The 144,179-nt window shown below is 43.6% G+C and overlaps 1 protein-coding gene across 1 annotated transcript; it reads right to left on the reverse strand.

Annotated features, from left to right (window-relative positions):
* Positions 1-8,545: 8,545 nt before the first annotated feature.
* RAP1A (RAP1A, member of RAS oncogene family) lies at positions 8,546-93,620 on the reverse strand. Its single transcript, XM_073615741.1, has 9 exons — positions 93,412-93,620; positions 52,778-52,845; positions 43,562-43,649; positions 41,754-41,822; positions 26,825-26,881; positions 20,101-20,241; positions 13,959-14,102; positions 12,502-12,620; positions 8,546-9,754 (listed from the first exon to the last, which is right to left on the reverse strand). Exons 3-8 carry the CDS (start codon positions 43,616-43,618, stop codon positions 12,531-12,533), a joined length of 558 nt encoding a protein of 185 aa, XP_073471842.1. The 5' UTR covers positions 43,619-43,649; positions 52,778-52,845; positions 93,412-93,620; the 3' UTR covers positions 8,546-9,754; positions 12,502-12,530.
* Positions 93,621-144,179: the final 50,559 nt, after the last annotated feature.

The following is a 144,179-nucleotide window of genomic DNA, read 5'->3' on the forward strand; positions in this document are numbered from 1 at the left end:
TTGTTGGCCAACAATTGTGTGCTGTTTGGATGCAAGACAAGTTTGGGCCAACGCCCTTCGGACAAAAGTCCACGGTTTTGTTGGCCAACAATACGATTGTGTGTACGAGGCTTTACATTGAAGGAAAAGAGGGATCCATGATTCAGCGTAGCTGAATCACAAGATCTCTCTTTCCCTTCCTGACAGATCTGCCGTTTGCCTTGTTTACACAGGCAGACGGCTGATCCGTCTCTCCTGTGAACGATCAGCGCGTTGCTGATTGTCTCCTCACTGCGGGAGTGGCATGCGTGCCCCCCCTAAACCGCATGCACGAAATCACGTACAGGTACAAGATTTTGCACATCCGGGCCGCCCTGCCACAGCAAATGTACGTGGGGGAGTCCAGAAGTGGTTAATTTGCTTAAATTTAAACTGCTTCCTCCACTGTTGTATGTTCTGTGCCACTCCCCGATATGGATGCCCAAATTGTTTTTCAAACAATTCAATTCCCGTTACTAGCTTTCTATGGGGTTCATGCCCCTCTAGATTACACAATCTATACTACAAAGGCCCTGGACTCAGGGAGGTCTTGCCTGCCTTGATTTCTTCATGTACTTTTTAGCTGCAATGCTTTAGTGTGCCCACAACTGGCTTAGATTAGACAATCCTCACTCCGCAGTTGTTCTGGAGGCTTCTTTACAGTCTGTCATTAATCTGCAGTAATGTTCATGTCTGTCCGTTTACCTCTCTGTTGTGTTCAGCTTAGAGACGGATCGCTGTTCACCTGTGTGCTTAAATAACCTTCCCTCAAGCATGGCTCCAACCCAGCCTCTAACAGGAAACACTATATTAACATGTGCACTGCAAGCCAAGCCTTGTTGATCAATATTGTATGTTTGGCTTCCTGTGTGCTTCACGTCTGATTCTGTTTACTGACCTTGGCTTGTTCTTTGACTATCCCTGTCTGCCTGATACCCTGACCTTTGGCATGTTTCCCTGTGTTATTAGAAAAAAAACTGCGCTAAATAAAACAAAACTCAGTGTATGCACACATATTGTTTAAGTCCGTCCAAAACAAATACACAGGTATCAGATTATCAATCTGTATAGAGTCCACAAAAGGTATGTATCCAAATCTTCAATCAAGGTGACAACACACTTAGAACCACCGCAGAAATAAGTGTAGAAGATAGGACAGTCCTCCACCTATGAACCAACTGCCTCTTACCAGCTCCCTCGATCTCTGGTAAGGAGATAAAATGCGCTTTTTAGCTTATGACCCAGCTACAGGATACAATGAGTGGAACACCAGGTAAATTCTCCGTGTTTTCTTTAAATATGTCTCATCAGCATATCCATAGGCCAATCATGTGTAAAAAAGAAAGGCTTCCATAGTGTAAAACGTATAAAACATTTATTATTAAAAAAGTAGTGCACTTACATCAATCCGGATATATAAGGCATCAATAAGTAAACAAGCCGGCCGGCTCTCTTAAAACAAACGCCCGTAACTTCCGGGACTGCGTGTTGGTATGTTGGTGGCGTCAGCACGCCGCTCTCCCTACGCCGTTTCGTCAAACCTGACGTCGTCCAGGGGCACCCTGTTTCCCTGTGTGCTTGTTGCCCTGACCTTTGGCTTAGCTCCTGACTATCCCTTGTTGTACTGAACTGCTACTTCTGCTACCCGGGGGCCACGATCTGGAGTCAGCTGCAGCCAAACCCATCCTCACCACTAGAGGCTCTGATAAACACCTGCTGGCTCTTAGACTCAGCGCCCTGGGGAATGTCATGCTCTAGCTCCTAGTGTGATCTGTGCTGGTGCTCCAGTGGACCTGCTTCTTGAACCACCCAGAGCTCCATCCGCAGCAGTCAGCCGTAGGATCCACTACCTTAGCGGTGCACTCCTGACCCCAACAGTGTGCATAGGTTAAAAAAAAATCCATCTAGTTCAACCATAATTTTTTTTTTTTTTTTAATATCATACAATCCCATACCCACAGTCGATCCAGAGGAAGGCGAAAAACCCCAGCAAAGCATGATCCAATTTGCTACAGCAGGGGGAAAAAATTCCTTCCTGATCCCAGAGACACGATCAGATATTCCCTGGATCAACTTTATCTATAAATGTTAGTACCCAGTTATATTATGTAGATTTAGGAAAGAATCTATGCCTTTCTGAAAGCAAACTACTGAGCTGGATAGAACCACCTTTGGAGGGAGTCTATTCCACAGCTCTTACTGTGAAGAAACCTTTCCGTATTTGGAGATGAAATCGCTTTTCCTGTAGGCGTAAGGAGTGCCCCCTTGTCCTGTTTTTTTCACTATATGGACCACTTATGTATGTGTACATGTTGATCAGATCCCCACCCCCCTAATCTTCTCTTCTCAAGAGGGAATAGATTCAGTTCCTCTAATCTTTGTTAATAGTTGTGCTCCTCCATGCCTCTTATCAGTTTGGTTGCCCTTCTCTGCACTTTCTCCAATTCCCCCGATATCCTTTTTGTGAACTGGTGCCCAAAACTGAAGTGCATATTCCAGATGATTATGTACAGAGCAAAATGATATCTCTCTCTCTGGAGTCCAAAAGTGGATGTAAACCCACTCTCATCGTTTCTAAATCACTTCCATAGTGCTGATCTACAAGGATATACCATGCCTCCTGCATGTATCCTTACCTGTCAAATATCTCCCCTTTAGCTGTTTGGAGCCCTGCAATCCTCCGGATTCTGTGGGCAAGTTTGTTGTTCAGGGCTGGATGGGTGGAGTTGTGATATCAGTAGACTCCCCACCCATCTCTACACTCCCCTTGGGCAGCCATCAATATTTCTGAACTTCTGGTCTCATGGATTATGCCCCATGATCACTAACATCCAGTCAAAAGCCAGGAAAGTCAAAACTTGACTTCAGCATGCCGAGGTGTGGAGCACCCAATGCTGGGAGAGTTGAAGGAGGGGGGATGTGAAGTACACAGAATGCCTCTCTCACACTAGTGCATGAGATAAGAAAATCACCTGTCACTCACAGCAAGGGGGAAGAAACAGACACCTATATCTCTTTGTGTCTGTTTTTATCTTACTGAAGAAAGATAAGAAGATGCTGGATTAACTCTTCATGGCAAGACAGGTCACAGATGAAATGACATCCTCTGCCTTAACAGATATGAGTCTTAATTAAAAAAGTTTTTTTGGTTTACATACACTTTAAGCTTATGATCTACCAGAATCTTCTCCACCATGGATCCCCCCCAGTTGTACTCTCCCTAGTATGTATGATGCATGCATATTCTTAGCCCCCAAGTGCATAACTTTACATTTATCTACATTAGACCTAATTTGCTACATATTCACCCAATTAAACAGTGCATTGAGGTCTGCTTGTAAATTGGAGACATCCTGTTAGGACGTTATTCCACTGCATAGCTTGGTGTCATCTGCAAACACTGAAATGGTACTTTTAAACCCAGACCCTATATCGTTTATAAAGATATTGAAAAGTAAGGGTCCCAACACTGAACCTTGGGTTACACCACTAATAACCTTAGACCATTCAGAGTATGAATCATTAACCACTACTCACTGAATTCGGTCTTTTAGCCAGTTTTCTATCCATTTACAAACTGATCTTTCCAAACCTGTAGACTTTACCTTACACATTAGTCGTGTGGGGAATGTTGTCAAACGCTTTTGCAAAATCCAAGTATACCACGTCCACAGCCACCCCTCTGTCCAAGGTTTTACTTACATCCTCATAAAATGAAATCAGGTTTGTCTGACAACTTCCATCTTTCATTAACCCATGCTGTCTTTTGCTTAAATTTTTTTTCCAGCAAGAACTCATCTATGTGGTCTTTTATTAAACTCTCCAGTATCTTCCCAACTATAGAAGTTAAACCAATAGGTCTACAGTTACTTGGTAAAGACTTTGATCCATTTTTAAATATGGGCACCACATTGGCCCTACCCCAATCCAGTCATTAACGAGTCCCTAAAAACTAGATACAATGGCTTTGAAATGACAGAGCTCAATTCTTTTAGGATCAGTGGGTGGATGCCATCTGGTCCTGGTGCTTTATCCACCTTTATTTTGTCTAAATATTTCTGGACCATATCCCTTTTGAGCCATTGTGGATCAATTTGGGCTGCATCACTACCACCCCCAATATGGACATTAGCTCCCTTGTATACACAGAGCTGAAGTATTTAATACATTTGTCTTCTCTTTGTCCCCAGTCGCCCACTCTAGATTATTTTGTAAAGGGCCTACATGCTCAGACCTGACCTTTTTACTATTATATATTTGAAGAATTTTTGGGGGTTGGACCTACTATCTTTTGCAATCTGTCATTCACTGTGAATTTTTTTTGTCCTTGATTTCCTTTTTACATATTCCGTTATATTCTTGGTAACATTTAAACGATGATTGCATGCCTTCATTTTTAAAAGCTCTTTTATTATTATTTATAGCTTTTTTAACTTTGGCCGTGAGCCACATAGGTTTTATTTTTACCTTTTAAACTTATTGCCCATGGGAATATACTTTTGTTAAAGCCAATATTCCTTCCCAGTCTAAGTCTTGGAGAGCATCCCTCATCCTTGGAAAATTTACTCTTAAAGTTAAGTGTTTTTATCTTTCTCGTATGTGTTTGAATGAAATCATGTTGTGGTCACTGCTACCCAGATGTTCCTTTATATGAGCATTAGTAATAAAGCTCTGCATGGTTTGATATTACCAGATCCAACAGAGCATCATTTCTAGTCGGTGCCTCAATAAACTGGACCATAAAATTGTCCTGTAACAGGTTTATAAATTATTGCCCTTCAACTGTTCCAGCAGTGCCATTACTCCAGTCATTTTCCGGGTAGTTAAAATCCCTCATTATCACCACCGTCCCAGCCCTTTCCATCTGTGCAAGGAGCTGAGTCTCCACCTCCTCATTAACATTGGGTGGCCTATAACAAACACCAATGATTAACTTTGAACTATGCACATCTATATGCAGTTCCACCCATAATGCTTCAGCCATATCACATTCTCCATCAACTAGGTCCTCTTGCGCACTCTCTTTGAGATCACTTCTCACACAGAGACTGACGCCGTTCCTTTTTAACCCTGTCTCTCCAAAAGAGTGCATCGCTAGGATTTTTAATAGCCCAGTCATGTGATGAATAAAGCCAAGATTCAGCAATATCAATTACATCATAGCCCTCCTTGTGCACCAAAGCTTCCAACTCACCTATTTTGCCTGGCAGACTTCTGGCATTGGTAAACAAACACTTTAATGCATTATTACATTTTGCTCTGGTGTTTTGTATATCTTTTTTTAGTAGTAAAAATAGCAATATATTGCAACATGGGAACCTTCTTGTCACTTGCCATAACCCTCCCCCCATTCCACCCTCCATTAGTGTTTGATCCCTAAATGACCTGTCTGCCCGATTGAATTCTGGTTCACCCTACTCAATCAATCCTTGTTTAAATACTCCCCCAAACTTCTCATAAACCTCTCCCCCAGCACAGCAGACCCCCTTCCATTCAGGTGCAAACCATCTTTAGCATATAGGTTGTACCCCAATAAAAAGTCAGCCCAGTGCTCTAGAAACCCAAACCCTTCCTTCTTATACCAGATCTTTAGCCATGCATTCAGTTTTCTAATCTCCCCGTCTCTCCTGTGTTGCACATGGCAATGGCAATATTTCAGAGAACATCACCTTGGAGGTTCTTCCCTTCAACCTGCAGCCTAGTTCTTTAAATTAAAACTTAAGGAACCTCCACCTTCCGTGTATTCTGTCATTGGTTCCAACATGGACCAAGACAGCTGGGTCGTGCCCAGACCCTCCCAGTAATTTATCAAACCAGTCCACCACATGCCGAACCCTAGCACCAGGGAGACAGCAAACCAATCGGTTGAGGCAATCCTGGTAACAAATTATTCTTTTAGTCCTTCTGATTATAGAATCCCCCATTACCAACTGTCTAGGCCTACCTGCACTACCCCTACTAGATGGGCTGTTCTCCCAGCTGTTAGGGGTAGCAGTGACATCCAGGGCTGCCATCTCCACATCTTCACTCAACTTGGCAAATTTGCTTTGGTGCACAAACAGGACTGGCCTTCCTTTTCTGTGAGCCCCTACCACTCCCTATAACTACATGAACCCATCTTCCTACCTGATAATCCTGACTTGGCCCTCCACCTCAACCCCACTGAACACCTTTTAAGGTTGTCCTTTCTGCTCAGTGTTGCAACTTGCTCTTCCAGATCTCTAATGCAAGCTTCTAGAAGGGCAACCAGCTCACATCTGTCACAGCAGTATCCATCCTGGAGCTGTTGCACCAATTTTGCATACATGTGGCATATTGTGCACCGAGCAAAATCTTCAACCCTGCTAGCACTTATTTCCCAGTTACAATATAATTACTTATAGGAAGTTTAAAATGTTACTTACAGGTTAGAAGACTCCTGTCTTCAACTCCTGGTTATTAACTCTCCACTTTAGTTCAAAATTCTACTTATGTTCACGAATTCCAGATGTAAGCCACCATCAGCAGTGAGCCAGTTCCAAGTGAGCTGTATAGAAACATATACACCTGTGAACAATTAACCACTCCCCTTAATTAGCAGACGGAGGAAAAAAATAAAAAAAGTGCCATTTAAAAAGTGTCAGAAAGAGAGGAAAAAAGTATTTTAAAAACTGATAGCAAACCATCAGCAGTAAGCCCCTTTAGTGGGCTCCTACGAAGTCCTGCAGAATGCAGAAAGCCCCCCACCCTCTAACAATTTTCATGAAGATGGTAATTAGCGTATGGGTTTTGGTTACTCTCCAATTTAGAAATGGTTAAAGACACTATTCTCCTAATGCTCACTTATGGCTGAACCCCTCTTTAGTGGAATTTCTCTCAATCCTAGACCCTCTCTGTGGGCCAATTGTGGTGTCCGTTACTTGTCCCATGTCTGTGGGGGTGGCACACTGCAGATGTTTGACCAGCCTAAGCACAATTTTGTAACGCCATTTACTGTACAGTTTGGAACATCTCCATTGACCATACACCTGACATGGAGTCGTTCCTTCAGGAGGAATCCCTTACAAAACCATTATCATTGATCTACAAGGCACTACAACCGACTGTGCACCATGGTTTAGATAACCTGCGCACTTTTTGGATGGCGAAGCTGGACACCAAGGACTGGGAGGCACCTCCTATACTTTGAAATAAAAAGAATTTGCAAAAAAGTATACTCATTTACTGTATAAAGCTTCCTCTACCACAGAGTGCAAAGAAAAGGTCTTGAGCGCCTTAGGAGCCTTCTTGGAGCCTATACTGGCAACTTTTGGCTGGAGGCTTCAGTTTTAAACAGCAGTGCATCTTACCCACTAGTACAGATATAGTATCAGAAGAAAACGCTCCCATTATTCAAATAATGAAAACTCCTCTTCCTCTCTGTCCTGCGGCAGTGCAGAAGCCAAAACAGAGTCAGAGAGAATGTGGAGGAGAAAATAAAGGGAGCTTCTTGCAGCCCTGGAGGCTAGGGGTTTCCAACATAGCGGTGGGTTTTCCCATAAAACCTGCCGTAGGCAAAAAATGTCTGCCTGCTGAAACAAGAGGAATGTGAATGTGAATGTTAGGAATGCCTAACAGGAAAAATAAGCAATCTTCATGGCCCCGCTTGTAGAAAGTTTGCCTGTACGCCCCTGACATAAAGCATCCACGTTCATGATAATAAGCCCCTTAGGGTACTCACAGTAGTGAGCCAAGGGGTGGATTACAACTGCCATGCATGAGGCTGCTGTGCCCGTGTGTTTTTTCATCCAGTTTCCAAGGTCCCCCATATCCGAAGAGGGCAGCAAGGCCTGAAATGCATCTGGATTACTATATATTTCTGAAACTAGCAAGCATGTTTTTTTTTTTCATCTAAACTGACAAACACAGATCAGCACAGAGTGGATTTCTGTAACAGATCATCTCTCTCTCATTCAATTCACCATGCTTACTGTGAGCACATGAACTGATTGAGCAGCTTCTTCCTCTCACACACCAATCCATACAGAAGGCTAATCTAAGATCAAATTCAGGTACTTACACTTTCTTGCAATTAAAACATACATTTAGTGATGCCTTAATGAGTGCATGGCTACACAGGTTCACTTTTAGATCTGTCTAGAGTTCAGCTTTTGTCTGTGAAGGCACTGAAAGGTGTTGTTCCCTGGTTAATATCATTTAATGTAGCTCTGCACTTTGAGTTTTACAAACATCATTGTACATCTTGTGTATAAAAAAAAACCTCTACTTGTGGAAATCAACAGGCATAAAGAAAAAGTTACCTGAGCAAATAGAACTGATCAGGTAAAACAACTCTGATCAAATGGATAGTTGGGAATGTATTTGTAAAATAGATTATATTTATTAGTTATGCTATGAAAAGTACAATTCAGTAACTGACATTGTATCTTGGAAAATAATAAGGCACACATAAATAAGCCGAGATAAAATAAGAAATAACAGTTCAAATATAATTGCGTGGCAAAAAAAAAAAAAAAAAAAAAAAGAGAAAAAATACACATCACAAAAATGAAAATGTACTAAAATTTAATCTTCATAAAAGTTGTAATTTAATCTGTGACAGTAAAACAAGAAGCAATATTAGAGTTTAGTATATTATATATTTCAGTTTTGAAATTCATACAAATCAGTTTCCCAGTTTTCCCTATAAAAGAACCCACCATCCCTCCCCAAAACGATTGTACACTAAATGTTTCCTTAAAGCTGAACTCCAGGTCATGCCCACTTTTCACCCTTCGTGCCCTTTCTCTGTGGACAAAAACGCTTTTCAGTTTAACAAATAATGCCTTTTTTTTTTTTTTTATTAATGAAGGCTTATTTCATGTGACATCTTTGGCTACTTCTGCATAGTTTACAGTGCCCAAGCACCAGGGAATCAAAGCAGACTTTGCATGTCACATCTGCTGGGGTTCCCAGGAGGAATTATGAGAGACACTTTCCATAATTTCATGAGAATCCACATACTTTGCTGGGCATTCATACAGGTGTTGCTAAGGGCTGTTCACTGGCTGTGAGCAGGTTGGTGGGAAAAATTTAGAAGTAACAGGGGGCATAGGACCCCTTCAGGGGAACAGAAAAAAAGGCCAAAACAGACTGAAAGAAATAGAAAGCATTTTGTACCAAGGTAAGGACGTACCCAACTATTCTACCTGGCTGGAGTTCAGCTTTAATTATAATGGCAAGATGATAGAAATGATAAACTCATATATTTTAAATATAAAATGAAGTCATCGTGACTCAAAGGTATTAGCCCCATTGAGATCATTAAAGAGAAAAAAAACAATATATATATATATATATGCATATATATATGCATACATACACACACACTTTTTAGGGCTTGACACAGGCATGACTACAAACAGGATTTGGAAGTCAATATGAAAACCATGTAATTAAACTACTAACATGTAACATTTTAAATGCATTCATGCTCTCATAGAATCATTCAAAATAGAGTCAAGTAACTTTATTTTCACATCTGCTGTGAACACTATTGCAAAAGTTGACACGGTGGTGGTCTTGTTTTCAGAGAGAAATACAGCCGATTCATTTCCAGAGAACCTTGTGCAAACAGTATTGGAGATCTAAATTGTTTACATAATATATAAAATAAAAAAGGAGCCTTTTCAGATTTGTTAAATTATGGTAGGATTTATTTTTACATATCGGAATGCTGGCACTTTCCAACTAGGCAACAGTTCTTCATTCCTGTACTCTACAAAAAAAAAATAAATAAATCAGTATAAACACATCTATTTTTATAATTTAAATGTAATTTCTACATATATACAGTGGCGCGAAAAATTATTTGATCCCCTGCAGATTTTGTAAATTTGCCCACTTAAAGAAATGAAGGGCCTATATTTTTTATCATAGATGTATTTTAAAATGATAGAGAGAATATCAATATATGGATCAAAAATCCAGAAAAAAACACGATACAAACGTTATAAATTGAGTTGCAGTTCAGTGAATAAAAAAGTATATGATCCCCAAGCAAAACAGGACTTTTTACCTGGTGGAGAAACCCTTGTTGGCAAGCACAGAGGTAAGACGTTTCTTGTAGTTGGTTACCAGATTTACACACATCTCAGAAGGGATTTTGGTCCACTCTTTACAGATCTTCTCTAAAGCCATAAGGTTGCTTGGCACCTTGAAGTATCAGCTCCCGCAATTTTCTATAGGCTTAAGGTCTTGAGACTGGCTAGTTCACTCCATGACCTCAACGTGCTTCTTCTTGAGCCACTCCTTTGTTACCTTGGAGGTGTTTTGGGTCATGGTCATGCTGGAAGACCTATCTACGACCTATCTTCAGTGTTCTGGCTGAGGGAAGAAGGGTCTCATGCAAGATTTTACAGTACATGGCCCTATCCATTGGCCCCCTCAATGCGGCAAAGTCGGCCTGTACTTTTAGCACAGAAACAGTCCCAAAGCATGATGTTTCCACCTTCGTACTCGACTGCAGAGATCGTGTTATTAGGGTCATAGTCAGCATTTTTCTTCTTCCAAACACGGCGAGTCAAGTTAATGCCAAAGAGCTCAATTTTGCTCTCATCTGACCACAGCACTTTCTCCCAATCCTTCTCTAAATCATTTAGATGTTCATTGGCAAACTTCAGATGGGCCTGTACGTGTGCCTTCTTGAGGAGGGAGACCTTGTGGGCACTGCAGGATTTTAATCTATGGCAGCGTGTTGTGTACCAATAGTTTGTTGACTGTAGTCCCAACTGCCTTGAGATCATTCACAAGCTCCTCCTGTGTAATTCTGGGCTGATCCCTCACTTTTCTCATGATTATCCTTAACCCGTGAGGCCAAATCTTGCATGGAGCTCCAGACTGAGGGCAAATGATGGTTATTTTGTATTTCCTCCATTTGCGAATATTCGCACCAGCAGTTGTCTCCTTCTCACCAAGCTTCTTGCTGATGGTCTTGTAGCCCATTCCAGCCTTGTGCAAGTCTACAATCTTGTCCCTGACATCCTTTGACAGTTCTTTGCTCTTGCCCATGATGGTAAGGTTTGAATTAAAGAAAGATTCTGAGGACAGGTGTCTTTTATACACATAATGAGTTGTCGTTAGGAGCACCTTCTTAAATGGACAGGACTAATCTGTGTACCGAATGAGCAAATACTGTAGGCAGTCTGTGTGAGCCAGAATTATTGTTGGTTGGTAGGGGATAAAATACTTAGTTTACTCACTGAACTGCACATCAATAGCATTTGTATCATGGTTTTTCTGGAGTTTTGGTTGATATTCGGTCTCTATCATTTAGAAAAAAAAATCTATGATAACAATTATATACCCTTAATTTCTTTGTAAAGGGGTAGATCTACAAAATCTGTAGGGGATCAAATAATAATTTTCCCCACTGTACTACCATATCTAGATAAATTTTTCTCGTATAGAAGCTTCCATGTTAAAATACTAAGGCATGCTTTCAGAACAGTCTGATAATTCTGGTTGAAACACACTTCTCAGGTTGCCCTGGATGTGTGTCAAGATACATTTCTGTGCACTTGCTGACACTAAGCTCTGGTTCCTGTTACTTTGCCCAAAGTAAAGGCTCTGTTAGTTTATGTACAGTATATCATTTTATTTAAAAAACCTGCTTACTAAGCAGCAGTAGAAAATGCGCTTCACTAGCTCACCAATTAGCAGCATTATTGGATTGTTTAAAAACCGATCTTGGTTCCTAGACCAATATTTAGTTGAGTTTTAATTCAAGCAGACACACTATAGTAAAAGTTACTACTTGTTGACCATAATAAAAATCATGCATCTTTAACTACACAAGATCAATTCTTTTCTTTTTAGTTTTAGATAAAGACCTCGCTCACACGAGCATGCTTACCCCATGCATGGGTGTATTTTGCTGGCATGGGCACTCACAAACGTCCCCGTGCCAGCAGTCCCATTGTTCCCTACTGAGTCACAGTGGTATTCAGGGACCCACACGGATATCATATTTGGACAGTGGCTGTGTCCAACACCTATGCATCCCAGTGCTGGCAAAACACAGCCCTGTACAGGGCATGCATCTACTCATCTCATGTTAAAAAATAAAATTGGTTTGGCTTTTATTTCTAGGGAAATTTTACCTTGCTTCTCTTATCTGTGTCATCCTTATTAGAAAACAGGTTGTCACGAGGACAGGAAGGCACAGACAGACACTAAAAATTAGATTTTGTCTGTGACCCTGTAAAAAAAAAAAAAAAAACACCACATTTCCATAAACTTCCTGTCCTGAGAGGAAACCTCCCCAATTGGTGCACATATAACAAAAACATGCCAATGGATTCCCTAATTTAAAATTAAAAATTGTTTCAGATGGAGTTAAGCTTTATAGTGTGCGCTGCCTCCTAGGCCAGATTTATAGGCTCTAGAACTTTTCATCCCCAACTATAATACAAGTGTTAATCCACACAAACATCTACTGTATGTCAGGAAGAAGTTAACATTCACCTGGCTCAGACCTGCTGCTTCAAGAGGGTCTAAAGCAGCAAACACGAAGATTTCTTTTTAGGTTTTTTCTTTTCCACTGGTGTTTTCCTATTTATCTGTCTGACCAAGTCATAAAAGATCTAAAAAAAAAAAAAAAAAAAAAAACCCAGTACAGAACATCACAATATACAGATTATTAAGACATTGATAAGAATCAACCTTATAGCCACAGGAGTACAGTTATGTTTTTCTATTCAAGTATGGATTCTTAACTAAAAAGAACGTTCTATCCCTCCTCTAAGCTTCCTCCTCCAAATATCTAGTGAAATAGCAAGAGTGCAAGCTTGTCAATGTGTTTAGGTAGGTCAAAAAAGAGGATTATTAATATTTCTTAGCCCTACTATGGATACAAAGAACAAAAGATGCACACATATGTGGTATCGCTGAGATTGTCAGGAGTAGGAGAATTTATTTTGCAGGGTTTTATGGTGGAAGGTCATGGCAATAGCATAAAAATGTAAGGCTAAAATTGAAAGAAATATATTTTACATTATGTTGGGTTTCCCTTTCATAATTCATTTATCAACAAATTAAAGCCAAATCTGTACCGAAAAAGGTGTCAAAGTTGCAAAATTGGGTCTGGGCGTTAGGGTTTGTTTTAACCATCATGAGGGGGTTAATGCATGACCTCTTTCAGTAGTCTAAAAACTGACACTGACTGAAACTGAAGAAACAACATATTAAATTATCCCTGGGTCTCTCAGTCTAGTACTGGTAAAGGCGAACGCTGAACAGTAATTGGATCTGTCAGCAAAAAAAGGCAGGGCAATTAACAGAGAGATCACCATGCTGGAAGAGATGTTTTCATCACATTAGCAGTGTTTCTCAACTCCAGTCCTCAAGGCGCACCAACAAGCCATGTTTTCAGGATTTCCCTCAGATGAAACGGCTGTGGCAATTACTAAGGCAGTGAAACTGATCAAATCACCTGTGCAAAATAATGGAGAGCCTGAAAACATAACATTTTGTGTCAAATCATTGGCACGTCCGAAACAATGCAATGCCAACTTCGCAGCGCCACAACGATTCCCAAAAGTACTAACTGCACTACTTTTGGCGACTTCGGGGGCAATTTGAATAGACATCTGTGCATGAACCTGCACAGATGTCTGACTGAAATGCCCAGCCCTCAGTGTGAACGTGGGTTTAATGTTCTTTTTGCCTAGTGTACATTTCTCCTGTAGGTGGCAATATGAAAAGAGGGATTCAACATGCCAGCTTCCTAGAGAGTTGACACTGGAAAATAGAACACCAGAAAGGGGAGGAAAGTTTGCTCGTAGCACAAGTGGGGGTACATATCTACATTTGACAGTATTATAGACAACAAAACTAAAACAAAACAATAAAATTTAAAATTACATGAAACAGTAAGGATACAGAAATAATGAATACAAATATCAGATCAAAACACTACTAACCTCATTTACATTGATCTTAGACTTAGCAGAAGATTCTAAAAAGGCACAATTATTCCACTGTCTGGCTAGGTTTTGTCCCTGTTCTTTGCCAACTACCCGCTCATCTTCCAAATCACACTTATTTCCCACTAAAATCATGGGAACCTTTATCCAGAGAAAAAAAAAACAAAAAACAAGATTTAATATTTAAGATATAGAAAAAAAGCATTCATATATTTTACTAATGAAGAAAAAAACTTCTCAGTTGATTGCACAGATATAGATATGCAGACAGACATTGTATCAATATTATCTCCATGATGCCCTCATTGCAGCTCTGAAGGGTGTCTAAAATTTGACTATGCAGTCCAGTAAGCACCAGTGTTTGATCTAGTACTCTCAGTAATCAGCTCTTCGTAACAGTAACTGGTCAGTAGGGATGAGCCCGAAGCTAAAGTTGAACGTAAAATCAACTCGAACATCGGGTTTTCGCCGAATAGCGAACAATTTGGGGTGTTCGCGGCAAATTCGAAAGCCGCGGCACACCCTTTAAAAATCTATGGGAGAAAATCAAAAGTGCTAATTTTAAAGGCTTATATGCATGGTATTGTCATAACAAGTGTTTGGGGACTCGGGTCCTGCCCCAGGGGACATTATCAATGCAAACATTTTTTTTAAAAAACTGCCATTTTTCGGGAGCAGCAATTTTAATAATGCTTAAAGCGAAACAATAAAAGTGAAATATGCATTTAAATTTCATACCTGGGGGGTGTCTATGGTATGCCTGTAAAGTGGTGCATTTTTCCCGTGTTTAGAACAGTCCCTGCACAAAATTACATTTCTAAAGGAAAAAAAGTCATTTAAAACTACTTGCGGTTATAATGAATTGTCGGGTCTCAGCAATACAGATAAAAGTCATTGAAAAAAACGGCATGGGACACGGCTGAAAGGAGTCCCGGTAATAAGCACAGCATCTAGTGCCAGTTCTAGTGGAACTTTGGTCCTGATTACAGAGGTAACTTGTTGCTGAACTTGGAGACCAGGCTGACCATGTACGGAGTTCCTCATTTCTGGCATATTAGCTTGAAGAGGTCAAGGATAAGGGCCCATTCCCCTAGATACAGTGAGGGAAAGTATTTGGATCCCCTGCTGATTTTATACGTTGCCCACTGACAAAGAAATGATCATGGTTATCAATAATTTTAATGGTAGGTTTTTTTTAACAGTGAGAGACAGAATAACAACAAAAATATCAAGAAAAAATTTCAAAAGTGTTATAAATTGATTTGCATTTTAATGAGTGAAATAAGTATTTGATCCCCTACCAATCAGCTCCCAGGTGTCCTCTATGCAGGTAACAAGCTGAGATTAGGAGCACTCTCTTAAATGGAGTGCTCCTAATCTCAGCTTGTTACCTGTAGAAAAAACACCTGTCCACAAAAGCAACCAGATTCCAATCTCTCCACCATGGCCAAGACCAGAGAGCTTGCCAAGGATGTCAGGGACAAGATTGTAGATCTACACAAGCCTGGAATGGGCTAAAAGACCATCGCCAAGCAGCTTGGTGAGAGGGTGACGACAGTTGGTGTGATTATTCGCAAATGGAATCAACACAAAATAGCTGTCACTCTCTCTCGGTCTGGGGCGCCGTGCAAAATCTCCCCTCGCGGAGTTTCAATGATCATGAGAATGATGACGAATCAGCCCTGAACTCCACGGGAGAATCTTGTCAATAACCTCAAGGCAGCTGGGACCATGGTCACAAGAAGAAGAAAACAATTGTTAAACTACGCCGTGAAGGACGGAAATCCTGCAGTGCTCGCAAGGTTGCCCTGCTTAAGAAAGCACATGTACAGGTCCATCTGAAGTTTGTTAATGAACATCTGAATGATTCATAGGAGAACTGGGTGAAAGTGTTGTGGTCAGATGAGACCAAAACCAAACTCTTTGGCATCAACTCAATTTGCAGTGTTTGGAGGAGGAGGAATGCTGCCTATGACCCCAAGAACACCATCCCCAAACATGGAGGTGGAAACATTATGCTTTGGGGGTGTTTTTCTGCTAAGGGGACAGGGCAACTTCACTGCATCAAAAGGACGATGGACAGGGCCATGCATCGTCAAATCTTGGGTGAGCAATGACCCAAAACACACAGCCAAGGCAACAAAGGCTCAAGAAGCAGCACATTAAGGTCCTGGAGTGGCCCAGCCAGTCAGCCTAGCTCAGACCTTAATCCCATAGAAAATATGTGGAGGGAGATGAAGGTTCAAGTTACCAAACAGCCTCGAAACCTAATGACTTGGAGAGGATCTACAAAGAGGAGTGAGACAAAATACATCCTGAGATGTGTGCAAACCTGGTGACCAACTACAAGAAACGTTTGACCTCTGCAATTGCCAACATAGTTTTTGCCACCAAGTCATGTTTTGCGAAGGAGTCAAATAATTATTTTACTCATTAAAATGCAAATCAATTTATAACTTTTTTGAAATGCGTTTTTCTGGATATTTTTGTTATTATTCTGTCTTTCACTGTTAAAATAAACCTACCATTAAAATTATAGACTGATCATTTCTTTGTCAGTGTGCAATCAGCAGGGGATCAAATACTTTTTTCCCCTCATTGTACAGGCAGCGATGACTGAGCTAACTTGCCATCCAATTATCTACTCCTGGGATTTGGACAGCATAGATCACTAGCGTAGGCCATTCGTGTGGCTTTTTGTGAATGCACCCAGATTATGGGCCCCTGAAGAAGGGTGGTCCAGTGGTGCAGAGTTATTTTTATTGCTCTGCGCTAAGATATTGATGGGGTGCCTGGCTTCTTCTGGTGACCATATTCCCTAAACTGTGAGAGATCAGGACATGCCTTCTCACAGAGACATTTCTTTGGTCTTAAAGCAGGAGTTTGAAATTGGAGAGAGACCTGTTTTCCGGAAGAAAGACTTTCACTTGGGCTGTGACTAGAATGTGGCCCAAAGATTCCAACCAAAAATAAGGTCGGAGAGTGGATTTTTACAAGTTGATTACCCAACTGAAAGCCTGCAGTATCTGTATAGTCCTGTGGATGTTTTCAGATAGCTGGATGGGAAACGTGCCTTTCAGAAAAAGGTAGTCTAGATATCCTGTGACCTAAATGCTCTGAGTTTTTAAGAGGGTAAGAAAGGTGCCTTTGTGAATACTCTGGGAGCAAAAGCAAGGCAGTGCAACAAATTGGAATGGTTGGTCTCCTATTGCAAAGCACAGAAGCACTGATGGGGCAGGCAAATTGGAATATGAAGATAGATATTTTGGATGTATACAGATGCCAGGTATTCTCCTGGTCCCAGAGCAGCAATAACAGACCAAGTGGATGCCACAAAGCTTTGGAACTTGAAGGTACTTGTTTCTGTAATTTAGATTTAGGGTTTTGGTATTGTGAGAAGGCTTGAATAGAATCGTATGAGCTGTCTGAAAGAGGTACTCAAATCGAGACAAGAGATGGTCCAGGGCACCACAGAAAGGCAATCTGTAACAGATGTCCTGCTGCCCCCCCCCCCCCCCCGTCAGGAGTGAGGGCGCCTCTTCACTGGAAGGAAGGCTTTTGAGTAGACTTTGTGGATTTTGTGTTCCAAGTCTTTCACCAAAAAAGGGGGGCTGAATTTTTGAACAGTCCACAGTGGAAGTCCTCCTGTGACATTTTTGATGAATTTGTCAAGTGTTTCACCAAGGAGGCATTCTCCTTCCAAGGGTATACGTGCGAGGCGTCTCACAGCAGCTTCAGCTGGCTATGACTACCTCTTCTAAAGCAGGTATATGGGTATCCAACTCAGGTACAGGCAGTGGGGGTGGAGAAGGAACCTGGTGCTTTTGAGCTCTGGACAGTGTAATCCAATGCGGGGTACTCACAGGAGTAGGGTGCAGAAATGGGATAAACATGTCCGTGAAGGAGTACACAGCAACACAGTGGGAACTGTCCCATAGCGAAGTCCTTGTAGCAAAAGGGGCAGGAGGAAGCACCTGGGTATCCTATAAAGAACTCTAGGTGGAGGTAGTGGTGTGATGTACACCTGGTCGTCCAAGCTATGAGCGACTGAATTTTATCATCAAGTTTGAAAAGTTTAAAGCAAAATACTTATTTAAGTCACAATAGTCTGATGCCGGCAAGGTCCCTCGCTGGCATCTTTTCCCTGGCTTCTTTCAGGTGCTGGTCTTCAACCGTCTTCTTTGGCCGGTACAGGATGACATCACTCCCAAGCATGTGCAGGAGTGCAGTCATCCTGACACACAGGCAGTAGGCTGGTACAACAGTAACATCCTGAATATGGGCGCAACATGTAACAAAAGGTGAACTTGTCCTTTCAACAAATCCTCCTACATAAGTTGTAGCTGTTTATCTGCAGCCTCCTCTCTTGTACATTATTTCAAAGTGCACACATAAAAGGAATTTTCTCAGCAGTAGAGGGCAGGGATCTGACGTAATGCACACTGCAGAGCTAGAGCACAGAGCTCAGTGAAACCTAAATGAGGGAATAGACCCAACCCCTCTATAAACTGCGTTGGGGAAACACACAGTTGGGGGGTGTCACAGTGTGGAGTAAAATTATAGAGGGACACCCAGGGGGGCTTGTCCTAAAATGCCAGGGTCTATCGATATCAAGTCTGCGTTGTGTAGTGTACAATTAAGATAAGATATTTGAAAGCATTTTCAAGTAAAATTTATGCATATACACACTGATTTTACAGTTGTGGGTTTAGTAACTTTAAAGTGATTGCAAAGGCTTTTTTTTTTTTTAAATTAAAACAACAAACATGTTCTACTTACCTGCCCTGTGCAGTGTATTTGCTCAGAGCAGACTGGATCCTCCTCTTCTCTGGTCCCTGGCTGGAGCTCCTGGCCCCTCCCTCCTGTTAAGTGCCCCCACAGCAAGCAGCTTGCTATGGGAGCACCTGAGCCTAGCTGCCGCTCCGTGTCTCCACTCAGACACAGAGCTGCTGATCAGCCACGCCCTCTCTCTCCTGATTGGCTGACTCTGATTGATAGCAGCGGAAGCCAATGGCGCCGCTGCTGTGTCTCAGTTAATCAGGAGATAGAGTCCCGGAGGGCCGAGGCATTCATGGACATCGCTGGAAGGAGAAGGGGCTCAGTTTTAGGGGGCTGCTGCATACAGGTTTTTCATCTTAATGCATAGAATGCATTAAGATTAAAAAAAGCTGCCTTTACAAGCCCTTTAAATTATCGCTTATGGAGAACTTTGTGCACTTTATTTTTTTGTCTCACAGGTGCACAAAATTTGGGACTTGGCATAAAATGGTATGGGATATCTTGGAAGAAAACCTTCTCCAGAGTGCTCAGGACCTCAGACTGGGCCGAAGGTTTACCTTCCAACAAGACAATGACCCTAAGCACACAGCTAAAATAACGAAGGAGTGACTTCACAACTCCGTGATGGTTCTTGAATGGCCCAGCCAGAGCCCTGACTTAAACCCAATTGAGCATCTCTGGAGAGACCTAAAAATGGCTGTCCACCAACGTTTACCATCCAACCTGACAGAACTGGAGAGGATCTGCAAGAAGGAATGGCAGAGGATCCCCAAATTCAGGTGTGAAAAACTTGTTGCATCTTTTCCAAAAAGACTCATGGCTGTATTAGATCAAAAGGGTGCTTCTACTGAATACTGAGAAAAGGGTCTGAATACTTAGGACCATGTGATATTTCAGTTTTTCTTTTTTAATAAATCTGCAAAAATGTCAACAATTCTGTGTTTTTCTGTCAATATAGGGCACTGTGTGTACATTAATGAGGAAAAAAAATGAACTTAAATGATTTTAGCAAATGGCTGCAATAGAACAAAGAGTGAAAAATATAAGGGGGTCTGACTACTTTCGGTCCCCACTGTACATCTGGCCAGGCATACAGTGGTATACGGTTTGAAAATAGTTTCAGAGGTGACTACTGAGTTGACTTAGACAACTACAAGACATGAATATGAAAAAAAAAAAAAAAAAAAAGAACGTGATTAGATAAATAAGTATGTACACAGAAAAAGGCAGAACAAGAAAAAACAGTGGGACAAAATAAAAAGCATGACAACCTCACACAGATAACTGTAGACTTAAATATGTACAAACAGGTCTGGAAAACATTTTGAAGCCAGGCCAAATAGAAAAGCAAAATCCTTACATCTTCTGTGTCTTTTACTCGTAAAATCTGTTCCCTCAAGTCTTGCAAGTCATTAAATGTTGACTGTGCGGTGATAGAGTATACTAGTGCAAATCCCTGACCGTTCTTCATATACAAGTCTCGCATTGCAGTGAATTGCTCCTAGGAATATCAAAGAAAAATGTTCATTAGATACTACAAAAAGCAAAAAAAAAAACAAAAAAAAAACCCAGAACAAAAACATCACCATATTTAATGAAACTACCTACAAACCATAAGTAGCAGCATTATAAAACACCAGGTTTAGCCTCACACCACCTTTCAGTGGTTATGGCTGTATTACTCAGGTACTGTGTTTCCTGGAATGCATTCCTATGGACAAAAAAGCACTGCAGCTGTGGCTTCCATAAACTGTAAATCTTTTGATGTGGATAGTAATTCTCAAAAATTGTAATTCTACTGCCACCTTCAGGAAGTTTGGATGCTGGCAAACAAACATTAAGTCAGCCCTCGTATATCCCTTCCCCCAACCATCAGGCCTCAGTTTTGTGACCAGTGCATAAGTCTTTAAAAAGTAACTCCACTTTTTTTGAGGGGAAAAAGAAAAAAAAAAAACTAACAAATTTCCTTAATAGTCAAAGTACACTGCAGGGATTTTAACTTTATTGCAGATTACCAATTCTGCTCTGATGAAAAAGCATTTTGTCTCTTGGATACCGATTCTGAATAGGAGTGACTCATTTTTAATGAGCTTCATGCACTTTCAGGGTTCTCATGAGAAAAGCTGCAGTGCCTGCCTTCCTTTAGAAGTAATTCACCAAAGTGTCATTTCTGCTGCAGAGGATGCCTAAAATTTGACGACTTCAGGGAAAATCAGCAAGTCAAACACATAAGCAGGAACTGCCATTTCTGGGGATGTTCTGTACACCAACCATGTGCAGAAGGCCCCCAAGCTGCCATATTGCATTACATTTTACAGGAAATGATAGCAACTTTAGACTGAAAAAGGAAAGGTAATTTGAATAAAATTAATGTGTGGCTTGTGTATCAATTGTATGTGCTACTTTTTTTTTGCTATATTTTTTTCCAACAAAAGTGGAGTTACCCTTTAAGAGTGGCGAGACATGTGCCCCTCAATGGGCTTCAAGAAAAAAAAATGAAAAGGGAAATATCCTATTTTCTTTATCCTCCATTGAGGGACACAGAAGGATAGTAATTCTTAGACTTTTGGGACATCAAAAAACAGTCCAACAGGGACTTGAGATCTAAGGGATATGAAAGTTAGTACAAAAACATCTAAAAGCTATTAACGCCCAATGAAGGAATAGGAAATTGGAACAGACAAGGAATGCCCAACTGAACATATCAAAAAGGCTTGTAAACCTTGATTTCATGAAATGGATAGTTGGATAAACAAGGTACGTCAAAGCAAAAAGAACAACCACCGGAGACTTGGAACCCCCATAACACTATTTGAGGGAACAAACAAGTAACATCCAAAATGAAAACAAGTATTCAAAACAGCCAAAAGAAAAGAAAAAAAAAAGCTCTTGGCACTTAGGATCAAGGAGAGAAAGATCCATAATATACAGGATTAATCTGACAATTAAGAAATTTCTCGAGAGATAGCATAAATATGACAATTCCTCAAACAGAAAGCAACAAGAAGGGAGAAAATCATGGCTAAAGTTAAAGTGGAAGTCCAGTATTTTCTGTTTAGCCGATTGCCAAGCTTAGAAAGTCTAATCAAAGCCAAACAATCAGCTTCTTCCCGTTCTTCAGGGACAACCTTACTTCCTTAATTCTGAATTCTGCCTCTCACTTCTTGAAAACATCCTTCTCTTCAATACGGGCATGCCTACTGTTCATTCTAATCGCTCCTGTCTTGCCCAGCCCTGCCCCCATCCCTCCTCTCCTTTTTAGACAGACATGCCTAAACCTGCCTAGACCTGCCCAGCCCCACCACCATTCCTCCTTCTCAGATCTCCTCCTACCTTTATAGCCTTGTTTTGGATAGCAGCTTCTCCTGAGAGAGGGGGAGGGCAGGCTTTGGAAGTATGTTCTGTTTGTTAGAAACTGTAAGATTACAATGCAACATGCTGCATATTTTCTACAGCGTAGAACTACATGGTTGTTTCTGCATGGCCCGGCGATGGCCACTGGGTGCATGGTGTGGTCCGGTGATAGCACTGTGTGCATGGTGTGACACACGCCCAGCTGAGGGGGCTACATGTGCAGAAATTAGTTTAAGGCTCCGTTTCCACTAGTGTGACTTATGCGAATTTGGACACAAAGTCTCATGACAAGTCACAGCCCATTGATTCAAAGGCAAACGTTCCCATCTATGCGCCTTTGAAAACCAGGGTCTTTGAAAAGGTGCCTGCACTACTTTGATGCAACTTTTATCCATGCCTTCAGAGCCCTGTGCCGTCACCGGTGGCTCCCGCACGCATGCAGAAGCAAGACGGGTGAACATGGAAGCAGCCTCCAGCTCTGACATCTCGCGGGAGGGCTTCATTTTAAGGCAAGTTTAACAATGTGCTAGTATGCGACGCATACTAGCACAATATGGCTTTACCTTGCAGAGTAAAAAAAAACAAAACAAACAAAAAAAAAAAAACCCTCCAGCGGTTTACAACCGCTTTAAGTCAAACGAAGAGATCGCCAACAACGGCTGCAAATGCCTGTGCGGTGATGTCACCCATTGGCTTACTATGGGGCAGCTCTTGTTGGCTGCCCCTCTACACTAAACCCGGCGCTGGGAACTGATCATGTGATGAGACCAGAGCCGTTGTCTTGCCGAGAAAGTTCCCTCGGCGGATAAATTCCCCCCCCCCTGCGCAGTACCAACTACTGTCAGCCACCGGAGATAGCTGAAGCTCAAACGCTTCGATCAGCTGTACACGGCGCCTGCGCCCTGGGTCCAGATTCCTTCCCCACCATCCAAGAGGACCTAGAGGGGGAATCTAAAAGAGCCGAGCGAAGCGAGGCCGTGCCCGAAGCGTGGCGAGCGAAGCGAGGCCGTGCCCGAAGCATGGCGAGCGAAGCGAGGCTGTGCCCGAAGCGTGGCGAGCGAAGCGAGCCCGCGAGGGGCCCTCTTACAGGCGCTGTGTACAGCTTCCGCTTTGGCTATTTCCACCGGATCCTACTGCGCAGGCGCAGCGCCTGCGCAGTAGAGGGGGGAACTTATCCGCCGAGCGGAACTTTCTCGGCAGAACACCGTTTCAGAATAGGCAAGTATAAGCATCTTTTCTTTCACAAGGTAGATAGAAAAGTCTTAAAATGGGGGTGAAAGTAGGTTTAGCCTTATTTCGATCTTGACTGAACTACCACTTTAACCACTTGCCACTCACCATATAGCAATATGACGTCGGTAAAGTGGTTTAGCTATCCTGACCGGACGTCATATGACGTGATCAGGATAAAAATCCGCGCAGTGCGGCGTGTCAGTGACATACCGCAACTCCGATCTAGGTAAAGAGTCTCTGACGCAGACTCTTTACCACGTGATCAGCTGTGTCCAATCACAGCTGATCACGATGTAAACAGGAAAAGCCGTGTATAGGCATTTCCTCACTCGTGTCTGCCAGACGCGAATAGAGGAGAGCCAATCGGCTGCTCCTCTGACAGGGGGGTCTGCGCTGATTATTAGTGCAGCCCCTCCAAGGATGCCCAGCAAGTACCACCAGGGACACCACCAGGTATGCCACCCATGGCCACCAAGGATGCCAATCAGTGCACTTCACTAATGCCTGCCAGTGCCTGCTCATCAGTGCCCTTCACCAATGCCTGCCAGTGCCTGCTTATCAGTGCCCTTCACCAATGCCTGCCCATCAGTGGAGAAAAACTTACTTATTTACAAAGTTTTTTTTTAACAGAAACGAAAAGAAAATTTATTTTTTATTATTCGTTTAGCAGAAAATAAAAATCCCAGGAGGTGATCAAATACCACCAAAATTTTGTGGGAACAAAATGATAAAAATTTTGTTTAGGTACAGTGTAGCATGACCGCGCAATTGTCATTTAAAAAGCAACAGCGCTGAAAATTGGCTTGGGCAGGAAGGGGGGGGGTGCCCTGTATTGAAGTGGTTAAAGAAGAGTGGGAAACCCAAACCCTTCCAAAGGGCATAAGGGCCATAAAGGCAAAAAGGAGTCATTCTGTCTCAAACCCAAACAGTGTGCCCGCTGCAGTTTACACTGCCTGGCCATTTAGTAAATACAAGTCTGGGAATCATGAGAAGGAGAATTGTATTGGGCAAAAAAATAGTTTGGCTTATCGTAAAATCCTTTTCTTTGAGTATATTAAAGACACAGGATGAGTAATTCAGGTACACAGGGTTATGCTACACTGCCTTCAGAAAACTGAACAATGGAAAAAAAGCTGTAAAGACAGCCAAAAGCAAACTGAGGAGTGGGCAAACAAGCAAACACTAAAAGGCCCACATGAACAACAGGTTAACAAAAGAGACCCACATGAGCTCACAACCGCCTTAAGAACTTTTTGATAAACTTGCATAAGATGAGGCCAGACTATCCACCTGGTAAAACTTGACAAAATTTTGAACAGAAGACCAGATGGCAGCCTTGAAAAAAAACAAAACAAAACAAAAAAAACACGATGCCGGATGCTGAAAAGCCAATCTAATTAATACAAATCCAGCCTTATCTAATGCAGTGCAATTTGGCAGAGACAGATGGAACTTTGTCCTTAGGTTTATAGGCTAAAACAATGAGCTTCTAAATCTACCTTGAGATAGTGAACAAGAAGCAACATAAGAGTTGAGAACTATTGCTGCAGAAGGAAGAACCTGCACAGAGAAGTATCCAGGAGAAGGCCGAGGTACTCCAAGCGTTGAGACTGTTCAAGCGTAGACTTCTGGGGGTTCTGGATCCACCTGAACATCTGCAGAGTTTTATCTGTTTGATGGACCTTGTCGAGGCTTTGCCAACTGTTCCCTCAGTGGGGAGTTGTCTAGATATGGAAGGTGCAGTGGGTAGAACAAGAGTTGATGAGTTGGAAAGATGGAGATATACAAAAAAGCATATTTGATATGCACAGACGCCAGATTATCTACCAGAAGGAGGGAAGCACACTAGTAGACTAAGCGCAATATTTGTACCCAAAAGAAAGAGAACCTTGAGATCCAGAATGAAGTGAATTTCCTCTTTCGCTTTGGGGACAGTAAACCTTTCCTTTTCGGGAATGATGGCTCTGACCCCTTGAGAAAGGAGCTGCGCCAAAGGAACATGGAGGAGGACAGCTAGTCTTTGTGGGGATGCTGGCAGGTTTGACAACATGAATAGGGGTGGAGGTGAGCGTTTAAAATTCTGGCTGGTAGCCTCTGGATACTGCATTCTAGACTCAATCATCTGAAATATCCTGGGACGAGGCGGACACTTGGACAACTTATGCGCTCCCTCACTCTGACAAGTTGGGGCATCCCCTCATTGCAAGGAGGTCTTGCTTGTGGGTTTTACAGCTTTGTCTAGAACTTGGGAGGCCTGGAAGTAAAGGAAGTCTTCTTAGTCTCTTAAGTAGAGGGTCTATAACATGGAACTTAGCCTTCTTTTATTGTAGTGAAAGGGAGCTCCCCCCCTCAGTGATATCTCTGAGAAAGCTGTCCAGGGATTTTCCAAAGAGATGTTATCCATCACAGTGCATACGCAATAGGCATTTCTTGCATGGATGACCTGCAGATCAATATTTGAACCCAAAGGTTCTCTGCATGTGTACTGAAAGGAGACTTGGTATGAAATTAAGAATAACAACTGCTAGCTCATCAACACAGTAGAGTAGGGCTGCTGATATGAGCCCCAGTTGTTGGTAGACAGATAGATCCATTAGAATAGATCCAGGAACTTGATTACATATATAATTGTACCAGACACCTAAAGTCAGCAAAGAGCACTACAAGGAAGAATAGGACTTTGGATAGGGTTTACATTGTTTTATCCATAGGGTCTTTAAATACCAGTATGTCCTCTACAGGGACAGTCAAAAATTTGTAATGCATGAAATGGCCTAACCCTTCTAGAATATTGCTGTGCAAAGCGCTTGGAAGGAATAAAGGTTTTGTCCGAATTAGGCAAGTCACTATACAAAACAGGTTTCAACGGTGAATGTTCAGGAAAGGTTTTAACAGGCTAGCTCCTTAGAGAACTTAGAAGTCTGGTAATATTAGCCATGACCTATTCAGGTGTTTCTAGGTCTAGGCACATGTGTCAGACAATGAAATGGTGTCCTTCAGTTTTAAATTTAAATTAGCAAGCTGAGACTCTTCATTTACCAACTCATCAAACAAGCATAAGGTACGAAAAAGCAACTGCAGCTAAAGGAAATCAGAGACGGACTGTCAGCTAACATGGCTGAGATTTCCTCCATTAAACCCAAACATAGTAGCAGAAAATACCATACTGGATAATAAAGAAGAGTGTTAATCCTGAAGGAGTTAAGGTTGAGTCTGAGAAGCGTTGAGAGTGTGGTTGGAGCCATCAATGTCAAGTTCTTTTGGAGGTACAATTTCTAGTTAACATAGTAGTTTACTTGGAAACCACAGTATAGTTTCCTGCCCTAAAGACTGTTCAGCACATTTAAATGACAGTACTTAGAAGTGTAGGGAGAACATAAAACAATGAATTGTACTACAATGCAAACAGAGCAAAACAATTCTATTCGTTTTTAATAAATGTTAACATGTTAACATAAGTACAGAAACAAAAATAAAACAAGAAGCAGTTTACTCACTGTTCCAGCAGTATCAAGAATTTCAAGCATGCACTGCTGTCCTTCTACTTCCACTTGCTGTAAAAAAACAGGAGAAAATATTAAAAAGGAGAAAAGGGAAAAAAAACACAAGACGAGTTTGGTCAAAATATTTTCTTCCAAGTCAAGCTTTGTGCAAAAATTCAGCAGTCTAAATAGCTTTTCAGATTCCGTTTTTTGCGGTTTTCACTGACCGTAAACCCTGCTCATGTTGATTTATTATCCGCTTATTATTCTGAATTGTGTAGGTTGGTAAAAGGCTTGTTTTAAAGGGGTTTTATGGCCATAGCATACACTTTAATTTTATAACACCAACATTGTAATAGCAAAAAAAAAAAAAAAAAAAAAAACAATATTGTAAGGTTTGACAATCCAATATAAGCTTGAAAAATCTCCTTTCATGCTGCCTGTCTGTTGGCCATCTCTTTCCACAACTTCCTGGATTCCCTGCATGCTTTGCAGCTCTTCACTTTCCTGCGGTTTCCTTGCCATTTCCAAGAACGGCATATACAGTGGAACCTCGGATTACGAGTAAAGTGGTTAACGAGCGTTTCGCAATACGAGCACCGTATTTTTAAAAATCGTAACTCAGTTTGCGAGTGTTGTCTCGCAAAACGAGCACAATTCAGGCCAAATCGGTGTGCGCCGGAGCCGAGCCGAACGTCGTAATCGGCACCGTTGAGAAATGCACGGAAAGGCCCGAGGACAGCATGGCTGACCTCAGCAACTCTTGGGTAGGAAGTCTTTCCGAGGTCAGCCGAAGTGTCCTCGGGCCTTTTCGCCCATTTCCGAGGCTCTCCGGTGCCCCCCCCCCCCCCCCCGCCTCTGGCCGCATGTGGTATTGCATCCTATTGAAGTCAATGCGGAACAAATTATTTTCATTTCCCTTGATTTCAATGGGAAAACTCGCTTTGATATGTGAGTACTTTGTATTACGAGCATACTCCTGGAACGGATTATGCTTGTAATCTGAAGTTCCACTGTACCATGGTATTTTGCTGCCTGCAAGCAGTGATTCCTGTACTTACTGAAACTCCTCCTTTAAGCACCTCAGTAGTTCAAAAGGCATGCTCTGTGAATCCTGTGACACAATTCTTATTCAAACAGCATGGTTAATCCTTGTCACAAAATTCAAGGAAGTAAGTGTGTGGGGAACGTCACAAACTTTACAAACTTCAAGATTATTCATATAAATAGAAGGCTGGAAATAATTGAAATACAATTTGGAAATTAATATTAAACTTCAAATTTCAAGGACAGATGAACGTTAATGATTTTTAACATCAATCTAGATTTGTGGCTGCAGACTTGTAATCTTGTCTAGGACAGCGCTCCTTTTTATTTTAAATCAATCTCAACTAGGAAAGAAAACCCATATTTCATTTATAACATGAATAAGCTGGCTAAGTAAGCAACTGGTATTGAAAAACTGTGCATACTTTTTATCTCCTTATTTGGGGCTTACACACTGTTCTACACAGTGCTTAAAGTTGTCTTTGCAGACGGATGTTTCTCAAACTGCAACTTGTTTTATAAAAGAGACTGACTTCTATGCTGCTATCATTATCGATCAACTAAGACCATGCAAGGGGCATGGCTGCCAACTGTATGCAAGTGGACACGTGTGTCTTTGATACTGCACACCACCCTGTGTTTTTCCTGCCAAGGGCCCTGCTACTAGTGTAACACTGGGAAGTCCTGACCCCTCAGACTTTTCTGAAAGATGGCTGTTGGATAAGCTTGACAAAATGCACCTCTTTTCGTTTTTGCAGTGGAAAGTGCCCATAGGATCCCCACCCGCCCCCTACCACCAGATAATCCACTGTAACCCTGATTCTTCTCAAACTATAGAGACAAGAAAACCATCCTTCACAGATCCAGGGAGCTTAAGAATGTCCCCTTTAATTGCAGCAGAGTCATGTTTTTTCCAGATTTCTACCTCAAAGTACAAAAGCGCAGGGCTAGATTCCAAACAGATAAGAAGTGCCTCCTATAGCTGCAACTTCATTATTCCATGATATACCCAGACAAACTTCGGGTGGTGGCAGAGAATTCTCACTTTTTTTATACGCTGGCATTGGCAGTGGAATGGCTTGTCAGGCACCATCAGAAATAGAATGCCATGCCCCAGTCAAAAAGACAAGAGCACTCAAAGGGGCAACGTATTTCTCCTATCGCTTTGCTGCCTGCTAGATACGCCATGACTATGAATGTTCTGTGCACCCCTTGTAACCTTATCTGGATGCAAGCCCCAGTAAAGGATACGCCATCGCATACTCTACCATCCTTTTGTTGTACGTGCTGCTTCTATTGGTGATTTATCTGCCCACCACAGCTGACAGCTTACCCTGTAGCAGGTTTCATAACTCACAAGGGAGAGAGGGCTCCCCTATAAAAGATCATAAGCAGTACAGGGAAATTCCCCTTCCTGCACTGTTACAGACATTTAACAAGGCCTTTGACTCCAGGTTATTGTCTGGCTCCATGCATAAGGCCACTAATGTGGAAATCCCTAGGATTTCGCCCTTCAACACCTACCAATGCCAAGGTGCTGGCGAAAGTCCTTGCTGATAACTACCATAGTCCATCCAGATCAGACAGAATTCATGTCTCTATACAGCCACCAATATCAGATACTCTACCTCGGGGGTAGCTGGCTTTGGAAGGGGCCAGGGGGAGAAAGTCACACTACTACTCTTCCCTCCTTTAACATCCTGAGTGCACATCCTGGTGCAAATCACCCATTTTGGCTGCAGTATGTGCAACGTTGGACATGGTAAACAAGCAGAGCTAGGCATGCCCTTGATGCATCGTTATTACATAACATGTCCTATGAACCACTTATCAGGTCACAAGTCAGGTGGTGTACCAGAGTGTCTATGGTCAAAATCTAAAATTATATTGTATTTCACTTATTTCTAGCCTACTCCTGTTAATTTGATTTAGCTTGAAGTCTGCAAACTTACTCGGTGAAGATTCCCACATGTTTACTTTATTAAATTCTGTGTCACATATTGACTATGCCCTGTTGATAGCACTGCTGTGTCAAAAATTCAGAGCCCGCATTCTGAACTACCGAAGTGCTCAGAAGAGGAGTTTCAGTACATGAATCAGCACTTGCAGGCAGCAAGATATCATGGGATATGTAGTCTCTAGCTATTGAAAGTAAAACAGCAGAGGAAAAGCTGCAAAGCATGCAGGGAATCCAGGAAGTTGTGGAAATAGACGGCCAGCAGACATACAGCACTCAACATAGAAATACATTTTTCGAATAAGCTTATACTGGAGCGTTAAAAACAACTATTGTTTGTATTTCTATTACAGTGCTCAGTGAAAAATGCTGCGACCACACATTTCCTTTAACCATTTCACTGCCACAATGTTAAGGCATACAGCAACACAGAACTTCTTCCAGTTGGCGAGCTCGGTACACCTTACGCCACTTGCATTCACCCTTCTGCTATATGCTCATGATCGCCATAAAATTGCAGCAGAACTGCTCAGCACACTCTGTTGAACAAAAATAGCTGAGAGTAGAAAATGTATGGTTTGGTGGGTTATTTTACAAACTGTATTTTACAATAGCTATTAAAAAAAAAAAGATTTTGTTTTAAGTTGCTTATTTAAATTTTTACGTATCTTTGATTTTCACCGTTTTGCAAAAAGGCACAATTTAACATTTACAAATGTTTATTATTTTTAACTCAATAAGGTTTTAGCTTATAGATTTAGTAGAACTTAAAGTATTATTACTAAACCCACAACAGTAAAATCAGTGTGTTTATGCAATAAAGCATGCTTGTTATACTCACTGTGGAATCTAAGGGGTTAATCCTCTGCGTTGTGTAAAAAGGTCCCCAATCTATCAGCTGATAGAACAGAGCCCTGGGGGCAAGCTGCACATGCTCAGTTTGGTGTGTACTGAGGTAATGAAATCTTAGGGATGAAGAGAAGCAATGACTGACCAGGCAGATTCTATGGAGAATTTCAGCACCCAGAGAAAGGTACCGAGAACATTCAGATCTAGAATGAGACGTATGCCTTTTTCGGCCATGGGGACCACGAACAGTTTTAAATAGAACAGCTGACACATTTTTCTGGGAAAAATGCTACTGACCCCCTGGGACATTGGCAAGTTTGACAACATGAAACAGGGTGGGGGCACAGACTGAAATTTTAGTTTGTAGCTTCTGGACGCTACGTTCTAGACCCAGGCATCTGAAACCTCCTGGGACAAGCAGGCAGGCATCCTCTCACACTGGGAACTCTAACATTTCTGAATAATTTGGGGTGTAGGTCTTGTGGTCTAACTGACAGCCAGGACAGACAGAGGCGTGTGAGGGATGAAAGGAACAACTCTTGGGCTCAGAGGACATGGGTTTCCCAAAGGGCGACGTACATTCTTCTTCTGGAGCAAAAGGGTATCGTTTTCTCTTGTGCGCTATGGCTGCTGGTGAATCGCGCATGCACCTCTCCTAAGCTTATCCCGGAAGAGTTATTGATTGGGCTTCACATGCCCACAATCATGATGGCAATGGCCACACCAGAAGGGACAAACTTGTGAGTGTTAAAAATGATATCTTAGCAATATCCATTATTAACAATGTATAATCATTTTTTTTATTTAATAATGTATTATGCTAGGATCAATAATAAAAAAAAAAAAAACAAAAAAAAAAAAGTGGCCTGAACTCCGCTTTAAAGGGTTACTAAACCCAGGACCCTGCATTCACAATATCTGGTCTCCCAGAGCAGTCTTGTGACTCCTATCAGTGTCCAGCTAAGCACTGGTTAAAACCTTGTAGGAGTTTTCTGACTGACCTATAAGACCCCTGTCCCTCTGTCTGGACAGTGCTGATCACATGCATCCTCCCAATAAAAAAAAATAAATAAAAAAAAATCTCTAGCAATACACACAAAATTGGAGCATGAGCAGACTGACTCCATAGACTATGTTATCAGGAAATTATTAGGAGTCAGTGAAAGAAGGGGAGTGATCAGAGAAACCAGGATCAAACAGCCGTTTTACATAATACAGAGGATTAACCCCTTATGCCTCGTTTCCACTGAGTGGAACGGTTCGGGTCGGTACAGTTTGGAAGGGTTAGAATGGTCCGGCCTATTCAGGTGAGCGTTTCCACTGCAAGTCGGACTGCCAGGGGCCATACGGGTTTAGAAAAAATGCAAGTTAGACTTACCAGTAACTTGTTCTCCAATAGGCTTTCAGGACAGCACCCGAGAGAGATCATGGCTCCTCCTCCCACAGGAAACACCTCCTCAATTAAGTCTTTAATTGGAGTCCTCCACGTTGCCTCGTCAGTAGTTTGTAGAGAACTCCAGCCCCAGCTGCAACACATAAGCGACAGTTATATCATAGTATTACAGCAACAGCATAAAAAAAGGGCGGGTTACTGCTATCCTGAAAGCCTATTGGAAAACAAGTTACCGGTAAGTCTAACTTGCATTTTTCCAAAACGTCTTTCAGGACAGCACCCGAGAGGATAATCGAGACTTACTCCATTTAGGGTGGGACAACAGCCTGTAAGACTTTTCTTCCAAAAGCCTGGTCCCCAGCCGTCATGAGGTCTAACCTATAATGATGGGCAAAGGTTGTCAGGCTTGTCCAAGTATCTGCCTTACAGATTTGTTCGGGGGTGGCGCCAGCTTTTTCTGCCCAACTCACTGCCGAAGCTCTTGTAGAATGAGCCCGGACATTCACTGGACTCTCTTGACCTGTAAGGGAATAGGCTTCTGAGATAGCCATTCTCAACCATCTGGCAATGGTTCCTCTGGAAGCTTGTCTTCCTTTTTTACTACCGGAAAATAAAACAAATAGAGCATCTGAACATCTAAAGTCTTTAATGTTTTCCAAGTAACTCAAGACAGCTCTTTTAACATCCAGGGTATGGAATTCTTCTTCCTTCTTACCCGATGGATTAGAACAAAAGGTAGGAAGTATCTCCAGAGTTCGATTCTGGACCGAAGCGACCTTCGGTAAAAAATTAGGATCCGTCTTCAGAACAATTCGGTCTGAAAAAATGGAAAAGAATGGCTCCCTGATTGATAAGGCTTGCAGCTCACTGACTCTTTGAGCTGTTGTAACAGCCAATAAAAAAACTGTTTTCAAAGTAACTAATTTCAGGGAGGCTAAATTAATGGGTTCAAAAGGTTCCCTGGTCAGGGCCTGTAGAACAACTGATAAGTCCCATGCTGGACAGATTTTGATCACTACTGGTCTAGCCTGGGTGAGAGCTTTGAAGAATCTGATTACTAAGGGTTCTAATGAAATGGATTTTTTCAGAAATACCCCCAGTGCAGCAACTTGAACCTTGAGGGTGCTGACCGCTAGGCCCTTGTCCGCTCCTTCTTGCAGGAATTCAAGAACAGAGGAAATTTGTTTTGGTGATCTGTCAGATGCTGTGCACCAGGAGTTGAAGGGTTTCCAAACTTTGGAATATATTGCTCTCGTAACCTTCTTTCTGCTGGATAGGAGGGTAGCCACCAACCTATCCGAGAAACCTTTTCTCTTAAAGAGCTGTTCCTCAGTAGCCAGGCCTTGAGTTTTAGCTTTGCTACTTCCTGGTGAAGCAGAGGACCTTGCAACAGAAGGTCTTTCCTTAACGGAAGGTGCCAATGCGGTTTTAGTTGCATCTGAAGAAGGGATGAAAACCAAGGCCTTTTGGGCCAGAAGGGAGTGATGATGATCACTGTTGTATCCTCCTTCCTGATTTTTGCTATGAACCGAGGGATAAGCTGAAACGGGGGGAAAGCGTAACAGAGGTGAAATTTCCAATTGTGCACTAGAGCATCCACTCCCAGTGATGCCTCGTTCCTGTTCAGGGAGAAGAAACGAGACACTTCCGAGTTTTCCTGGGTCGCAAAGAGATCCACTCTTAGGCGCCCCCAATTGTTCATGATCAAATGGAAGACCTCTGGATTCAATTGCCACTCCGCTTCTAATACCTGGTTCCTGCTGAGGAAGTCCGCTACCCTGTTTAGGGTCCCCTTTAAGTGGACCGCGGACAAGGATAGAGTATGGAGATCTGCTCAATTTAGAATGCTTCTTGCTAGGTTTTGCAGAACTCTGCTTCTGGTTCCCCCCTGTCTATGTAGGCCACCGCCGTGGCATTGTCTGACAGGATCTGAGTATGCTGTCCCTGGACTTCTTTTGCAAAGGTCAGTAAAGCTATCTCTATAGCTTTTAGTTCCCTCCAATTTGAGCAACTCAATGCATCTTTTGTGGACCACGAGCCCAGGGCCCACCGACCGTTCATATAGGCCCCCCAACCCCAGGAACTGGCATCGATTGTTAACCTTACCTGGGTTGGGAAGGACCATATCAGACCCTCTGAATATCTTGTCTGGTTCTTCCACCACCAAAGACTCCTTTTCACCGATGTAGGGATCTTCACTAGTGAATCCTGCTGGTGATTCCAGGTTTTTAACAGGAAACTTTGCAGAGGTCTGAAATGGAGCTTTGCCCACTGGATGGCCGGTATGGAAGAGGTCAGGGTTCCTAATGCTGACATGACCTTCCTGATGGACAGAATCTGATTGGACTGTAGCAGTGATACCACTTGTACCAACTTTTTCTTTTTTTCCTCTGGAAGAAAATTTTTTTGCTCCAAAGAGTTGATACGGAAACCCAGGAATAACACTTCCTGTGAGGGAATCAGATTTGATTTTTGAAGGTTTAAAGATCCACCCAATGGACTCTAGGTGAACTGGGGCTCTGAGCAAGTTTTCTTGAAGACCTTCTCTGGTTTGTGCAAAAAACAGCAGATCGTCCAGATAAGGAATAACTGAGATTCCTTCTAGACGCAGAGGCGCCAATGCTTCGGCCATTATTTTCGTGAACACCCTTGGGGATGATGACAGACCAAACGGGAGTGCTCTGAATTGCAGATGTACCACCTTCTTCCCTTCTTTCAGTTCTAACCTCAGATATTTCTGTGACCTGGCGGCAATAGGAATGTGGAGGTAGGCATCTTGTAAATCTATTGATGCCATGTAGCACCCTTGATACAGGAGGTTTCTTACTGAAAAAATGGAATCCATCCGAAACCTTCCGTACTCTGATTTGTTCAGCATTTTGAGATTCAGGACGAGACGGAACTTTCCTGAAGGTTTCTGAAGGAGGAATACATGTGAGTAGAAACCCTGGAAGAACTCCCCTGTCGGGACTGGAACAAAGACTTTCTGGGTTTTCAGTTCCTGAATTAGGGACTTCATGGCGAAAGCCTTGATCGGATCCCTTGGGACGTTTGTCATCAAGAATCTTTTTGGAGGATCTTCTGTGAACTCTATTGCATACCCCAGGGAGAGCATATTTACAATAAACTGGTTTGAAGTGATGGCTCTCCACTGAGGAAGAAACTCTTGGAGTCTTCCCCCGACCTTGAGGGAGTCATTGCGATTTTCCAGAGGTCGCAGGAGGATTGAAGAGCACTCCACTCCTACCTTTGGGCTTCTGAGAAGACCATGGCTTCTTCTTGCCCTGAGTTTTTCCTTCCTGCTGTCCTTTTTGGGGCCGAAAAAAATGCTTACGGGTTTGCACCCGTTTCTTCTTGACCGGAAACTACTTCTTTTTATCTGCCATATGGTCAAGAATGGACTCTAGCTCCGAACCAAATAACAGATCTCCTGCAAAAGGAATACCACACAGTCTATTTTTAGATGCAGCATCCCCTGGCCAAGTCTTCAGCCATAAGGCCCTCCTGGCAAAAAGTAGTTAAAGCTGCTGACCTGGCTGACATGCGGATAGATTCCGCAGACGCATCCGCAATATATGATATTGCTGCAGACAGAGTTGTAAAGGAGTCTAGAATCTCCTGTTTTAAAGGAATCCGCTGTAACATGGACCATCAGCTGGTTAACCCAGTGATCTAAATTCCTTGCAACACAGGTTGTTGCCATTGCCGGTTTTAAATTGTTCATCACCGATTGCCAGGTTTTTTTAAGAAGCAGGTCCATCCTTTTATCCATGTGCTCCTTCAGAGTGCCCATATCTTCAAAGGCGAGGTCCGTAGACTTAGAGACCTGAGAAAAGGTAGAGTCCAATTTTGGAACCTTGTTCCATATAGAATCAGGATTTTCCTCAAATGGAAATCTTTTCTTGTGAGCCCGGGAAAAGAATGGCTTTTTCTCAAGTTCCAGCCACTCTTTTTTAATCATATCAGTGATAACTGAATGGACTGGAAAAGAACGGCTTTTTGAGTCTCCTAAACCAGCATACATGTGGTCATAAAGACTGTAGGTGAACAAATATAAACCGCCCAAAAGAATCTGTCCTACCACCACTGCGCTGTAAATGGATAGAATAAAGATAAAATAAAAGCTGCCACTTAAAATAGTAAATATATAAAAACTGAATTTCCCCCTAAGGTAGAGGTGGAATAGTGGCGCTGGCCCTAATACTTGTGGGATAAACACTAGTGACGTTTATAGTTCTAAGATTATACTCTAAGCAATACTAAAAATACAGCAATAAGTGTAGTGGATAACACCTCTACGTACACATCTTAGTGTGAATTAACACATGCCATATAGTGACTCAATGTATGAGAATAACACAAAAACCAAAAAACTGAATAGACAGTGATGATGTCACATAACATAACTCAAAATACACGTAAAACATCAATATTGTTGACACCCCGTGATAAATATGTGTACTGGTGTCAAACTCTCAGCATACAAGAAGCATAAAATTATATAAAAAAAAACTGAAGAAAAACTGAAGAAAAAATAAAAAAACAGTGTAGTACCGTTTTAAAAGGATTTATTCAAAACCATAGCAAATGCTAATACACTCACATGGTGAATAAAATCAATGGGCAGATCGATACATGGCAGCCAGATAACATCACAGCGAAACATGCAGCAGACAGTGATTCAACAGTACATGGCCACGGCTGACCCAGGGAGTATGAACGCCGATGTTAGTCTCACCAGCCCGCAGCAGACAGTCCTCCGCGCCCATACACTAACCCTCGCTCCGTGCCCGTGTAGCCATGCCCAAAGGGGCGTGGCTACACGGCAATCCCATACGTGAGTTAGAAGGGAGAGTGAAGGAGGAAGGAGAGACGGGCACGGAGCGAGGGTTAGTGTATGGGCGCGGAGGACTGTCTGCTGCGGGCTGGTGAGACTATCATCGGCGTTCACTATTGGAGCATTTCTTCTCATCCTTTATGTGAAACATCATCCTAAGGAGACAGTCTGGAATATATAGCGGTGGATAACAGTGGTCGTTGTTTAACCCCTATAAGAGTGGGTTGAGGCTTATTTTGACCAAACACGACAGTGGGAGGCCTTTACAGCTGGTGTGTTTGAAATTCACAAGGGAGTGGAATCACGTCACTGAGGTGTGGTGGACACTTGGATTTGCAGCACTGTCAACTGGAGACACTTTTATTTTTGGAATTGCCTTCTCATCTCAACCCCCTTCAGTTTTTTTATATAATTTTATGCTTCTTGTATGCTGAGAGTTTGACACCAGTACACATATTTATCACGGGGTGTCAACAATATTGATGTTTCACGTGTATTTTGAGTTGTGACATCATCACTGTCTATTCAGTTTTTTGTGTTATTCTCATACATTAATTGAGTCACTATATGGCATGTGTTAATTCACACTAAGATGTGGACGTAGAGGTGTTATCCACTACACTTATTGCTGTATTTTTAGTATTGCTTAGAGTATAATCTTAGCACTATAAACGTCACTAGTGTTTATCCCGCAAGTATTAGGGCCAGCGCCACTATTCCATCTCTACCTTAGGGGGAAATTCAGTTTTTATATACATGCGGTCATGCAGGGAGAGTTCCTTCTTTTCCTCTTCTATCCCCAAAGTGGCATGGATTACTTTCAGGAGTCCTCCAACCTCTTCTAGCGACATTTTGTACTTAGAAGCAGCATCTGTTTCATTTTCCTCCTCCTCAGAATCTCTTTCATCTGGAGCGAGGGAAACGGACCCTTGGGAAGTGTCCTGTGATATTGGACCCCTAAAAATATTTGAGAGCCGCCTTGGGGTTCTGAAGATGGCAGTGGATCCGAAAGATTCCTTGAGGGACCAGGTTCCTCTCTTAGGTTTGACCTAAAAGCTTGAAAGGTGGCCCGGAGCTCATCCTTTATGATTGTAACCAAATCGCCACACATGGATGGAGACTCCTCCCTGACTAGATTTGCAATGCAACCTGCACAAAGCGTTTTGGTCCAAACATCGCTTATTTTCTCATCGCAGACAGGGCACCTTTTCTTGACTGGTTGGGCAGAACCTTTGGCCTGGACAAACAGAAAAGAGACAAGGAACCACGCTTAAAAGGCTGCTACACAGCACAGATAAGACACCCAGGTGCACTAGGGAAGATAACATCTTACTTCTATGTGCCCAGCAAGCCACCACCACCACCTAAAAACCCCCTGTTGCTGGCCAGATATGCTAACACTAGCCACTGCAACATACATTCCCAGGGAGATGGGGGGTGGGAGGGGGGGAAAGGGTGAGTAACCCCCCACAGGATAAAATGGCCCAGAGTAATAGAGGACACAGTCCCTTAACTTAGCCTTGCTGGCGCCTTGGCTTGCCCCCTTATCCGTTGCATCGCTATCCATAGCTGTCTGCGGACGCGTGGTGAAACGAACGGTTCCAGATTCGAAAACGCTGCTGCGCTGACCTGGACCCAGAATTAAGGCACCAGGTGACTCTGCCCTCTCCCTCTGCGCTTTGCGGCTGGAAATGACGCGCACGCCAACCCGGAAGTGCTGCTTCTTCCCATACGGGACGTGGCTGAGGCGCTCCTCTGCCACCAGAAACATGGCGGCCGCCACCGCTTGTCCGCAAATGCAGCCAGCGGGGAACGGATGACAACTGCCTGTCTGGCAAAAAATGGAAGCAGCACCCCCAAGTGTACAGGCTCTCCCCAAGCACGGAAGAGGGAGAGGGAGCCCACGGGACCGTCCATCTGGGAGGCAAGTGGGAGGATCACTCTCCTAGGAAAAAAGACCTAACAGGTGAGAACCTGTGTCTCCCAGGAAAGCCGAGAGATCATGGCTCCCACCAGAGGTGTTCCTCCAGCTGGAGGAAACACAAAAAAATGACGAGGCAACGTGGAGGACTCCAATTAAAGACTTAATTGAGGAAGTGTTTCCTGTGGGAGGAGGAGCCATGATCTCTCTCGGGTGCTGTCCTGAAAGACGTTTTGGGAAAAATGCCTTTAACGTGAGCATTGACGTTTTTTCTGTCCGCCAATCAGTGGAATGTATCGTGTAATGCCAGTAGCTCCGCCCTAACCATACCATACCGTACCATTTTCTATGGCCCCACATCTGAAGTAGGATCATGAATGGTGCGGTCTATGGCTCAGTGCAGCTAACCAGCAGGAAAGACGCATGTGCACTGCACCTACCGATCAGCGTGGAAGCGGCCTTAATAACCCCAATATGGCCACTGCAAAATTATGTGAATAATAAATTGACCTTTTTGTCTTTCAGGTCCTGCTGGCATCACTAAGCTGTTAGAAATGTTCCTGCCCTAGACTGAGTGATAGCTAATTGCACTTCGCCTGGGACAGGAGCCGGCGCTACAGAGGAAGCATCGGCTTATGCGGTTTCTGCTTCCTCTGTAGCCACTTGCTTCCTTCAGTGCCGGATCTATTCACTTTGATGCTCTGGGATGGCTGGTTGGCAACCCATGACCTGGGCGTGCCAACCCACCATCCCAGAGTAGGGGGTCCTGGGCCACATCAGAGGGCTCAGCGGGTCACCGGTTGAGCACCCCTGTAGTCCATGAATGGACCATGCCTGTAACAGGCTGGAGCCACCAGGTGCTACGTGCCGGCAGCCCATTCATGTCTATTGAGACGCAGCCCCTCATCCCAATTTGACAGCTGTGTGGGTGAGCAGCCCGAAAAGCTGACAGTGTGCATTTCCAAAGACTTTAATGGGCTGCCTGCACACAGCACTAGGTGGCTCTAGCTGCTTAAAGTCACAGACCATTCATGGACTATGGGTGTAAGCTCCCCAGTGAATGAGGTCTAAAACTGGAGTGGTTTGACAACATTAGGGATACAATGCTCATGGTTATATATATGGTTATATGGATATGTGCAGTTATGCCATATACTGAGCAGCATCTGCTTCAATTTTTGTGTTTAAAAGAGTGCTGCAAGCTTGTTCTTGCACCACTTTGATAATGCTCCCCAATATATGTTTTCAAGGAATACCTCAATCGGTTTTTGAGACCGCCTTCTGAAATTACCAGCACATCAGACTGCAAGAGGCAGCAACGTTGGCCCAAGGAATCTAACAAACGCAATTTAGAAAAGGGGGGGGGGGGGGGGAGAGAGCATCTCAGTGAGCCACTGTTTCTTCATTATCCAATCAGAGCTTTGACTAAGCTGCATGGCTCTAACTCCAGCAAATAAACATTAATTATCAGTACTTTGCACAGTATCTGGCAGGGTTGTCTAGAACATAACCTGGGTGAACAGAATTAAACATTTTATTTCCGATGTGTATAGTTATGCTTCTATTAAGCACATTATTAACCAATTCAAATGGGAGGAAGCCCAGGTACATAAACATTAGCCAAAAATATACCTGTTTAATGAGACTAGGAAGATTCATATGTGGAAAATTGAAATGAAACAGTATTTGGTAGCAGTAATTTTAACCCTTTCACTGCTAGGCCCTTTCTTTGACCTCAGGTGGCCAGGCCATCTGTGCAATGTTTCCTTTTTTTTATCATTGTTCACTTATAGAATGTAAAAGACCCCCCCAAACCATGTGTTTTCTGAAAGCACAGGAGTGGTAAAATAAAAAGATGGCGCTACTGATTTTGTAGAATTTTAGTAGATAATTGCGCAAATGTTCATCAAAACCATACTAAATAATGAATACACACACCGTAACTTATAAAATTCCTATTACATCTAAACAAACCATATAAAGTTAGAAAATGAGAAATATTTGTATATTTTAAATTGTATCTTTTCTCAAAATGGTGAAGGCACACAAAACTGTAAATAAGCAACCTTCAGGTTGGCTACATACCTTTGCCTTCCAGCAATGCCTGACCCACAGTGGCATGTGTACCATGTTGGTGTTTTGCGATAAAATGATTCCAATGTGTACGTTTTATGTTAAGTTTGTCATTTGTGTGTAGTGATGGGGAGGGGGGTTTCAAGTCTTGGTACACAGCTATTCGAGTTCGTGTGTTAAGTGGCACAGTTGCGGAGAAAATTCTCATTCATGGTCACAAAACCAGGGAAGGACAGGGAGGAATCCAGCTGATGTTAGGTATAATGAACTAGCCAGCTGCATGTGATTGTGTTCCACCATAACCTTTACGACGGTAGCAACAAAAGTGTATAAGTAGAAGTTCACCTTTTCACAATTGTAAAGGTGAACCCCCCCCAACACCCTCCCCAACCCCTTCTCCCAGGCTGTCCATTGCACTTACCCTCATGGGTCACTGCCCACAGCTGGTGTAGTGGCCTGCTCTTCTTCCCATTCTTTCTGTAGGGCTTCCAGGACAGGCAACATCAATTCCGGTTGGCCAGCGCACAGTTGTATTTAGGCCTTCCGCATATCGCAGGAGAGATTTTTCAGTTGATATTTTACTGGCACATGGCCTTTTGGCCAATCGGAATCGCTCAGATCCATCCTGGAAGCTTTAAAGAAAGAGCGGATAGAGTGGGTAATTCAAATCCCCAGACCGCTACACTGACTGCATGGGCAGTGACAAGTAATCACCAATAAAAAGGTAAGTGCAGCGAGGACCAGAGGAATCGGGAGGGTATACTGTAAGGTTTTCTTTCACCTTTTCATTTTTTTTGTAAAGTTAAACACTTTAAGCACTAAACAAAAATGATATACTTTAAGTTACATAAAGTCTTGTCAACTTACCTTTCGGTATGAATCCTCTATAGTGGGATCATATTTTTCTACAAAAATTCCCTGAACAAACTGCACTGTCTAGAAGACAAACACAAACAATAATAAATCCATGTAACACTTCATGAAATAAAATAATAAAGTAAACCTTTTATGGGAAAAATATAGAGGGGCTGCCATTGCTGACCTCTTTCTGAATAGGCAGTTGCATGGGTTTTACACTGACCCCACTGATGTGGTTTTCAGGCGCGTTTTAGGGGGCGGATTCGAACATGCATTTTTGATGCGTTTTAAAACAACAAAAAAAATCTTTAAAAAACAGCGTATAGCTGGTTAAGCAGTGGGCTGGGAAGCCGGCCACTGCGTCCTTAACCGATGAGTCATCAGCTGTCAGCGGGCTTGCTGAACGTCAAAAGAACTGCAAAAAAAAAAGCTGAACGTCAAAAGAACTGCAAAAAAAAAAAAAAAAACGTTGTGGGGTCTCCTCCCCAATCCATACCAGGCCCTTCAGGTCCAGTATGGATTTTGAAAGGAAACCCATGCCAAATTTTTTGGAAAAATTATATAGGATCTCGCCCAAAATCCATCTCAGACCCTTTTTTAAGCATGCAGCCCGGCAGGTCAGGAAAGGGAGGGCCCTCAACATGGGGGGGGGGCTGCCCCCTTAAAAAAAAAAAAAAGCATAGTTGTGAACCTAGCCTAAGCGTATATTAATTGGTATGTGTGAAAGTTATAGTATAGCCCTAAAATGCCAGAACAGGACAAATTCCTCCGAAATGGCTCCTTTTTGGAAAGTAGTCTAACGTATTTAAGAAGAGGCATGGTGAGTTTTTTGCAGCTGTAATTTTCTGTCACAATTCTTTGGAAAGTGAAGAAAAAAAAAATAAAATTTGTATACAAAATAAATGTAAAAAAAAGTTATTCAATTTTTTTTTTTTACATCCCGTCATCAGAGTAGTTAATTGTCACCATATTGGCATCGTGCTATTCTGGGGAGCGATCGGGTATTTTTTTTATTTTACACTGTTATTGCTTATACAGCGATTCTTACTGTAAAAGCAATAGCTTACCTGTCATGAATGGGTTTACCATTCATGACAGTGGAAGATTTTCTCTCATTCCTCTAGTTTAATGAAAACTTAAACATTATGGATTTCCCATCGCTTTCTGCACCAGAGACAATGATTAACAATAGTAAGGGTGAATAGTCATAGTGGGGGGACACAGACAGCAATAAAAACCTGACTGGGATTCTAACCACAACACAAGCTACCCAAGGCTAAAAAGTGCGAGCTTTGCATATATATATATATATATATATATAAATAAAACGGTCAGGGCTTATACTGTTTTACAAAACAACACTATTCTTTTACCTTGTGAAAACAACAGTTATATACTACAAGAGAAAAAATCTAGGAATGACTTGGTATAGCGAGATTGTAAAATTTGTAAAGACGTTTGTTTAATGCCTAGAATTAGTGTATGGAGGTACCCATCCTAGACATGAAGAAAAACCAACAGAGCGGGTAAAGGGTAGCATGGGTCGAGAAAGGGCCTAGACTATTAGCCTCAACCAAATGCCTTTAACAAATTATGTTAGGTTTCACGTACACTACACCTCCTAAATTTGAGTTTAGGAGCGTCTGGCTTTTTATTTCCCCCAGTTAGGGGAGGTTCAACCTCCCTCTCCTGAAAATGGAAGAATTGCGTTCAGGATAGGAACGTTTTAGCCGTACATCACCTCAAAGTGTACATGAAGCCTTAAGAAATGTGAAGACAAATGAATTTGTTTTTGAATTTATGCAGTTATTGCTTACCAGTGCAGACTTCCCAACACCTCCAGAACCAAGAACCACGAGCTTGTACTCGCGCATGATGGTATTGTTTGTCAAATTCTAAAGGAAACTAAGAAAAAAAAAAAAAAAAAAAAAAAAAAGCTTAATTAAAATTTACCATGGCAATCTAAACAGGGAGGGTTGTAACTTTTCAGGGTTTTTATTGTTTCCTTGTTGGAGAGATTCTGCATATTACTACCTTCGTGTTTATTAAAAGAGAAAAAAAGCGAGGGGAAAACTTTCTGTCAGGAAAACAGACAGCAATAAGAAAACCTGAGATGTTATCCTTCTCCACTCTATCCAAAAAAAAAGAAAACAAGTGAATGTGGACACCAAACTTGGGGAGCATCGAGAGGGGACCCAGGACTAAAACAGATCTGATTTTGGGGTCAGCCAGCTTGCCTAGGTAAGCAGTTATGCCTGTAAATTACTATTGCAATGCAGTACATGCATTGAGAAGTGAAAAAAGGTATTGCTTCACTTTAAGTGCCGGTTTACACTGATGCGCGTTCATAACGAATGTGATGCGTCAAAAACATTCTAAATTTGCATGTCATCCATAAAGTAATTGTTTTCAATGACGGTCGTTCACATACGTACGTTGCGATTCCTCTACGAATGTGATGCAATAAAAAAAAAAAAAAAAAAAAGGGTTTTGTGCGAGTTTAAAGCGTTGCGAATTTAGTCTCCATAGACATCAATGTAAATCGTTCTGGAATCACATTGTTGGCTCAGATATCTGCGAATTCCACCACACTACTCTCCACAAAAACCAGGAAGTGCACAGGAAGTTAACACCTTTTTTTATTTTAAATTATGATTCCATTGGCTAGTACATCAATCGCAGCTATGTCCAACTCCTGAAATTCGCGTTAAAATCGCGGTAAATTCGCACCTTACACAGGACAAAAAAACAAAACAAAGTCACAGTGCATCAGTGTGAACTGGCACTAAGTACATTTTCATTTTACATACATGTTATAGTCCCATTGTGTACTTAAAAGTGGGGAATGCCTGTACTCCAAGACAGTGCTTGACAAATCCCAGGTGCCAGGTCACCGTGGCAACTAGAAATTGTGTCCTGGTGCCTGGGCTTTTGTCAGCCCACACAAGGAGAAAGGGTTTTGTCGTTGAAATAAAAGCTTTTGTAGTAAAAAAAAAAAAAAAAAAAAAAAAAAAAAAAAAAAAAAAAAAAAAAAACTGGCCCGTAACTTTTTTAGCTGGCTTCTAGATGCAAAGGAAATTTGTCAATTCCTGCTCCAAGATGAGCAATTTAAGTCCACCTGTGAACATAGAACCAGGTAGTGGCCTTGGATATCTAGAATACATATTACTTGAGGGTAAAAAGCCTAAGAGACACCAACAGCCTGGCTATGACGAGAGAGGCAGAAACCAATTCCTTAAGGGCATAGGGCCTGGAAATGAGGAGATATGCGAGTTTATTAGACCCGTCAACTTCTTAAAACAGTAATTACATTTCAACTTTTAAAAAACGTAGAAATAAAAATTGTTAAAAATCAATCTCTCTCGATATATATATTTTTATTATACACACACACACACATTTAGTTATCTATATCTATCTTTTGAGGATTGCTGGGAGGACACATGGGTTTCTGCGCCAAGCTGCAATGCTGTTCCAAGCAATTAATCTATGTCCCTGTTCTGCAGAATTATGCCTTTTTATGGTCATCTGTCTGAACTCCTTCTGTAACTTCAGATACTTCTCTCTCTGCCATTTCTCCCTGACAAATAAGGAGAATTACACAGCCAGCAATAAACACCTTCATGTGCATGTTTATTCTGTTTTCTTTACTCATTTAACCATGTCATGTAGATTCTGTGTCCATTGATTTTCAGAATATAACAAGACAAATAATAAAATCAATAATTTGGCAAACATTTCCAGAGTGCTAGAGATAACCACTGGTTGCTAAGGTCCATGCACACTTCTGTACTTAAACCTATGCATCCTGCATCTTTACCATGCAATTTAATCAGCTTTCCATACACGGCAGGGGAATTTTTAGCATGTTTTTACGTGATTTCTGTATTTTCTGCAATGGATGGGGTAACTCCTGCATTTTCTGCGCAGTTGTGTTCATTAATACAAACAAGTGTGCTAAGCATGCAACACCATCCCTACAGACGATGCTTATTGTAAACTGCACCTAAACCTGTAAGGACTTGGTTACACCTGCATTGGTCTCTGAAGAACGATCCACAGTGAATAGACTTTTCAGAGAACAATGCAGGCGAGGCTGACTGGGATACCTGCATTGCAATTGGGAGCATAAAAATTGGCTCGCTGTTGCTACACAACACCATTCATTTAAAAAGGACGCATTTGGCAGCGGTACCGCTTGGTTTGGTCGTGCTGTAGCAGGTGTACAAAGTCCGTCAGCTGATTTTTTCGTAGCTTCTCAATCAGCATCTGACCACACCTAGTCCTGCACGCTGCATTTGGTTCATTCATGGAAGGGGAAGGGGAATTTTTGTTTTAGGAGGCTTTTGCATCAGTAGTAACTGTATTTGGTCCTCGCTTAGACAGTCATACAGAGCCTTTAATTGTACTTTAAGTATACGTTGCGTCTCACAGTCAACTACAATAAATTCTTAACTCTTCCAAACCCTTCAACTTTATAATTTATGAGAACAAGTGGCTACTGTTGGAAAAGCATATTTTTCATGCCTTTGTACTCCTACATTGGATTTTTCCTCCCAACACATGGTGCAAAGCAATGTATCCATTACGGTTTTAAGGAGAAAAGTGAAAAAGAATAATAAATTACACAAAGCTTAGATTTGTTTACTGGCTTAGAAATACAGAGTCTTCCCTTCATTCTCCATAAATATTACTATTGAATACACATATGGTCAAAGACATGGTCTCTCTGACTATTTTAAGAAAACGTCATATGAACATGGACCTAAAGCCAGTCAGCTGGGGAGATGGGTACTGAAATGCAGACTCTCACAGTTAGGACTGGTTAAATACTCACAGTTGGACACGAGTAGCTGGGGGGATTCAGCTGCTTACAGTACCTGGGTTATTAAGTTGTACCTTTAGGTGACTGGACACTGGTAAGCTTTCGAAGACACATTCACTGGGCAACTTCCCTGTAATCCTACCCCACTCCTTGAATCCTCAATTTTGTAGAAGGCAATGCAGAGTAACTAAGGACTAGAAGGGAGGGTGGTTTGTGTCCTGTACTGTACTCCAAGATGTGGACTTTACAGGTAATCTTAATCTTACAGGACACAGGCAAAGTATTCATAGACTTTGGGACGTACCCAAGCAATGAATGAGAAGGGTGGGCAACAACTAGGCAAACAGAACGGTGCCAAACAGGCCTAACAACAAAGGTCAAAAAAACCCAACTTCAGAGTGGCACTGTAAGAACCCTGTGGCTGAAAGCTGCATCTGAAGATTGGACATCCACATGGCAGAACTTTGAAAATGTATGAACAGATGACCAGGTGGCAGCCCTAAAACAGCTGGGCTACAGAGGCCTGGTGGCGAAATATACAGGGAACTCCTATTGATCTGGTGGAATGAGTGTGTACCTTAAAGTTCACATTTACAGAAAAATCTGGTTGGTCGCTCTGGCCTCATCTGACCTCGAGGAAGTCACATTACCAGTGACGCAACGTGTCGCACATTTCCTCTGTCTCCAGGACCCAGAATCAGGTGAACGGGTTTGCAAGATCATTTAGTTTCTGCTACTTTTATGTACATGCATTATACAATCACCATGTGAGTGTATAGGATATCTGCTTTCAATAAACATACAGTGTTTTGATATAATACACGATGACCGGAATGTATGTTTTATTTTGAGCTACACAGCTATGGAACGGAAGTATTCCCCATTCTAAGGACCATTTTAAGTGAAGGAGAACAAAACCTCAATAGTGAAGCATTTCCCAATGTTAAAACATATGGCGATTTTTGACCTTGTGGTCAAAATACTAAGGTGAGCGTGCACTGCACCTAGTGGTAAAAAGGTGGTTACAAGTTTTTTAGTATTTCACATTTTTTCTGCACATATACTTTTGGGAAAGTGTGGACTGCCTCCTGATTAATTCATATCTTTGGACATTTATTTTCCCTTGAATTTGCACTTTATATATTTTGTTGACACTTTACTGTATATGTATTTTACATTATTGGTTGTTCTGATTTATTTGTGTGTATATATTAATTGTAATAGTTTGATTTATCACTTGGCAATTTATAATGTAGATACCAAATACTTTTATTAAGGGTTTGAACAGCACACTATTGGCATTATCCATTTGAGTGTACTGTTAGAGTAGTTGCAGCAGTTCATTACACTTATTTATATAGTCATTCACTACAGTTATTTAGCAGCACACTAGTAGATTTTTTTTTTACTAGAATCGCATCACATGGGTGTGAACACCCATGTGATGCAATTCAGGTGCGGAGGGGAAAAAAAAAAAGGGTCCTGCATCATAATGTATGACTGAAATCGCACCGCACAGATATCGGACGTGATGTGCACAGGAATGTGGTGCAATTCCTGTGTGAATTACATGCAGTGTTCTGCACGCACCAGTGTGATCCTAGGCTAGATAAGGATGTGTTTTTCAGTGCGTTTTTGGTGTGTTCCGGTGCATTTCTGATGTGTTTTACTGTGTACCCATACAGTTCAATGCAGAAAAAAAAATGCTGCATGTTCTACTTGTTCTAACCCTGGAACTGACCGCACTGGTGTGAAAACCATATAACCTACTATCCATGTATTTTTGATGCAGAAAAAAAAAAAAAAACAAAAAAAAAAACAAAAAAAAAAAAACACTGGACCGCATGTGGTGTTAAATGGTCTATAAGAGATATGTTGCCTTCTCACCGCCTGGTGTAACCCCCTAAATGCAGCATCACCATGCCACAACCGCGTGCAATGCGCAGCGGTTGCAGTGCAGCCCTATTCACCAGGGGTGTATTGCTTCCAACTGTGGCTACAGCATATGTGCCACCTCGATTACTACCTCTGCAGCTAAATAGGGGATAGTTAGGGATGGTAAAAACGACTCAACCATGTGGTTTTTCCATCCTCCAAATTTGTGTGAACAAGCCCTTGGTTCACATCTATGCAGCTGCATGTAGAGCAGCCCTACTCGCAGAATAAGTAATCACTGACCCTTTCTTTAACTACTTCCTGCCTGGAGGACTTCATATGACATGCTTCGGTTGAAGTGGTTATAACGGAATGATGATTGCAGCTACAGGCATCATCTCGGTATCTATCTTTTCAGCCGATGATTCTCTCTTGTAAAAACCATCCTAGCGGTCTAAACTGGTAACCTGTACAATATTTTAAAGTGTCACCTATGGAGATTTTTACGTAGTTTGGCACCATTCCAAGAGTGTGTGCAATTTTAAATCATGACATGTTAGGTATCTATTTACTCGGCGTAACATCTTTTATACCTTACCAAAACTGGGTTATATAAAATAGGATTTTTATAACCGCTTACCTGTAAAATTCTTTTCTTGGAGTACATCATGGGACACATGACCCATTAATTATTTAATGGGTTATAGGCCACCTTCAGGTGATGGACACTGGTTATACCCAAGCCAGGAAGTTCACTCCCCATATAACCCCTCCTCCTTCCAGGAGCACGTGAGTTTTTGTAGCAAAGCAATACACTTAAATCCCAAAAAAGAGGGGAGGGACCTGTATTTCCATGATGTACTCAAAAGAAAAGGATTTTACAGGTAAGCTGTTATAAAAATCCTATTTTCTTTATTGTACATCATGGGACACAGAGCCTTAAGTGATTACTTAATGGGACATCCCATAGTAATGCTACTTGAGGGGAGGGAGACACAACCCGGAGGGTACCCCCAGACTTGGGGACCTATACTGCTGCCTGCAGCACATTGCGCCCGAAGGCGATATCTTCATACCTCCTTATATCCAGCTGATAAAATTTTGTGAATGTATGCACTGAAGACCAAGTTGCGCCCTTACAGATCTGAGCCATAGAGGCCTGATGACTCATTGCCCAAGAAGCACTAACTGCCCTGGTAGTGCGCCTCAACATGAAAAGGGGGAATCTTACCCCTTAAATCATAAGTCTGAATTATCACTTGCCAAATCCACTTAGCGACAGTGGATTTCGATGCTGCCTGTCCTTTCTTAGGACCTTCTGGCAGGATAAATAAGACATCAGTCTTACGAATCTGAGCAGTTGCCTTTAAATAGATTTTCACTGCTCCCACCACATCAAGACAACGTAGTGACTTTTCTTCCCTGGAACATGGTTTTGGAAAAAACGATGGCAGGACAATATCTTGGTTCAGGTGAAAACCTGAAACTACTTTTGGCAAAAAGTCTGGATGATAGTGTAACACCACTCTGTCCCCGTGAAAAATCAAAATTAGCAGTACCAGCGGGACCTCCGTACCCCCCGCGGGGGGGGGGGGGGTGGGGTGGGTGTAATGTAAGGGGGGTACTGCGCTGATGTCCCCCAACCCTCTGGTACATTCAGGGGGGAGAAAGAAAACATTTTGCAGATTTCTTTTACCTTGGAAAAAAATCTCCCTGCACACACTGCTGCGACCACACACAGACTGAGCTTCACAGTGAAGACAACAGAGTAAGGTATGTGCATAGACTCCCTCTAGTGGAGAATTAAGGCATGACAACATTTTTTCCCTAATGGAAGAATACATAAGTGTTTTTAATACCCAAGTTTCTTCCCTTACCTTATCCCCGCTGCAGGATTTGCTGAATTAACAGACAATCCAACATTCACCCATCACGGCGGGCTGCGTTTAGCAAACCTTCAAGGACCGGGTCCCTAGATATCGGGGTTCCAACTCCCTTGGACCTGTAAAGCACCCCACCAGGAAAGCTATGTAATGTAGCAAGACCAAAGCCCTGGGTTCCTGGGGTCCAGCCCTACAAAGAGGCGTTACAGGCAAAACCTCACGCTTCAGATACGAGGCCCCAGGTACCATCCTTTTAGGCCTTAGTGGCACTTTGGATGGATCTGGTATTTAAATCCAGCATGGATCCCTCCTGGAGCTCCTCAGAGCACCTCTTCACTCATGACCAACACCTTAGACACTGGCGAAAAAACGGATGTGCTCCTGGAAGGAGGAGGGGTTATATAGGGAGTGAACTTCCTGGATTGGGTATAACCAGTGTCCATCACCTGAAGGTGGCCTATAACCCATTAAGTAATTACTTAAGGCTCTGTGTCCCATGATCTCCGATAAAGAAATTGTGTTTTTTTGCATTCAAATTAAAGTGTATTTTTTTTCCCCAAAATATTGCATTTGAAAAATTGCTGTGCAAATATGGTTGTACAAATTGCATCGACTGCCATTTTATTTTCTAGGGTCTGTGCTAAAAAAAAAATATATATATATATATATATATATATATATATATATATATATATATATATATATATATATATATATATATATATATATATAAAATATTTGGGGGTTCTGAATAATTTTGTAGCAAAATAAAGATGATTTCTTTAGATGTAGGAGAGAAATGGAGGTATTGGCCCGGGGCGGGAAGTGGTTAACTTCAATACCAAACACTTTCAACCCCCTGTCCAGGCCAGCTTTCAGCACTGTCACACTTTGAATGCCATTTGGTCATGCAACAGTGTACCCATATGAAATTTTTATAATTTTTTAGAAACAGATAGAGTGTACTTTTGGTGGTATTTAATCACCACTGGGTTCTTGCTATATAAACGAAAAAAAGTCAGAAACTTAAAAAAAAAATTTCTTTCCGTTTTTGTTAAAAAATATAGCAATAGCAAATAAAATCTTTCTACATAAATTACAGCCATAATATATTCTGCAAAATTTCTTTGGTAAAAATAACCCAAATCAGTGCATATTATTATTATTATTATTTTAAACTGTGCAATAAGTTACAGTCTACAAACCATGGGATCTACCGTATATTTGAAAGTTGATCAATCCTGATGTAGTGACTGCCTAATTACTTGGGTCCCTAAAATGCCAGAACAGTACAAATTCCCCCAAATGACCCCTTTTTGGAAAGTAGACAGTCCAAGTTACCATATTTATCTGCATATAACACGCACTTCTCCCCCTTAAAGTAGGGGGAAAAATCGCGTGTGCACATTATACGCTTATATAGGCTGCCACAGAGGGGAAAGAGGGGGACGAGCGTCGCCGAAATAGAAAGAGCCGGATCTCCTGTGTACTCGGCGTCACGCCCAGTCCCACCCCCTGGACAGCTCCTAGCATTGACGTCCCGTCATTGGACCAGCGTTATGTCCATCATAGGATGCGGGCCAAGGAGCAGGACTGGGCATGACGCCGAGCCGAGTACAAAGGAGATCCACCTCTGTCTATTTCGGTAATGGCAAGGCTACAGATGGGCACTGATCAGGCTGCAGTGAGGAGCAAGGCTGCAGATGGGCACTGATCAGGCTATAATGATGGGCAAGGCTGGAGATGGGCACTGATTAAGCTGCAATGATGGGCAAGACTGCAGATGGGCACTGATCAGGCTGCAATGATGGGCAAGGCTGCAGATGGACATGGATTAGGTTGCAATAATGGGCAATGGCGAGGCTGCAGATAGGATTGATTGATAAGGCTGCATTGATGGGCCTTGACCCTTATTTTGCTTCAAAATTCTTTATTTAAAATTTAAGTTTTTTTCCTGAAACTTCTCTCTTAAAATTAAGGTGCGTGTTATACGCTGATAAATACTGTATTTAGTAAGAGGCATGGAGAATTTTTTGCTGTCATTTTTTTTAACATTTTAAGAAAAATTAAGAAATTAAATAAAATGTACACAAAATAGTAGAGCTGATCCATGCTTTAGACCTGTATGGATGTGGTGTCAGGGATGAGCTTGAAGAAGGGTGCAGGTACATGCGGCAGGTCACCTGTCACTGATTTAAACAGGCTGCCTTGCCCTAGACACCTGTAAATTCCTCGCAGGTGAAGATGGCTCTTTGTACAAGTATACGGATTGGTGCGCGCATAAGAATGAGACCTTTGATTTCAAATGGCCCATTTTATTTGTCAAGGGCTACAGCCGTGACTTATGGTACAGGTACTTCGTAGCAATTGGGGAAGAAACAAGAAAAAAGAAAATCCAGTTAAAGTGCCAGCTATAGAGTAGGTTGTCTAGTTCTGTACACAACACATACCTGCTATCCTCAGCATGTAAACAGTCTTCACCCAATATCAGAAAAACGATGTAAAGATTATATCAAACCTGCAACAAACAAATATAATCAATTGAGTTTACTTAGCAAATAAAATGTAGCCGATTTGTTAATTTACTTCTGAAACAAGCCTCACTTGATAGAAATGTGCAGGACATTAGACAGACTAGCTATTGCATGGTTACCAAGTTGTTGTTTTTTTAAATACAGACCAATAAAACTCTACCCAATGATTTCAATATTATTATATAACAAACAGGACACCTTTCAAACAGGAATACCAAATTATGCACCATTTAAGTGCAAGCTTTTGCACGAACCACTGCACTAAAGAGGATATTTTGTATGTTGACATTGGTAAACCATACATTTGCATCCACATTCAATAAACATCACAAGGTATGTTAACAGATCATTAAAAGGAACGTATAGTGTTTTGGACATAATAATCATAACAGGATTACCAATTTTTTTTTTAAAAGATGTGAATAAAACATTACACAGAGATACTAGGCTCCATTCACAAAACGGTATTTTCTTTTTTCTTTCTGTCGGTAGCCGGCAAAGTTATTAACAGTACGGTGTTTTTAAAGAGGTTGTAAACTCTATTTGAAAAAAACAAAAAAACAAACCTGTAAGACAAAGGCATAATGAGCTAGTATGCATTGCATACTAGCTCATTATGAAATATTTACCTTAGAATGAAGCCCTCGCAGTGGCGCCCGCACACCGCTGAGACGGCCAACATCTTGCCCAGAGTTTCTTCCGGGCTCCGGCGCTGAGTGGCCGAAGCCGCGATGACGCCACTCCTGGGCATGTGCGCAGGAGCCGCCAGTCATGGCACAGGGCCCTGAAGAAACAGCGCGGCAGTTTCTTCAGAGCGCATGCGCCAATGACATTGGTGGCAGCGTATATAGTAAATCTCCTAACTGGTGCAAGTTTAGGAGATATTTACAGTACATACAGGTAAGCCTTATTATAGGTTTACCTGTAGGTACAATTAAAAAAAAAGGAAGATTTTACTTCCTCTTTAAGTAGTGGGCGGCTACCAGCGTCCTTAAAATTCAGCAACTGTCATGGTTGTTAAGGAGTGGACGCCCCTAACTGATGAGTCATCAGCTGTCAGCGGGGTTCACCACTGAGAGCTGCATACAAAACAAAGAACTATCGTCATTAAAAAAAATTTTAAAAAATCAGGGAAAAATGGTGTGGGGTTCCCCCCCAAAAAACCCATACCAGACCCTTAGAAGAGTATGCAGCCCGGCAGGTCAGGTCAGAAAAAACGGGAAGGGGGGGGGGGGGGGGGGGTAGGGGGCGGCAAGCGCGCACCCCCCTCCCTTCTGAATATTATTATTATTATTATATTATAATATATTATTATACAGGATTTATATAGCGCCAACAGTTTACGCAGCGCTTTACAACATTAGAGCAGACAGTACAAGTACAATACAATTCAATACAGGAGGAATCAGAGGGCCCTGCTCGTTAGAGCTTACAATCTAGGACAAATACCAAGCCACATGCCCTCAAAATTGTGGGGGTGCCTTGGGGCAGGTAGGGCTCTGCCCACCTCACAGCACTTTCTCAGCAGGAATCATGACTGACCTTGGATCTACACCGAGGGATATTGTTTTTGTGTTTTTAACGAAGGACATGTCAAAAACTGCCTCCTGTGTTTTACAGTAAACTTTTTTGGTGAATGAGTAGGGGTACTATGTACACATGGGGGGGTGGAATCTGGGGGGCCCCATTGTTAAAGTAGGCTTACAGATTCCAATAAGCCCCCTGCCGGCAGACCTCCACAATCACTGGCCATGGTTGTGGGAAGAGGTCATTGTCCCCGTCAACATGTTAAGGGCATGTGTCCCCCTTTCCTGACCTGCCGGACAAGCGTCTGGTATAGCATGCTCGGATCAATCACGGGCAACAGAAATCGCTCCAGTTGGAGAGAATCCCCCGTTGCAGAATTTGCGTGTGATGTTGGCATCACTTCAAATGAGGACCCAATTGGGGCCCAGAGCTTGCATGCAGGGGCAAGTTGTCACCAACATGTGGAAGGCCGGAAGAGGAACGTGCATCTGAAATCTGACATTTCTCTGAAGGAACGAACACGCTGGCCACGCCTGTATCCAAAGTCATACTGGGATATTTCAGCAAAAATGATGGAGCCAGGGTTGGCTTTTTGAGGTTGAGAAACCAATCAAACGAAGTCCGCTCAAAGCAGAAGTTCCTCTAGGTAGCTTACAAGCCATCTGTATTTATTACAAAGCAAGAACTAGAGCCAAATACCTTGGTGAAAACCCAAAGAGACAATGTAAATCCGAAGGGAAGGGCCACAAACTGGTAGTATTCCTCTCTCTCTTGCGATTCAGAGATATTGTTGGTGCTTGAGATAAATTGGAAGGTGGAGGTAGGCATTCTTGAAATTTTTACACGCCAGCATATGCACCTGGTGGATGGAAGCCACCACAGACTATACTGAATCTATTTTGAACTCTTGTACTTTCATGAAGGCACAGAGGTCCAGAATAGGTTGAATAGTTCTTGGGAACCTTGAAAAGACTGAAATAAAAAAACTCTATGAACCTCTTTGACAGTTTAGAGTGGGGCATTCGCCCCCCCCAGCCAGGAGGCCCTCGATCACAAGGTGATCTCCAAAAGAAACCCCATCTTTAGGGGACAGACTTGAGAAAAAAAAAACCCTTGTTCTAGGTGGATAAGACAGAAGCAGAGAGCCTCCTGCATAAACTTTAAGGAAGGACAAATGAAGAATGCAATTGCTGAAAAGAGGCTGCAGCTGACAAGTAGACTCTTACCCACATAAGCCACATCAAAATAGAGAAATTGCCTTGGGGTGTTACAGAGCAGGACAAAGTGAGGGAAGAACAATGTCCAGGCTGAGGTGGGACGCCCACGTACTAATTAGTCAGATCCAGTGATGACTTTCAAAAGGTTGAGGATTCAACCAAATCTCCATACTATCATCTAAATGTTGTCTGATAGGGTTGAGGGAGGGGACTAGTATTTAAAAGGGGATCATCCAGGTATCATGCCACACGTATGCCCTGAGAATGGATCAAAAGGGAAAGCACCTTTGTAAAGAACTGGGGTGTCATGAACAGTCCAGAGGGAAGGGTGACAAATTTATAAATTTAGAGTGATGTTGAAATTTGCTTGAAAATTTCCAACACCATGATTAAGGCAGTAAATGTTGGATGGAAAGAATGTTTACATTTTTTTGTTCTTTTCTACTCATCTATGACAAGCTTAAGGCTTGCTAGGAGCGGGCAGGGGAATACCAGGAATGTCACTACAGTGCAGCATTTTTTTTGCCAGTATATAATCACCAGATGGTAGCTGCATATAACCCATTGGTAAGACCAAGATCCTGTGTCCTGTACTGTAAGAATTAGAAATTTTGCATTTTCGTGCACTTTAAATGTACAAAGCCACTACTTTCCGTAGTATTCCTTGGCTGTAAAGTTGAAAGCAAAAGGTGTGTCTCAAATGTGCAAGAACACACAATACAGAAAAAAAAAAAAGGTAGGAGCACTTTTCCTATAGTACGTTAATAGTAATCCTCTTTACTTTCAAGTTAGTCATACAACAGGCTTGCAATGCTCATTATTAAAAAGTTCCAAGGACTTCTCTTACAAAAAAACAAAACAAAACAAAAAAAAACAGATAAAAGGAAAATAGTATTCTAAGATTTATCTGTGACTGCTTTAAAACACCCTGTATTTCCCTCGGTTCACACGGCCACGACCTGGGATCCAACTTGTGCAAACCCAAGTCGCATGACAGGTGAAATCCATGTTGGTCAATGAGAGCGGTCTTAAATTGGTTGAAAAAACCCATTCATGAAATCTGATCCAGAAAGTATTCACAGCGCTTCGCTTTTTCCACATTTGGTTATGCTACAGCCTTATTCCAAAATGGATTAAATTCATTAATTTCTTCAAAATTCTACAAACAATACCCCATAATGACAATGTGAAAGAAGTTTGTTTGAAATATTTGAAAAATCAAAATAAATAAAAATCACATGTACATAAATTATTCACAGCCTTTGCCATGACACTCAAAATTGAGCTCAGGTGCATCCTGTTTCTACTGATCATCCTTAAGGTGTTTATACAACTTGATTGGAGTCCACCTGTGGTAAATTCAGATGATTGGACATGTTTGGGGATTACTGACAGAGCTACAGCATTTCTCTGTGGAGAGAGGAGAACCTTACAGAAGTACAACCAGAGGAGAGACGCTTGAGAGGGGATGTGATTTCAATTTACAAATACCATACTGGTGACCCCACAATAGGGATACAACTTTTTCGCGGAAGGGAGTTCAACAAGACACGTGGCCACTCGTTAAAATTAGAGGAAAAGAGGATTTTTATAACAGCTTACCTGTAAAATACTTTTCTTGGAGTACATCATGGGGCACAGAGCCATAGTAATAACTATGTGGGGTATATAGGCCACCTTAGGTGATGGACACTGGCACGCCCTAAAACAGGAAGTTCACTCCCTACATAACCCTTCCCATTACTGGGAGTACCTCAGTTTTGTAGCAAAGCAATACACGTGTATACCAAAGAAGGGAGGGACCTGTGACTTACTCCAAGAAAAGGATTTTACAGGTAAGCCGTTATAAAAAATCCTATTTTCTTTATCGGACATCACGGGACACCGAGCCTTAGTAATAACTGTATGGGATGTCCCAGAGCATCTGAGGGGAGGGAGACACAAACAAAACAGGGCACCATCAGACTTCAGGACCTATACTGCAGCACACTGCACCCAAAGGAGATATCCTCATGCCTTTTAATATCCACCTGATAGAATCTAGTGAATGTATGGACTGAAGACCAAAGTGCGGCCTTGCAGATTTGAGCCATGGAGGCTTGGTGATGCACTGCCCACGAAGCACTAACAGCTCTGGTAAAGTGCGCTTTAAAAATCCAAAGGAAGTTTTTCATTTCCTTAGGAAACTCCACTTACCCTATCCCGCCGCAGGATCCTGTGGTAAAACCAAACATACCCAATCTTCATCCATCACGCTGGGCTCCGTTAAAAAAACCTTCAAGGACTGGGGTCCCTTTTTTTCGGGGTTCCACTGTCTAAATTATAAACTGCGCTAGAAGTCCAATGAATTACTTTAGATATATATCTTGAAATAAATTGAAAATCCAAATTAATCCTCAAAGGAAAGCACTCCAGATCACCAAAACACCTCCATGTACACAAATTTAGTTAACAGTCCAACTGAAGAACCCAAACACCGTAGTAGTAAGTTGCCCTTACCGAAACAGCAAGCAATATAGGCGGATGGCTTAAACCCAGCCAGGGCCTTTATGGTAGAGTATTCGGCTCTTTCCAGGCTCAGGTTACCGTTCCCTCAGTTCATATACACCGGAAAAGGGAGAAAAGCAAGAAACTGGCCATAAGTGGGGGAAGATGGTAGTTGCACTGTGATGAAGAGGGGGGGGGGGGGGGGGGAAGCTACAAAGATGACTAAAGTGGCAAAGTGAACTAAAAAAGCAGAAACGGGCCAATGCATGAATAGATCCTACATGCTAAAAACATGGTGGGGATGCAGTGCAGTGCAACGTAGCTGATCAACATGACATGTTGCGGGCAGACAAAGCCTAATATATAAAGGTAATCGTGAAACAGTGACTGCTTGAATATAGCAAAACAAAAATGCATATACCAACACAAATAGGGTGAATAATGACACAATGCAAAAAAAAAAAAAATATATATATATATATATATATAATGCAAGAAAAATATATGTGGGCTAGTGCCCCATTAGCAACAACGTGCCAGATCCTGGTGAACTACAAGTGACAAATCCCTAGGACAAACATGAATATTAGTTCTATCATCCAGTCCAAAAAGCAAAAACACGTGATGAGAAACACAAAACAAGTCCAATCGTGAAGGGAGGGGGGATCTTCAGTGAGGACACCTCCGTGTTTGCAAGCCGCTTACCTTACAGCTGTAAGGTGTACAGCCTGTGTTGCAAATGACCCGCAGGTGTAGACGTTCCGTGTATACAGGCAGTGACAATGATGAACATGCCAAGCGAAATATAAAAAATAAAAAGTATACAGCATGTAAAATAACTCTGCAACGACCACAGTGGAGGGGGGGCAAGACACACACAGGGGGAGGTTGCACTCACTTTCATGAAGTGAGTGTGGGCATCAATCCACGAGCGCCGAGCTCGTATGCCTCCAGTAGTGTCACCAATCTGGAATCTGTCCCCGTGCCTGGAAACTGGAATATGTCCCCGTGCCTCTCTCCTCAGTGTTCGTCAGGTAGAGTAGTGATGTACAGTGTGAGGGGGAAAGAGACGCACATAGCGTGATCCCATATAAAAGGTATATTTATTTAATAAAACAAGTCCAATCAACTTACATTTAAAACAATGCTGCAGTGTGTAGTAACTACGAGCGCCGAGCAGGAGACGACTGACCAAAGCACTGGTTCCCAGGGTCCAGCTCTCAAAGAGAAGCGTTACAGGCAAAACCTTGTTTCTTCCACCACGAGGCCCGGGTAACCATCCACCTTGGTCTCAATGGCACTTTAAATGGATCCAGTTGCAAAGCTTGCTCCAGCAAGGATTTACTCCAGTGAAGCCTCTGCATAGCACATCTTTACTCGTGACCAACACCTAAGACACTGGCGAAAAAACCGAGGTACTCCCAGTAATGGGAGGGGTTATATAGGGAGTGAACTTCCTGTCTTAGGGCGTGCCAGTGTTCATCACCTAAATACCCTATATTAAATCTATCAATGGGTCCGCGCTTCAGAGTTTTAAACACTGCTGCCCCCCTATGTAGGTAGGGAACACCTCAGTGTTACCCCAAAGAGGTTGAAATCAGAATATAGGGGATGGCGCTGTGTAAAACAAAGAGTGTGAAAGTGAGTGTTTTTAAAGTGACAAGTGCTTTGGTGCGTGATACAATCCTACATGAATAGAAAATTAAATAATAAAAAAAAAATAAATAATAATTAAAAATAAAAATATATGATATATAAAATGACGGAAATAAATTATATCAAAGAAATGTGAATGGACCAAAAACTAATTGTAAAGTGATAAATCCTTATAGAAGTTCAAATACATCAATATATATATTGAGCAACCACAATCCTTATTTTTCTAAATAGTAAGGCATGTGTTAATCAACTGCAAAGTGACAGGTGTTAAAGCTGAAAAGGTTTAGTAGTGCACCACACACACTACAATTATGTGAAAAAACGTTGAAAATTAAACCCAGTCCATAAAGGCGAGTGTATCAAAAAAATGTGTATCAGAGATATATCCAAAATATATATATATATATATAAAAATATAAAAATGTGTATCAAAAATTATGTGAAAAGTATGCAGTCCCAAATAGTTCATCTAGTGATACAAAATACAGTGCAATAGCGCATTTCCCAAAAGATTCTTCTCTATCAATGGAGATCCATGCAATACTTTTTTAGCAATTTTCCCCCCCAATCTGATTGCACTCACCGGAGCTCCCTGCCCCTGCAGGGGTATGAGCGTGTGATGTCTGCCTTTAATCGCTTCGATCCCACCGGTGTCAGTATCCTTCCACTTGGCCCAGTTCAGGTGAACCTCTCGTTGAGGAGGGGAGGGGGACTCACTGCCCCTAACTGCAGCACATATCCCAACCAGGCATCCACTTGAAGAGAAGCGTTGTATACAGCCTGGGCCTAGGATCCAAGGTATTTAACCGTATATATTCCTTCAGCTCCTTGTAACGCCTCCCACTGATAGAACCGCGAATGATTCATATCCTCATAGCAAAGAGCAGCTTGAGATGGTCAGAACATAGAATGGCTGTGCGTACCGCGAGCAGCTACCGGCACAGCTGGAGGAAACAAAGCCTAATAGCCTAATAACACATGCCTTACTATTTAGAAAAATAAGGATTGTGGTTGCTCAATATATATATTGATGTATTTGAACTTCTATAAGGATTTATCACTTTACAATATATATTAGTTTTTGGTCCATTCACATTTCTTTGATATAATTTATTTCCGTCATTTTATAACATTTATTTTTATTTTTATTTATTATTTATTATTTAATTTTCTATTTATGTAGGATTGTATCACGCACCAAAGCACTTGTCACTTTAAATACCCTATATACCTCACATAGTTATTACTATGGCTCTGTGTTCCGTGATGTACGATAAAGAAAAGAGGTTTTACCATAAACTATGTAGAGGGTTCTTTACTGTAAGAGCAGCAAGGATGGAATTCCCTTCCACAGGCGGTGGTTTCAGCGGGAAGCATCGATAGTTTCAAAAAACTATTAGATAAACACCTGAACGACCACAACATACAGGGATATACAATGTAATACTGACATATAATCACACACATAGGTTGGACTTGATGGACTTGTGTGTCTTTTCAACCTCACCTATTATGTAACTATGTACCCATCTCTGCAGCACTCTACCAATCAGGCCTGTATGGTAGAGTGGCCAGACGTAAGCCACTCCTCAGTAAAAGGCACATGAAGACCCAGCTAAAGTTTGGCAAAAGGCACCTGAAGGATTCTCAAACCATAACAAACAAAATTGTCTGGTCTGATGAAACAAAGATTTTACTCTTTGGCCTGAATGGTAACCGTCATGTCTGGAGGAAACCAGGCATGGCTCATCGCCTGGCCAATACCATCCCTACAATGAAGCATGGCGGTGGCAGCATTATGCTGGGAGATATTTTTCAGCAGCAGGAACTGGGAGACTAGTCAGGCTTGAGGGAAAGATGAATGCAGCAATGTATAGAGACATCCTTGATGAAAACCTGCTCCAGAGCGCTCTGGACCTCAGACTGGGGCAAAGGTACATCATCCAACAGGACAACGACCCTAGGCACACAGCCAAGATAACAAAAGGAGTGGCTACAGGACAACTCTGTGAATGTCCTTGAGTGGCCCAGCCAGAGTCCAGATTTGAACCCCATTAAACATCTCTGGAGAGATCTGAAAATGGCTGTGCACTGACGCTCCCCATCCAACCTGATTGAGCTTGAGAGGTCCTGCAAGTAAGAATGTGAGAAACTGTCCAAAAATAGGTGTGCCAAGCTTGTAGCTTCATACTCAAAATGACTGGAGGCTGTAATTTGTGCCAAAGGTGCTTCAACAAAGTATTAAGCAAAGGCTGTGAATACTTATGTACATGTGATTTTTCATTTATTTTTAATTTTCAAAGATTTTAAACAAACTTCTTTCACGTTGTCATTATGGGATATTGTGTGTAGTATTTTGAGGAAAATAATGAATTGAATCCATTTTGGAATAAGGCTGCAACATAACAAAATGTGGAAAAAGTGGAGCACTGTGAATACTTTCCGGATGCACTGTATATCTGTAGTACTTACTCATCTCTCTCCAAAGCTCTAAGTCCCCTGTCTTTCTGCTGCTCTGTTCCTCTGTTATCAGCACGATAACTTCTGGCAAGCTCTCTGACACAGAAGATAAAAGCAGCTGGAAATTTGTGTCGGTGAGGGAACTTATAGATAAGCAGAGAGCTTGTCTATCCACAGTACAGCTCTGCAAGTTTCTTCATTCCTCTGCCTATGTGGAGTGGGGGTCTGTGCGCCTTTCCTCCAATCAGCTCTCACAGTATATGCCCAGACTCCACACCCACTGTTGAAACAGGAAGAAAGATTTTTAACATGATGAGCACTTTCTAATGATTATAGAAAGGAAAAGACTGCAGGTATACATGGAAAACTTATGTAGGAAGATTTGTTTCATCCCTGTATATCATCTGAGGCTACATGTGAAAGTTTACATCCACTTGAATTAGCACTACTGAAGTCACTTCAACTTTAGAAAAGGTTCTTGTACTACTTCAAGGCGACTTCTATCCGACTTGTGCCCGTAAACTTTAATGGAAGTTGCTTCCAGGTCAGAGCCTCGTGTATATTCATGTGATTTGGATCGGATATTACAGGAAGATTACACAGGCGTTCCATTTCAGATCGAAGCCCCAGCAGCGGTCCTCGTAACCTGCGCTGTGATTGGCTGAAGCCGCGATGAAGTCACTCCCATGTATGCGTGCGGGAGCCACTGGTAACGGCACACTAACTAAAGCAACAGCACGTACATGCCATTGCTTCAGTGCGCATGTGCCGATGACGTCGGCACATGCTGATACAGGGGAGATCTGTGCAGGTTTAGGAGATATCCGGGGTGGCTACAGGTAAGCCTTATAGGCTTACCTGTAGTGAAAGGTGGTTGTAAAGGGTTTACAACCACTTTAATCTCCCTGGCAATAATCCCCAGTGTGAATTTTCATTACCAAAAGTGGTAACCCGGAGCCACACTTAGGCCCCATTTACACCTGAGAGTAGCATTTACAGGCAAAAATTCACACATTTTTGTACAGGTCAAAAGGTCACCAATGCAAAAAGCAGAAAATTGCCCAAATCTGCCAAAAAAAAAAAAAAATTCCAGAACTTGTTTGAGATTCAAGCGTTTTGGAACATCTGGATTCAGGCGTTTTGGAGTGGAGATGTTAACCATATCCATAATTATTTTTTCCCCTCCAGAGTTTTGTAGCTTCAGGCTTTAAGCTACAAAAAACTCAGGTGTGAATGGGGCCACAGGGACGCACGGGGATGGAGCTCGCCACCAAATTCAAAAAGTGAAAAACACATTACGCATACAGTACACTGTAATCTTACAGATTACAACTGTATCAAACTATTTCACATCCCTTTTTTTTTTTTTACAAGCTACGTTCTTTAAACGACACTGTTTAAAGCGGCACTTAAGTCTGCCTTCTTTGGTGGCCCTGTTCCCCCCTCAGGCGCCACCATTATAGCGCTTGTGCAGATGTGCCCATAGGCTCTGCCCAGCCTTTGGATTCTGGCAGGGCTCGTCAGCACACACACAGGTAATTTTTCAAGCACACACGAGTACAGAGGTTTTAGCCTTTTATGCCAGCAGTGTGCACAATGGCTGGGGAAACTGGTACCTGGGCAGATGTGCCTCAGGGCTCTCTCAGAACATGAGCCCTCTGGCACAAATGTGCACGTGCAGGCAGTGTAGAGAACTTTTCACAGAGGCAAGAAAAGTAGAAGCACCGCTTTAAAGCACAAAGTACTTTGTTAAAAAAAAAAAAAAATAATAATTTGTAAGAGAAGGAGGTCAGAGACGGGGGTGGCACAGCACCCTTTAGGGTGAAGGTTCATTTTATAAAGCAAACATATAAAGCAACTTATATGTACAAAAGGCAAGTTGTATTAAATCCAAAAACAAAAAATGTAATAGCTCAGCTTAACAATTTTTGGCTGCATTCATTTTGTTTTTCTAAACATTTTTCCTTTATTTCACCTTGTGATCCAGTCAGTAAGTCTTACTTTTCAACTTCATTTAGCAACTTCATTTAGCAGACCAAGTTGTCCAGCAAAAGAAGTAGAGGGCTGGGATAACCCATTTAACACTGGACAGGGGCACTTCTAATAGTCAGCGTTTATTCATTTATGTATAACCTTTATCCAAAAAGGTAAAAAAAAAAAAAAAAAACTGCTTGAAAAAGTGTCAGCTGGAGTTCAGCTTTGTTAGTCAATTTAAATCTGCTAGGGCAACTAGAACTACCCTCTCCCCAGACTGACAATGCTGCTTTCTAATGCCAGCCGTAGACCGTTCAAATCTCAGCCGGTTCAGCAGGGACCAGCCAAGATTCAAACCATGTATGGACAAGGCTGATTGTACCCAAGTTGATCAATCGATTAACTTGGGTACAACCAGCCTGTCAGATTTTATATGTGATTATTGCCAGTGGCTATAGCCACTAGTAATAATTCACTGTGATCTCCCACATAAGACGCCCCCCCCCCGCAAGGTGAACACAATAGCTCTGCAGGAGGGATTCCCCCATCTACACGGACTATGTAGATTGGGGGGAAATTGCACCGTCTCTGGCTGGCTTTAGCGTGGCTCCATTGCTCCTCCATAAAAGGGAGACACCCCTAAGGCTGCATTCACATCCTTGCAACGCAATTTTTTCCCCACGTTTGTCACACAGCAGCATACTGTAGGTCAGCCCATTCAATAGAATGGGCTGCCCTACGCAAAACAAATGCGCCAATGTAGCTTGTGCGCTTTTTTTGGCAGTAAACCAAGCTAGTTTTCGCAAGGCGTGTTTTGGCGTGCGACTGCTACCTACATTTGTGGTGCCAGTAAGAAATAATGGTATTGCAAGGGCGATGCACATTTTTCGCTCGTTTCCAGGAAAGCAGCCAGAAACACACATTTTTGCCCTCGTTGCCACAACATGTAGGTGTGAATGCAGCTTACCACTTCAGCCCAGGAATGATTTGCCCCCTTCCTGACCAGGCCATTTTTTGCTATACAGCACTGTGTCGCTTTAACTGACAATTGTGCGGTCGTGCGACTTTGTACCCAAGCAAAATTTATGCCTTTTTTTCCCTACAAATAGAGCTTTCCTTTTGGTGGTATTTGATCACCTCAGCGGTTTTTATTTTTGGCGCTATAAACAAAAAAATAAGAGCGACAATTTTGAAAAAAAAATAAAAAAAATTAAAAAAAATTAAAAAAACACATTTTGTACTTTTTGCTATAACAAATATCCAAAATTAAATAAAAACAAAAAAGTTATAGCGTTTACAAAATAGGGGATATATTTATCTCATTTTTATCATTTTTTTTTTTTACTAGCAATGGCGGCGATCTTTATCAGGACTGCAACATTGCGGAGGACAGATTGGACACTTCTGACACTATTTTGGGACCATTGACATTTCTACAGCGATCAGAGCTAAAAATAGCCACCGATTACTGTATAAATTTCACTGCCAGGGAATGGGTTAACACTAGGGGGCGATCAAGGGGTAAACTGTGTCCTGACTGTAGGGGGGGTGGGATCGATTGGTGTTTCCACTCAGTAGGAACACACGATCAGTCTCCTCTCCCCTGAGAGGACCGGGATTTGTGCGTTCACACACACACACACACATCCCCGTTCTCGTTCAGCGTGCCCACCGTGCACGTGCATTGGCTCCGGGGACACGCGGCGTGTCTGCTATGACGTCTTAAAGAAGCGATGTATAGCTATTGCGATTTGCGTAGCCGTGCCAACCTGCCACAGTATAACTGCGGCGGCTGGTCGGCTAGCGGTTAAGACAAGAGAAGTGTTCCTGTCTGGGTTTTTTTTTCATTTTTTATTTCGGTTTCATATATGTATTGGGCATGATATGTATATGTACAATATTTTCATATGGGTATGATACCTAGATGTAATTTTTATATATATGTGCATTGGTACTCATAGATTGTCATAACAAGACAGCCTTTACCGATTGCTTGTGCTGAGAAGCGTACCCGGATTCCGGAAGTCTCTGACGTATCTCGGGTGACTCTCAGCATGTAGGAATCCATAGCGAGGCGTGGTTTCGCCTCGGGATTATTTAAGGAGGTGACGTAGTGCGCCGCCTGTGCCCCTGGAAGACGTGATGTCACAAAACGCGTAGGGCGGAGCCAGACGACGCGCTGACGTCACCCCCATACAGTGTTGCATTCCATTAGGATGGGTTTGTCCATGCTCCTGTGGCCAAGGAACCGGACTTAAGGCTATTCTATCTTCAAACGTTTTGTAAGTGTTCATTTTGTGTACTTAATTTTAAATAAATCTCTACGGTTTTACACTATGTGAGCTCCCCTTTTGTATTTTATGGTGTATCCCTGCCATGAGTTCTGCTGGTGTGGCTGACGGTGTGATGACCTCTAGTGGATCCGGTAGAAGCTTCCATTGTTTGTCTTACAAGTTTGCCTGCTTGCTGTGATCCTCTGTAGTGGGGGGGGTCATGGCCATTCGGTAAGAAGTAACCCCTTCTACTCTCGGTGGTGGATCCTCCTTTTTAGTCACGGATCATTTATCAACTATCACTTGGACTTTTTTATTATCTGCGGGTTATTTGGAGTCACTATCATACTATATTCAATTTTCACTTGATGGGACATTTTGGTGGACTATATTCAGTTGTTACCCACATTTATCCTTGTTTACACATATTATCAAACAATTTTTTCACTTATGTTATTTATGTAATTTTGCACACGTATTAGCGCAACTCTCTTATTTTTTATAATCCTGTCTGGATACCCTGGTGAAAAAAAAAAAAAATAGGAAACTAATGTGTGCACTGGCCACCATACCTAAGGGTTGGTAAGTTGCAATATATTATATTTTTGATTTTGAGTTTAATACGGCTTTCATTTTGATATGTTACATGCATTATGAATAAACTTATATAAAACAGCTAGGGAAATATAATGTGAAGTGCATTATTACAACACCCATAGAAAAAAAGTAGATTAAATCACGAAACGTACATATTTGGTACATACTTATGCAATTTGCATCTTGTTGCTTACCAAGCTGTACCCATCTAGTTCACCTGGGACAATATGTTTGCTTAGAGCATATCTGAGTGGTCATAAAATCAAATCACAAGAAGAAAAAAAAAACAAAATGGTTCATTATGCTTATCTGATAGTATGTAAATGCAAAAGGCATGCAATTCCACTGAAATTAATTAGATGCCCTTCCAAATCTAGTTACATGCAGCCACTGTGCAATGCTTATTTGCACGATAACTACACAACAGTCTCTTGTCCGTACAAGTAAACATGTAATGTGTTCTAACAAAGCAATGCAACTCTAAAGATGTTTGAAAGATGCCCTGCTCATGAAAGCCACTGTACATTGGCAGCACATCCACCTGAAAGCAGACAGTCTGACGTGAAGGGGTGTGTAAAGCGCCCCTAGTGTTGCTGCCGACATAATCATTACCTCAGTGGCATTGAATGGGTTAAAGGTAAAAAGGTTATAAAAGTTAAAGCATATCTAAACCCCCCCCCCAAAAAAATGTGTATATTGAAGCTTACTGGCCCATAGAACAGAGGCCTGCACTAGTTTCCCCCCCCCCCCTTTATTTTCATCAGATAATCCTCCAAACACCACTTCTTGTCCCTTGGTAGCTACACTTACTCCGCCACAGTACGGATGGAGGGAGCTATGGTTATCAAACAGCGTTTACTACTAGTCTGCTTTTTGCTCACCATTAGATTGCGATGGTGAGATTAGTAATTTACAGAGGTTAGATTATGGCAGGGCTTGACAAATTTGCCTTAACCACTTCAGCCCCGGAAGATTTGGCTGCTCAATGACCAGGCCATCTTTTGCGATACAGCACCGCATCACTTTAACCGACAATTTAGCGGTCGTACGACGCTGTACCCAAACAAAATTGACCTACTCTTTGTCCCACAAATAGATCTTTCTTTTGGTGGTATTTGATCATCTCTGTGATTTTTATTTTTTGCGCTATAAACAAAAAAAAGAGCAACAATTTTGAAAAAAAAAAACAACACCACAATATTTTATACTTTTTGCTATAATACCCCCATTTTTTTTTTTTTTTTTCTCAGTTTAGGCCGATATGTATTCTTCTACATATTTTTGGCAAAAATAAATAAAATCGCAATAAGCGTATATTGATTGGTTTGCGCAAAAGTTATAGCGTCTACAAAATAGGGGATAGATTTGTGGCATTTTTAATATTTTTTTACTAGTAATGGCGGTGATCAGCGATTTTTATCAGGACTGCAACGTTATGGCGGGCAGGAAACTTTTGATACATTTTTGGGACTACTGACAATTATACAGCGATCAGTGCTATAAAAATGCACTGATTATCGTGTAAATGTCAATGGCAAAGAGGTCAACACTAGGGGGCGATCAAGGGGTTAACTGTGTTCCCTAGTGTGTGTTCTAACTGTAGGAGGATTGGAGTGACTGGAGGAAATGACAGATCGTGGTTCCTAGCTAGTAGGAACTCGCGATCTGCCTCTCCTTACAGAACATGGATTTGTTTGTTTACACATATGTCCCTGTTGTGCCCATGATCGCGTGTGGCTGGCGGTCATCGTGACCACCGGCCACACGCAACGGCACCCCTGCAGTGCTATCCCGCTTAAAAGTGACTGACATACAGCTACGACGGTTCACAGGATGGTGCCGACTTGCTCGGCAAGTGGTTAAAGTGGATGTAAACCCTCACATATACCCAGTGAAGTGAACAGCCTCAGATGATACACAGAGATTAAACAAATCTCGTTACTTAAGTTTTACATGTATATCTGCTGTCTTCAGCTTTATATACCATTTAGAAAGTGCTCTTCTAGTTGGGAGATTTTCTTTTCCTGGTTAACACTGCAGTGAAACCTGGGCATACAGCCAAGACAGTTGATTGGAGGAAAGGCATACACCCCCTCTCCTCATAAGTAGAGACTTTCAGCTCTGTCCCTTGAATCATTCAGGGTTCTGCTAATCTATTTATAGCATCCTTCCCAACACAAAACTCTGGCTGCTTTTATCATATGTGACTGAGAATTTGTCAGGAGTTATCAGGCTGATAACAGAAGAACTGGGCAGGAGAAAGCTACAGGACTTAGTGCTTTGAAGAGAGATAACAAAAAACACTGCGGATATGTGTGCCCAGCTCAAATTTGATGAATCGGGTTTACATCCACTTTATATCTAGGAAGCAGCTAAAAAATTTAAGAGCCGTTTTTTAACTTAGAAAGCTTACAGGTGGTAAGAAAAAAAAAACAAACCTTACCTATAGGCACAGTTTAGGAGATATTTACTATATACGCTGCCGCCGTCTGCGGCGCATGCGCACTGAAGGAACGGCCCGCCCGTGCCCTTTCTTCAGGGCCCGTGCAGTGACCAACGGCATGCACAGGAGTGACGTAATCGCGGCTCCGGCCAATCACATCGCCTGAGCCCGCGAACCCAGAAGTAAACTCTGGGAAACATATCTGCCGTGTGAGCGGTGTGCTGGCGCTGATCCAGGGCATTGTTCTAAGGTAAGTATTTCATAATGAGTTAGTATGCGATACATCCTAGCTCATTATGCCTTTGTCTTGCAGGGATTTTTTTTTTGAGGTTTACAACCTCTTTAACCACTTGAGCCCCGGACCATTATGCTGCCTAAGGACCAGAGGTCTTTTTCCAATTTGGCACTGCGTCGCTTTAACTGCTAATTGCGCGGTCATGCAATGCTGTACCCAAACGAAATTTGCGTCCTTTTCTTCCCACAAATAGAGCTTTCTTTTGATGGTATTTGATCACCTCTGCGGTTTTTATTTTTTGTGCTATAAATGGAAAAAGACCGAAAATTTTGAAAAAAAATGATATTTTCTACTTTTTGTTATAAAAAAAATCCAATAAACTAAATTTTAGTCATACATTTAGGCCAAAATGTATTCGGCCACATGTCTTTGGTAAAAAAAATGTCAATAAGCGTATATTTATTGGTTTGCGCAAAAGTTATAGCGTCTACAAACTAGGGTACATTTTCTGGAATTTACACAGTTTTTAGTTTATGACTGCCTATGTCATTTCTTGAGGTGCTAAAATGGCAGGGCAGTACAAAACCCCCCCAAATGACCCCATTTTGGAAAGTAGACACCCCAAGGAAATTGCTGAGAGGCATGTTGAACCCATTGAATATTTATTTTTTTTGTCCCAAGTGATTGAAAAATGACAAAAAAAAAAAAAAATATTTACAAAAAGTCGTCACTAAATGATATATTGCTCACACAGGCCATGGGCCTATGTGGAATTGCACCCCAAAATACATTCAGCTGCTTCTCCTGAGTATGGGGATACCACATATGTGGGACTTTTTGGGAGCCTAGCCGCGTACGGGGCCCCGAAAACCAATCACCGCCTTCAGGATTTCTAAGGGTGTAAATTTTTGCTTTCACTCTTCACTGCCTATCACAGTTTCGGAGGCCATGGAATGCCCAGGTGGCACAAAACCCCCCAAAATGACCCCATTTTGGAAAGTAGACACCCCAAGCTATTTGCTGAGAGGCATATTGAGTCCATGGAATATTTTATATTTTGACACAAGTTGCGGGAAAGTGACACTTTTTTTTTTTTTTTTTTTTCATAAAGTTGTCACTAAATGATATATTGCTCACACAGGCCATGGGCATATGTGGAATTGCACCCCAAAATACATTTAGCTGCTTCTCCTGAGTATGGGGATACCACATCTGTGGGACTTTTTGGGAGCCTAGCCGCGTACTGGACCCCGAAAACCAATCACTGCCTTCAGGATTTCTAAGGGTGAAAATTTTTGATTTCACTCTTTACTGCCTATCACAGTTTCGGAGGCCATGGAATGCCCAGGTGGCACAAAACCCCCCCAAATGACCCCATTTTGGAAAGTAGACACCCCAAGCTATTTGCTGAAAGGCATGGTGAGTATTTTGCAGCTCTCATTTGTTTTTGAAAATGAAGAAAGACAAGAAAAAAACATTTTTTTTTTCTTTTTTCAATTTTCAAAACTTTGTGACAAAAAGTGAGGTCTGCAAAATACTCACTATACCTCTCAGCAAATAGCTTGGGGTGTCTACTTTCCAAAATGGGGTCATTTGGGGGGGTTTTGTGCCACCTGGGCATTCCATGGCCTCCGAAACTGTGATAGGCAGTGAAGAGTGAAATCAAAAATTTACGCCCTTAGAAAGCCTGAAGGCGGTGCTTGGTTTTCGGGGTCCAGTACGCGGCTAGGCTCCCAAAAAGTCTCACACATGTGGTATCCCCGTACTCAGGAGAAGCAACAGAATGTATTTTGGGGTGTAATTTCACATATTTCCATGGCATGTTTGAGCAATATATCATTTAGTGACAACTTTGTGCAAAAAAAAAATTTGTCTCTTTCCCGCAACTTGTGTCGCAATATAAAATATTCCATGGACTCGACATGCCTCTCAGCAAATAGCTTGGGGTGTCTACTTTCCAAAATGGGGTCATTTGGGGGGGTTTTGAACTGTCCTGGCATTTTATGCACAACATTTAGAAGCTTATGTCACACATCACCCACTCTTCTAACCACTTGAAGACAAAGCCCTTTCTGACACTTATTGTTTACATGAAAAAGTTTTTTTTTTTTTGCAAAAAAATTACTTTGAACCCCCAAACATTATATATTTTTTTAAAGCAAATGCCCTACAGATTAAAATGGTGGGTGTTTCATTTTTTTTTTTCACACAGTAATTGCGCAGCGATTTTTCAAACGCATTTTTTGGGGAAAAAACACACTTTTTTTAATTTTAATGCACTAAAACACGCTATATTGCCCAAATGTTTGATGAAATAAAAAAGATGATCTTAGGCCGAGTACATGGATACCAAACATGACATGCTTTAAAATTGCGCACAAACGTGCAGTGGCAACAAAATAAATACATGTTTAAAAGCCTTCAAAAGCCTTTACAGGTTACCACTTTAGATTTACAGAGGAGGTCTACTGGAAAAATTACTGCACTCGATCTGGCCTTCGCGGTGATACCTCACATGCATGGTGCAATTGCTGTTTATGTTTGACGACAGACCGCCGCTTGCGTTCGCCTTAGCGCGAGAGCAGGGGGCGACAGGGGTGTTTTTTTTTTTGTTTTTTTTTTTCTTTATTATTTTTTTGCTTTTTTAATCTTACTTTTAAACTGTTCCTTTCATATTTTTTTTTTTAATCATTTTTATTGTTATCTCGGGGAATGTAAATATCCCCTATGATAGCAATAGGTAGTGACAGGTACTCTTTTTTGAAAAAATTGTGGTCTATTAGACCCTAGATCTCTCCTCTGCCCTCAAAGCATCTGACCACACCAAGATCGGTGTGATAAAATGCTTCCCCAATTTCCCAATGGCGCTATTTACATCCGGCGAAATCTAAGTCATGAAATACTCGTAGCTTCCGGTTTCTTAGGCCATAGAGATGTTTGGAGCCACTCTGGTCTCTGATCAGCTCTATGGTCAGCTGGCTGAATCACCGGCTGCATTCTCAGGTTCCCTGTTGAGACAGGAGAGCCAGAGAAAAACACGGAAGACGGTGGTGGGGGGGGGGGGGGGGGGATTCCCTCCCACGGCTTGTAAAAGCAGTCTAGAGGCTAATTAGCCGCTAGGATTGCTTTTACATGAAAGCCGACCGCTGGCTGAAAAGAATGATACCAAGATGATACCTAAACCTGCAGGCATCATTCTGGTATAACCACTCAAAGTCGTGAATGGCGTACCTGAAGACAAAAAAATGGTTAACAATGGTTAACAATAAAGCACAGTAAAGTGTAAATAATTACACACCTGAAAAACAAACATGATAAAACATAATAACAATAACAATAACAATAAAACATTGCAGAATAGAATACAGTAAAAAAGAGCAGAACAATAGAGAGAGAGAATAGAGAGAGAGAGAACAATAAAACAACAACTATTTTTTTTTATTTCATATTTTTTTTTTTTTTTACACTTTTTTTGTAACTAACTTTTATAACGGTAACCGGTTCCAGGTTCGGGTCTCTCAAAATGCGATGGCATCTTGGGAGACCCTGTGAAAGTGTGCCTAGTCTGTGCAATGCTGTACCCTACGCTAATACTCAACTAGTGAATGGTAGCGTTCAAAACATTCACCAATGCAAGACCAGGATTGTCAGGACAGGAGGGACAATAATAGCGGGTGTCACGCCTATATCCACGCTCTTACTGCAGACACAACATCTTTTTTGGGGGTTCGTTGGGTAGGGGTACTCGGGAGGACATAAAAATGCCTCTCATGCAGCCGACTGCATTTGGTTGGGGATGTGAATGGGGGAAGTACGGGCGCTGCAGAAGCGGTGGGTTCCCAATTAGGATTGGCGAATGCAGCAGGAAGGGCACTATGGGCACGATGGGCCTGTGTTTGTCTTTTTGGTGGCAGCGGGACACTACTTGTGCTTGCCACTTCACCAGCTTCAACTGCACTTATGGGACTCGCCACGTCACCACGTGTTACTGCAGTGCTGGTTTGACTACGACCGGGGTGTACTAGGCCGCTGGCGCTTGCCAGTTCACCAAAACGCTACCAAAAAACGTTAGCGATCGCAGGGATCAGGCCTGACTCTGCGAACGCTGCAGTTATGCGTTTAGTGTTTTGTAAGTGTCAGTGATCGATCGATACTGCACTTGGGTGGGCTGGGCCGGGCGGAGGGGCAAAACGCAGGTGCTAGCAGGTATCTGGGCTGATCCCGCTAACACTGCGTTTTTGGGAACCCTAAACTGCTGGTGACGCTAGTATAGATCTGATCGGATCAGATATTGATGCGATCAGATACTATACCACTAAGGGAGGTGTACGGTGCGTGCGTGGGTGTTAGCGGTACTGGCGCTAATCTGACGCTGCCTGGGGCTGGTGCTTGCCAGTTCACCAAAACGCTACAAAAAAAACTGTTAGCGATCGCAGGGATCAGGCCTGACTCTGCGAACGCTGCAGTTATGCGTTTAGTGTTTTGTAAGTGTCAGTGATCGATCGATACTGCACTTGGGTGGGCTGGGCTGGGCCGGGCGGAGGGGCAAAACGCAGGTGCTAGCAGGTATCTGGGCTGATTCCGCTAACACTGCGTTTTTGGGAACCCTAAACTGCTGGGGACGCTAGTATAGATCTGATCGGATCAGATATTGATCCGTTCAGATACTATACCACTAAGGGAGGCGTATGCTGCGTGCGTGGGTGTTAGCGGTACTGGCGCTAACCTGACGCCTGGGGCTGGTGCTTGCCAGTTCACCAAAATGCTACCAAAAAAACTGTTAGCGATCGCAGGGATCAGGCCTGACTCTGCGAACGCTGCAGTTATGTGTTTAGTGTTTTGTAAGTGACAGTGATCGATCGATACTGCACTTGGGTGGGCTGGGCGGAGGCACAAAACGCAGGTGCTAGCAGGTATCTGGGCTGATCCCGCTAACACTGCGTTTTTGGGAACCCTAAACTGCTGGGGACGCTAGTATAGATCTGATCGGATCAGATATTGATCCGATCAGATACTATACCACTAAGGGAGGCGTATGCTGCATGCGTGGGTGTTAGCGGTACTGGCGCTAATCTGACGCTGCCTGGGGCGACGCATATCACCGCCGGGCGATCAGGGGGCTAAACCTTTATTCGGTAATAAACGGCGGGTGCCCTGACACTATAAAAAATAAACGAACTAACCAGCGTCATCCGTAACGGTTATACGGTGATCAGTGGTGAAAGGGTTAACTAGGGGGCAATCAAGGGGTTAAAACATTTATTAGGTAGTATATGGGGGTCCCTGACGCTATAAAACGCTGACGGCGAACCTAAATATTTACCTCACTAACTAGCGTCACCAGCGACACTAATACAGCGATCAGAAAAATGATCGCTTAGTGACACTGGTGACAGGGGGTGATCAAGGGGTTAAAACTTTATTAGGGGGGGTTAGGGGGGTACCCTAGACCTAAAGGGGGGTAATACTCACTGTCCCAACACTGTAACTGTCACAAACTGACACTATGCAGTAATCAGAAAAAAAAAAAAAAAAAAAAAACTGCTGGTGTCAGTTTGTGACGGGGGGGGGGGGGGTGATTGGGGGGGGATCGGGGGGCGATGGGGGGGGGGGGATCGGGGTGTTTTGTGTGCCTGGCATGTTCTACGGTGTGTGTGTGTTGGTGCACTCACATAGATGTCTTCTCTCCTCGGGCCGGAACGGAAAATACCGACCCGAGGGGAGATGACATCACTTCCTTTGCTGCTGTTTAGCATACAGCAGCAAAGGAGTGTTCTCATTGGCCGGCGGCGATCGCGAGGGGGGGGCCACGAACGGATGGTCTCCCCCTCATCACCGATCGCCGCTGGACAAAAGACGACCGCCTCGGGCACCGGGGGGGGGGGGTCCGATCGGACCCCCCACCCGTGGAAGGCAAATCACGTACCCTGTACGTGATTTTGCCTGTCCGTGCCACTTTGCCGACGTACATCGGCGTGAGGCGGTCGTCAAGTGGTTAACACACTGTGAATAGCTAGTTAAGGAGTGGCCCGGGAGCCGTGTCCTTAACCACTTCCCACCCGGCCACTGCACATAAAGAGCTGGGTGGGAGCTCCCTCCTTCTGGACGTTCCCGAACGTCCTTCAGAAGGAGCGGGATCGGACACGCCACATCTCAGAAAGGCGGGAGGGCAATGTGATTTGCCCTCCTGATCCACACGATGGCTGTGTCTAATCACAGCCATCGTAAAGTAAACATGGGGGAGGGGTGGCATTTGACAGGAGATCGCGCCGCCATGTGCCCGCGCAGCGGCGCGATCCCGATATGCCTGTGCCCCCCAGAGACAGTGGAGTAGTACAACACAGGAGGGCGCATCACAGTCGTCATGTAAATAGAGAGCGGTTGTAACTGCTCTCATCTCTTCCTCTCCTCACATCAGCCGCCCGCCGCCATCTGCCACATCAGCCGCCCGCCGCCATCTGCCACATCAGCCGCCCGCCGCCATCTGCCACATCAGCCGCCCGCCGCCATCTGCCACATCAGCCGCCCGCCGCCATCTGCCACATCAGCCGCCCGCCGCCATCTGCCACATCAGCCGCCCGCCGCCATCTGCCCACGATCAGGCACATCAGCCCGTCAACAGCTGGTACATCAGCCGCCCGCCATCTGGCACATCTGCCGCCGCCCGCCATCTGGCACATCTGCCGCCGCCCGCCATCTGGCACCCGCCCACGATCAGGCACATCTGCCCGCCAACATCAGGCACATCTAGCCACCCACCATGACGAAAAGATCTTGTAGCGCAAAGGAGGCTCTCCAAATACTCCAGAGTATGTCGGACGAGAGTAGCAGGGAATTCTCTCCGTCAGACTCGGATAGCGACTATGAGCCAGTGGAAAGCAGTGACTCCGAGATGGAAGATAGAATCCTAACAAGGAGAATCAGGAGAAATGAGCAGGAGGAGACATTCACCAGCAGTGCAGCACTCCAGGGCATCCACCAGCAGGCATCCACCAGCAGCCCAGCACCCCAGGATGATATGCAGACATCCACCAGTAGCGCAGCACTCCAGGGCATCCACCAGCAGGCATCCACCAGCAGCGCAGCACTCCAGGATAGGCAGGCATCCACCAGCAGTTCTGCAACCTTCCTAGAAGATAGGCCAGATGCTAGCAACGGATCCCATCAAGGAGGCAGTGCCCATACTAGCCTCCCAGATGTTCTACTGTATCCAACATGGCTGCCCAATACATCAGTAGAACCTGTAATTCCCCTTTTTACAGCCCAGCCAGGCCCTCAGATGCAGACGGAAAATGTAACCCCACTTTATTATTTTCATTTATTTTTTACCAATGATCTCCTAACCTACATTGTGGATCCATGTAATCTATACGCCAGCCAACATATAGCCAACAATTCAAGTTCTTCATATGCCCGTCCTCTTGTTTGGAAACCCCTCACCATGGAAGAATTTAAATTTTCCTTGGCCTAACCCTCAACATGGGGCTGACAAAAAAAAAAAAAAAATGAACTCCATTCCTACTGGTCTACCCAACCTATCCACCGCATGCAGGTCTATTTGTCATTGATGCCCAGAACCTGTTATGAGATGATTATGAGATTTTTACACTTCAATAACAATGCCCAATACCTCCCTCGAAATCATCCCAGTTACGATAAATTATTCAAAATTCGGCCCCTAATCAATTTTTTTTGCGCCAGCTTCAAGGAGATGTTTACCCCTGATAGAAATATTTGTGTAGATGAATCCCTAGTACACTTCACCGGAAGAGTCGGAATAAAACAATACCTCCCCGTAAAAGAGCCAGACGTGGGGTAAAATTTTATAAGGCCTGTGACAGGGCCACGGGTTATACATATGACTTTATAATTTATGAGGGAAAAGACAGACAGCTAAACCCCCCTGGATGCCCTACCTACGTGGGAACAAGTGGCAAAATTGTCTGGCAGCTGATCCAACCATTACTTGGGAAAGGTTACCACCTATATGTAGACAATTTCTACACTAGTCTCCCACTTTTCCGCCTTTTGTACTTAAAGAACACTGTGGCCTGTGGGACAGCACGGACCAACCGCAAAGGCTTCCCACAGAGATTGGTCGCCAAGAACTTGAAGCAGGGTGAAATGGCCAGTATGCGGACTGAAGAGGTACTAGCGGTGAAGTGGAGAGATAAAAAAAAAAAAAAAAGAGATGTCTAGATGTCTACATCCTTTCCACAATACATAATGACACCTTGGTGGAACTTCAGAGAAGAAGAAGCTCCATACAGAAGCCAAAATGTGTGCATGAGTACAACCTATACATATGGGGGGGGTGTATATGAACGACCAGATGATGCAGCCCTACTTGGCCACCAGGAGATCACTATTTTGGTACAAGAAAGTCGCCATTTATTTGATGCAACTTGCCCTATTCAATTCATATATAATTTTTTCTAAGTGCACCCAAAGTTCCCTAACCTATCTAAAATTCCAAGAAGACGTTGTCACAGCCCTTCTCTATCCCCAAGGCCAAGCCCTTCAACTAATTCGCTCTGATTCATTAGCCAGACTCCATGAAAGGCACTTTCCCAAAATCCTCCCTCTTACCCAAACAGGTCGCAATCCCCCCAAAAAAATGACGTGTGTGTTCAAGTAGAGGAATTCGCCATGACACCCGATACTACTGTCCCCAATGTCCCTCCCAGCCAAGCCTCTGTATTGGAACGTGCTATCATACTTCACTACACTATTAGTAAAGTGAAGATGATTTTTTTCCAGTTTCCACTATCTGCCATTTCTGTGAATGACCCGGACTGTTAACGACTATGCCTCTGCCAAACATATTTCTGCCCTCAATGTGAATTGACCCGGACTGTTAAATGACCATGCTTTTTGCCTGCCTCCTGAACTGATCATTTACCCTGCCACTGTACAGTAGAGGGGTCTCACATATGTGAGGGGCTCCAGAAAAGGTTTTCCGAGTGGAGAAAACATTTTTCTCCGGGTTTTTAGTTTTCTCGGATCAGGGTCTGGAGACTCGGAGGCTTCGTAGAGATTTGGGTGGGAAGAAGCCTCTACCCCTGTCCTCAGGTCTTACCTGACCAAGGCCCAATGTATAAAATGCTGCCTGCTGCCACATGAACTGGCCATGCCTTTGCCTGCCACATGAACTGGCCATGCCTTTGCCTGCCACCTGGACTGGCCATGCCTTTGCCTGCCACCTGGACTGGCCATGCCTTTGCCTGCCACCTGGACTGGCCATGCCTTTGCCTGCCACCTGGACTGGCCATGCCTTTGCCTGCCACCTGGACTGGCCATGCCTTTGCCTGCCACCTGGACTGGCCATGCCTTTGCCTGCCACCTGGACTGGCCATGCCTTTGCCTGTCACCTGGACTGCCTGCTAAACCTTGGACTGTACTGAACCATGTTCATACTTTTCCATATCTGTCTGCTGCCTGGACAAATCCTGGACATTTCCTTTGGCTGTCTGGACAAATGCTTTGACTGCTTTGGAATGGTATTCCTGCCTGCTAAAACCACAGGTGAGCTTTTTTTTTTTTTACCTTTTGCTCAGCAGAATGTATTTTGGGGTGTAATTCTTGGTGTGTACATGCTATGTGTTAGCAGCCTGGAGATGCTACTTGCATGTTGGGCCTCTAAGTGGTAGTGGAAAAGTCTCACACATGGGGTATCGCCATACTCAGGACGAGTAGCAGAATGTATTTTGGGGTGTCATTTTGGCTATGTACATGCTATGTGTAAGAAAGATCTTCTAAATTGACAACTTTGTGAGAAAAAAAAAGGTTTTCATTTTCTTTCCACATTTTCCAAAAACTTGTGGAAAGAAATGACATGTTCAACAGACTCATTATGCCTCATAGAATATACATTGGGTTGTTTTCTTTCCAAAATGGGTTCATTTTGTGGGTAATTCCATTGTCCTGGTGCTCCAGGGCCTTCAAAAATGTAATAGGTACTCAGGAAATGAAATGTGTAATTTATGCCTTTAGAACGCCTGATGGTGCTAAATGGATGTTGGGCCTCTGTATGTGGCCAGGCTGTGGAAAAGTCTCACACATGGGGTACCGCCATACTTAGGACAAATAGCAGAATGTATTTTGGGGTGTAATTGCAATTATGCCTGACCGTGTGTGAGAAATAACTTGTAAATATGACAATTTAGTGAAGAAAAAAAAAATATATATATATATATATATATATATTTTAATTTACCAAAGCATTGTGGGGAAAAAAATTTCAACTTCAAAAAATTCACTTTGCCTCTTACTAAATACCTCAGACTGTCTTCTTTCCAAAAAGGGGTCATTTGGGGGGTTATTGTACTGTCCTGACATTTTAGCTCCTCAAGAAATGAGATCAGTGCATTAGGATTGATACATTTTCAATAATGCATAGCATGGCTTGTAGATTCTATAACTTTCACACAAACCAATGATCATACAATTATCAGGATTTTTTTTTTTACCAAAGACATGTGGTAGCATACATTTTTGCCTAAATTTTCCAAAAATGTAATATTTTTGGTTTCTTTTTGTTATACCTGAAAGGTTCCACATGTACTGTCACTTTAAGGCTGGCTCCACCCAGGAGTGATGACAAGGGTCAAGGGGTATAGTAGCCATTATAGAGCACATGTAAGGAAGCATATAAGATGTACCTGTCCTGAGATGCATGCTGCAGTGTACAGTGTGTACTGAAATAAACATCCATTGTTCCAGAGTCTTGGGTCTCTCACAACACAGAGGATATAACACTTTTAAAAGAGAAAGTAGAAAATTTGGGGGTTTTTTTTCAAAATATTCACTCTTTTTTCGCTTATATCACAAAAAATAAAAAATGGTGAATAAATACCACCTAAAGAAAGCTCTATTTGTGTGAACAAAATGATCAAAATTTCATTTGGGTACAGTGTAGTATGACTGAGTAATTGTCATTCAAAGTGAGAGAGCACTAAAAGCTGAAAATTGGTCTGGGAAGGAAGGGGGGGGGGAAGTGCCCAGTATTGAGGTGGTTAACCAATGAGTCGTCAGCTACAGTGGGCTGTAAAAAAAAAAAAAAAAAAAAAAAAACAGCAAAGAAACAGTCCATCTTCAGTCATTTTATCATCTTTTCATCTATTAAATCTTCTGCCCTTGTTGTTTTAACTTTGGATAGTAAAACATTTTTTTCTGCCAGTAAATACCTTATACAGCACACTTCCTGTTTCTTGTCTAGAAAAATGCCTAGGCTTATGACATCATGCACAGCTTTCTTTCTCTCTCACTCTGGTGAGAGGAAGGAAGGAGGGATGAGTCATAAGAGGGCCAATCAGAGCTGCAGAGCTGGAGATGTGTGTCTGTGTAAATCCAGGAAGTGAAAAGGCAGCAGCTTCAGCTGCCCACAGTTAAAATGATTGCAGCCAGACTCAGTGGAGGGAGATTTCTGCACCATATTTGGCAAGTACAGAATCACAGTATATATATAAAATAATATGCAAAATGGTTGGAGGGAAGCTTCATAGTCGCAAAGATGTTTTTATTACAAATTATCTGAGCAGACTGCAGTTCCTCTTTAAAGCGGAAGTTTACCCAAAAGGGGAAGTTCCGCTTGTCGTCCTCCTTTACATTTGGGGGGGGGGGGGGCAGGCATCTGATTTTGACAGGTACCCGTGCCCCCACTTTCAGTCAGATTGTCGTGGTGATTCAAGTTAAAAAGTGGGACCAATCACAAAGAGCAGCACGGCTCACGCATGCGCAGTTGGAAACAGGCTGTGAAGCCTGTACTACGATCATTGTAGACTGTGAGCCGAGACCCTCTGTCAGGCCCTCTGCTGATCACATGCACACTCCCAAGAAAAAAAAAAAAAAAAACCTCTCTAGCAATACACACCAAACTGAGCATGTGCAGCCTGACTCCGGACATGTTTTGGAGACAATGCAAGAAGAGAATCATCTGTGCATACAGGATCAAATAGCCTTTTTTTACACAATGCAGAGGATTATCCCTTAGGTTCCACAGTGAGCATAACCAGCATGCTTTACTGCATATACAGACTGATTTTACTGTTGTGGGTTTAGTAACACATTAAAGTGGTTGTAAACGCTCAAAAAAATAAAAAAACCCGCAAGACAAAGGCATAATGAGCTAGTATGCATTGCTAGCTCATACTAGCTCATTATGAAATACTTACCTCAGAGATGGAAGCTGCTGCAGCGGTACACTGCTGTGACCGGCGACATGTCTCCCCAAGTTATTTCCGGGTTCGCGGGCTCCGGTGTTGTGACTGGCCGGAGCCATGATGACGTCATGCGCGCGGGAGCCACTGGTCATGGCACAGCTACTGAACAGCACGAGCGAGCCATTTCTTCAGTGCGCATGTGACGATGACGTCAGGACATAAGGATACAGTAAATATGTCCAAAACAGTGCAACTTTAGGAGATATTCACGGTACCTTATTATAGGCTTACCTATAGGTAAAAGTGGTAGTACAGGGTTTACAACCATTTTAAGTAAGGGCAGAAGATTTATGTAGAATTTACTTCCAGGAATACATCTGTCCTTCGCTCAGGCATTAAAGCAGGATGGAGTGCTTAGCTGTGAAAGCCACTGCCCCCCCCTCCTCCCCTCTAGATGAAAGAAAATGTCCATGAATGACATAAATTTTGGCCTAGGTCAGAAACCAGGAAGCAACTGAAGAAATGTTAAAAAAAAAAAAAAAAAAACTAGCAAATATAGTAAACCTTACTATCTAGGATTAATCCCTATTAAAAAGTAAGCTCTCAGGTGCAGAGCCATCCCTAACCCTCATGTATTGAATTGTATTATTGCGGTACTGTCTCCCTTTGTATTGTAAAGAACTGTGCATATAAATCCTGTATAACAATAAAGAAAATGTTGATTGAGAGGGTTTAGTCCTGCTTTAGTCCTGCAAGCTTATAGAAAGTCTGTCCAAATTATCTTCTGCAGTGCTTTGTTGTGAGGCATGTTCTATGAATTTCCCACACAATTTTCAATTGGCCTTCTCGCCAATGCCTTATACTACTATACTGGAGGGCATTTATCAAGCAAACTAGCAACACAGATGCAAATCACACTGCCTCTCACTCAGCAAAGTCTATATGAAAGGTATTCGTCAGAGATGGGCAACCCCGGCTCTCCTACTGTACTGAAACTACAAATCCCATCACGCCTATGCCTCTGGGAGTTATGTCAGTGGCTGTCAGAGTATGCCTCGTGGGACTTGTGGTTTCACAACAGCTCTTGTGCCAAGGTTGCCCATTCCTGGTCTACAGTGTATTTGCCACCTATGCGTCTGAACCCCTGGGCAGCCAGCTGTGACAGATTACTGAAAATGATACAGATTTTCATTCTAAACAGAAATGATTGAGAAGAGGCCAGGGTGCAGGTATCATTCTGTCGCACTACATGCAACTTTAGAGCAGCTAAAGGAGGAATTAATGACTTAAGTTGTAACCTTATAATAGATCTATGGCTCCTGTTTAGTACGGTCTTGCTGTGCGACAGAATTATTAAATGTCCCTCATTGTGGGCTGTCTGCATTCTTTTCACACTGAAAACATTTTTAGGCAATTTTCCCACAATTGTATTTTTGCACTTTTTAGGCTTTAACATTTTTGTTTTAGCCAATGGAAAACTAGTTTGGTTCATTATGCAGGTTACAATTTGACCTTTTAATCAACTTTAATGGTTGGTAGATATTAAACTTGTGTAGTGAGGTTTACTAGGAGGAGGAGACAGTAAGGCGCTCCCACTGAAGTCTACTGGGGCACACAATCATGCCCCTGTACTTTTTCCGAATGTAAAGTGAAAGCATATGCTAAGAAGTGAACGGGCACAATAGAATTATATGAAAATCTGGTGATGAATGTTAACCGCTTCCCGCCCGCCGTACGCCAAATGACATCCTCGGCTTTGAGCGGGGTTATCTGAGTGATGCCTGTAGCCACAGGCATCATTCAGATATCTTTTAGAGCTGGTGAATCTGTGCACCATAAGAACAATCATAGCGGCTGTTCCACCGCTTGATCGTTCTTATGGGAGGCAAGAGGGGATGCCCCCCCCCCTCCCGCCGGTGCTTCTACCGACTCACCGATACGATCGGTGAGTCGGACACAGGATCCTCCAGCCCCGTATGTTGAGCATAGAGATTTAGTCCGCCAGAGTCTCTATGATCGTTCGGAGGCCGAGCGCGATGTTATGTCACGCCAGGCCTCTGTATTCAAAAAAACGGCGCCGCTTCGGCTGGGAAGCAGTGATCTTTTTTTTTTTATATTTCAGGTTTCCTAGCCTAGAGGTGAGATGTGGGGTCTTATTGACCCCATAGCTCACTGTAAAGTGCACCTGTCATGCCATATTCCTATTACAAGGGATGTTTACATTCCCTGTAATAGAAATAAAAGTGATAAAAAAAAACAATTTGGGGGAAAAAAATGTCAAGCTAAAATAAAGTAAAATTAACAATAGAAAAAATTTATTTTTAAAGCGCCCTTGTCCCCGTGAGCTTGCATGCAGAAGCGAACGCATACGTAAGACCCGCCCACATATGAAAACGGTGTTCAAACCACACATGTGAGGTATCACCGCAAACGTTCGAGCGAGAGCAATAATTTTGGTCCTAGATCTCCTCTGTAACTCAAAACATGTAACCAGTAAAAAATTTTAAAGCGTCGCCTAAGGGGATTTTTAAGTAGCGAAGTTTGGCGCCATTCCACAAGTGTGTGCAATTTTGAAGCGTGACATGTTAGGTATCTATTTACTCGGCGTAACTTCATCTTTCACATTATGCAAAAACATTGGGATAACTTTACTGTTTTGTTTTTTTTTAAAGCACAAAACTGTTTTTTTTTTCCAAAAAAAATACATTCGAAAAATTGCTGCGCAAATACCGTGCAAGATAAAAAGTTGCAATGACCGCCATTGTATTCTCTAGGGTCTTTGCTATAAAAACATATATAATGTTTGGGGGTTCTATGTAATCTAGCAAAAAAATTATGATTTTTACATGTAGGAGAGAAATGTCAGAATTGGCCTGGTAGGCAAGTGGTTAAAGAGCTGTCAGAAATGCTCTTCAAATTACTCAGGTGTGAATAGGGGCTAAAAAGGTTTGCAAAATGCATGAAATGTGCACACATTTTCCCACGTGCTTTCAGTCCTGGTTCACACTGATGAGATGCAGAAAACGCACAAGATTTGTTGTGTTTCCCCTGCTTAGCAATCACACGGTGTCCATGGGATCTGCTGCGGGTGTCAATGTTAGATTAACAACCCCCCCGAAACAGATTACAAAGCGCAGGGCGATTGTCAGAATCGCATCACATGGGTGTGACCATCGATGCAATGCAATTCAGGTGCAGGGAAAAAAAAGGGTCCTGCACCATTTTGGTGCAGATGCAATGCAATTTGAGCCATACAAAATGTATAGCCCAAATTGCACTGCACAGACCTTGCATGTGGTGCCATTCCTGTGCAAATCACATGCAGTGTTCCACATGCACCAGTTTATTAATAGCGGAAAAGTGCAATAGGAAACAAAATCACATACAAAGCATGTGTAAATAGTACAACAAACACATAAAAACATATGAGAAAAGTGTTAAAACAGGTTTGCATGCATGTGTAGTTTTTTGTGGTGCAAATTATCTCAAAACACTGTCCTAACTTTAAGTCTGCAGTTTAACCCCAACTCTAAGTTAAATTTATTTTGTTTTTTATTTTAGAAGTGTTTCACAGCCTGCAATACACACCTTACGGATTCCCTTAAGTACCTCTTCTCTGCCACAAGATGTCCTCATTCATCACTCAAGACTATGGAGATCCCTTGAGTGTAGGGCCTCATGGGTCTGCCAGGTGGGTGTTAACAGAGGGCACTGGATTCACAGCATCTCATCAACTGCTGTCTCCATCACTGAGGACCATTCCCCCAGCACTGAGAAGACGCAAAGAGAAAGAGGACAATGAAGCATCGTGTGCCTGAAGCCTTCCCTTTTTTTCGTCCTAGTGACAATAGTCATATGGACACATAAATATTAATTTATAAAGTCATGGGTTGACACATACCAGACATTTGTAAAGCACAGTGATGTTCTTTGCACCAGTGTAGTGCTATTAACTTAATGGAATGTGTGCTAAAAATAAAAAAAAAAGTCACATGACCAGAACTCGGTGAAGCACCAAAGACTCTATACCACACACCACATTTTATGTTAACCTTAGGATTCCCTGCCCATCATAATGTCAGAACATTTACTTCTAAACCATTTAAGAACATTTGCACTCCCAGACATAAAAAAAGCCATTTTCAGAACAGGCCAAACAAATTCTTTACAACTTCACAAACCAAGAGAGAGGTTAAAGTTTCTAGAAAATGAGGTTATGAGGATATGAGAAGTTTTTTTTGCTTGTCTTTTAAACAGATCATGTAAATCACAATTTGTGTAAAATTCAGAGATGTACGAGTGTGTGCATCTCTGTCTGGCTTGACAATGGCATTTTCCAGAATAAGTACATATAGATTCAACCTGAGCACTTGAGCCACAAAGCGATGCCGCAGCCAATAGGGTTGGAAGCAGGTGGTAAAAAATACATTAAAAAATAAAATATTGCCAACTACAGAACACATAATTATTGATAATCTTGGTAATAACAACAGATTCCTGCTACAAGGGAACTCGGAAACTTTTTTTTGCATTTCATAGAGTGGAACTGTCAGAAACTTAGTCAAGCTTCTGATATCGGGTTCCTGTTTGCGAGATTACCCTCGACTTCCTGGCCATGATTTATACTTGATGTACAGGGGTGGATTTACGAAAACTGTGTATGGTAGCCAATCAGCTTCTAACTTCAGCTAGTTCAATTAAGATTTGACAAAAAAAATCCTGGAAGCCAATTGGTTTCAATGTAGAGCTGCACCAGATTTTTCACTCTCCAGTTTTAATAAATGAACTAGGGTTGCACCGATACTACTTTAAGACCAAGTACAAGTACCGATAAATTATTTTCAAGTACTTGCCGATACCGATTACCAATCATTTTTTAAATATTATGCAACAGTGGCACATGTGACAGTAGTTCATTTTTATTGTATTTTTTTTTTTTTTACATTATTTTTATTTATTTTTTTTACAATCCTCCTCTACATTCATAAACTGAAACATCGTAAACACAAGTTACAATGTTTTAGTTATGAATAGACAGAGTCAGTGAGTCTGTCCATTCAAAAAAGGAAGGAGTCTGTAAATGACAGATTTATCAGCTCCTTCCTCCACTCGCCATCCTGAAAGATCTGGGACAGGAGGACAGAGGGGGAACGGAAGAGCCCACGGAGGGTCAGGGAGGATGCAGGGGGACACGGAGAGCACAGAGCAGGGACAGCCAGGGGTGATTGGTGTGGCGGTGGGGGCAGTTACAAGCACCGATCTCCCTGACAGCCGCGGGAGGGAGAGGAGGAGAAGCGGCTGTCAGAAAACTATACAGGGAGATCGGTGCGGCGGTGGGGGCAGTTGCAAGTACCAATCATCCCTGAGGCTACCCAAGTATCAGGTCAAGCATCAGAGCATTTGCACGCGTACAAGTACTCGTGCAAATGCTATGTATTGGCACTAACCCTAAAATTAACCCTAATGTCACAGGAGGGTGAACCTCCACAAAGGAGGGGCACAGAAATCAATAAAACAGATGTTCTACCGTTTCAAAACAATATTAAAAAAAAAAAAAAGACCAATGTTAAAATCATGTGACAGCTCCTTCCCTAGCAATTCAATGGACAGACAAACACAAGCATCTACATATCTACTATTTAAACCTGGGCAGGTAAAAAAACAGCCAAACAAGCGGAAAATTGTACACACGGGTTTTAGAATGATAATAAATGCTTAGAGTTCACATTACAAGAATACATTACAATGTTACCTCATACAGGCACATCAAATATATGTATTGAAATTACAAGCATGACACTAAATTGACACATTCCTTATAAAACTATTACACAAACAGCAACTACAAGTTACTGAAATAGGCAGCAGGGTCTAACAAAACTAAACAAAACCTTGAGCTGAAGGACATAATTAAACCCTGATGACACACCACCAAAAAGCTGAAGAGGTGTGAATGGAAAATATGTGGATGGTAGAACAAAAAAAGCTGAGTTCGACTTACTGGTAACTCCTTTTCTGAGAGTCTTCCTGGACAGCCCTAGGGCTCCTCCTACCGGGACAGGAAACAAGGCGTCTGTTTTTCTAAAGGTCTTGGTGATCCCAAGGTAGATGAGAAGAATATCTCTCGCGTCTAAAAAACAATTTTCTTTCTTGGTCGCTCTTTGGAGAACTACAAAAGGTTGACAGTACAATGTCCTAGGATCTGTGGAATGTACTGGCCACTTTAGGCAGAAATCCTGGATCACTCTTCAAAACAACCCGATCCTCAAAAATTGCGAGAAATGGCTCCCTCACTGATAGGGCCTGTACCTCACTTACCCTACGAGCTGAGGTAATTGCCACAAGAAAAATAGTTTTTAAGGTAAGTAACTTAACTGAAATATCCTCTAGTTGTTCAAAATGGAATTCTACTAGAGTTTGAAGCACCAGGGACAGGTTCCAGGTTGGACAACTTCTAACCACTACTGGCCTGGACATAGAAATTGATTTGAAGAAAATCTAGCTATAGCGGGATTTTCCAAGAGAAAATTGGAGAAAAACACTGATAGCTGCCACCTGTACCTTTAAGGTACTAACTGAAAGCCAAAACGCCACAAGAGCCATGCTCATGAGACCTAGAGGAACCAGTTCCAGGGAACATGTTACCACCCCAGTCCGGAGGAAATACTAATACTGACATGGGGCCTGAAGGACTGCCCTTTCATCTGGTGGGGGTTAACGTGTTTCCTGTCCTGGTAAGAGAAGCCCTAGGTCTCATGGGCTGTCCTGGAAGACGCTTAGAGAAAGTGTAGTTCTTAACCGCTTCAGCCCCAGAAGATTTTACCCCCTTCCTGACCAGAGCACTTTTTGCAATTCGGCCCTGCGTCGCTTTAACTGCTCCCAAACAAAATTGACGTCCTTTTTTCCCACAAATAGAGATTTCTTTTGGTGGTATTTGATCACCTCTGCAATTTTTGATTTTTTGCGCTATAAACAAAATAAGAGCGACAATTTGAAAAAAAAACGCATTATTTTTTACATTTTGCTATAATAAATATCCCCCAAAAATATATAAAAAAAAAAAATTTTCCCTTTAGTTTAGGCCGATCCGTATTTTCTACATATTTTTAATTATAAAAAAAAAAAAAAAAAAAAAATCGCAATAAGCGTTTATTGATTGGTTTGCGCAAAAGTTATAGCGTTTACAAAATAGGGGATAGTTTTATGGTATTTTTATTAATTTTTTTTTATTATTAGTAATGGCGGCTATCAGCGATTTTTATCGTGACTACGACATTATGGCGGACACATCGGACATTTTTGACACATTTTTGGGACCGTTGTCACTTATCACTTGTCACTAGGGGGCGGGGAGGGGTTAAGTCAGTACTAGGGAGTGTTTCTAACTGTAGGGGGGATGGGCTAGCTGTGACACGTCACTGATCCGTGCTCCTGATTACAGGGAGCAGAGATCAGTGACACTGTCACTGGGGAGATGCTGTTTACATCAGCATCTCCCTGTTCGCCCTCTCCGTGAGGCGATCGCGGGTATGCCCGCGGCGATCGAGTCTGCGCGACACGACTCACGGAGCTCTCGGCCGGCACGCGCACCTGATGGCACGGCGGCAAATTCAAAGGGACGTACCTGTACGCCCATTTTGCCAGCCATTCTGCCAACGTACATCAGCGTGCGCCAGTCGGGAAGTGGTTAAAGAGATTCTGTCACCACATCCTGCTCTATTAAACCGGGGGAAGGCAACCTCTGCATTTCAGCCGCTGTGAAGCTACAGGTATTGAGTTATTGCAAGACTGACAGCCACAGGCTTGACTCCAAGAGACATGACGGGATTTTTAGTTTCACCACAGCTGGAATGCCAAGGTTACCTACCTCTGCACTAAACACAGGCAATCTGTAGCATGCTCACACTCTCTGCTGCAGAATTTCAGCCACTTAAGCAGAGATATCAGCACCACTAGTTTGACAGATGTGCTACATTTCCAGAAGTCTCAAATGTCCAGGCTGAAAGAAGCCGCACCCCTACATCATCACAATGTTTCTATAGCGAGGACAACATTCTCCTAAAATCGGCTGTATGCTGCATAGTAAAACACTGACAGCAGCGGCTTTCACTGCCTATGTTAGAAGATTGTACTTGCAGCTGAAATGTTATGCAGTAAGGGGGAGGCTGTGGGTGGCCCAGAAGCCAGGCCCCATTTTCACACCTGAGTGTTCAGAAGCTTCACAGCTTTGTTTGACACTAGGTTTTCCATTATATTTAGGGTGCCCATTCACATCTGAGGGTAACACGGTTTGAAAATTTAAGTACCTTGGTCATGATTTAGGCCTAACCAGACTTCAATAAGAATATCTTAAAAAAATAAAAAATAAAAAAGTAGTCTGAAACTTGCAAAAACTCTTACAATTGCAACAAAAAGAGAAACCAAAAAACATCATCAGACACTCAGCTCAACTGTGAGCGTGGCCCGAGACTCTGATACACCCAAACAGGGATAAGCCATTCCTGGTCCAATGAACTGCTGGCAGGGGGATTTCCACTAATGATACAAATGAGTGGAGATGCCGATTACATCAATGACCCTAGGTCACTGATGTGATGTCACAAATATCCCAGCCCATGTGTGTGCATAGTTGCAGGGCATGTCCCAGCTGCAGCTCATTGGCCCAGGAATAGTCACTTCCGGGTTTGCACCCGAAACAGGTTTTGCACAAATGCAAGCTCATCCCTATTTGCAAACTACTCTATTTTTATGCAAGAAAAACTGCTGTAAGTACATGCACTACAAACTGCCCGAGTGTTTTTACTTGGTAGAGGACATGGTGACAACATCTCTCTAACTAATTCACACTGCCTCCCAGCAGCCTTCCAATAGGAACAAAACCCATTGATTAAACTGCTTCCAAAAACAGTTAGACCCCATACACACTATCAGATTTTCTGCAGATTTTTGTACCAAAACCATATAATACGAGGTCAAACCTTAAGAGTTCTAATTTGTATGCAATCAGGCAGGCCCTTGCACTACATGGTTTTGGTAAATAAAAGACAAAAATCTGCAGAAAATCTATTAGTGTGTATGGGGTCTTACATTCAAGGCATTCTGTGCATAACTGTCACAGTTGCTTGTGCTGTCAACCGAACCGCCAAGCCATCAAATGGCTAGTGTCATAACTGATCACATGTGTAACACCATGGCAACTGCAGATCAAACATCAACCTAAGATGGCAGATTCCTTGACTGTAAAGATTAAGAGGGCCTGGCTCCGCTTTTAAAGCGGAGTTCCACCTATTTAAAAGTCAGCAGCTACAAAAAGTGTAACTGCTGACTTTTAATAAACAGACACTCACCTGTCCCATGGTCCAGCGAAGCGGGCGCACAAAGCCTTCCTCCTCTCTGCGGTGCCCGGCTGTGGCTTCACAGCCGGGCACGCACTGCACATGGCCGGGCAATCTTCTGGGACCTGTGACGTGTCCCAGAAGATTGCAAGGAGGGAGGGTAGAGAGGTGAACTTCCTTCTGCGCCAGGGGAGGAAGTGGGAGCTGGGTGCTTCTAAAAACTGGGTACCCGCTCCCCCCCCCAAAAAAAAAAAAAAAAAAAAATGACACGTCAAATGTGGCATGTCAGGGGGGTCATCAGTACTTAAAGCGGTAGTTCCATTTTTGGGTGAAACTCCGCTTTAAGTGGAAATAAAGGCATTTTATAAAAACTTGCGAGCAGGCAGGCAATTTATTGCGAGAGACATGCAATGTTTCTTCTACAATAAAATGCCTCTACCTGAATACTTGTAGCCTTTTGCGGCATGTAAACTGAACTGTGTCTTTGTGTGCCTCAATGAATGACTCCTGCGCATGAACAGGAGTTAGGTCATCCTGTGCCAGCCAATGAAGACCAGCTCACAGGGAGAAGTTGCCAAGGAGGGACCTCTTGCGGCCCTGATACTGTTAGAGAGAAGGCAAGTATAGCGCTTTTAGTTCCGCCTTAATGCCCGGGATATGGCACAGCTTCTCTATCACGTGACCACTTTGATTGGCTTTCACACGGATAATATGATCGGGCGCTCATCCTGCTGGCTTCCAATCAGAAGCTGCGACCATGGACTGTCGGTAACAGCCCGTACAGTAAGCACACCACCTCAGACCGTCGTGAACGCAAACATGCAACGGCTGGCCATTAAAGTGTAAGTTCACCTTTACAGAAAATCTGTAAGATGACATTACACTGGACTGCCCCCCCCCCGGTTCCATTGTCCCATGATCCTGCTCTGGCAGGAACTGGAATGCCACTTCACCAGTCCATAAATTAGAAGTTCCTGTGGCTTAATCTCCTTTCCATACCTCTTGGTGTGTATGCAACTCTAGGCAAAAAAAAAAATGTTCCCATGCAGTGAGGCTGTGACCGCCATGCACAGGTCAACTGCTTGTTTTTGTCTAGCGGATTAAGATATACTTACCTAATCCTCCGATTCCCCCCCCCACACACAAAAGACCAGTCCCTGCGGCTCCTGCCCATCACGGTCTAGTCCAATGGACTATTCCTGACGTCACCACGCCCACAAACCTGCTCTGGAAGTGAGGACATCAGGACAAGTCCACCGCTGGATTGTGGGGAGCTCCGTTTACCGCTGGAGAGAAGAATCGGGTGTGGCTAAGCTTTCTCCAATCCCCTAGACCAGAGACTGCAAACCCCGGACCGGTCCGTGACTTGTTAGGGGCCGAGCGGCACTGACGGCAAGCAAGCTCGATCTGTATTGGTGGTCGCTCGCATTGCAGCCTGGGCTCCGCCTCTTGTGTGGTCGGCGGCAGGGCCCTGCAGGGAGTGAAGCTCCGCCCCCTGTCAGTTACAGCTCCTTCTTCTGACATCCCAGGACACAACAAACAGGTCCCCCCTTCTACCACGTGTAGAGATCGATGCAGTGATCCACTCAGCGGTAGCCCCTGTGCAGTCAAACCTCTTTGCTAACGATCTGTAAATACAAATCATTAGCAGAGGTTTGCCTTTACAGCGATTCCTATTAAAACCCAATGAGTGAGCGGATCACCGCCCAAGACAGAAACGAGCATGGGAAAACTTTTTGTGCTCGGAGTTGGGCTTTATACCCCACTAACCCTGATGTTTTACAGTCTGGAAGTAGTGGAATCTTCACATAGCTGTAGTAGCTAGTTCCATAAGAAGCTTTTCTAGATTAAAGGAAGCTTCATTAGAAAACTTGATTTGACATAATGAGTGGCCCACCCAGCTAAGCCTGGCAGTTCTCAGACATAAACAAGTTTCAGACCTAATGAGAAGTACAGCAGAACTTTTTCAGAGCTGTAATCACACAGCCTAGATTGTCAGCTCTGTGGGCACGGCACACACAGTCTCTGACAAGGAAGACAGAAGTCAGGGAGAGTCCCTGTGACCGCCTGGAGGAAGTCCCTTCCGCCCTCTCCATCCAAACCAGAGCTGGCAGCCTCTTTCCTACGGGCCGCATCCCCGGCCTTTCCTGCTCACTAAACCTCCCCCCTCCCCGTCACTTACCGCCAGTCTTTAGTTCCAAAGGCCGCCACCTGGAGCCGGATCCCCCGGCAAAGCCAAACTCTACTAGACGGACCACAGTCCCCTTCGTCTCCCGGCCGGCCAGTCACAGACAACTACCGCTACAATCACCTCACGCTGGGAACCCGCCTAGGCAGTGCGCGCCGCCGCCGACTTCCACTCACAGCGAAAAGGGGGCGGGGCTTCCCGTGTAGCGTGCGCGCGACCCCCGCAAGCCTCGGAGGGGGTGCCAATCAGAAGCGAGGATTGGTGAAAACCGTTAGAAGTGAATAGACGTCACTGGCATCTGGAGGGGAAGAGCTGATGTGCGTTCTCCTTATCTGTCTCTAGTCACAGATCGATGAGCTGGGGACTAGTTGGCGGCTGTCATTGATTTTACAGAGGAACTTCAACCCCCCTATGGGGGGGGGGGGGGGGTTCCACTCTTAAGCAGGATACACACTATACAATTTTCTTTAGATTTTTTTTTTCCTTTAGATTTACCAAAACCAGATAATATGAGGTCAAACCTGACCATTTTCAATTTGGATTCAATCAGGCAGGCACTTGCACTACATAGTTGATGGTAAAGCTAATGGAAATTGAAGAACAAAAGTTGTATAGTGTGTATCCAAATTAACCACTTCAGCCCCAGAAGGATTTACCTTCCTGACCAGGCCATTTTTTGCGATTCAGCACTGCGTCGCTTTAACTAACAATTGTGCGCTCGTGTGACGCTGTACCCAAAGTTTATGTCCTTTTTTTCCCACAAATAGAGCTTTCTTTTGGTGGTATTTGATCACCTCTGCGATTTTTATTTTTTGCGCTATTAACAAAAAAAGAGCAACAATTTTGAAAAAAGCAGTATTTTTTACTATAATAAATATCCCCCAAAAAATATAAAAAAACTAATTTCTTCAACAGTTGAGGCCAATATGTATTCTCTTACATATTTTTGGTAAAAAAAAAATTGTAATAAGCGTATATTGACTGGTTTGCGCAAAAGTTATAGCATCTACAAAATAAGAGGATAGTTTTATGGCATTTTTATTTTTTCTTACTGGTAATGGCGGTGATCAGCCCTTTTGAGCAGGACTGCGACATGGCGGTGGACAAATCGGACACTTCTGACACTTTTTTGGGACCAGTGACATTTATACAGCGATCAGAAAGAAGAAATATCCCCTGACTGGACTTTTAAGGCACTAAGATTCCATTATAAGTAGAAAGGTATACATTTTATCAATAGCGTACATACATCATAAATACAGATATTATAAGATATAATGCATATAAGCTTTCATCCAACGCGTTTCGGAGTTTTCTTACAGTGATCAGTGCGATAAAAATGCACTGATTTCTGTATAAATGACACTGGCAAGGAAGGGGTTAACACTAGTGGTGATCAAAGGGTTAAATGTGTTCCCTGGGAAGTGTTTCTAACTGTAATAAGCGTATATTGACTGGTTTGCACAAAAGTTATAGCGTCTACAAAATAGAGGATAGTGTGTGAGTACAGAGAGATCGCTGTTTCTGATCACTAGGAACAGCAGATCTCTCTCTACTCCCCTGTCAGAATAGGGATCTGTTTGTTTACATTGACGGATCCCTGTTCTGGCTCTCTGAAAAGCGATCATGGGTCGCCGGCAGACATCGCGGGCGCTGGCCATACGCATCCTGTATATATTACACGACCCGATGTACAGCTATGGCGATTCGCATAATAGAGCCAACCTTCCACAGTATAATGACAGCGGCTGGTCTGCAAGTGGTTAAGACCTCATGCACACGGGATGTTTTGCTAACTCCCCTAGACTCCTCTCCTCCTGACAGCACAGTTTTGGCAAAAAAAAAAAAACTAAACCCAGGTAGCGCATTTAGGATGCATCACACACTAGTACATTATGAAGTACCTTAGAACAAAGCCCTCCAGTGGTGCACACTGTCACTACTGAGGGGGCTCTAGCTGTATGAATGGCCGAGCTGCAATGACGTCACTCCTGCACATGCACACGGGAATCAAGACCCCGTCACAGAGCATGAGTATGTCGTCCCATCAGAGCACATGCGCCAATGGTGTCACCAGCTGCATCCCATGTGAATATTTCCTAAACAATGCAAGTTTATGAGAAATTTACTGTACCTACAAGTAAACTTTGTTATGGGCTTATCTTTAGGTACAAGTTCAAAAGTGGACTTTACTACCACTTTAACCGCTTATGGACCACCCCACACATATATACTGCGGCAGGGCGGCCCTCTTGCACGAAATCAGGTACAGGTACATGATTTCGTGCACAGAGTCTAGCATGTGTTCCGCCGGCATCCCGCTGTGATTGCACACAGCCAATCAGCGGGTCCAGCACATGTGATGTCTTTCCCGGGACCCGCTGATCACTCTCTGGAGAAGCAGAACGGCAGTCTGCCTATGTAAACGAGGCAGACCGCCGTTCTGTGAGAGAGGAAGATGGAGATCTTGTGTTTCTGCTTAGCAGAAACATGGATCCCTGTCTTCCTCCAGTTACATCATTCCCCCCCCCACAGTTAGAAAGCACTTAGTAGTAACACACTTAACCGCTTGCCGACCACCTAACGCAGATATACTGCGCCAGAATGGTACGGGCAGGCAAAATCACGTACCTGGTATGTGATCTGCCTCCCGCGGGCGGGGGTCACGTCACCCCCCCCCCGTTCCCTGGGTGGTCGGCTTTGTTAGGGGAGCGATCCAGGCTGAGGGGGAGGCCATCCATTCTTGGCCACCCCCTCGCGATTGCTCCCAGCCAATGAGATTCTTCCTCTGCTGCTGTATAGTAAACAGCGGCAGAGGAAGTGATGTCATCTCTCCTCGGCTCGGTATTTTCCGTTCCGGCGCCGAGGAGAGAAGACATCGATGTGAGTGCACAAACACTACACACACACAGTAAAACACACCAGGCACACTTTTCACCCCCATCACCCCCTAATCACCCCCCCCCCCATCACAGTGGCACCAAGCAGGTTTTTTTTTCTTTCTGATTACTGCATTGGTGTCAGTTTGTGACAGTTAGAAGTGGTAGGGCAGTTAGGGTTAGCCCCCTTTAGGTCTAGGGTACCCCCCTAACCCCCCCTAATAAAGTTTTAACCCCTTGATCACCCCCCCCGTCGCCAGTGTCACTAAGCGATCGTTTTTCTGATCGCTGTATTAGTGTCACTGGTGACGCTAGTTAGGGAGGTAAATATATAGGTTCGCCGTCAGCTTTTTATAGCGTCAGGGACCCCCATATACTACCTAATAAAGGTTTTAACCCCTTGATTGCCCCCTAGTTAACCCTTTCACCAGTGATCACCGTATAAGTGTTATGGGTGACGCTGGTTAGTTAGTTTATTTTTTATAGTGTCAGGGCACCCGCCGTTTATTACCGAATAAAGGTTTAGCCCCCTGATCGCCCGGTGGTGATATAAGTTAGGTTTTAGGGTCAGATAGGGTCTGCATCGCCTCAGGCAGTGTCAGGTTAGTGCCAGTACCACTAACACCCACGCACGCACCATACACCTCCCTTAGTGGTATAGTATCTGAACGGATCAATATCTGATCCGATCAGATCTATACTAGCGTGCCCAGCAGTTTAGGGTTCCCAAAAACGCAGTGTTAGCGGGATCAGCCCAGATACCTGCTAGCACCTGCGTTTTGCCCCTCCGCCCAGCCCAGCCCACCCAAGTGCAGTATCGATCGATCACTGTCACTTACAAAACACTAAACGCATAACTGCAGCATTCGCAGAGTCAGGCCTGATCCCTGCGATCGCTAACAGTTTTTTGGTAGCATTTTGGTGAACTGGCAAGCACCAGCGGCCTAGTACACCCCGGTCGTAGTCAAACCAGCACTGCAGTAACACTTGGTGACGTGGCGAGTCCCATAAGTGCAGTTCAAGCTGGTGAGGTGGCAAGCACAAATAGCTGCCACCAAGAAGAAGACAAACACAGGCCCGTCGTGCCCATAATGCCCTTCCTGCTGCATTCGCCAATCCTAATTGGGAACCCACCACTTCTGCAGCGTCCTTACTTCCCCCATTCACATCCCCAACCAAATGCAGTCGGCTGCATGAGAGGCATTTTCTTTATGTCCTCCCGAGTACCCCTACCCAACGAACCCCCCAAAAAAGATGTCATGTCTGCAGCAAGCGTGGATATAGGCGTGACACCCGCTATTATTTTCCCTCCTGTCCTGACAATCCTGGTCTTTGCATTGGTGAATGTTTTGAACGCTACCATTCACTAGTTGAGTATTAGCGTAGGGTACAGCATTGTACAAACTAGGCAAACTTCACAGGGTCTCCCAAGATGCCATCGCATTTTGAGAGACCCGAACCTTGAACCGGTTAAAGTTATAAAAGTTACAGTTACAAAAAAAAGTGTAAAAAAGAAAAAAAACACAAAAAAATATATTAAATAAAAAAAAAAAAAAAAACCTTAGTTAGACTTACCGGTGACGGTATTTCTACGAGCCTTTCAGGACAGCACCTTGGAGAGAGCGTAGCTCCACCTCTTAGACAGGAAACACTGCGTGACAACGCCCCTTTAAAAAGCAGCTGCTTCCACCCTGCCATCAGTTGTTACCGAGAAATCCTCCGACATGCTGGAAAATATAATCAGACAATTACCAGGTCCTATAATTATACTTTACATATGATAACCAAGGGAGGGAAGTAGGCTGCTGTCCTGAAAGGCTCGTAGAAATACCGTCACCGGTAAGTCTAACTAAGGTTTTCTCCCTTCGCCTTTCAGGACAGCACCTTGGAGAGGATAACCGAGAAACTTACTTCAGGGTGGGACTACTGCCTGCAAAACCTTCCTACCAAATGATTGGTCCGAGGCTGATAGTAGATCCAAGCGGTAGTGCCTTATGAAGGTCGAAAAACTGGACCATGTGGCAGCCTTGCAGATTTGCTCAGGAGATGCCCCAGCCCTTTCTGCCCATGATGCCGCCACTGCTCGAGTAGAATGAGGTAATACCCCTTCCGGAGGTTCCAGACCCAAAGATATGTATGCCTCTTTGATGGCCTGCTTTAACCATCTTCCAAGGGTGCTTTTGGAAGCTTTACCTCCTTTGTGAGTACCTTCCATTAAAACAAAGAGTGAGGATGACTTTCTGATTTCCTTTGTTCTTTCCAGATATTTAAGCAGGCACCTCCTGACATCAAGGGTATGGAAAGCTTCTTCTCCTGCTCCCGAAGGTAAAGGACAAAAAGTAGGGAGAATGATTTCCTGTGTACGGTGAAAAACTGAAGCCACCTTTGGTAGAAATGCTGGATCCGTCCTTAAGACTACCCTATCCTGTAGACATCTCATGAAGGGCTCTTTAATTGAAAGGGCTTGTAACTCACTAATTCTACGTGCGGAAGTTACTGCTACCAATAAAATAGTCTTTAACATCAAGAAACGTAATGATGCTTCTTCTATGGGTTCAAACGGTGCCATAGTTAGACCCTGAAGAACTAAAGATAAATCCCATTTGGGAAAACTAACAACAGGTCTAGGCTTTACTTTTGCCATTGCCCTAAAAAATCTGATTATTAAAGGTTCCCCTGACAGGGTTCTTTCCAAAAAAACTGATAAAGCAGCTACCTGCGTCTTGAGCGTACTTGCTGCTAACCCCTTCTCCAATCCCTCTTGAAGAAATTCCAAAACTGAAAATGTGGTACGAAAATCAAAGTTTTTACTGGAACACCAAGAATTATAGATCTTCCAGACTTTAAAGTAAATGTCTCTCGTCACTTTTTTTCTACTTGCAAGAAGGGTAGAAATAAGCCTCTCTGATAAACCCTTCCGTCTTAAGATTTGTTCTTCAGAAACCAAGCTGTTAGTTTGAGGTAAGCTGGATCTGGATGGAGAATTCGGCCCTGACTCAACAGGTCTGTCCTGATTGGTAATCTCCAAGCAGGTTTCACTGAGAGGTTCATCAAGGTTGAAAACCAGGGTCTTTTTGGCCAATAAGGAGCTATTAATATTAGCTCCGTGGACTCCAATCTAAATTTGGCTAACACCTTTGGTATCAGTTGGAACGGGGGAAAAGCGTAGGACAGATGGAAGTCCCATTTGTGAGCTAACGCATCTACTCCGAGAGCTTGATCCTGTCTCTGAAAAGAGAAGAAGACTGGTATTTTTGCATTTTCCTCTTTTGCAAAGAGGTCCACTTGGGGATGACCCCAACTCTTGGAAATCTTTTCGAATAATTCCTGATTGAGAGACCACTCTGCTTCCCTTATTTCTTTCCTGCTGAGGAGATCTGCTAAGGTGTTTTCCGTCCCCTTTAGATGGACTGCTGATAGAGAGGCCACATTGTTCTCTGCCCATCTTAGGATCTGATGCGCTAGACCCATTAGGGTTTTGCTTTTTGTGCCCCCTTGCTTTGTTAAATATAATACTGTCGTCATATTGTCTGACAATATTTGGACATGTTGATTCACTAGAAATTCCTGGAGGGAGAGGAGGCTTAAGTGAACAGCCTTTAACTCTCTCCAATTTGAAGATCTTCTTGCTTCTGGTTTGGTCCAAACTCCCTGAACCGTTTTTTCTTCCAGGTGAGCTCCCCATCCCCAGGCGCTGGCATCTGTAGTCAGCCTTCTGGTTACCGGAAAGACCCAAGGAAGCCCTTTTGAAACGTTTCCTAGGTTCCTCCACCACCAGAGAGACCTTTTTGCTCTTGCCCCCAAGTTGAATTTCTTCTCCAGAGGTTCCTGGTATGACCAATTCATCAGGATATCCGATTGCAGAGGACGGGAATGCAACCTGGCCCACTGTACCGAAGGAATTGCTGCTGTCAACAGACCCAGAGCAGACATGGCTTGTCTTACAGAGATCTCTGCGTTGGATTGAAGTGTTATCAGGGTCAACTGCATCTTCTCTATTTTCTCCTGGGGTAGAAAAATTTTCTGTTCTATCGAGTCTATTTCGTACCCCAGAAACCTTACCCTTTGAGATGGAATTAAGTTTGACTTCTGAAGATTGAGAAGCCATCCCAAACCTCTTAAATGTGTTTGAACTGTCTGTAGGTTGACCTCTACTTGACCCCTTGAGTCTGCAAACAGTAGCAGATCGTCCAAATAGGGTACTATTGAAATCCCCTTCAGTCTCAGGGGCTCCAAAGATTCCGCCATCACTTTTGTGAATACCCTGGGAGAAGAGGAAAGACCGAAAGGCAGAGCACAAAACTGCAGGTGCCAAATCTCCCCTCCCCCCAGATTGACTGCAAGACGCAGGAACCTTTGTGATGGGGGCGCTATTGGTATATGGAGATAGGCATCTCTCAAATCGATGGAAGCCATATGACATTTGGGGGTTAGCAAATTCCTTACTGAGAAAATCGTATCCATCCTGAATTTTTTGTATTTTATGGATCGATTTAGAACCTTTAAATTGAGAATCAGGCGGAACTTTCCTGATGGCTTTTTGACCATAAAAATGTGGGAGTAAAACCCCTTCCCCTCTTGATCTTTCGGAACCTGGGAAATGACCTTCTGTTGCATCAGTTCCTGTAACAGAGACTTCATGGCCAGAGCCTCTTCCCGATCCTTTGGCAGGTTTGTGATGTAAAACCGACTTGGGGGGCTTTGTGAGAATTCCAATTGATAACCCTTTTTGATTAACCCCAGAACAAAAGGACTCTTTGTTGTTTTTTCCCAGATTGGTAAGAAGTCCTGTAGTCTCCCCCCTACTAGATGGTCATTGTTTTTTAGGGGTTTGTTCTGGGTTTCTAAAGAGTACCCCACCTCTACCTCTTCCTCTCTGAGAAGACCAGGGTCTCTTCTGTGTGTGGTCCTTTTCCTTATCGGTTTGTCGAAAAGGACGAAAATTTTTCCTCTGCTGTACCGTTTTCTTCTTCTGTGGGAAAGCTTTCTTCTTGTCTGCTGTCCTGTCAAGGACAGTCTCTAGTTCTGGCCCAAACATCAGATCTCCTGAAAAGGGAATTCCGCACAGTTTTACTTTAGAAGCTGAATCCCCTGACCAGGTCTTTAGCCAGAGTGCTCTTCTTGCTGAGTTAACAAGCGCAGAGGACCTGGCTGACATCCTGATAGATTCTGCAGAGGCATCTGCCATATATTTTACTGCCTTAAGCAGGGTAGGGAAGGACTCCAATAAGTCCTTTCTGGAGGTACCTGCCACAACATGATTTTTAAGTTGCTCTAACCAGCACTCCAGATTCCTAGCCACAACCGTAGCCGCCATTGCTGGCTTAAGATTAGCTAGAGATGAGTCCCAGGCTTTCTTCAGTAGCCCATCTGCCCTCTTATCCATAGCATCTTTGAGAATACCCATGTCCTCAAAAGCTAAATCAGTCTTCCTAGATACTTGAGAAAAGGCAGCGTCTATTTTTGGTTTTTTATTCCACAATAGTTCCTCATTCTCCTCAAAAGGAAACCTCCTTTTGAGGGTTTTAGAAAAAAACTGTCCTCTCTCTGGGTTCTTCCATTCCTTTTTAATAGTGTCTGTTAACACTTTATGCACAGGGAACACCCTGTGTTTAATTTCCTCCAGCCCCAGGTACATCTTATCATGCACAGACAGCTGAGCCTTTTCTTCCTGGATCTCCAGGGTAGTATAAATTGCCTTGAGTAATTCATCCACCTCCTCAAGTGACAGCTTATATCTAGATGATCTTGACTCTTCTTCCACCTCCTCCTCCTCAGAATCAATGGTTGAGGGTGGAATGCTTTCCCTTTCCTCCTCCGACTCACTTTCCACCTGTCTGGAAGTGGACTGAGGGAAACTGGAGTGAGAACTCTGCTCTTGGCTGGAACTCTGGCCGTGCTTTACAAGGGAACGCACTGTCCCTAGGGCCTCTGCTAACTCCTTCCTCACAGAAGATAAGAGCTCTTTGCACTCTTGTGAGGATTATTCTTTTACTAAATCCACAATGCAGGATTTGCACAGTGGTTTGGGCCAAGAGTCCCTTAAAGGATTTTTGCATGAGGGGCACTTTCTCCCTGTTCTCTCTGATTTGGCAGTAGCTTTCTGAAACAGAGAAACAAGAAAAAACCCAGGTCCTTTAGAACTAAGGCTTCAGAGAAAAGTAGTACCTCCAGCCAACACCCTAAGTGCCCAGAGTCTCACTCCTTTGCTGAACTGCTAATGGAAACTGTTACCCCATAGCAGACAGCAGCAGGTTTTGAATAACCACATCAAAGATAAAACACCCAGTGATATAAAAAGGAAAGAGGTGCCACCGCACCTCTCCTACCTGGGCCTGGCCGGGAACCTGGGCGCCTGCATCCGCCATTGCTGCTGACGATTCCGCTGTCTCCATAGTGCAATCCGCAGCTGCTGCACTGTGTACTAGGCTCCATGTGCCAAACAAAAGGAAGTCCCGGCCAGAGGACCCGCCCCTTCCTCCTGCGTTCCAGCAGCAGGAACCAATCGCTGCTACGCCCCGCCGGAAGTATCCGCCCACCGGAACTGACATCACCTGCTGTCCGGGATTCGGCGCCGCCATGCAGAGGCCTGGCATGGACGCTCTTACTGAGCACAACCGCGGCCCCCCGAACACCCCGGGTGGAAAACTTCCGGCAGACCATTACTCCTGTGAGCCGGAGAAGGAAGGGACACCGGAGCACCCTCCTCATGTAAGGGAAGGAGCTGGGTTGGTCTGAGTACCAAACGTGGAGGTCCTGCCAAAACCCTCTCCTTGGAGAGAGCGCAGCCCCTCTGGTTCCCCAAGCAGTGCTTCCACCATGGCGGAGGAAACACTAAAACTGATGGCAGGGTGGAAGCAGCTGCTTTTTAAAGGGGCGTTGTCACGCAGTGTTTCCTGTCTAAGAGGTGGAGCTACGCTCTCTCCAAGGTGCTGTCCTGAAAGGCGAAGGGAGAAAAATAGTTGTCGTTTTATTGTTCTCTCTCTCTATTCTCTCTCTATTGTTCTGCTCTTTTTTACTGTATTCTATTCTGCAATGTTTTATTGTTATTATGTTTTATCATGTTTGCTTTTCAGGTATGCAATTTTTTATACTTTACTGTTTACTGTGTTTTATTGTTAACCATTTTTTTGTTTTCAGGTACGCCATTCAGCTGCAGCGCGGATTTATTTATCTTGACAGCAACAGCGTTTGCTCCAATGATATATAAAGCCGTGACTCCAGCGGAGGTGATATATGCCGAAGCATGGGGGCAGCAGGGGCGGAGGAGCGATTTGCTCCTAAAATTTGCGGGAGGATGCCCCCATGCTTTGGCATATATAAACGGTTCATGTATGCCCATCATTAGAAGTGGGGGGATGAAGGGAGGTATTCTAATAGTGGGCATACCCACCGATCAATCTCTTTTTTCGTTCAGCCCACAGGTTGCATGAAAAAAAAAGATTACAATATATGCCCAACAAGGACCAGCAACGTACTGGTATGTTGCTGGACTTTGAGTGGTTATACCAGAATGATGCCTGCAGGTTTAGGTATCATCTTGGTATGATTCTTTTCAGCCAGCGGTCGGCTTTCATGTAAAAGCAATCCTAGCAGCTAATTAGCCTCTAGACTGCTTTTACAAGCAGTGGGAGGGAATGCCCCCCCCCCCTCCCACCGTCTTCCATGTTTTTCTCTGTCTCTCCTGTCCCAACAGGGAACCTGAGAATGCAGCCGGTGATTCCACCAGCTGACCATAGAGCTGATCAGAGACCAGAATGGCTCCAATCATCTCTATGGCCTAAAAAACCGGAAGCTACGAGCATTTCATGACTTAGATTTCGCCGGATGTAAACAGCGCCATTGGGAAATTGGGAAAGCATTTTATCACACTGATCTTGGTGTGGTCAGATGCTTTAAGGTCAGAGGAGAGATCTAGGGTCTAATAGACCCCAATTTTTTCAAAAAAGAGTACCTGTCACTACCTATTGCTATTATAGGGGATATTTACATTCCCTGACATAACAATAAAAATGATTTTAAAAAAAATGAAAGGAACAGTTTAAAAATAAGATAAGAAAGCAAAAAAAATAATAAAGAAAAAAAAAAAAGCACCCCTGTCCCCCCCGCTCTCGCCCAAAGGCGAACGCAAGCATTTGTCTGGCGTCAAATGTAAACAGCAATTGCACCATGCATGTGAGGTATCACCGCGAAGGTCAGATCGAGGGCAGTAATTTTAGCAGTAGACCTCCTCTGTAAATCTAAAGTAACCTGTAAAGGCTTTTAAAGGCTTTTAAAAATGTATTTAGTTTGTCGCCACTGCACATTTGTGTGCAATTTTAAAGTATGTCATGTTTGGTATCCATGTACTCGGCCTAAGATCATCTTTTTTATTTCATCAAACATTTGGGCAATATAGTGAATTTTAGTGCATTAAAATTAAAAAAGGTGTTTTTTACCCAAAAAATGCATTTGAAAAATCGCTGCGCAAATACTGTGTGAAAAAAAAAATGAAACACCCACTATTTTATTCTGTAGGGCCCTTGCTTTAAAAAAATATATAATGTTTGGGGGGGAGGGGGGTTCAAAGTAATTTTCTTGCAAAAAAAACATTTTTTTTTCTTGTAAACAAAAAGTGTCAGAAAGGGCTTTGTCTTCAAGTGGTTAGAAGAGTGGGTGATGTGTGACATAAGCTTTTAAATGTTGTGCATAAAATGCCAGGACAATTTCAAACCCCCCCCCCCCCCCAAATGACCCCATTTTGGAAAGTAGACACCCCAAGCTATTTGCTGAGAGTCATGTCGAGTCCATGGAATATTTTATATTGTGACACAAGTTGCGGGAAAGAGACAAAAAATAAAAACCGCAGAGGTGATCAAATAGCATCAAAAGAAAGCCCTATTTGTGGGAAGAAAAGGACGCAAATTTCGTTTGGGTACAGTATTGCATGACCACGCAGTTAGCAGTTAAAGTGACGCAGTGCCAAATTGTAAAAAGTGCACTGGTCAGGAAGGGGGTAAAACCTTCCGGGGCTGAAGTGGTTAACCCTTTGATCGACCCTGATGTTAACCCCTTCCTTGCCAGTGTCATTAGTACAGTGTCAGTGCATATTATTTCGCACTGATCACTGTATTAGTGTCACTGGTCCCCAAAAAGTGTCAGATGTCTGATTTTTGTCCGCCGCAATGTCGCAGTCCTGCTAAAAATCGCTGATCCCTGCCATTACTAGTAAAAATATATAAATACAAATTCCATAAAAATATCCCCTAGTTTGTAGACGCTATAACTTTTGCGCAAACCAATCAATATATGCTTATTCTGATTTTTTTTTAGCAAAAATATGTAGCAGAATACACATTGGTCTAAACTGATGAATACATTCGAGGTGATCATATACCACCAAAAAAAAGCTATATTTGTGGAAAAAAAAAGGACATCAATTTTATTTGTGTACAGTGTCGCACGACCGCACAATGCAGTGCCATATCGTAAAAAAAATGGCCTGGTCAGGCAGGGGGTAAACCTTTCGGGGCTGAAGTATTTAAAGAGAAACTTTACTCCCACCCCTGTTCCCCCTTCCCCCACTCACCCAAGGTTGTTCCCAGCAAATTGAGCTTTGTCCAGCTGTGATCTACTGTTCGGGTGCTGCAGCCCAGGTTCTGACTATTACCTTTTTATTCACACCGGGCCTACCCACTGGCTGTGAATCTCTGCTTCTGCAGCCTATTGGGATATATGATGGGGAGGTTGCAAGAGCAAGTACATGTTGTTCTCGCCTAGGCAAGAATGGTGATGAACAGTGGGGCCAATGCTTATAGTTACATAGTAGGTAAGGTTGAATAATGACTACAGTTCAACCTGTGTAAAAAAATATTTGGTCAAATGTAAACAAATACAGAGGGGGAGAGATACAGGGAGTTAGGCCCCTTTCACACCAGCAGACCGATCGGGTTGGACTGTCCGTTTTTCAGGTGGACCCGATCGGACCACCCATTGTTCTCTATGGGGCGACGGATGTTAGCGGACATGTGTCCGCTGTCACCCGCCGTTGTCCTGTCAAAATAGCCAATTTGTCGAGATCTCCAATCACGTCTCCAATCACGTCACTTCCGGTTACTGTAAAGCATCAGTACATGGAGATTTGGACGAGTTTCTGTTTTGACACAACACCGGCAAGCATATCCACTCCAGCACACAAAGAGTTTGGTGTTTTGACAGAACAGCAGCTAAGGAGGAAAAGGAGTTGTTGCTGCCTTGGAGGCACCCATCTTCTTGGTTAGTAACAATATCTGCTCTATAGTATCATGTAGCAGAGTGTATATGCTTGCCGGTGTTGTGGCAAAACAGCAACTCATCCAAATCTCCAATTACTGATGCTTTACAGTAACCGGAAGTGGCGGAGTTGGCTATTTTCACAGAACATCAGATCTGGTCAGCTAAAAACAGACAGATGGGGATATGTTCATTATCCGTTCGGGGGATCGGATGACCATTGGATGGAAACAGACATGCAATCAGTTTCCATCCGACCTACCCATAGAGAACAGCGGGCTGTTTCCGCTCAGCATAGTCATCCGCCTGCTCAGCAGAAAGATCCCCGCTGAGCAGGCAGATCCGCTTTGACGGATTCCGCTCCGTCTGAAAGTAGCTCCCAGGAGTGAAGGTCCACTCTATTAAAGAAAATAGAAGGTCCACTGTGAGGGCCAATCCTCAGATTTTATTTTCCTCTATAAATATCTGTAACTTTGAGTTTGTTAAAGTAAACCTTTTTTTTTAAAGGGGTTGTAAAGGCAGAAGATTTTTTTTTATCTTAATGCATTCAATGCATTAAGATAAAAAACCTTCTGTGTGTAGCAGCCTCCCCAGCACCCCCTAATTACTTACCTGAGCCCCAATTCTCTCCAGCAATGTTCATGCGTGTCTAAGCCGTCCAGTACACTCCTCCTGATTGGCTAAGACACAGCAGCATCATTGGCAATCAGTCAGGCAATCGGGAGAGAGAGGGGGCGGGGCCAGGTGGGAGCTCCATGTCTAAATGGACACACGGAGCTCTGACTTGGCTCCAGTACCCCCATAGAAAGCTGCTGGCTGAGGGGGCACTCGATAGGGGTTAGGGGCCAGGAGCAGCAAAGAGGGACCCGAGAAGAGGAGTATCTGGGCTGCTCTGTGCAAAACAACTGCACAGAGGAGGTAAGTATAACATGTTTGGTTTTTTTTTTTCGTTTTTTTAAAAGCGAGCCTTTACAATCACTTTAATAAACATATTGGCATGTATATTGTAAATGTAGCATAGATCAATAACTGTATACAAAAAGGGTCCACAAACTTTTACATTGTAATCCTGTTATATCTGCAGCCTCCTGTTTTTTCTCCTCCACACCTCATGTTGTCATCATAACTCACATGATCCTACTAATCGGGTATACATGGCATATTATTTCTAGATTGATGCATGTCACTTTGCAAAAACACTGCAAAAAACATATTTAAAGAGACTGTTATGATGCCTGTTGCACACATAAAACAAATATTCTAGCAAGAAGCAGACTGAAGTTCATCACGCCAGTGACCTTGACCTGGGGAAAAAGAAGTAAGTTTGGACACTGACTTAAGCAGAGGAGTGCTGTTGAAGAAATGTATTCTGGACAGCCGATAAAAGCCTTTATTGTAATGAATAGTCAACGTTCATGTGACAACAGAAGCAGGACAAACAGTTGACGCATTTCACAACATCATTGTTGCTTAGTCATAGCTATGACATAGCATAGCAAGGTGCTTGCTGTGGGGGCACTCAACAGGAGGGAGGGGCCATGAGAGGCGAAGAGGGACCCGAGAAGAGGAGGATCGGGGCTTCTCTGTGCAAAACCACTGCACAGAGCAGGTAAGTATATTATGTTTGTTATTTTTCATTTATTTTTTAAACAAGACTTTACAATCACTTTAAAAAGCAGCAGGACCATAGGAAAATGACTAAATGATGTTCTGTACTTTTTTCATGAGAGTTTTAATCTGATTTTATTTCTTAGAGAAATTTGTTAAAAAATAAAAACTGTGTTCACCTTTGAAAGACAAACATTTCAGTTACTAAACATGAATCATTCAAAACTATTTTTAAAAGCCATATAATACTAGTGTAACATTATACTGTATGTACTGTATATCCAAAACTTTTTTTCTTTGTTTTGGATAGAGTGAAGGGTTAAAATCCCTATCAGGTTCATCTTCTTTTTTTGTTATCTCTGTCGCATTTGGGAAGATTTTCCTCTGTTTCCCACATTTGCTGGAGCTGTAGCAAGAAGGAATAGAAAATATCCTCCTAGACAATTGTCACCTTTTTTTTACTTGCGATAGGTGTAAAAATTATGGATTTCCTGGTGCATCATGGCAGCATACATTGGGTTGTGGCTCCCGCACAACCTGATTTATTACTCTTTATTAGATGAACCCGGCTCAGCTCACAACAGTAAAATTTGGAAAATTTGTTGTGCTTACTGACTGTTACAAATTTTTTCTTGCACCCTCCCGTATGGCGAGTTAGTTCCCATTGCATTCTGCCATGACGCGCCAGGCAAACAGAAAATTGTATACTCACCTTTTCGTAATTTTTCTTTCCTGGTGCATCTTCATAGCAGCATACAGATTCCCATCCAAATGGTGAGAGTTACAGAGAATGCTGTGAGCCGGATCTGTCTTTGATTTATGCTTAATCAGCCCTATCAGGTTGTGGGGGCGGTGCCACAACCCATTGTATGCTGCCATGAAGATGCACCAGGAAGTGAAGGTTACAGCCATTGAAGTCTTAATGTCTTGGGAGATGTAAAAAGACAACAGACTTTGGCTGAGGGTATATATTTTTTACATGGATTGTATACAATAGAGCAGGCCTAGGCAAATCTCACCTAGAACTAAAAAAGCTCACAACACAACCTGCATATGACAATATGCAGTATCTCACAAAAGTGAGTACACCACTCACATTTTTGTAAATATTTTATTATGTCTTTTCATGTGACAACACTGAAGAAATGACACTTTGCTACAATGTAGTGAGTGTACAGCTTGTATGAGGGTCGGTTCACACTGGGGCGACTTGGGATCCGACTTGTACGCCCTCAAGTCGCCCCAAGTCGCCCCAAGTCGCTTTGTATTTAGATTAACATGGTAGGCAATGGGAGCGTCTTAATTGACACTACTGAAGTCGCTCCGACTTCAGAAAAGGTTCCTGTACTACTTCTATCCGACTTGTAGGCGACTTGTACCCATTCAACTCAATGTAAGTCGCCTGCAAGTCGGATCTCTCTGTAAAGTCAAGCGACTTTGCAGAGAAAACCCCTCCCTCCCCCCCTCCCTCCCAGAGAGGTGATTGGCCACAGACAAAGTCGCCTGTCATGGAGGCGACTTCAAGTCGCCTCGTAATTTGCCGAAGTCGCGCTGAAGTCGCGCTAAAGTCGCGCTGAAGCCGCGCTGAAGCCGCGTTGAAGTCGCGGTACAAAGTCGCGCTAAAGTCGTGTTGCCCATGTGTGAACCGACCCTAACAGTGTACATTTTCTGTCCCCTCAAAATAAATCAACACACAGCTATTCATTTCTAAACCGCTGGCAACAAAAGTGAGTACACCCCTAAGTGAAAATGTCCAAATTGGGCCCAAAGTCTCAATATTTTATGTGGCCACCATTATTTTCCAGCACTGCCTTAACCCCCTTGGGCATGGAGTTCCCCAGAGCTTCACAGGTTGCCACTGGAGTCCTCTTCCACTCCACCATATTGACATCACGTAGCTGGTGGATGTTAGAGACCTTGCGCTCTTCCACCTTCCATTTGAGGATGCCCCACAGATGCTCAATAGGGTTTAAGTCTGGAGACATGTTTGGCCAGTCCATCACCTTTACCCTCAGCTTCTTTAGCAAGTCAGTGTCGTCTTAGAGGTGTGTTTGGGATCATTATCATGTTGGAATACTGCCCTGCGGCCCAGTCTCCGAAGGGAGGGGATCATGCTCTGCTTCAGTATATCACAGTACATGTTGGCATTCATGGTCTCAATAAACTGTATCTCCCCAGTGCCGGCAACACTCATGCAGCCCCAGACCATGACACGTCCACCACTATGCTTGACTGTAGACAAGACAAACTTGTCTTTGTATTCCTCACCTGGTTGCCACCACACACGCTTGACACCATCTGAACCAAATAAGTTTATCTTGGTCTTATCAGGCCACAGGACATGGTTACAGTAACCCATGTCCTTAGTCTGCTTGTCTTCAGCAGACTTCAGCTTGTCTTCACTGTTTGCGGACTTTCTTCTGCATCATCTTTAGAAGAGGCCTCCTTCTGGGATGACAGCCATGCAAACCAATTTGATGCAGTGTGCTGCGTATGGTCTGAGCACTGACAGGCTGACCCTCTACCCCTTCAACCTCTGCAGCAATACTAGCAGCACTCATACCTCTGTTTCCCAAAGACAACCTCTGGATATGACGCTGAGCACATTCGCTCAAGTTCTTTGGTCGACCATGGCGAGGCCTGTTCTGAGTGGAACTTGTCTTGTTAAACCGCTGTATGGTCTTGGCCACCGTGCTGCAGCTCAGTTTCAGGGTCTTGGCAATCTTCTTATAGCATAGGCCATTTTTATGTAGAGCAACAATTCTTTTTTTCAGATCCTCAGAGAGTTCTTTGCCATGAGGTGCCATGTTGAACTTCCAGTGACCAATATGATAGAGTGAGAGCGATAAGACACCAAATTTAACACACCTGCTCCCCATTCACACCTGAGACCTTGTAACACCAACGAGTCATATGACACCGGGGAGTGAAAATGGCTAATTGGGCCCAATTTGGACATTTTCACTTAGGGGTGTACTCACTTTAGTTGCCAGCGGTTTAGACATTAATGACTGTGTGTTGAGTTATTTTGAGGGGACAGCAAATTTACACTGTTATACAAGCTGTACACTCACTACTTTACATTGTAGCAAACTTTAATTTCTTCAGTGTTGTCACATGAAAAGATATAATAAAATATTTACAAAAATGTGAGGGGTGTACTCACTTTTGTGAAATACTGTAGCCAGCTGAAAGATACATAATTAACCACTTCAATACAGGGCACTTAGATACCTTCCTGCCCAGACCAATATTCAGCTTTCAGTGCTGTCGCAGTTTGAATGACAGTTACGCGGTCATACAACACTATACCCAAACTAAATTTTTATCATTTTGTTCACACAAATAGAGCTTTCTTTTGGTGGTATTTGATCATCTCTGCGGTTTTTATTTTTTGCTAAACAAATAAAAAAAGACAGAAAATGTTGAAAAAATAAAACTTTTGCTTTTGTTTTTGTTAAAAAAAATTGTAAATAAGTAAGTTTTCTCTTTCACTGATGGGCACTGATAAGGCGGCACTGACAGGCACTGATACTGTGGCACCGATGAGGTGGCACCAATGAGCGGGCACTGACGGGCACTGGTAGGTGGCACTGATGGGTGGCACTGATATGCAGCACTGATGGGCATTGATAGGCGGCACTGATGGGCACTCATGGGTGGCACTGGTTGGCACTGCTGGGCACTGATGGGCACTGATAGGCGGCACTGATGGGCACTGATGCGTGGCACTGATGTCCTTCAGAGACTCTTTACCTAGATCGGTGTTGCAGGGTGTCAGACTGACACCCCGCAACAATGATCGCCGCGATGCGCACCCCTGGGGGCGCGCGGCGGCTCGATATCCTGATCACGTCATATGACGTCCGGTCAGGGATATCTAACCACTTTGTCAGACGCGAGTGAGGAAAAGCTGATCACCGGCTCTTCCTATTAACATCGTGATCAGCCATGATTGGACACGGCTGATCACGTGGTAAAGAGTCTCCATCAGAGACTCTTTACCTAGATCGGTGTTGCAGGGTGTCAGACTGACACCCCGCAACAGCAATGGCCACGATGCGCGCCCCCGGGGGCGCGCAGCGGCTCGATATCCTGATCACATCATATGATGTCCGGTCAGGGATACCAAACCACTTTGCCACCGTCATTTTGTAATAGGGTGGGCGGCAAGTGGTTAAGCAACAGCCGTGCTCATGTATTGTCACCCTGTCACACTGGCTTCTACTATAAGTAAACGCCCACTATTACTTTTTGCTCCTTACTTTTTGTATGTTAGCCCTGTTGATTCCTATGGTAGCCATTTCTGACCACATGCATTCCAGTAATGGTTGTGTGGCATTTTTCAGGGTGAGTTTCCTTTCACCGACAACAGTGGGCGTTTACTTATAGTAGAAGCCAGTGTGACAGAGTGACAACACATGAGCACAGCCGTTGCTTAATCATCCCCCACGAGTAGGGCATCCGGATGGCTGGCACCTTCCTCATGGAGCAGGACCTGAGGCATAACTGCTCAGAGGATAAGGACTTCCTCACCCAGACCACAATTAGTTGCGCTGTGTGAATAAAGCTTAAAAAAACATACATTGTGTTCATGAAAATTCCATGAATTAAATTAAATTGTGAATTCCAGTGTTATAAAAAAATAAAAAATCAAGTCCACAAATTAAATTTTGAAACCACGTTACTGTATCCAATCCACGGTGCTCACAATGTAGTGTTCATCATTCATAAATGTGACAACAACAATGTTTGTTGTTGTCACGTTTAGTCACAAACTAGTGGTTTGGTATTTCATGTTATAAAGTACAGCTGTAGTGATTACTGAGTGGTATCATCACTTCATTTAATTTAAAGCACTGAGCAGTTTTTTATTTAGTTTGCTATAACTTTTGTGCAAACTAATCGATATATGCCCATTGGGATTTTAATTTACCAAAAATATGTAGCAGAATACATATTGACCTAAACTTTTGAGGAATTTTTTATTTTTTTTTTATTTTATTGGATATGTTTTATAACAGAAAGTAAAAAATATTGTTTTTTTTTCAAAATTATCTTTTTTTTTGTTTACAGTATAGCCCAAATTTTTAAAAACCCAGTTTTGATCAAATACCACCAAAAGAAAGCTCTATTTCTGGGAAGAAAAAGGAATGGGAGGGGAAACTAGACCTTCTAAAAAAATAACGGATTTTGTGGGCACAACATGAGGCAGTACATGTTTAAAAAATATAAATCTTTATTACAAATAAATGTAAAAACCCACGCAATAAAAACATTACAACACCCGCTACTCAATAGTAGTTTAATGGATACCCAATTACAAACATGGAGGCATGGATCCAATCGTATATGTGTTAAAGGTCCATCGATATTCAAAAAAGTATGACTAGATATTAAAAAGTCAGGTCCATGAACTCCTCCATGCTTGCTTATCATTTCATCATATTTTTCACCCTAATGATGGCTTGCTTCACTGATAGTGACAGCTCTTTGGATCTCATATTGAGAGTTGACAGCAACAGATTCCAAATGCAAATAGCACACTTGAAATGAACTCTGGACCTTTTATCTTCTCCTTGTAAATGGAAAAAGAGGGAATAACACACACCTGGCCGTGGAACAGCTGAGCAGCCAATTGTCCCATTACTTTTGGTCCCTTAAAAAGTGGAAGGCACATATACAAACTTTTGTAATTCCTACACCTTTCACCTGATTTGGATGTAAATACCCTCAAATAAAGCCGAAAGCCTGCAGTTAAAGCACACCATTGTGGTAGTGTATAGAGCCAAAAAGATTAGAATTGTGTCGATGTCCCAATATTTATGGACCTAAATGTATGTACAGCGATTATTGACTGTGCAATTGTCAGTTAATGTAATGCAGTGCCGTATAGCAAAAAATTGCCTGGTCATGAAGGGGGATAAATCTTCAGGAGGTTAAGAGGTGAGATTCCATCTTTTCAGGTGAATGCCCATTCTACTAGAAGTGTTAAGACTTCTTAGGCTACTTATCACCAGGCTTCAGTAGCTCAGGTTTGTAAAGCTGCCACCTGTGCTTCGGTTCATACCTTTACTAAGTTTTATCAAGTGGATGTTCGCTGAGAACACTTCTTTAGGTTGCCACATCTCGCAGCTTCTGAGTGTGAAGTTCTTACTATTTTGGGGTTGGTGGTCAGTAATAGGTTGCTGTGTGCCCTCCCCTCATTTTATTGGTTTGGGACGTCCCTGTAGTTATGAATATGAAGATGTTCTGTGTCCCGGGATGCAAGGAAAAAAGAACAAAAGTCACATTTTTGTTACCTGTAAAATCCTTTTCTTTTCGTATATCACTGGGCACAGAGATCCCGCCCCTCTTGCTCGTGGTTCATGTCTTGGTAAAACCTGGACTTCTACAGGCATTTTATATGCCTAAAATGATTTCCCACCACTTTCTGCTCCTGGTGAGCCGCACATCCTACATATAGCCTGCTATACAATTGAATGGCTTTATGCGACAGCGCTCTTGTAAACATGCAACAGCTAACGTATTTTCTGACCGTGTGTGTACAGTCACTTGTATGGAAAGCTTACGCTGAAAGCATGGGGAAATTACGCTAGGCATATAATATGCCTGTAAAAGCACTGTGTGCATGAACCCTTACAGTAGGAGGCAACATTGATAAAGCAAGGGGTTTTTTGGGGTAACTGGAATATTGATCAACTAAGTTCTCAACAAGTGCTGCCTACAGCCTGACACAGAATTTGAGAAAAAAAATATTAGGAAAATATTAGCTTTTTTAAAATTATTTTAATTTGTGTGTAAAGTGAGCGAAAAGTACAAAGTGGAGCTGTGTGCAGCATGGATCATTCAACGGAGAGTACAAGAGTGGAATGGTGTACAATGTGTAACACACAGCACAGAGAGTAAAGCAACAGAAAGGACTGAACATACAGCACAGGGTGCCATGTGGAGTGGCTTTGAGTAATTAACACATAGTGTACAGGGGAATTCCCATAATGTCATCAGGATTTCCTGTAAGCTTTAGGCCATGTATTAGTGATCTTCTGCTTGCTGATACAGCTGATAGAGCTACAACGGGCCACCTTAAGGAGATATTTGAACCCTCAGTTTTTTTTTAAGCACTGTCTATGGTTGATGCAATCACTTGCTGAGTATGCAACTTTCTTTTAATGATTGCCTATGTTCTAATATAAGCTGGTGTCATGATTGCTGTCCCAAGTTCTCTATTTTAGGGTGGCTCTTGTAGCGTCCTATGGGGCTATCCTTGCATGCAGGAACTAGGGCTGTGTCTCCCTACACTGTGTGCATCAATAGAAGCACACAATCCCATAGAGGTAAGAATGGGGTAAGAATTTTAATAGTGTACTGGGGAATGTTTATGTTTTGGTGCTCAATGTGTTAGGGTAAAAAATGCTGAGGGTATACAGTATATCTACTTCAATAAAGAAGAAAGTGTGGGAAAATAATAATATTGCATAATAGTGCATATATACCCCTCTTGCTATTTACCCCCAGGTCCCAACAAGCTTTGTGACATTTGCAGTTAGAACCTGAATTCAAATGCTGATGTAAGCCGAAACATTCAGCATTTTTGCCCATAAAAACACAGATTTTTTATTTTCAGCAGGAATGCAGGGGGATGCAGTTCGGGCACCTCCGTCACTGAATGTATGTAATGGCAAGGAGTGCTGGGGGGTCTATTGACTGGCTGTTGGGGGATTTATTGTTGCTGGGGGGGGGCAGTTGTTGCTAGGAGGGGACTCTGGGGTGGATCTATTGCTGTTGAGAGTTTTTGTTGTTGGGGGGGGGGGGGTCTATTTGTTGCTTGGGGGGGGGTCTATTGTTCCTGGCTGCAGAGGATCTATTTTACTGCTTTTCCTGTTATCATGAACAGATTCCATACAAAGTACTTAGCACCACAAAATGATACTTAGTTTTGTATTCTCTAAAAAGGGTGGTACTGGGAGTGGAACAAAGGGATGGTGCTCAGAGGCGGGTAGGGGCAAAAACAAGGGGTGACATGGAAGGGGGGATTACCTGCACCTGTGAAAAAAGCTCTGTGAATATCTAACAATTTATGTAAATTGATCTTTTTAACTGCCTTGCAATGAATTATAAAAAAGTAAAAAAAAAAGCTACGGTATTGTAACCTCTGAAAGGCAAACATTGTCCTTGGGCTTTATCACTTTTCTATGTTATATTAAAAAAAATCACATGTGATCTCCTTCTCGTGAGATTGTTAATTATATTTAAGAGTACGTATCTCGGGCTGTGCACTTCATGTAAATTCTGCCTTGGAAAAATTTCTAAAAGATAACGTGTGTGTGTAATTTGTATATGGTTGATGAAACCATGAATACTGCTCTCTACAAAAAAATCCTGAAGGAGAATGTCCACTCAACAGTTCCTGACCTCAAGCTCAAGCACATTTGGGTTATGCAGCAGGACAATGATCCGAAACAGACCAGCAAGTCCACCTCTGAATGGCTCAAAAAAACTAAATTAAGGTTTTGGAGTGGCCTAGACACAGTTCAGACTTAAATCCAATTGAGATGCTGTGGCATGACCTTAAACAGGCCGTTCATGCTGGAAACAACATGCTCGAAACAATTATGCAAAGAAGAATGGGCCAAAATTCTTCCACATTGATGTGAAAGACTCATTGCCAGTTGTTGCAAATGTTTGACAATTTGACAGATGTTTTGGCAGTTGTTGCCGACAAGAGGGTTATTAAGTTTAGAGGGCAATTACTTTTTCACAGGACTGTATAGTCAAGTCAGCACTGTTTGTTTACAGGACTGTATTACTATGGCCCCCCGTCCAGCCCTAGTCTTAGGCTCACTGACTTTGGAAAGTTCCCAGGAATGTTTATGCAGCCTGCAAAAAAGAATAAAGTTTTATGATATTGTTTTCTATAGCTTTAAAGTAGAACAAAAGATTTTTTTTTTTTCATTTTAGATGAAGTAAGGGAGGGTTATAACCCCTGTTAGTTTTTTTTTTTTTTTTTTTTTTTTGCTATCTCTGTTTAATTGGAGAGATTTTCCTTAATTTCCTGTCCCATAACCAAAACAGGAAGTGAGTGGGAATCCCTGGTTGTCACCAGGTTCACCAAATTAGTATCCCCATTGGAAGAGCTACACTCTATTACTGTTCTGGGGTCTTTTAAAGATAATGGTAAACAGGACAAATATTAAATCAACCTAATCGAGACACAGACAGCATTAAAAACTGCCAGGTGTTCTAATCCCTCTCCACACTATCCAAAAAAAATGCACTTAGTTATACTTTAACTTTAGGGACAACAAGCAGTGATAGTTGGGAGAGTATATGTGGATTGAACCTCTTTAGAATTCACAGTTCTGTATATGAGTGTCTTCATGTTACAATACAGTCCTTATTAGTGACAGGCAATATTCTACCATGTTCTATCTAACCAGTTTTGATCTACTTTGGGCCCACTGTCTCACAGTAGGCAGTGTTCCAATTTCTTTGTTAAGGCTCTCTACCTGCTTCTTTCAATAAAGATAGATATTTGATTGGCTCTGTAACAACTAAGCGCTTATATTATTGTAAGCACCCTCTATGCAGTCACTTGTCGAGAGGATGTAACTAACCAAAGCACTTTGTTTACTATCAGCCGTTGTGAAAGTCCCGTACAACTTCTCTCCTTTCCTTTTTTTATTATTACATATATAACTCATTATAAATAGAGAATTGTATCTATTTTGTCCCACTACTGTAGGTTCTGCACTGATGGCTTTTCTCATTCTGGCAGCCATGCGTTTCCCTCACTTCCTGTTATGTAACTGTCCAAAACAGGAACATCTCTCCGACAGGCACACAGACAGCAATACATATCTGACAGGGTTCTAACTCTTATACATTTATTCAAAAACGTGTTTGACTGGGCTTTTACTTTAATCTGATGAACATTACTTTTATAGGTTGTGGCTTGTTATCTAAGTCATGACTGTATTTCAGCTATTCCTTCACTCTTCAGAACATGGGAGTCACACAGAGTACATATTCTCATGGGCCCTCCACTGTGACTCGTAGTGCTCTCTATTATTATCTTTACAGTGCCCTCCGACCCCTGGAAACATTTCACCGGAGGGTGCTGGTTCTTAGGCATGGTGGGTGTGTATGGATGCATAAAAGATGGGCGCCAGTCACGTCTAAAATGAACAAGGTGAGTTTTTTGCTCACAACATCAAAACATGCAGGAAAAGAGGGTTAGGGCACCCTAATGGCAGTAGGCAGACAGATTAGTAGACTCCAAAAACAAAACCAGCCAGGTAGTCAGCAATACAGAACAAGGGCCTTAGGCCTGCACCCAATCAGGGCTGTCTTTAACGCGGGGCAAACAGGGCAGCTGCACTGTCATTATTGGAGGACCCAAAGTAGCTGCCCCTTGAGCCCACGCTGCCCGCCAGTGGGGCCCTAGAGGAAGTAGGAGCCGTGGCACTTTGCTTCCATAATTGGAGTTGCAAGCAGCGGAAGCAGCTGGTGCTGTATTTCCCGACAGTAAGCCCAGGGGAGTGTTATTTTTAACACTCACTCTGACTCCTTAATTAACTCCAGCATGTTCTAAGGCAGATTCTCTCTAAGTAAGAATGGTTGCTCGGGAGTCAGGTTGTAAGCGCTTCCTATCCCATCCTGTCCTGTCACTACCTTTCTCCCAGCCCCTCCCTCACTTCATCGCATCCGCCTGTCCAATCCCACGCTCCGCTGCCATTTGGGTCTGCCTAACTCAGCCCCACTCCAACTCCTTGCATTGCCCGCAGTGTGCTGTGAAAGGGGATTTGTGAGCAGCTGGGTAGGAGATTTAATACAAGTATAGCTGCCTAAGCCGCCCAAGGTCAAGCAGCCTGAGTGGGGGAGGCATAATTGGTGAGCAATCCTTTTGCACACAGAACAACCCCTCCTCTCTCCCCCACCACCCTTTGCTCTGCCCCCCTTCTCCCTCCCTCTCTACTTTCTCTCTCCCCTTCTTACCCCTCCACACACACTTTCTCCACTCTTTCACCCTCTCCCCCCTCCTCTTTCCCTCTCTCTTTTGCTCCACCCTCTCTCTTTTTCCCCTTCTTTCTCTCTTTTATCTACCTTTCTCTCATCCCCCCCCTTGCTCCCCCTCTCTTCCTTCCTCCTGTCTCCTCTCTTTAGCCCCCTCTTTTTTTCTCCCATCTTTTTATCCTCCCCCCCGCATGGTCCCCTCAACATCCTCTCCCATTTTCCCCAGTCCTCACCCTCCTCTCTCCCTTCTTTTGCACCTCCCCCCTTTTTTTTCTCACTGCATCTCCCTCCTCTATCATTCTCCCCCCTATATATTTTCTCTTCCTTTCTCTCTCACTCCCCTATCGTATCCCTCTTCTCTCTTTCTCCCCTCCCCCTCCCCTTTCTCTCTCACCTCACTTTCTCTATCTTTGCCCCCCTCTTCCTGCCCCCAGCTCCCCCTTTCTCTCTTGTTCCCATATCTCTCTTTCTCCTGCCTCTTTTCCTTTCTTCCCCTTCCTCTCTCTCTCATCCGCCTTCTTTCCCCCTCACGCGGCCCCTTCCTCTTTTCTTTTCCCCCTTTTCTCCCCCTCTCTCTTTCTCCCCACCAACCCCCACACTCTCCCCTCTTTTCTTCCCTCCCTCTCTCTTTCTTTCACCCTCCTCACTCTCCCCCTCATTAACCCCACTCTCTCTGTCTTTTGGCTCACTTTCTGTATTCTTGTCTCCTCTCTCCCCACAACTCTTTTTCCCCCTTTCTCCCCCCTCTAGCCCTCTCTCCTCTTTTCTTCACTCTCTCCTATCTCTCTCTCTCTCATCCCCATTCCCCCCTTTCCTTGCCCAGTCCTGTCCTCGGGGGTTTCCAACCCTGTTCACCACCTCCCCACTGTAGCATTCCAGCCTGTCCATTGTTTGCTAACCTTGGAATTAGAAGGGGAATGACATCAAATCTCAGGATGGCTACCATATGTAAGTCATCTCAAACTGTATTTAACCACTTTTACCTCTTTAACCATGACCACTTTTCGCCGTTGCACGCATAACATAGCTTCTAGCAATGAATCAGTGGCCTGATTGTGTGCTGTATCCTCTAGCAACCAGTCAGTGAGCGGTAATGATATGCTGTAACCTTTGGAAAGCAATTGCAGTCACTGCCTGATTTGCTGCAGTAAACTGATTTTGAGTCTAGCTGCTATTTATTGTATGTCTCAGAGCTGGGGTTTTAGCAGGGGTGGAGAGCGAAATTGCATGGAGGGGTGGCCCAAGAAAATGTTTGCCCAGGGTCTAGTAAATATTAAAGACGGCCCTGCACCCAATGCTCTGTATCTACCTAGCAACTGCTGTCTTCAATAGCAACCAAAAACTCACTGTACCATGCAGGGTTTCTTTGGATGAGTCCCTCTTGATGCTTTCCCAGCCTCTCCACAGTCCACAGCTTGTGGAGGAGTAACCTCTGGTAGTCATACCTTCCAACTTTTTGAGATGGGAATGAGGGACACCTATTAGCAAAAGTATGTAGGCATAGGACACCCACCCTGCCATGCCCCCTTAAAGGAGTATTATACAGAAAAAAATATTAGGTAAACCCTTAAGTGCTTTTTTTTACCATTACTATTTATTTATACTGGCTTTCGAAATTTACAAATGCAGCAATTTAGAAATTGGATGAAATGTTCAGCACTGTGAAACACTTTTTGAAAGATAAATAGTGCATTTTATATATATATATATATATATATATATATATATATATATATATATATATATTATATATATATATATATATAAATATATATATATATATATATATATATATATATATATATATATATATATATATATATATATATATATATATATATATATATATTATATATATATATATATATGAGACCAAAATGAGAGACAAATGAGGAGAAAAGAGGGACAGAAGGACTTTTTTTCCAAATCAGGGACAGTTCCTTTAAAATCAGGGACAGTGGGCAGCTATGCTGGTACTCCATCTCAGAACTCCATCCCTTTCCTCATTCCTCCAGGCAACAACCAGGCTCTCTCCACTGGAGCCTTCCTTGTGCCCCCATGCTCTCTCAGTTCATGCCTCCCTCATGCCTCCAGCCAATAAATAGGCTCCCTCCGCCAGAGCCTCAAGCACATGGCCAGGCCTTAGACTCCAGGTCTCATCCAATGCAGTTGTTTCTCACACATTCACTAAAGACCAATTCTCCCCCCAGCATGCTCAGTTTCATGAAACTCCTACAGAGTGGCTGCGAGAGAGGCATATTCATAACTCAGTCTCACTGCACCTCATCAAACTAATGCCAAAGGCAACAATGCCACTTATTGACAGAAGGGAGGAACCACAGCTAAACCAGGCGTAGGAGAAAACAAAAATGATCTCAAAGACTACAAATTAGCCAGGTTAGTTACCACCTAGCACAGCTACATTTACTAGTACTGTTTAAAACAAGGGTGCTTTATAACAATTTATTACCTTTGAATAAATAATAGTATTATTTTTATTAATATTATCATATAGGTATATATAGTGCTTAAAGTTTGTGCAGCATTTTACAATATAAAGGGAGATTGTACAGTTACAACCTAAAAGGGAGGGCAAGTGGTACAAAACAGTGTGGGGAGTTGATGAAGAAAGAAAAGTTCAGTGTTAGGACGAGGTAAGTTTTCAAGGATCACCTAAAGACAAACAGGGTGGGGGATAGCTTGATAGATTGGGGTATTAAATTCCAGAGGATGGGAAAGGCTCTAGAAAAGTCTTGAAGGCCACCTTGAGAGGTGGTAATGAGGGAGTCAGAGGACAACAGCTTCGGGAGGAGCGTAGAGGATGGTTAGGGTAGTATTTTGAAATGAGGCTGGTGATGTAGTTCCGGGCTGAGTTCTGGATGGCTTTGTATGTTGTTGTTAGTATTTTGAACTGTATTGGTTGGGCGAGGAGGTTGACAGAGGGTGGTGGCTGGTACTGAATGGTTGGCAAGGTAAAAGCTTCTGGCAGCAGCATTCATGATAGACTGAAGAGGGGATAGTCTGTGCAGAAGCAGGCCAATGAGGATGAGGCTGCAATAGTCGAGGTGACAAATAACAAGTTAGTAGCTTGTTGGTTCAATTGGTTAAAAAAGAGCATGTTTTGGAAATTTTATGGAGGTGAAGGTGGCAAGATTTGGACACTAATTTTATTTGGGGCTGAAATAACAAGTCCAGGATTACAGTTAGAACTCTATACATTTATATCACTCAGATCTCTCTCATGCCATATGTTACTGTTAAAAAGATAGTTTAACTATGGTCGTTTTGAACTTTGCAGTTTACTGATTTACCTCAACAATAAAATATAAAGAGAACTAGCAGGAAGCACATTCAATTTATTACCAGTAAAGTCGGCGCACATTTGGAGAGCAATTCAAGAACACAGTACAGAATTCCCCAGCACTCAGTTAGCCAGGAAAGGGAACCTAATAAGTAACCTATTTTCGACATATTAACTAAAATGGGATTTCATAAATATATTAAATAAAAAAGGATTCATAGCATATTAATGCAAATATATGTGGAAGATTCACACCACAACAAAGTTTACAAAAAATACTACAGTATACTGACACAATTTTTGTGTTTTCTATGTTGACTAAAGTCTACAATTCATTTACCTTTGTAGGCTCTATCCACAGAACCTAAAAAACAAGGTCAAGCTGCTAAGAAAACACAAGAAATTACATCAGTCTTATTAAGTTCATCCAACATATTCTTATGCCGTGTACAAACGAGCGGATTTTCTGTCGGAAAAAACTTGGATGGTCTTTTCCGACGGAATTCCGCTCAAGCTTGCCTTGTATACACACGGTCACACAAAAGTTCTCTGACCTTTCGACCTTCAAGAACGCGGTGACGTACAACACTACGACGAGCCGAGAAAATTAAGTTCAATGCTTCCAAGCATGCGTCGAATTGTTTCCGAGCATGCGTAGGAATTTTGTGCGTCGGAATTTGTACAGACGAGCGCATTTTCGAATAGGAACTTTTTCCAACCGAAAAATTGAGAACCTGCTCTCAATCTTTTGCTGGCGGGAAATCTGCCAGCAAAAGTCCGATGGAGCATACACACGGTCGCATTTTCCGACCAAAAGCTCTCATCAGTCTTTTGCTGGTCGAATTTCTGATCGTGTGTGTATGCGGCATTAGATGTAAATCAAAGCCCTTAAACTTAAGCCAAAACTATTTTTTTTTTTTTTTTTTTGCAAAATGAGGAAGGTAGAGAATCCCTGTCACTATACTGTGTTGCCTCTTTAACTGTTGGGATAGGAAGTGATAGAAAATCTTTCTGGTGGGGAAACTGGCTATGCAAAACACTTATTTTTCTATAAAATGGGGGAGAATTAAAAACTCTGTTATGGTATGATTCCAGTTTATGTCTCCCATTCTTTTCTTGTCATGTCACAGGATGACAAAGGAATAGAAAGTTAAGAAAAATCTCTATAACAGGGTCAACAACAGCAATAAAATCCTTGCAGAGGTTTTAACTATCCCCACAAAATCCATAACCACATAAAAACTTTAGGCTTGAGCTAATCCTCTTTGAATAGATTGTAAAAGGAACTTGTAACATAACATATGTATTTTTTGAGTTAATCTCTTACCCAATTTGATAGCTCCATTTTCTGTTGACTGTGTCATGCATAGTGGAGTAGGTTGGCAATGGCACACATAAACAGTTTGTTAGGCTGCCTGATGCTGGATTTGCCTGCTAGAGTAGGAAGGGCTCCAACTAGTTATGTGCTGGCAGCATGGGGTCAATTTAAAGTGATTGTAAACCCTTAAAAACATGTTTACGTGCTCTGTGCAATGGTTTTGCACAGATAGACCTGATCCTCCCTTTTCTTGAGTCCCCCACTGCCACTCCTGTCAAATGCCTACCATAGCAAGCCACTTGCTATGGGGGGCACTCGTAAGGGCTCGCTCCCGAGCCGGCTCTGTGTGTCCATTTCTTCTCACTGGCTGTGATTGACAGCAGCGTGAGCCTATGGGGAGGGAGAGAGCAGGGAGAGCTGCTGCTCTTGTGCACATCGCTGTATCAAAATCAGGCTCAGGTAAGTATAAGGGGGGTGGGGAGCTTCACTCAGAGAGAGTGCGTTAAAGTGGTTGCAAACCCTTAGGCCTCATGTACACTGTTCTGCTGGTAAATGGACATTCAGAGGCTCTTTTTTCAGCTACCCCTGAACTCATCCAATGTTATCTTATGTGTACATGTACACAGGTTTGTTTAATGTTGCTTTTAGGCAGTTGAGTTTAGAGGCCTTTTTTGGAAAGCAAAAAAGTGAGTTCAGACGCTGAGTTTAGAGGCATTTTAAGCGCCAAACGCTTCTAAACGCGGCTAAATGCGGTAATTCGCGTTTCGTTTACAGGCATTTTTAATTTTTGGCTATTTTGAAAAAAAAAAAAAAATCCTCCTATATATGTTGTACCTGTCTATCTACAGCCATCTCTTTTCTACATATGTTCAAAGTACTGAATTATAAAGCTTGAAGAGAGAGCTGAAGTTACCCCCCCCCCCCCCCCCCCCCCCCACACACACACACACACACACACACACAGCACACACAGCACACAGAAACAGAACTGAGGCTGTCAATCAGCTGGACGTCTTCGTCACCATTTTTCTCTTGATGTCAGGAAAACTTGACAGAAGTGATTCGTACTGATACCTGAGGAATAAAGCAGCAGACAGAAATTACACTTAGTGCTCCCAATTGAGACAAGTACACACTATAGAATGATATGCTTTGTTCATATTTCATGTCTGAGGTTTAAACCCATTTGTGAACACCCTGAACACTGCACCTGGACCTGCTAAATGGACAGAAAGTTCTAACGCATGTAATGCCTTCTTGCAGCAAGAGGGAGAAAACTGTATATACCAACAGATTTGATGTATCTGCCTTTGCAGTTGCACTGATCAGCTTATTGTGAACATGGAGACTGTTAAAATGGTTGTAAACCCTTTACAACCACTTTATACTACAGGCAAGCCTATCATTAGGCTTACCTGTAGCTACACTGGATATCTCCTAAACATGCACGGTTTCGGAGATATCCCTGTATTTGCATGTGCCGGCGTTATTGGCACATGTGCACTTAGGCAAACTGAGGCAATGGCACGTACGTGCTGTTGCTTCAGTTGTGCTGTGCCGCGGGAGTGACGTCATTGCAGCTCCAGCCAATCACAGCGCCAGCCAGAAGTAACCCCCCCCGGAGAGATGTCGGCCGCCGGAGCAGTGAACGAGGATCGCTGCGGGGGCTTCGATCTCAGATAAGTAATTCATAATGAGCTAGTATGCTATGCTTACTAGCTCATCATGCCTTTGTCTTGCAGGTTTTTTTTTTTTTGTTTGGAATTTGTTAAAAGGGTTTACAACCACTTTAAGAAGCAGTAATAATGATCATTTTTTTATTGGAGGATTACATGTGTTCTATACTTACCTACTCATATTTACCTACTCTCACTTTAGCTGGAGATTTCTTGCTGGTTATCAAAGGTAACACATTTGTGAATGAGGAGCAAGCCCAAAGATTGTAAACAGAGAAAGGTTCGAGATATTGAGCATAGTCCAAGGGCTCGTGCCTTCTGCTATAAAACTCATTTACGTTTTCACTATCAATTTTCTGGCATCTGTAAGGTGGTAAGAAGGGAGCCAGGTGCTGGAATGATGTAAGTCCAGTGTGCATGTGGACAGGGCTGGATTAATATAGGGGCTATTGGAGCTGCAGCTCCAGGCGCCTTACCTTAACCAATTAAGGACAGAGCCTCTTTCTGAGATTTCGTGTTTACAAGGTAAAAACTGTTTGTTTGTTTTTTTGCTAAAAAATTACTTAGAACCCCCAAACATTATATATATTTTTTTGAACACCCTTGAGAATAAAATGGCGGTCGTTGCAATACTTTCTGTCACACCGTATTTGTGCAGCGGTCTTATAAGCACACATTTTTTGGAAAAAATACACTTTTTTGAATAAAAAAATAAGACAGCAGTAAAGTTAGCCCAATTTTTTTTATATTGTGTAAGACAATGTTACGCCGTGTAAATTGATACCCAACATGTCATGCTTCAAAATTGCAACCGCTCGTGGAATAGCGACAAACTTTTACCCTTAAAAATCTACATAGGCGAGGTTTAAAAAATTCTACAGGTTGCACGTTTTGAGTTACAGAGGAGGTCTCGGGCTAGAATTATTACTCTTGCTGTACCGATTGCGGCGATACCTCACATGTGTGGTTTGAACACTGTTTTCATATGTGGCCGCTGCTCGCGTGTGCGTTCGCTCCTGTACACGAGCTTGGCGGGACGGGGTGCGCTAAACTTTTTTTTTTCTTATTTATTTTACCTTTAATTTTTTATTTTTACATTGTTCTTTTTAAAAAGAACTGTGTCACTTTTATTCCTATTACGTAAACATCCCCTGTAATAGTAAAGAAGCATGACCTCTTAAATATGAGATCTGCGGTCAAAAATACCTCAGCTCTCATATTTACACTAAAATTCAATAATAAAAAAAAAAAAAATTAAATGTCATTTAAAAAAGTAATTAAAAAAAAGTCCCTTTAAGAGCTATGGGCGGAAGTGATGTCATACCCTCCACACTCCTCTGCTGTGCATACTGCCCACTGTCATACCCTGCACACTCCTCTCCTGTACATAGTGCCTACTGGTATATCCTTCACATTCCTCTTCCTCACCTGCACATACTTCCCACCTTTATACCACCCATACTCCTCCCCTATGCCTCTTACCCACAAAAACAGTTCTTTAAATTTGTATTGAATATCCTCAATGTTACCAGCTCTAGAATGGGCACACTTTTGTTAGTTCAACTAAAGGAAATCTTCTCACTTCTTAAATTTGTTCTGCCCATGACTGGTGCAACAACAGCACATTCGGGGGTCTGTCCCTTTGAGTGTACCGCTGAATCTCCGGCTTTACTCTGGACCACAACATCCCCGGGATCCCCATCCACCATACTGTGGCATCCGCCCAGGAGAAACCCAACTGTCTACCTTCCGGCCTAACCAATGCCCGTTTTGCCCCCCCCCAGTGCACATAAGAATGACCCAGGATACACATCAGACATACCGGGCCTGTAAAGCCCAGAAAGTGAGAAAGCGCATCAGCCACCTCATTCTCAACCCACGGGATATGCACAGCGCACACAACAATGTTCAATGTTAGACACCGTAACACCAAATGATGTAACAAACGAACTACCGGCAAAGACAATGCCGACAGAGAGTTAATAGCACGCACCACCCCCAGGTTATCGCAACGAAAACAAACCCTCTGGTTCTTGAACACCTCCCCCCAAAGTTCCACTGCCAACACTATGGGGAACAATTCCAACAACATCAAATTCCTAATCAACACGGACCCCGCCAACTCCTCCGGCCACTGGTTTGCGCACTACTGCCCCTGAAAATAAGTCACAAAACCCACAGACCACGTGGCGTCCGTGAACAGCTCCAGTTCCCTCGCCTGTACTGCAGGCCCCAGCCAGAATGACCTACCGTTGCACTGCTCCAAAAACACCTCCCAAACCTGCAAATCCTCCCTATGATCCCGACCTATATGAACAAAGTGATGCGTGTTCATGACCCCCCCGCCGTGGCAGCTGCAAAAGGTCTGCAGAACGCCCTCCCCATAGGCATAATGCGGCAGGCAAAGTTGATTTTCCCCAACAATGACTGCAAGTCCTGCAACTTCACCTTAGAGCGGCGGGCCACTGCCGCCACCGACCCACGGAGATCCGCCAGCTTATCACTTGGCAGCCGGCACTCCATCAGATCGGTATCAATAATGATACCCAAGAATTTCAACACTGTTACAGGACCTTCCATCTTGTCCTCCGCCAGCGGAACACCAAAATCGTGGAAAACATGTTAAACGAGGGCCAAAATAAGACAAGAACGATCTTCCGGAGGGCCTATAACCAAAAAATCATCCAGATGTGCAAAATCGAGCAATGGCCCAATAAATCCTTGACCACCCACTCCAGAAAAGAACTGAACAACTCAAAATAAGAACAGGAGATGTCGCAACCCATAGCCAGGCATCTGTCCACAAAATATCAACAACACCCCAACAAGCGCACACTATCAGGATGTACCGGCAACAAACGAAAAGCCAACTCAATGTCGGTCTTCACCATAAGCGCCCCCCTACCAAGCCGCTGAACCCACCGCACCGCCTCGTCAAAGGATGCATAGGACACCGTACAAAGGGCAGGATCGATCGCATCATTCACTGACCCACCCTTTGGGTGGGAAAGGTGATGAATAAGCCGGAACTGATTCAGTTCCCGCTTAGGAACCACCCCCAATGGCGAAACCACCAAGGTCCCGGAAACTGACCCGCTGTCCTGCCCAAAGCTACCTCCTTCCATAGTTTACTAGAAACCACGTCTGGATGATCATATGCTGATCACAGGTTGGCCGAGACAGGAGGGACTTCAGCCAACTCGCTTGGAATTGGGAATCCTTCCTTAAAGCCCAACCACAGCGTATGCGCCACTTCCCTGTTCGGATACCTACATAGATACGGTGCCATTTTTTCCACTTTCACCGGCGTCATCCCCTTTTCCAGCGTCGCCCGGCTTCCTCCCCTTCTTGAAGCATTTGGACAAGGGATGGGCACCCCCACAGCCCGAACACTCGTGGCAAAAACAACATGATCCACTGAACTTGTAAGTGCCCTTGTTGAACTGTCAACAGAACCCCTTGTGCTTTCCGGCCGATGGTGAAGAGGCTTGGGCACCCCTGGCCCCCCCATAAAAGGGCTGCAGCGCAACCCTGGCTTGCGTCATGAGCTTCATCCACAAACCAATATCCTTGTGATCCCATCGCAAGGATGGTCTCACAACCTTCCGTTGCCGGAGCTGCTCATCATAGCGCAGCCACGCCACCCCCCCATACACCCTCTGGGCCTCACTAATGGAATCAAGATAACAGAATAAAGCTGAACAATTCTCAGACGCCTTTTCCCCCCGATAACGCTCGCCAGTATATTAAACGCCTGCACCCAGTTTGCAAACGTGCGCGGGATAAGGTGATAACGCCACTTCTCCTCTTCCTCCTTTTTAACCTTATCCAGATTAAACTTCCCGAGCGGCAGCAGCGAAAAGATCTCCACGTAGTCACCCTTCCAAATCTTCTCCCTCACATCCGCCTTTATGTGAGAACCTAGGGGGCCCTCATAGCAAACGTAGACCTCGCACTGAGCTGCGTCCGCCAGCTGAACCCCATCAGCGGACAACTCCCCCAGAGTGGAACCCCATCCGTACTCACCTGGGAAACTCCTGCCACAGCTGGAGGAGAGGCGCTCACCCCCGCACTCACCTGCAAAGCCCCCACAACCACCGGGGGAGCAGCAGCCATCCCGGGAGCCACCGTAGGCTTCTGCGGACCCACCAGCACCACCAGCAGGTGGCCCCTCTCCCCCGACTACCCATGCTGCTACCGGTGAGATTGTGGTAGCAGGGGGTATCGCTGCAACACCACTGCTCACTATATCCCTACAGCCTGCTAACAGAGATACCATCAATTGCTGCAGCAACGCATCCCCCAAGCCCAAGACACCACCACCCACACCCAGAGATCCCATCACCCGACATCACAACAGGCACCGATACCCACCCATAACCGGAAAACCCTGCTCTCCACCACATTCTTCCCATGCAGGGCCTTTTGCTTACCAGCAAATGCCGCTCTGGCACCGTTGCCAGCTGTTCCAAGAACCATTGAGGCCCGTGAGCCACAGCCGCTGAGCGCAGCTGCTCGAGGAGGCGGTCCAGGTTCTTAATGAAGAGGTAACAGCAAAAAATGGCTCTGCTTGTGTGTTACCTCTTCCTCGTCTCGCGTCCGAATTCCAGGCTCTGCCCCCCGCTCCTGCTAATAGACACAGGCTGAGCTGGCTAGCACCGCCCTGTGCCCACAGCTATCCCTTACCTCTTTCTGCACCCAACTTCCTAGTGCATTTTCCCCAGCATCCCCCCAGTCATGTGGCCCCTCCACTTAGGTTCCCTTTGCTCCGGGACATTCTTTATTAGTACTCATTTAATTTTGTGATTACTATTGTGATGTATAGAGGAACATAGGGGATGTCAGCTACTCTAAATATACCACTGGTAAAAAAAAAAGTATTCCTGAAAATATTTTTGAAATGTTGGCAACTCTGCCCTTGGGCACTGTCCAAGGGCCACTGGATCAGTAGGGGGCCCCATGAGAGGCTCCTGGGAACCTGTGATATTAAAGCAGTAGTAAACTTTGCTAACATGACTACTTTTTAGAGGCCCTGAGCTAGGTTATGCCATAATGTACAAGTATGCACAGCATATTAGCACATTAGGGTACACTTACCTGTCAGACTGAACCCTCTAGCGCTCTGTGATCAATCCGGCCGGTCCCCGGCGCTTCCATCTTCACCGGGTTTTCCTTCTGGGTTCTGTGCCTTCAGTCACTTGCCTTGGCAGGGCTGCATTGATGTCACTCCCACGCATGTGCATTCTCTCATCCACCCTCTCTCTCTCATCCTCCCTCTCTCTATTTAATTTAGTTTATTATAACAAATAATGTTTGCATTTTTATTTATTTATATATTTGTTTTTTATAAAAAGCCCCACCAAAATCCTCATCACCAGGCCCATGATGTTCCTAATCCGGCCCTGTTTGTGGAGCCCTAACTGTCGAAGAGAGAGGACATAGGATGTGAAAAAAGATCGGAAAAAGATGGCAGCAGCAATTGACAAAATGGTGAAGGGGAGCGCAGACCTTGCATCACTGGAGAAGGGCGCACTAAGTGGTAAGTATACTATTAGCTACTTGCAAATTATGGAAAATGCTCTGGAGTACCATGAAAATTTAGTTCCACTTTAAAGTATAACTAAGGGCAACATTTTTAGTTTTTTAATTTTTTTTAGTTCAGAATAGACTGGAGAATGATTAGAACACCTGTCAGGTTTTTATTGCTGTCTGTGCCCCCATTTGGCAGATTCACCCTCTCTTCTTGTCATGTTTACTGTTATCAAAAGTGAAAGTAAAAGAAAATCCCACATTTTTGGTTGTCCCTAGAACAGTAATAGTGTGGAAATCTTCCAATGCGGACTCTACAGTAGTTCTCCTGACACTGGTGGCAACCAGGGATTCCCCCACTTCGGAGGGATTTCCTCACTGGAAAATCTCTCCAATGAGACACATATGGCAAAAAAACAAAACAACAGGGGTTATAACTCTTAATTACACTATCCAAAATGAAAAAAAGAAGTTTAGCCTTTAGTTCTACTTTAAGAAGTCACACTATTAACCCACTAACATTATGGTTTTTAAATCCATATTTTCCAAGTGTCCTGAATCCTGTAGAACAATCCTGGGACTTGACCATAGGATCCAGGACATTGTGTAGAGTGGCAGTGATGGAGCACACTTTGTTTCAGCACCTTTCACTGCCACTGCCAGGACTATTGAAATGCCTCCCCAGATATTCAGCAGTTCCTACCAAGCAGCCCACCTTGCTCGCTTGCTAAAAGAAACACAGAATAAAAAATCTTCTGCAAAGGAAGATGTCATACTTACCTGTCTTGGTCCCTGTTAGCCGAATTTTTTCATTGCTGAGTGAAGGTGCCCAAAGGCTCTTTCCACCAGACACAATTTCAGGAGTGTTTACGTTCCCCACTGTGTGCTATGGTTCCTCACACTGGCCCCATTGTCACTACAAGACACAGTACTGATGTGGCACCAGACACTCCTGGAAGTAACCACTGCTGGATAGTAACCACAGGGGTTCACCTGTTCGGCACGGGCGCCATTCACATAATGCCTTGAATCTTTCTCAGTGAATGCAAGGTACTCTTTGATTGGACAAGGTAGAAAATCGGGATGGTGACATCACAATCATTGATAAAAATGCAAGGTGTTCTGTGAATGGCGCCTGTGCCAAGTCAGCAATGCCTTGGGGATATTATGTAGCAGGGCAGCCGGTAGCCATGGGACCCCGAAGACAGTGGCCATTGCTGTAGTAGCAGTAGGGATGAGCCGAACACCCCCCGGTTCGGTTCGCACCAGAACCCGCGAACGGACCGAAAGTTCGCACGAACGTTAGAACCCCATTGACGTCTATGGGACTCGAACGTTCGAAATCAAAAGTGCTCATTTTAAAGGCTAATTTGCATGGTATTGTCCTAAAAAGGGTTTGGGGACCCGGGTCCTACCCCAGGGGACATGTATCAATGCAAAAAAAACTTTTAAAAACGGCCGTTTTTTCGGGAGCAGTGATTTTAATGATGCTTAAAGTAAAAAAAAAAAAAGTGAAATATTCCTTTAAATATCGTACCTGGGGGGTGTCTATAGTATGCCTGTAAAGTGACGCGTGTTTCCCATGTTTAGAACAGTCCCTGCACCAAATGTCATTTTTAAAGGAAAAAATCTCATTTAAAACTGCTTGCGGGTTTAATGTCATGTCGGGTCATGGCAATATGGATGAAAATCAGTGAGACAAACGGCATGGGTACCCCCCAGTCCATTACCAGGCCCTTTGGGTCTTGTATGGATATTAAGGGGAACCCCGCACCCAAATTAAAATAAGGAAAGGTGTGGGGCCACCAGGCCCTATATACTCTGAACAGCAGTATACAGGCGGTGCAAACAAGACAGGGACTGTAGGTTTGTTGTTAAGTAGAATCTGTTTGTAATTTTGAACATTTTTAACGTGTTTAGCTCCAGCCAAAAAATCTTTTCTAAGCTTTTTGGAAAACATAGGGAAGAGTTATCACCCCTGTGACATTTGTTTTGCTGTCTTTCCTCCTCTTCAGAAGATTTCACCTCACTTTTTTGTCCCAATGAAAAATGTTTTTTGAAAATTTGGGTTTTTTTGTGGAACAAGGATTGGAAAGCATCAGTGGAAAGGAGAAATTGTTTTCCCATATTAACTCTTACAGGAGAGAATTTCCCTTCCTAGGGGTAGATTTCATCTCACTTCCTGTTGTCTCCTTCCGTTTGCAAGTAGGAGTCGTTTGTAAGTTAGATGTTTGAAAGTAGGGTCCTGCCCTATATACTCAGCAGAAATTTGGGCCTTAGGTGTTGCTGTGGCCACAACACTGTAAGCCCTCACAGGGCCCTGCTGTGAAATATTAGATCAAGAATTGTAATTACATGCCCCTGTTGAACAGGAGCTGAAAAATTAGGCCTTAGGCACTGGTGCTGGTGCCACAACACTGCAACCCCTCACAGACACTCTAGTTGGAACGCAGGAACGAGCCCTGCTGCAAAGTATTGCTTCAAAAATTGTAATTACACGCCCCTGTTAGACAGGGGCAGAAAAATTGGGCCTTAGGCACTGGTGCTGGTGCCACAACACTGCAACCCCTCACAGACACTCTAGTTGGAACGCAGGAACGAGCCATGCTGCAAAGTATTGCATCAAAAATTGTAATTACACGCCCCTGTTAGACAGGGGCAGAAAAATTGGGCCTTAGGCACTGGTGCTGGTGCCACAACACTGCAACCCCTCACAGACACTCTAGTTGGAACGCAGGAACGAGCCCTGCTGCAAAGTATTGCATCAAAAATTGTAATTACACGCCCCTGTTAGACAGGGGCAGAAAAATTGGGCCTTAGGCACTGGTGCTGGTGCCACAACACTGCAACCCCTCACAGACACTCTAGTTGGAACGCAGGAACGAGCCCTGCTGCAAAGTATTGCATCAAAAATTGTAATTACACGCCCCTGTTAGACAGGGGCAGAAAAATTGGGCCCTAGGCACTGGTGCTGGTGCCACAACACTGCAACCCCTCACAGACACTCTAGTTGGAATGCAGGAACGAGCCCTGCTGCAAAGTATTACATCAAAAATTGTAATTACACGCCCCTGTTAAACAGGGGCTGAAAAATTGTGCCTTAGGCACTGGTGGTGGCGCCCAGAACCAAAAATGTTCTTACAAGCTATCAGCGTGATGATTGAGGAGGAAGAGGATAATTACTCAGGGATAGTCACTCAGTATCAGCATAGGCAGTCTTTGAAGGGATCTGAGATTTCAAAAAAAATTATTCGGTTACATCAGCATCAGGTGCTTGGTAGCTGGTGGTGATCCAAGACTCATTCATTTTTATGAAGGTCAGCCGATCGACCGAGTCGGTGGACAGACGCACCCTGTGATCGGTTACCACGCCTCCAGCAGCACTGAATGTGCGTTCCGAAAGAACGCTGGATGCAGGACAGGCCAGTAGCTCAATTGCATACTGTGCAAGCTCTGGCCAGTGATCCATCCTCAAGACCCAGTAACCTAGAGGATTTTCGGTGGGAAAGGTGTCCAAGTCTGATCTTGCCCCTAGGTATTCCTGCACCATGTAAAACAGACGCTGGCGATGGTTGCTGGAACCGATCATACCTTGGGGCTGCGGACCAAAAAATTGTCTGAACGCATCGGTCAGACGGCCACCTTCTCCACCGCTCCTTCTTTGACTGACCGAAGCCTCAGCAACACGTTGTCCAGAAACAGGAGTTTGTAACCTCCCAGTCTCTGGGAACGCGTTGCACAGACCTTTCTGCAAGGCCTCCCGAAGATGTTTCATCCTCTGCTCCCTCTGCGATGGCAAGATAAGGTCCGCAACCTTACCCTTGTAACGTGGATCAAGGAGGGTTGCCAGCCAGTATTGGTCCTTCTCCTTGATACCACGAATACGAGGATCCTTACGCAGGCTTTGCAGGATCAGGGAGGCCATGCAGCGTAGGTTTGCTGAGGCATTCGGTCCGGAGTCCTCTGGGTCACTAAGAACGACATGGTCCGCAGCCACCTCCTCCCAGCCACGTACAAGTCCATGTGTTTCTTGGGACTGATCCCTTAAAGACTGCTGCTGATGCTGAGTGCCAGGCTCCACCTCCATACTGACACAATCTTCCTCCTCCTCCTCTTCCTCCTCGTCCTCTTCCTGTGTGATCGGCGGGCACGCAGGAACACTGTCTGGATAAAGGGGGCCTTGAGAGCTAAGGAAGTCCTCCTCTTCCTGCCTCTGTTCTGCCTCAAGTGCCCTGTCCATTATTCCACGCAGCGTGTGCTCCAACAGGTGGACAAGGGGGACAGTGTCACTGATGCATGCACTGTCACTGCTCACCATCCTCGTGGCCTCCTCGAATGGTGACAGGACAGTGCATGCATCCCTGATCATGGCCCACTGGCGTGGGGAAAAAAAAACAAGCTCCCCTGACCCTGTCCTGGTGCCATAGTCGCACAGGTATTCATTGATGGCCCTCTGCTGCGTGTGCAGCCGCTGCAGCATGGCCAACGTTGAGTTCCACCTGGTGGGCATGTCACAGATTAGGCGGTTCTTGGGCAGGTTAAACTCCTTTTGGAGGTCCGTCAGCCGAGCACTGGCATTATATGACCGGCGGAAATGCACACAGACTTTCCTGGCCTGCCTCAGGACATCCTGTAAGCCCGGGTACCTGCCCAAGAACCGCTGCACCACCAAGTTAAGGACGTGAGCCAAACAGGGCACATGGGTCATTTGTCCCTGTCGGAGGGCAGAGAGGAGGTTGGTGCCATTGTCGCAAACCACCATTCCTGTCTTAAGTTGGCGTGGCGTCAACCACCTCTGAACCTGCCCCTGCAGAGCTGACAGAACCTCTGCCCCAGTGTGGCTCCTGTCCCCCAAGCACACCAGCTCAAGCACCGCATGGCATCTTTTGGCCTGCGTACTTGCGTAGCCCCTTGAACGCCTACGGAGCACCGCTGGTTCCGAGGAAGAGGCCATGGAGGAAGAAGAAGAGGAGGGGGTGGAGGAGAGAGGTGTGTCACAATCAGCATTTTGGAGGCGTGGTGGCGGAACAACCTCCAACACTACTGCACCTTGTCCTGCATCCTTCCCAGCTGCCAGCAGAGTCACCCAATGCGCTGTGAAACTTAGGTAACGTCCCTGTCCATGCCTGCTGGACCATGAGTCAGCGGTAATATGCACCTTACCGCTGACCGCCCTGTCCAGCGAGGCATGGACATTGCCTTCCACATGCCGGTAGAGAGCCGGAATCGCCTTCCGTGAGAAAAAGTGGCGTTTGGGTACCTGCCACTGAGGAACCGCACATTCCACAAACTCACGGAAGGGGGCAGAGTCTACCAACTGAAAAGGCAGCAGTTGAAGTGCTAGCAATTTTGCCAAGCTAGCATTCAACCGCTGGGCATGTGGATGGCTGGGAGCAAACTTCTTTCGGTGGTGCAGCAGCTGGGGCAGGGAAATTTGCCTGGTACAATCTGACGTCGGTGTACCAAAAGCAGATTGCCCACAAGTACTTGGCTGTGACACACCTAATTCTACACCTTCATTCCTCTCACTGCAGGTCTCAGAGAGGACTGAAGGTCTAGTGGGGTTGGAATTCTCAGCTGATGAGGAGCAAGGAGAGATCCTCTTTGTTCTTTGGTGTGGGTCTTTTAGATAAGCTTGCCAACGAACTGCATGGCAGGTCAACATATGTCTGGTCAAGCATGTGGTACCCAAGCGGGAGATGTTTGGGCCACGCGAGATACGCTTGAGACATATGTTGCAAATAGCAGCGGTGCGATCTGATGCACTCGTCTCAAAAAAGGCCCACACCAAAGAACTTTTTGAATAACGCGCAGAGACTGCAGCGCCCTGCACATGTGGAGCTTTGGGGTGTGATGCAGTCAATGTGCTGCCCTTAGGCTGGCCCCTGGAGGGCATCCTGCCTCGTTGGTGATGTGCCGCCGCCTCCTCCTCCTCCTCCTCCTCCTCCTCCTCCTCCTCCTCTCTCCTATCAGGCACCCACGTTGAGTCAGTGACCTCATCATCCCCTCCCTCCTCATCACTGGAGCAAACCTGGCAGTATGCTGCAGCAGGGGGAGCATGACTGCCAGATTGCTGTCCTTCTTGGGCACCCCCTCTGTCCGTGCTCATGTTACTGCCTTCATCGAGCTCAGTATCGTCATCAGAGCCTTCCAAACGCTGGGCATCCTCCTGGAGCATGTACCCAACACTGTGGTCAAACAGTTCGAGGGAATCCTCATGAGGACATGGTGGAGCTAGGGAAGGAGTCACTGATGACATTGAGCTGAGGGAAGAGGCCGCTGCTTTGCCAGACAAAGCACCCTGGGCATGGGTGAGAGAGGATGAGGAGGATGAGGACGGCTTGGTCATCCACTCGACCAAGTCTTCCGCATGTTGCGGCTCAACACGGCCAGCTGCCGAAAAAAAGGCCAAGCGTGTCCCATGGCCACGTGCTGATGAGGATGCACCGTCTCCACGACCAGCACTAGACACAGAGCCTGCTTGCCCTCTCTTATTGGCTTGTGACTGTCTGCCTCTCCTTCTTGGCCTTCCAGACATACTAATGGCCTGTAGCTGCACTAAACTGGGATAGAACACCTGTAATTTTCTTCAAGTAGCTTTATATACTGTAACCAGACAAGCCTGCCTGTCAGTAGGAAGATAACAGGAATGGATCTAGCTGAACACTGTGAGCAGGACGCACTGTACTAAATGTAAATAGTCTAGCTGCCTGACCGTGGTACTAATAGGATCAAATAGAACACCTGTAATTTTCTTCAGGTAGCTTTATATACTGTAACCAGACAAGCCTGCCTGTCAGTAGGAAGATAACAGGAACGGATCTAGCTGTACACTGTGAGCAGGACGCACTGTACTAAATGTAAATAGTCTAGCTGCCTGACCGTGGTACTAATAGGATCAAATAGAACACCTGTAATTTTCTTCAAGTAGCTTTATATACTGTAACCAGACAAGCCTGCCTGTCAGTAGGAAGATAACAGGAACGGATCTAGCTGAACACTGTGAGCAGGACGCACTGTACTAAATGTAAATAGTCTAGCTGCCTGACCGTGGTACTAATAGGATCAAATAGAACACCTGTAATTTTCTTCAGGTAGCTTTATATACTGTAACCAGACAAGCCTGCCTGTCAGTAGGAAGATAACAGGAACGGATCTAGCTGTACACTGTGAGCAGGACGCACTGTACTAAATGTAAATAGTCTAGCTGCCTGACCGTGGTACTAATAGGATCAAATAGAACACCTGTAATTTTCTTCAGGTAGCTTTATATACTGTAACCAGACAAGCCTGCCTGTCAGTAGGAAGATAACAGGAACGGATCTAGCTGAACACTGTGAGCAGGACGCACTGTACTAAATGTAAATAGTCTAGCTGCCTGACCGTGGTACTAATAGGATCAAATAGAACACCTGTAATTTTCTTCAGGTAGCTTTATATACTGTAACCAGACAAGCCTGCCTGTCAGTAGGAATTTAACAGGAACGGATCTAGCTGAACACTGTGAGCAGGACGCACTGCACTAAATGTAAATAGTCTAGAAGATAACAGGAACGGATCTAGCTGAACACTGTGAGCAGGACGCACTGCACTAAATGTAAATAGTCTAGAAGATAACAGGAACGGATCTAGCTGAACACTGTGAGCAGGACGCACTGCACTAAATGTAAATAGTCTAGAAGATAACAGGAACGGATCTAGCTGAACACTGTGAGCAGGACGCACTGCACTAAATGTAAATAGTCTAGAAGATAACAGGAACGGATCTAGCTGAACACTGTGAGCAGGACGCACTGCACTAAATGTAAATAGCAGGAACGGATCTAGCTGAACACTGTGAGCAGGACGCACTGCACTAAATGTAAATAGTCTAGAAGATAACAGGAACGGATCTAGCTGAACACTGTGAGCAGGACACACTGCACTAAATGTAAATAGTCTAGAAGATAACAGGAACGGATCTAGCTGAACACTGTGAGCAGGACGCACTGCACTAAATGTAAATAGCAGGAACGGATCTAGCTGAACACTGTGAGCAGGACGCACTGCACTAAATGTAAATAGTCTAGAAGATAACAGGAACGGATCTAGCTGAACACTGTGAGCAGGACGCACTGCACTAAATGTAAATAGCAGGAACGGCTCTAGCTGAACACTGTGAGCAGGACGCACTGCACTAAATGTAAATAGCAGGAACGGATCTAGCTGAACACTGTGAGCAGGACGCACTGCACTAAATGTAAATAGCAGGAACGGATCTAGCTGAACACTGTGAGCAGGACGCACTGCACTAAATGTAAATAGCAGGAACGGATCTAGCTGAACACTGTGAGCAGGACGCACTGCACTAAATGTAAATAGCAGGAAAGGATCTAGCTGAACACTGTGAGCAGGACGCACTGCACTAAATGTAAATAGCAGGAACGGATCTAGCTGAACACTGTGAGCAGGACGCACTGCACTAAATGTAAATAGCAGGAACGGATCTAGCTGAACACTGTGAGCAGGACGCACTGCACTAAATGTAAATTGCAGGAACGGATCTAGCTGAACACTGTGAGCAGGACGCACTGCACTAAATGTAAATAGTCTAGAAGATAACAGGAACGGATCTAGCTGAACACTGTGAGCAGGACGCACTGCACTAAATGTAAATAGCAGGAACGGATCTAGCTGAACACTGTGAGCAGGACGCACTGTACTAAATGTAAATAGTCTAGCTGCCTGACCGTGGTACTAATAGGATCAAATAGAACACCTGTAATTTTCTTCAGGTAGCTTTATATACTGTAACCAGACAAGCCTGCCTGTCAGTAGGAATTTAACAGGAACGGATCTAGCTGAACACTGTGAGCAGGACGCACTGCACTAAATGTAAATAGTCTAGAAGATAACAGGAACGGATCTAGCTGAACACTGTGAGCAGGACGCACTGCACTAAATGTAAATAGTCTAGAAGATAACAGGAACGGATCTAGCTGAACACTGTGAGCAGGACGCACTGCACTAAATGTAAATAGTCTAGAAGATAACAGGAACGGATCTAGCTGAACACTGTGAGCAGGACGCACTGCACTAAATGTAAATAGTCTAGAAGATAACAGGAACGGATCTAGCTGAACACTGTGAGCAGGACGCACTGCACTAAATGTAAATAGCAGGAACGGATCTAGCTGAACACTGTGAGCAGGACGCACTGCACTAAATGTAAATAGTCTAGAAGATAACAGGAACGGATCTAGCTGAACACTGTGAGCAGGACACACTGCACTAAATGTAAATAGTCTAGAAGATAACAGGAACGGATCTAGCTGAACACTGTGAGCAGGACGCACTGCACTAAATGTAAATAGCAGGAACGGATCTAGCTGAACACTGTGAGCAGGACGCACTGCACTAAATGCAAATAGTCTAGAAGATAACAGGAACGGATCTAGCTGAACACTGTGAGCAGGACGCACTGCACTAAATGTAAATAGCAGGAACGGCTCTAGCTGAACACTGTGAGCAGGACGCACTGCACTAAATGTAAATAGCAGGAACGGATCTAGCTGAACACTGTGAGCAGGACGCACTGCACTAAATGTAAATAGCAGGAACGGATCTAGCTGAACACTGTGAGCAGGACGCACTGCACTAAATGTAAATAGCAGGAACGGATCTAGCTGAACACTGTGAGCAGGACGCACTGCACTAAATGTAAATAGCAGGAAAGGATCTAGCTGAACACTGTGAGCAGGACGCACTGCACTAAATGTAAATAGCAGGAACGGATCTAGCTGAACATTGTGAGCAGGACGCACTGCACTAAATGTAAATAGCAGGAACGGATCTAGCTGAACACTGTGAGCAGGACGCACTGCACTAAATGTAAATTGCAGGAACGGATCTAGCTGAACACTGTGAGCAGGACGCACTGCACTAAATGTAAATAGTCTAGAAGATAACAGGAACGGATCTAGCTGAACACTGTGAGCAGGACGCACTGCACTAAATGTAAATAGCAGGAACGGATCTAGCTGAACACTGTGAGCAGGACGCACTGCATTAAATGTAAATAGTCTAGATAGAAGATAACAGGAACGGATCTAGCTAAACTGAATACAGTGTATATATATATATGCAACACCTGGGATGCATATATATACACAATACACTGTAAGTGCAGCTAACTGACTGACTGTTCTGCCTAATCTATCTAACTCAAATCAAATGACACTGTCTCTCTCTCTCTCTATCTCTCAGCACACCGGAACACACACTACACAGGGCCGCCGTGCAGGCGGCCTTATATAGTGTGGGGTGTGTACTAAATCCCCTGAGCCATAATTGGCCAAAGCCACCCTGGCTTTGGCCAATTACAGCTCTCTCTACTGACGGCGCTGTGATTGGCCAAGCATGCGGGTCATAGTGCATGCTTGGCCAATCATCAGCCAGCAATGCACTGCGATGCCGCAGTGAATTATGGGCCGTGACGCGCCACACGAATTTAGCGCGAACGGCCCATAACGTTCGCAATTCGGCGAACGATCGAACAGCCGATGTTCGAGTCGAACATGGGTTCGACTCGAACACGAAGCTCATCCCTAAGTAGCAGTGACTACTACGGCGAATCTCTGCTTCCACAGTTATGGCATATGCATACTTACATTGGTCCAAGCTGAACCACTATAACTATGCAATAACATTCTCACCTGGAGTTAAGCTTTAATGGAGAAAGCATCAGGCAGAAAGCACAAAGGTGTGAATCCATCCCTAATCATTTTTAAAAGGATACATACTTGTGCAACAGTGCAGCAAATATTTCACCCTGTTTTCTACATTGCCCACATATTAATATTAATCCTATACCTAAATAATCCTATGCCACTGCCCAGCACAACGAATGTGAGGAAGAACATAAATATACAGTGGGGACGGAAAGTATTCAGACCCCCTTAAATTTTTCACTCTTTGTTATATTGCAGCCATTTGCTAAAATCATTTAAGTTCATTTTTTTCCTTATTATGTTACACACGGCATCCCATATTGAGAGAAAAACACAGAATTGTTAACATTTTTGCAGATTTATTAAAAAAGAAAAACTGAAATATCACATGGTCCTAAGTATTCAGACCCTTTACTGTGACACTCATATATTTAACTCAGGTGCTGTCTATTTCTTCTGATCATCCTTGAGATGGTTCTACACCTTCATTTGAGTCCAGCTGTGTTTAATTATACTGATTGGACTTGATTAGGAAAGCTGCACACCTGTCTATATAAGAACTTAGTGCCGGTTCACACTAGAAGCGGCACGACTTGCAGGTCGCCTCACCGAGGCGACCTGCACACGACTGCCACGGCGACTTGCAAAACGACTTCTGTATAGAAGTCTATGCAAGTCGCCCCCAAAGTAGTACAGGAACCTTTTTTCTAAGTCGGAGCGACTTGCGTCGCTCCGATTAGAACGGTTCTATTGTACAGAACGGGAGGCGACTTGTCAGGCGGCTAGGTCGCCTGACAAGTCGCCCCCGTGTGAACCGGCTCTTACAGCACACAGTGCATGTCAGAACAAATGAAAATCATGAGGTCAAAGGAACTGCCTGAAGAGCTCAGAGACAGAATTGTGGCAAGGCACAGATCTGGCCAAGGTTACAAAAAAATTTCTGCTGCACTTAAGGTTCCTAAGAGCACAGTGGCCTCCATAATCCTTAAATGGAAGACGTTTGGGACGACCAGAACCCTTCCTAGAGCTGGCCGTCCGGCCAAACTGAGCTATCGGGGGAGAAGAGCCTTGGTGAGAGAGGTAAAGGAGAACCCAAAGATCACTGTGGCTGGGCTCCAGAGATGCAGTCGGGAGATGGGAGAAAGTTGTAGAAAGTCAACCATCACTGCAGCCCCCACCAGTCGGGGCTTTATGGCAGAGTGGCCTGACGGAAGCCTCTCCCCAGTGCAAGACACATGAAAGCCTGCATGGAGTTTTCTTAAAAAACACCTGAAGGACTCCAAAATGGTGTGAAATAAGATTCTTTGGTCTGATGAGACCAAGATAGAACTTTTTGGCTTTAATTCTAAGCAGTATGTGTGGAGAAAACCAGGCACTGCTCATCACCTGTCCAATACAGTCCCAACAGTGTACATTAATGAGGGCAAAAAATGAACTTAAATGATTTTAGCAAATGGCTGCAATATAACAAAGAGTGAAAAATTTAAGGGGGTCTGAATACTTTCCATCTCCACTGTATGTCATTGAGAACTGTGAAAGGCAAATATTCTTTTCAGCAATAGATTTCAGTTTCAGGAGCGGATGTGATGACTAAGTTCAGTTGGGTGATGAAGAAAATATCTGATCCTTCTTCACTCAGCAATACTTATACAAGATTCAGAATAAAATGTTAACCCCTTCCCGACCAGCCGCCGCAGTTATACTGCAGCAGGTTGGCTCCCCTGGGTGAACCGTCGTGGCTATATGTCGGCTCGCCTTTTGACCACTAGGAGGCACGATGTTGCGATCACCACCAGGCACCCGCGATCACTCCACACAGAGACAGAACGGAGATCTGTCAAAGTAAACAGGCAGATCTCCATGTTGTCAGGGGTGAGGAGAGCGAGCTGTTGTTCATACTAAGTATGAACAACGAATCGCTCGCCTCACCCAGGCAGTCCCATCCCCCCACAGTTAGAATCACTCCGTAGGTAACACAGTTAACCCCTTGATCGCCCCCTAGTGTTAACCCCTTCCCTGCCAGTGACATTTTCATAGTAATCAGTGCATTTTTATAGCACTGATTGGTGTATAAATGCCAATGGTCCTAAAAATTTGTCAAAAGTGTTCGATCTGTCCACAATGTTGAAGTCCCGATAAACATTGCTGATCACCGCCATTACCAGTAAAAAAATAAAATAATAATAAAAATGCCATAAATCTTTCCGCTATTTTGAAGACACTATAACTTTTGCGCAAACCAATCAATATACGCTTATTACACTTTTTATTACCAAAAATATGTAGAACAATACATATCGGCCTAAACTGAAGAAAAACTTAGCTTGTTTTTAAAAAAAATTGTGGATATTTATTATAGCAAAAAGTACAAAATATTGTGTTTTTTTTTCAAAATTGTTGCTCTTTTTTTGTTTATAGCACAAAAAATAAAAACCACAGAGATGATCAAATACCACCAAAAGAAAGCTCTATTTG

This window comes from Aquarana catesbeiana, linkage group LG02 (genome assembly GCF_042186555.1).
Source record: "Aquarana catesbeiana isolate 2022-GZ linkage group LG02, ASM4218655v1, whole genome shotgun sequence".
Taxonomy (NCBI): domain Eukaryota; kingdom Metazoa; phylum Chordata; class Amphibia; order Anura; family Ranidae; genus Aquarana; species Aquarana catesbeiana.

Bases quoted from the DNA above. Each gene is read 5' to 3' on its own strand.
- RAP1A (XM_073615741.1), bottom strand. From the start codon at position 43,618: ATGCGCGAGTACAAGCTCGTGGTTCTTGGTTCTGGAGGTGTTGGGAAG. The intron at 14,103-20,100 runs GTAAGGATTTTG...CTCTGGATAAAG, and splicing joins GAGTAAAAGACACAGAAGAT to GTTCCCATGATTTTAGTGGG. The intron at 12,621-13,958 runs GTTAGTAGTGTT...TTTTTTTTTTAG, and splicing joins CTAAGATCAATGTAAATGAG to ATCTTTTATGACTTGGTCAG.